This window comes from Phocoena sinus, chromosome 2 (assembly GCF_008692025.1).
Source record: "Phocoena sinus isolate mPhoSin1 chromosome 2, mPhoSin1.pri, whole genome shotgun sequence".
Taxonomy (NCBI): Eukaryota; Metazoa; Chordata; class Mammalia; order Artiodactyla; family Phocoenidae; genus Phocoena; species Phocoena sinus.
In genome coordinates this window covers 103761804-103898612 of record NC_045764.1, presented here as the reverse complement: position 1 = coordinate 103898612, position 136809 = coordinate 103761804, and the positions used below count along the sequence as shown (strand labels likewise).

The 136809-nt window shown below is 52.2% G+C and overlaps 9 protein-coding genes across 37 annotated transcripts; 5 read left to right on the top strand and 4 right to left on the bottom strand.

Annotated features, from left to right (window-relative positions):
- Window positions 1–11882: 11882 nt before the first annotated feature.
- Window positions 11883–21216, bottom strand: NFATC4 (nuclear factor of activated T cells 4). Of its 2 annotated transcripts, XM_032623884.1 has the most exons (10): window positions 20963–21216; window positions 18768–19863; window positions 17040–17202; window positions 16237–16436; window positions 15770–15942; window positions 15192–15332; window positions 14216–14271; window positions 13808–13934; window positions 13041–13622; window positions 11883–12305 (listed from the first exon to the last, which is right to left on the bottom strand). In XM_032623884.1, the coding sequence occupies exons 1-10, from the start codon at window positions 21060–21062 to the stop codon at window positions 12238–12240; spliced, it is 2706 nt and encodes a 901-aa protein (XP_032479775.1). In that variant the 5' UTR covers window positions 21063–21216; the 3' UTR covers window positions 11883–12237. The 2 variants fall into 2 exon arrangements, with proteins under 2 accessions (XP_032479775.1, XP_032479776.1); XM_032623885.1 differs by lacking the exon at window positions 20963–21216 and having other exon boundaries at window positions 13362–13622; window positions 18768–19860.
- A 26067-nt stretch (window positions 21217–47283) lies between these two features.
- On the top strand, window positions 47284–67886 carry ADCY4 (adenylate cyclase 4). 20 transcript variants are annotated; one of them, XM_032623121.1, is made up of 33 exons: window positions 47284–47629; window positions 48584–48729; window positions 49100–49266; window positions 49377–49460; window positions 49582–49695; window positions 49980–50056; window positions 50200–50260; window positions 50810–52732; window positions 53533–53538; window positions 54432–54629; window positions 54743–54904; window positions 55401–55646; window positions 56090–56238; window positions 56315–56426; window positions 57153–57280; window positions 57416–57574; window positions 57829–57961; window positions 58160–58333; window positions 60943–60986; window positions 61123–61209; window positions 61388–61457; window positions 61774–61871; window positions 62544–62628; window positions 62735–62872; window positions 63518–63628; window positions 63928–64112; window positions 64303–64396; window positions 64835–64993; window positions 66259–66405; window positions 66696–66803; window positions 66921–67035; window positions 67357–67481; window positions 67565–67774. In XM_032623121.1, the coding sequence occupies exons 8-33, from the start codon at window positions 52574–52576 to the stop codon at window positions 67715–67717; spliced, it is 3345 nt and encodes a 1114-aa protein (XP_032479012.1). In that variant the 5' UTR covers window positions 47284–47629; window positions 48584–48729; window positions 49100–49266; window positions 49377–49460; window positions 49582–49695; window positions 49980–50056; window positions 50200–50260; window positions 50810–52573; the 3' UTR covers window positions 67718–67774. The 20 variants fall into 20 exon arrangements, with proteins under 20 accessions (XP_032479012.1, XP_032479014.1, XP_032479009.1 ...); XM_032623123.1 differs by lacking the exon at window positions 49582–49695; XM_032623118.1 differs by lacking the exon at window positions 49582–49695 and having other exon boundaries at window positions 49696–50056.
- A 1879-nt stretch (window positions 67887–69765) lies between these two features.
- Window positions 69766–71565, bottom strand: LTB4R (leukotriene B4 receptor). The gene is given in 4 exon segments (XM_032617834.1): window positions 69766–70025; window positions 70028–70447; window positions 70450–70843; window positions 71447–71565. Coding segments are annotated over 3 exon segments (1065 nt in total). The 5' UTR covers window positions 70835–70843; window positions 71447–71565.
- Window positions 71566–74913: 3348 nt separating this feature from the next.
- Window positions 74914–79068, bottom strand: LTB4R2 (leukotriene B4 receptor 2). Of its 3 annotated transcripts, none has more exons than XM_032619245.1 (2): window positions 79000–79068; window positions 74914–76066 (listed from the first exon to the last, which is right to left on the bottom strand). In XM_032619245.1, the coding sequence occupies exon 2, from the start codon at window positions 76044–76046 to the stop codon at window positions 74979–74981; it is 1068 nt and encodes a 355-aa protein (XP_032475136.1). In that variant the 5' UTR covers window positions 76047–76066; window positions 79000–79068; the 3' UTR covers window positions 74914–74978. The 3 variants fall into 3 exon arrangements, with proteins under 3 accessions (XP_032475136.1, XP_032475126.1, XP_032475146.1); XM_032619235.1 differs by having other exon boundaries at window positions 78961–79032; XM_032619255.1 differs by lacking the exon at window positions 79000–79068 and adding an exon at window positions 76415–76463.
- CIDEB (cell death inducing DFFA like effector b) lies at window positions 75972–81561 on the top strand. Of its 2 annotated transcripts, none has more exons than XM_032619304.1 (5): window positions 75972–76093; window positions 79003–79147; window positions 80294–80443; window positions 80684–80874; window positions 80986–81559. In XM_032619304.1, exons 2-5 carry the CDS (start codon window positions 79016–79018, stop codon window positions 81116–81118), a joined length of 606 nt encoding a protein of 201 aa, XP_032475195.1. In that variant the 5' UTR covers window positions 75972–76093; window positions 79003–79015; the 3' UTR covers window positions 81119–81559. The 2 variants fall into 2 exon arrangements, with proteins under 2 accessions (XP_032475195.1, XP_032475183.1); XM_032619292.1 differs by lacking the exon at window positions 75972–76093 and adding an exon at window positions 78516–78669 and having other exon boundaries at window positions 80986–81561.
- On the bottom strand, window positions 81542–87688 carry NOP9 (NOP9 nucleolar protein). The gene is made up of 10 exons (XM_032619173.1): window positions 87343–87688; window positions 86685–87128; window positions 85513–85623; window positions 85127–85268; window positions 84195–84387; window positions 83416–83556; window positions 82882–83007; window positions 82480–82716; window positions 82164–82269; window positions 81542–81814 (listed from the first exon to the last, which is right to left on the bottom strand). The coding sequence occupies exons 1-10, from the start codon at window positions 87587–87589 to the stop codon at window positions 81657–81659; spliced, it is 1905 nt and encodes a 634-aa protein (XP_032475064.1). The 5' UTR covers window positions 87590–87688; the 3' UTR covers window positions 81542–81656.
- Window positions 87689–87746: 58 nt separating this feature from the next.
- DHRS1 (dehydrogenase/reductase 1) lies at window positions 87747–95481 on the top strand. Of its 2 annotated transcripts, none has more exons than XM_032619278.1 (9): window positions 87747–88014; window positions 88487–88660; window positions 89851–89994; window positions 90138–90217; window positions 93321–93453; window positions 93767–93913; window positions 94462–94531; window positions 94829–94909; window positions 95092–95481. In XM_032619278.1, the coding sequence occupies exons 2-9, from the start codon at window positions 88511–88513 to the stop codon at window positions 95226–95228; spliced, it is 942 nt and encodes a 313-aa protein (XP_032475169.1). In that variant the 5' UTR covers window positions 87747–88014; window positions 88487–88510; the 3' UTR covers window positions 95229–95481. The 2 variants fall into 2 exon arrangements, with proteins under 2 accessions (XP_032475169.1, XP_032475160.1); XM_032619269.1 differs by having other exon boundaries at window positions 87747–88202.
- Window positions 95482–111699: 16218 nt separating this feature from the next.
- RABGGTA (Rab geranylgeranyltransferase subunit alpha) lies at window positions 111700–117653 on the top strand. 5 transcript variants are annotated; one of them, XM_032619187.1, is made up of 17 exons: window positions 111700–111842; window positions 112167–112221; window positions 112393–112503; window positions 112882–113006; window positions 113199–113386; window positions 113646–113849; window positions 114162–114245; window positions 114334–114416; window positions 114506–114607; window positions 114710–114815; window positions 114909–114960; window positions 115132–115220; window positions 115351–115439; window positions 115532–115648; window positions 116287–116400; window positions 116667–116754; window positions 117422–117653. In XM_032619187.1, exons 2-17 carry the CDS (start codon window positions 112219–112221, stop codon window positions 117568–117570), a joined length of 1704 nt encoding a protein of 567 aa, XP_032475078.1. In that variant the 5' UTR covers window positions 111700–111842; window positions 112167–112218; the 3' UTR covers window positions 117571–117653. The 5 variants fall into 5 exon arrangements, 4 of the variants coding, with proteins under 4 accessions (XP_032475078.1, XP_032475096.1, XP_032475111.1 ...); XM_032619195.1 differs by having other exon boundaries at window positions 111836–112008; window positions 117422–117642; XM_032619205.1 differs by lacking the exon at window positions 116287–116400 and having other exon boundaries at window positions 111732–111842; window positions 117422–117638.
- Window positions 117654–120024: 2371 nt separating this feature from the next.
- TGM1 (transglutaminase 1) lies at window positions 120025–133720 on the top strand. The gene is made up of 15 exons (XM_032619166.1): window positions 120025–120159; window positions 120836–121150; window positions 121299–121487; window positions 122473–122721; window positions 123116–123234; window positions 123342–123449; window positions 123929–124103; window positions 124494–124632; window positions 124760–124863; window positions 126994–127082; window positions 127594–127747; window positions 127855–128136; window positions 128281–128441; window positions 128775–128911; window positions 133318–133720. The coding sequence occupies exons 1-15, from the start codon at window positions 120141–120143 to the stop codon at window positions 133529–133531; spliced, it is 2454 nt and encodes an 817-aa protein (XP_032475057.1). The 5' UTR covers window positions 120025–120140; the 3' UTR covers window positions 133532–133720.
- Window positions 133721–136809: the final 3089 nt, after the last annotated feature.

The following is a 136809-nucleotide window of genomic DNA, read 5'->3' as shown; positions in this document are numbered from 1 at the left end:
AAAATAATGAGGTAGATGATTGACCAGTTCCTCAAAGTCGGGAAGCAGGGCACAGGCTGCGAAACAAAACATAGAGCATGATTTTAAAATGAGGGTGGGTGAGGGCAGGTAGGCAGAAAATGTCTACTTTCTGCTTCAGAGTCCGTTACCTCTTTTCAATATTTTAAAATATTTTTTAATGAGCAGGCACTGCCTTTATAATTTTTTTAATATTAACTGGATGAAGGCGTACCTGTTGTTATACAAATATATCACTACCTAAAGAGGAGAATCTCCCTTCTGTTATTAAGAATGTTCTAAAGGACATCTCGCTCTCAAACTCACTTCTGAAACAGAGATCATCCCTAAGATTTTAGGATTACTGTTTATCTTGGCTTGAGCTGGCAAAGAGAGTCTCTGTCCCCGACATCATTCCAGATACGGTAATTTCTGCCTGCCTCGATCCTGGCATGTTTCCAGCCCTTCCTACAACAAGGCCGGGGCAGGGCTCATGGGGATCTGCTCCCTAGCTTCCCAGGGACACCGGTGGACCCTGGTGGCTACCACATTTTCCCCATATTTATGGCCATGAGACACTGGTGCACTTTTGGTAATTGTTGCAAAATACCAAGAGCTCTGTGGGTGTGAGGCTATGGCTTTGAAGCTGGGTGGAAAGATTTTTAGGGTGAGCAGCTGTGGAGAGGCTGGAGGTCTGGCGGGGGAAACAGCACAGCGTGTGCTGGGGCAAATGCAGACTTGCCTGGAGGCCACTGATGGCGGGGGGCACAGCTGGTCAAGTGGGACTCCAGTGGTCAGAGGCCATCACAAGTCAAGCAAAACAGGATAGGCTGTGGGGAGCTTTGAGGCGGGGTCTCTAACAAGGCTATGACTAATTAAAACCACTCTGAAGCTATGACCACCTCCCAGTCCCTGGCCTCTCCCAACCAATCAATCATCAAGTCTTGTAGACTGATTTCTCTTTTCTTCAACCAGTAAGTATTGAGTGCCTACCGTGTGCCAAACTGTGTTCTGGGTGCTGGAGGTACAACAGTGGTCATGGTCCCTGCTCTCATGGAACCTGTTTCTAGAGATGAAAAACAAACAAAAAAAACATACTGATTTCATTGTAACTGTATTAAGTGTTATGAAACTAAAGGAGTACTAAAAGTCCTGCAGGTTTTTTTAAATTAACTTTATTTGCCTGTGTTTCCTAAACTGACCTCAGAAATGACCACTTCCCCTTATTTTGTACATATAGACTTTATTTTTAGAGCAGTTTTAGGCTCTCAGCAAAGTTGAGTGGAAAGTACAGAGTTCCCACGTCACCTCTCTTCTCACATAGGCACCGCCTGCCTCGCTATCAACATCCCACATGGTACTTTTGTAACAATAGATGAATCAACATGGACACATCATTGCCAACCAAAGTCCATAGTTCACATTAGGGCCCTATTTTAAAATATATATATAACAATGTAATAACACTGAGACTCACAGCTGCAGGCAGTAGGAAGCCTAAACACTTTCTAAGAAGGAAGTGGCATGCTTAGATTACTGTTTTGCGCAAACAATTCATTCACTGCTTCTTCTCGTCTCACCCATGAATGTGTCCTTATCTTCTGAGATTTATTTGGTTTAGATGCCGCAGACTACATTTGCCCAGACTACTGCAATGACTTTTAAAGTAGTCTGCCGGTCACCAGACCATCCCCCCAACCTTCACCCCTGATTTGACTCAGAATCCAGATTCCCCAGGTAACAGAAGAATACCACTTTCTCTGTGGCATGAGTTTGCTCAGACGTTTTCAATAACTCTTTACCAGTGGTTTTCCAATATTCTTATCTGTGGAACCCATTTGGCAATGACAGTAGAATATAGTGATTAAAAGCATAGGCTCTGGTATCTGTAGCCCAGAGATGACATTCTAGCTTGAAGAATCCCAATTTCCTCATCTTTAAAGAGAGGATTATAATACTACCTGGTCAAGGAGAGGGGAGATTGTGGGGCATTAAGTGAGATGAAACACACAAAGTGGGCTTCCCTGGTGGCGCGGTGGTTGAGAGTCCGCCTGCCGATGCAGGGGACACGGGCTCGTGTCCCGGTCCGGGAAGATCCTACATGCCGCGGAGCGGCTGGGCCCATGAGCCATGGCCGCTGAGCCTGCGCGTCCGGAGCCTGTGCTCCGCAACGGGAGAGGCCACAACAGTGAGGCCCACATACCGCAAAAAAAAAAAAAAAATACACAAAGTGCTTACTACAGTATGAAATAAACACTTGATAATATTAGCTCTCAGTGTTGCTATTATTACTACTGCTCATAGGAAATCTTAAAGGAAGTCTAAAATATGAGATATAAAAATCAGTGCATATGATTTGAACACCATGGTTCTACCCAGCCTGCAGGACTAATCTCTCAGCCCAGTCTGATACCCCTCCACCCCCAAATTCACTGTTCACCTTTACAACATTCATACCATACTGATCCATTCACTTTGCACAGTTATGTCACAGACTCTCTGAACTTTTGTCCATGCTGTTCTTTCACTTCCTCTCTACCCATCAAAACCCTATGTACAATCTGAGGTCTCAATCAAATACTACTTCCCACTTCCTTCTGAAGACTCTCTTGGCCATTCCAACCTCTTCTTTGACCAAGTAGCACTCACTATCTTTACCAGCTGTTTCCAAGCTTTCCCTTCTTGTTCTTCTTCCTCCCACCCTGGAGAATTCACATGCCAGATATACTCTCTGAGTATGACGACAGTTGTGCAAAATTCCTAGTTACGATAGGAATGGTCTGGTCTCTCACTGCTACTGGTCTCTCACTCAGTAAGGTATATTAGAATGTAAGTGAGTGTGAGTGGCAGTTTTTATAGGCATACACGTAAAGATGCTCTGTTTCATCAAGAAGCATTATTCACTCGTGTAGTGGGTTGAATAACGTCCCACCAAAATTCATGCCTACCTGGAACCTCAGAATATGATATTATTTGGAAATGACGTCTGAAATTATTTGCAGACATCATCAATTAAGATGAGGTCATATGAGGTCTTACTGGATTAGAGTGGGCTCTGAATCCAACGGCTGGTGTCCTTGTAAGAGGAGAGGACACACAGAGACACAGAGGAGACACGTGGAGGAGAAGATTCTTCCCTAGAGCCTTCAGAAGAGCATGGCCCTGCTGACACCCTGATATTCGGGCCTCCAGAACTGTAAAAGAATACATTTGTGTTGTTTTAAGCCACTCAGTTGGTGGTAATTTGTCAAGGCGGCCACAGGGAACTAACTAATGCAACTAGCTTCAACATTTAAACTACTTTTAGTTAAAAAAAAAAAAAGTTTGTGCGCCCCTTTATAAGGCCTCAGGTCTCCCCACCGTGGCAAGTGGTCGGATGATCTATAGGATGCATTTGACCTCATCACATACCGTCTTCCAGGGTTATCGCCTAAAATTCTAGAAGACAGCAGTCACAAACAGTGGTCAGCAGGAGACCTACTGGCTGAGCAGAGCCTGGGATAAGCAATAGAGAGTGATGGGGGCTCTGATGAGCTGGAGATGGAATATCTAGTCTAAATGAGCCAGTAGGTACTCAGCTCTAGCGGCTTGCTGCCAAATCTCCCCTTTTTGCCATGCGGCGTGTGGGATCTTAGTTCCCTGACCAGGGATCGAACCCGCACCCCCTGCAGTGGAAGGGCAGAGTCTTAACCACTGGACGACCAGGGAAGCCCAAATCTGCCTATTTTTCAAGAAAAAAAAAATAGTAAACCTGATCTTCATGTGAAATAGAAATTTTTTTATTTTGGCAACTCTGGTAGACTGCAAAACATGGCCACACATTCCTCTCATCCCTATATTAAACAGGCAGAATTATTAAAGCACATGCCAACTCAACAAATACCTCAGTCACCAGTTAATGATCTCTTAAATGTGAACCCGTGGAAGACAGAAGTCATATCTTATCAATCTCGATGTCCTCAGTGCCTACCATTACCTGATACTATTTAATCATTGCTTTGAGAACAATAAATACAGCTATGTGGCAAACTCCTGCAGAGCTGCAGTATCTGTGAGGATAGGCCTTTGCTGTACATGTCTTTTCTTTTTTTGTTTTTTTTTCCTTCTTCCTTGAGGTACGCGGGCCAGTCACTGTTGTGGCCTCTCCCGTTGTGGAGCACAGGCTCCGGACGCGCAGGCTCAGCGGCCATGGCTCACGGGCCCAGCCGCTCCGCGGCACGTGGGATCTTCCCGGACCGGAGCGCGAACCCGCGTCCCCTGCATCGGCAGGCGGGCTCTCAACCACTGCGCCACCAGGGAAGCCCCTGTACATGCTTTTTCAATCCCAGCAGAGACCAACACTTTCCCCTGCAGTTCTATATTCCTTACAAAAAGAGTGACTGTTAGATAATGAATCAGTAATGCAAACTGCATAATAGAATGGAATTTGGGATGGCTGGTGAGCAATGAAGCCAGAGCAGATTTTGGTGACAGTGTTACATTTGGGAGAACAAGAGGTCACCCTGACCGACTACAACCTTAGAGAAAAAATGAGGAGTCTTGATGGAGACAGGAGATGGAGCCTAGCCAGAGCCACCCAAAACTGGGAGGCCCCAAAACCAGGTGAGACTGTGGTCAGTAGCCAATGGGGTGCTAAGTTAGGAAGTGCTAAAATTTTCAGGATGGAGAAAATAATACCAAAACAACCCAAAATGGAATCGGAACTTAATCTTCTCTGCCTTGGAAAAACATTTCGTGCTCTATATCTTCACTCACGTCAAGGGTAATAAAAGGTTTCAGCGCCTGGTTGAATCTAAGTACTATGGCTTCTTCTGCACAGCCAGGGCATGGGGGGCTGGCCAAGTACGAGGGCAGGCCAAGGCCTTGGCCAGCTTCCTTCCTCTGTCTGTTGCCACCGTGAGGGACAAGGTACAAAGGAGACTTCTCTGAGACTGAGCAACGTCCTTAAAGGGCCTAAGGATGGAGGGGGAGGGGGCACAGTGGGAGCTCAAAACAAGTTCTGCCCCTAGTCTGTACGGACACCCAGCCCGTATCGCATCTCCACTCCACCCTATCAGGGAGGGACTGAGGGCTTGGACCCTTGTATCCCGTATTTTATCTAGCAACCTTGAGAAGGAAGGTCACCTTCTGCAGCCTCCTCTGCATGCTGCCATTTGTTACATAAACCCCTGGCACGTTAGAATTGGAAGCGACATCAGACACTGTTTGGACCAGCCCAACCCCTGCATTTTACTACTTAAGAAGTGAGCGATATCCAAACGGGAGCATGAATCCCAGGGCCTTCGATTCCAAGTCTGAAGTTCAATCTCTGGACTGTCTCTCTGCCTCATTTGAAGGCAACCCTGCATGTTTACTTTTCGTCTGATTTCACCCATGTGATAAGGAATTGGCTGCAGTACGTGGAAAAGATTGCTTGACCTGGAGTTAGGAGATAGCCTTAGAATCCCAGCTCTGTCCCTGGGGAGCTGTGTGACTCCTGGCATTACTTAAGCCCTCTGCGCTTCAGTTTCCTCATCTATGAAAAGGGAAGGAGTAATAGGAACAACTTCCCAGGATTGTCGGGAGAGGATTAAATGAGATGGGCTTTGCGAAGGGCTTGATGAGGCGCTTGGAGCAAAGTGAGCTGTACCCAAGTGTTATCTACTTCTGTTGCTGCTGTTCTTAGCACATATTTCTGAGCCTTGGTTTGGGGTTGCAGAAAACTTGGAGTTAAAACACATAAAGCATGCCCCTAATACACATCACACACAAAAAATGGCAGCTTTTATCATTCACTGCACAAGGAGAGACAAAGAGTTATAAACACTGACCCTTGTCTTTAGGATCTTAGAATCTAGTAGAGGATACAGGGAAAGCTCCCTAAAAATAAATCTATGATTACTAGAGGCCACATGACTGATAACCCTGAGAAGGGGGAACCGATCTTCAAGGGGTGGTGTGTGAAATTGCAGAAGAGGATATGGGATGTAAAGCTCACAGGAACAGGGTCTTGCTTTTCTTAACCTTCTTCCTCCTCCCACCTGCCCACCCCACCCTTCACCTTGTTACTGCTGCCCCCTGGTGTCTGTCACCTTCCTAGCACTCCTGGGTGATAACCCAGGCGCTGTTCACTCCTGGGGCACTCTGGAGGGAGGGGCTCCCACCTACCCCAGGACACTGCCAAGCGTGATTGAAACTCAGCTAGGTCCTGCTGGGAAGGAAGGGGTCTCTTTCCTTCAGATTCTCCAGCCTGGACAAGGGCACAGACAGCAACTGCCTAGATGGAAGGAAGGGAAAAAACCAGGAATTTATTGTATGGTGGAAAGTGCATCCAAAGTGCCTGTGACACATCCAAATGGATGCAGGGCCTGAGAGCAGTAGATGCAGAGGCTGTGTCTCCAAAAGTTACAAGATCACAGAGCTTTAGAACGGATTGCCCCTCCCCCTACTAGAGCTTCAGCTTCACTCTCTCACTGGCATCAGTACATAAATATGCTTGTGTTTTTCCTTATAACAAAAATAAACATCTCAACCCTTTTGAAGATTCGTGGTCTGTATTTTGTAGAATGTTTGCCAAGTGTTGTTTGTTGCTTTCTTATGAATAAACTGAGGTTATGGGTTTGGGGGAAGAATATCACAGAGCTTATGTGAGATTCTTAATGCATCATATCAGGGAACACCTGATACCAAATGACTTATTGCTGGTGATGTTAACCTTGATCGCTTGGTTAAGGCGGTGTCTGCCTGTTTCTCTACTGTAAAGTTGCTAACTTTCCCGTTTCCATGCTCTATTTGTTAGAAGTAAGTCTCTAAGTCCAGACCACATTCAAGACAAAAGGAATTAAGCTCCGTCTTCTAGAGCAAGGGGTAGCAAAGAATTTGGGACAGTTCATTAAAACCCTCACAGTAATTAGTAGGGCTAATTTTGGAGCAGATACTTTGAGGCTTTGCAAATATCCTGTTCTTCCTTAAAGTTTTACCTACTGATTTTAGCATTCATCAATGGATCTTGCCTGTAGCAATTATTACTATGATGGTCTCATAGTAGACCATCTACCATAGTAGATTTTCTAGTTCCCTCATTCCTTCTACATTTATTAACAAGAATTCTTCTGTAAAGATCTGTCCCTCTCCCCCAGTTAGTTATTTATTCAATCATTTATTTGCAACAGTGTGGACTTAACAGAGATTTATTTTATTCTTTGAATTACAATCTAATATTATCATTATTTATTACATTGCTCATATTGTTTCAGCTTTGGCCATTGGAACATCTTTTGAGTTGTCTCTTGTGTCTTTTTGATATGCAACCCCCCCTTTTTTTGCACTTACTTTCTGGTAATGCAAGTTGCTCCAGGATTACCTTGTATTTTCCCTGCCCTAGCTCTAGAATTAGCCATTTTCCCAAGGAACCCTGGTTCTTTTTATTGGAGAATGGTTTTTAGAAGCCAACATCTGGATGCTAGGTGTCTTCATTGATAATGGGGTGCCACGCATTTTAGGCTCTCTTAGCAGAAAAAGCTAGCAAATATATGTATGTATATTAACCCCTATACACACCATATCTATATTTGTCGCTGTATCTATTTGTGTGTACGTGCATGTATTTTATATGTACTTATATAAAACAGATATCTATGGATTATAGATCTATCTATATAGATATTTATATAGCTCTAGTATATATTCTATAATATTCTATATATAATATTATGCAGATATAGACATGGATATAGATATATGTAAAACGAGCATGAGTTCATACTGATATCTCCAGTCTGAATCCAGCACCACAGGGTTTCTCCTAGCCTTCCAGCCCACACCATGATAACCAACCCCTGCTTTCTCTGACAGTGAGAAACCTACCTCACTACAATTTATTTACTTACTGTTCAACACTAGTATATAGGTTAAGTAGCTTCAGAATCATTAACCTGTAACAAATTTACCAACTATAATCTGTACGTATGATTCCTTTTGTCTTTAGCCTTACAGTACCCAGTCAAAACATTGTTTCCCCAAATTACTGATTTTAGCTCCTTCCCACCCACCACCACCTTTTCCATATATATTCATAATACATTTAGATTCATATATTACACTTTACATTCTATCGTAGGATTGAATGACTCTTTAAAAATTTGTATATAATTAATTTCCATCTGTGTAGAGTTCTATAGATTTTGACAGAGTCACGTATTCACCACCGTGAGATCACACAAAACAGTTCCATCACCCTGAAAATTCCCATGTGCTATCCCTTTGCAGTCAACTACTCCTTGTTCTCTAAGCATTCCCCCTGCAACCACTGATCTGTTTTGTGTCTCTACCACAGTGCCTCTTCCAGAATGTCATGTAAATAGAATCACACAAAATGTAGCCACTTGAGTCTAGCTTCTTTCACTTAACAAAGTGCATTTAATATTTATTTATATTGTTGCATGAATCAATATTTCATTAATTCTTATTGTCATGTAGTATTCCACTGCTTGGATGTACTACAGTTAATCTTTTCACCTACTGAAGAACATCTTGGTTGTTTCCAGTTTGGGTTGATTATGAATAAAACTGCTATAAACATTTGGGAACAGGTTTTTGTGTGGACATAATTTTTTATTCACCAGGGTCAATACGTAGGGGAGAGATTGCTGGTGGTGTCACGTGGCAAGTCTATGCTTAATGTGATAAGGAGTAGCCAAACTGTTGATATGTCCTTAAGTCTCTTATAGTTTAGAGGTTCCTTCCCCATCTCGTTTTTTTTCCCTTTTTCTTTTCTTGGGATGTTTTGTGGAAGCAACCAGATGCTGAGGCCACTAAAACCAGCTCCCAAAAAAGCACCAAACCCCTGCGCACTTCCCACATCTGGAGTTTCCAGGAGGTACATGAGATGCCACTCCTCTGCAGCCTTCTTCCCGACACTTAGAAAGTCTGGCAGGGGGTGCACCAAGGCATCACAGAACTGCTCCAGGCAGAGCCCAAATTCACCTGGAAGGCTACCCAGTGTGCCCTCCCCAGGTGTCCTAGGGGTCAGAGATCCAGCCAGAGAAGGAGACTCAAAAGTTCTGGGGCAGCTGCTCCTGTACCAGAGCTCCAGGCTGCCCCGAGACCATCTCAGATTGTCTATGGAGCAGGACAGAGCCAAGGAGAGGGGAGAGGGGAGCTGCAATGTCAGGAATGTGTGTGCCTTTCCCCTCCCTTACGTGCACTTTTGCAGGTGACCTTCCACCCAGAGCAGCCCAGACTAGATCCGTGAGAAGGGGGCAGGGAGCTGTTTTAGAGTCTGGAGTGGGAAGGAATGACCCTTCATTGACAGATGACTCTAGTTCTCAAACTTTCTTGTGCCGGAGAATCACCTAAGGCAGCGGTTCCCAACCTTTCTGGCACCAGGGACCAGTTTCATGGAAGACAATTTTTCTATGGATGGGGGCAGAGGCGGGTGGTTCAGGCAGTGAGCAAGTGATGGGGAGCAATGGGGAGCGGCAGATGAAGCTTCGCTCGCTCGCCCGCCCGCCCACTGCTCACCTCCTGCTGTGTGGCCTGGTTCCTAATAGGACATGAACTGGTAGCGGTCCACAGCCTGGGGGTTGGGGACCCCTGACCTAAGGTGCTGTTTAAAATGCAGAAACCTATGCCTGCCCCCAGAGAATACAATTGAGTAAGTCAGGGGTTGCCTAGAAATCTGTATTAAAAACAAAAACAAACAATAAAATAAAATAAAACCAAAAAACCTCCCTAATGACTCAAATGCAAGTTATCTTCAGACCACACTTTGAGAAACCGTGGCCAAGGAAGTCTCTTCTGGCACCGACTGAAGATCCAGCCTCCTTCTCTTCCCTCTCCCAACTCCAGCCTCAGGGAGCTGGATGTCTGTAGGAACCTGGGAAGAGACAATGACCTTGGGAGTTGACCTGCCCACCTCAGGATTCTAATGGGAAGAGGGATTAGGCGTGTGAAGTATGGGCCCACAGGGCAGAACAATGAGCTGGCAGAGCAGTCACAGGGAAGCAGATGGAAGCTCTACCCAAGGAAGAGCTGTGAGGCAAATCTACTGTATCAATCCCAGCTTAAACCCTACCATCTAGTGGGAAAGCGCCCATTATCCTTGAATAACTAAGCTTCCTAGCGTGGCTACAAGGCCCCTCAGAACCCAGCCCCTGCTTCCCTCTCTGGTCCCCACTTCCAGAACTTCACCAGTCCCACGAGCGTGCCAAGCCCTCCATCTGCTGGCCCTCCCTATTTGCCTCTCTCCTCCAAGACATGGCCCATCTGGTGGCTCTGCCTGGCCTGCCCTTCCCCTACTCTCAGCCCAGTCAGTTCCCAGTCATGCTTCAGATCCCAGTCTAGAAGTCACCCCTGAAGTTCCCTCTGACCCCCACAGCTGGATGGAGTGCCCCTGTGTTCTGCTCCTTCCCCATATTAAAATTGTCTACTCCCCCCACCCAAGACCTGACATACTATCTGTACAAGAAACATTTACTGAGTTGAATTGTTGAGTTATAATGTGTGTTTACTTACTGTCACCCCATGAGGCTATGAGGTCCTCCAGGACGCACTAGCTGGCACTTAGTAGCTGCTCAATAAATGCCGGGCAATGAATGAGTGGCAGTGCTATGGCAGAGAGTGTAACAGTCTGCCCTGGGAGGCAGCGAGTCCCCATCACTATAGCTTTTCATTCACAGAGGCTGACTCGCCGCCTGTCAGAGATCTTGGAGGGGGAGCTGAATGGTGCTGGCCAGGACACATGTGCCCTGGGTCCCTCCTGCTGTGGGTGATGACTCTAGTCCTGCTGGAGGGTACCTTTGAGAAGCAGCCATGGCCCGGTGAGCCAATCACCTGATATCAGTCTGGTTCGCAGCAGTTTGTGTTCAGGAAGATAAAGGAAATTCATTGCAAAACAGCAGTGACAAGACCAGGGGTCATCCTCGTTCTCCAGTCCTCCATTCCAGAGCCAGCTTCTGTCACACCCACAGCTGAACACATGGGCACTTGCCAGGCCTGTCTAGACGCACTGGACATACCAGCCTTGAGAGGAGGCAAGTCTCCCGAGTACTAACACCCGGAACATCTTTGGGGTATGGCCCCCTGCAGCTGGGCCAGTGGTCCTCAGTGCCTCCTGTATGCCAGGCTCTCCCCAACCCACTGGGGACTTGGCCCCCTAGGCTGTCAAGACATGGGGCAAACTAGGTTTCCAGGCCGGGCCTGTCAGTGGTGATATGTGGGTATACCTGTGGGAAAGGCCGGAGCTCAGGCCATGTCAGGGCAACTGGGGAGCTGCTTGGCTTCCTGCAGTCTACCTCTGAAACATAGATCTTTCCAGAATGTCTTCACAGACCCCAAAGTTTGGAGAATCCAGAGTGTGGATGGACCCATGCCAGCCCTCCCTCATCTCCTACCCTGCTCCAGGGAGATAAGCTTCAGGGGCCTGACCTCCATGGGTTAGGACATCTGAGGGCAGGCTGGGGGCAGGAGCCCAGAAGTGCAGCATTCAACCTGCTATTGATTAGCTGTGTGACATATGGCAAGCCCCCTTCCCTCTCTGAGCCATAGACTCCTCCTTTGTAAATGAGGGAGAGGGACTAGACTGGTGTTTCCTGACCTTGGTTATGAATCAGAATCATCTCGGTGGTGGCAAGAGAAAGTAACTTGAAAATACACAGATTTTCCCAAAGCTCCTAAAGGAAACTGAATCCCCAGGGAGGAGAGGTCTACAAGCCCTGGCTCCCGACCTCACCCCAGTTAGGGAGCCTCTGAGACCCTTCAAACCCTCCCCACCCCCTTGCACTGACACTCTTTGGGATGCAATCTTCCCAGCCACATCCCATCCCTTCCCAGGTTCTAAGCCTCCTCTGGCCAGGGCTAGAGTAAGCTGCCCCATCTCTCTCTCCAAAGAGTTTTGGAGCCTGAAACACTAGTCAGCGAGCAGTTTATTACCCATCAACCTGGCCCCAGACTCCCAGCACCGTGGGCTGTACACAATCTAGACACGGCCTTCACTCCCGGCAGTCCTCCAGTCCTCGCTCCCAGTACCCCCCCAGGGTCCACCCCCATCCCAGGCCTCCACATTCCCCGGCCCCCAGCCCTCCAAGGCAGCACCAGGCCCCGGGGGCCACACCTCAGCTAGGGGAGGGAAGGGAGGGCAGGGGAGAGCAGGCAAGAAACTGGGGAAAGAGGAACTAGATTGGCCCCCAAGCCTCTGGAACCGCCATCCCAGGATGAAGGGAAAGTGGGCAGGGCAGGGGGGAGCGGGGGCCAGGCGATGGTTCAGGCGGGAGGCTCTTCTCCAGGAGGTGCAGGGAAGCCACTCAGGTCTCGGCCAATGATCTCACTCACTGTAAAGGAGGGGCAGTTGAGAGACTGGGCAAGGGGCAGGTCGCCTCCTTTTCCAGAGACCCCCAATCCCTTCCAGGCAGGCCTCCGTCTAGGATGCCTCCAGGCTCCTCCTGCACTGGCTTCTCTACCACCGGGCCTCAGTTTCCCCACTGTGTCCTGACCCCTGCTCTCAGTCAAATCTTGCTGAACTCCATCCACGTGGGTTCTCAGGCCCCCTTCCTGCTGGCTTGGCCTGCAGCGTCAGGGCAGTCGCTGTCAGCAGGGCCGGAGGTGGGTGTAGCCAGTGGGAGGAAAGAGAGGCGAAATAGGAAGGCCCCTCGTCACCAATCCAGACCACTGTCACCAGGTTTAGGGGGAGAAGCTTAGGCAAGGGAAAACGTGCTCGGCTGGGACACCAGCAAGCCACTGCCCCTCTCTGAAATTCACTGCCTGGATCTGCAAATTGAGGGAGCTAGACTGAATGATCCTGCAAGTACTTCTAGCCCTGAGATTCAGTGATCTGGGGCCAAGGGCCGAGGCAGCAGAAAGGTTAGGCAGGTACTCCGTGCCCCCTTCAGAATTCAACGGGATTCAGCTGGCCACACGCACCAAGCACTGGCCTCCTTAGGCCCTCCAGCTGGCCCTGAGGGACCACGGAGGCCCAACCTCTGGGAAGCCAAGCTCCAGCCCTCAGCAAACATGCAGAGCAATCTCTTGCACACACTCACACTCGCAGCCCCTGGTCCCACACCCACCTTCCTCCAGCGTGATACCCTGGATAGGGACACTGTCTCGGAAGCTGCCGCCGTAGCCACCCCTGGACTTCTCCTGCTCCGGAGCCCCCTCCCCAGGGCCATAGCTTGGCCCTACCTCACTGTATCCCTCAGCAGGTGGGGGGTGAACACTGCTCTGGGGAGCGAAGGGGCCTTCAAGTGGTGGGGATGAAGGTAGTGGAGGCCGGAAGGGGGCTGGAGGAGGGAACGGCAGCCCCAGGGGAAAGGGGGAGCCCCGTCCTCCATAGGGGTCACTAGGGAAGGGCCGGGGAAGGAATGAGACTGGAGGTGGGCGAGCGCAACCTGTGGTACCCCCAGTCTCAGGGAACATCCGCGGGCCAGGTCTGTAGGATGGCGGGGGCCCCGTCTGGGGGTACAGAGGGGGCGTGCCATAGCTGAAGCCTTCTGACAGGTAAGGAGTTTCATAAGCAGGGTCTTCATGGGGATAGGAGGGGTAGGGGGGCCTGGGTGGTGAGAAGTCCATGTCAGAGCCAAAGTGGGGGCCCGATGCTGAAGGGAAGCCCCGGAGAGATGCGTCCGGTAGAGGCTCCTCCTTGAAGATCACTGGACGGATGGGAAGGAGGACACGCTGGTGAGAGGGCTGGCAGTCTCCCCGCCGCGCACCCTCCAACCCTAGGTCTCTTCTATCCCTAGGTCTCGTCCCTCCCTTGACCCCTCACTGCATCCCTGTGCCCCTGCATCAGTTCCCACGTCCGCATCCCCCCACCATGGGCTGTTCCGGAGCGCACCAGGCAGGAACTTGAAACTCTGGGTAGGACTGCGCTTCCTCCGCCCGTTGGAGACGTAAAAGTAGACCTGGACTGGCCGGGACACCCGCTTGTTGCTGTACTCGGGGATGGTCAGGGTCAGCGTCACCTGGGGAAGAGCAGAGGATGAGGCAGGGGGCCCTCAGGGATCTAGGCTCAGCCCAGGCCTTCCAAGTACCCTAACACCACCTCCTGGCTTTTTCCATTTACAAAGGAGCAAAGTTCATTCCCTAGAGGTGTCCCTGCTTCCAGAGTGGCCAGGTTGCTTCCTCTAGAAAAGAACAGGTAGCTGCTGGAGTCCACTCCCAAGCGCAAGGGAGCCGGCTGAGAATCTCCTGACTTCTCCCACCCCACTCCCACCCACAGGGGGGACCCTAGTAACACGGGTACCTCATTGCTCTGCAACCGGTTCACTGTGGCCTCCTCCTCCCATTGCAGCTTTCCATCTGTGCAGGAAGAACAGGGAGCTCCAGCCCAGCCGCACGGCCCCTACCCCTTACCCCATGCCCAGGCCTCTGCCATTTCCCCTCCTGCTGGAGCCAAGGCCAGACTCAGAAGGTCCTGACAAGGCCTAGCTCACAGAGGAGCTCGCTGCATGTTTACTCAACCCAATAGGACAGGCAGGGTTTAAAACAGTCTCCAAGATCTAGAGCCACAAGCTGAGGCCAAGAGAAATGGCAGGGCCAGTCCAGGGACCAGAAACAACTCTGGAACCCTCTCATGCAACTCTAAACATCCCCTCCCATGACAGAGCTGGAAAGAAGTTCAAGGGTAGGAAAGGGTCTCAGCTTGAAGGGAGGCTATGAGACCCCAAGTCTCATGACCCAGAACCTCTGACTCTGCTCTGATACGGTCCTGGGGTGCTAAACTTGAGGATAGGGCTGGGGCTTTGGGTGGGCAGGGTTGGGGAGAGCAGAGGCCTCAGGTTGGTGAGTATACCTGGGCCCCTCAGTCTTCCCTTCTCCACCCCGGCAGCTCTATTCTGGGGCACCTCACAGCCTCCTGTAATCACAGCTGTGCTGCCAGTCCCATAACTCAGGAGGGGCTCAGGGTCCACCTGTGAGGGTACAAGTCACCTCTTTCCTTCTCATCTTCCCCAGCCACATGGGGGTAAATTAGCTCAAAGCTGACTCCTCAATAAAAGAATGTGTATTTCTTACATTTATTTGCCATCCTGAGCGTTTCAGATGCCCAGAGTACGCATGGGAAGGAGACAGTATAACAGGACGGGCGGTCTATCTACCCCATTTTACAGATAAGGAAATTGAGGCTCAACTTGCTAGTTTAGAGACAGTGCCAGAAATCATTCACCCTCCCGTTCCAAGCTCTTCCTGCCTGCCCTCCCCGCCTCCCCATAGATACTCACCAGGGCCCCTCTCGATGAACACCACCTTGGAGTCAGGCAGGAAGTTGGAGCCAGTCAGCACTAGTTCCTCCCCTCCCGTCACAGAGCAGGCACTGGGGCTGTAGGCCTCCACCTGGGGCAGCTCCTGAGCTGAGCGCTGGGCTGCAGAGCAGTGCAGGAAAGGCCTGGCTGGCTGGTATGGAGAGGACAGCCTCCTGTGCCCCAACCCTCCCTAGAATAACTGTCACAGGGCCCTGGAGGAGCCCTCCTCAGAAGCAGACACACAAGAAAAACAATGGTCTCTCTGGGGTCACACAGACCATGTAAGGAACCACTCCTGGGCAGAAAGACAGAGATGAACAGGGTAGGCCTAAGAGCTATGCAAACAAATACATGGGGGATACCCAGGGGCAGATGGAGCAGGGGCAAAGTAGAACACTTCCCCCAGCCCATCCGTGATAGAAATAAGGGCTGGGTCCTTTACAGGTGTCCCCAGGACCAGCAGGGCACCGCACATTCTGCAGAGGAGATGGGCAGACAGACACACAGACAAGAAGTTAGCCAGAGACAGAGAGATGCTACAGGGCTTCTTTGCTCACAGCACTCGATGGGCACCGATGCTGTCTGCACCGAGATGACCTTCCCGCTGCCTTGGGGCACGTGTACCCTGAATACCAGCCGCACGCGTGTGTTCTTGCGCCCGATGTCCGTCTCACCCTTCCGCAGCTCAATGTCTGAATTCCGAAGCTTCAGGATTCCGGCACAGTCAATGCTGAAGCCAAGAACGGAAGGCAAGCCCTCCCAGCTGATGCCAGAATCACCCTCCATCCAAAGCCCTAAATGACCTTCTCTGGGAGACTATGGGGGGGCTATCGGAACCCAGAGGTGGCCTCTCCAGAGTACTCCCCAGCCCCAAAGTCCCCTTCTAGATGGTGAGAACGCCTGACACCTCCTAGGGATGATGTCTAACTCTTCTGGGGAGAGGAAGAGTGGACCCAGCTTAGACCCCATGCAAAAGGCTAGTCCTCAAGCCCGCAGAATGAAGGGAAGTGGAGTTGGAACCTACTTGGCTGCCATGTTGTTCTCAGGGAGCAGGGTCATCTCCAACACCTTGGTACCACTGACTACAGCTTCGTAGCTGGCCGTGGCCACCATCTTGCCCGTGATACGGTGCACCTGATAGAAAGCATGAGGTCGCAGGTTCCTCTCATCTGCGGTGCCGATGAACATCTGTAGGGTCAGTGGCTTCTCACTGTAGCCTAGGAGCTGGCAGAGGGAGACAAAGGCCACCCAGTTGAAATCCCCACTGTCTCATCCTTCATCCATCCCTAAGTTTTCAGTCCACCCCTGGAGAGGAGTGAAAGATAAAGGATATCCTGGAAGGGATTTCCAGGGGGAGATTGGGCACTAGTTTCTCCACCAGTTGTGGTGAAAACGTGGCCTGGAGTTCAGTGTTATTCTTGGAATGAGGCCCAAACTGGGCTGGGCAAAGGGGAAAATCTTCCAAGGGAGACTGGCCCAACTCAACAGAGACAACCTAACTCCCAGTGAACTTTGGCCTCAGCCTGACCCCTCCCCCACATCTGGCAGGCCACCATTTTCCAGAGTAGACATAAGGCTGGTGTCCCATGGGATGAGTGGAGGGGGGGGGGGGGGGTGGAGGGACAGAGGAGTAGAAAGTACATCCGGGTCCTTGAAGTGCACCCTTCCTCCCCTAACACCAGTCCCTCCCCCAGGCCGCCTGCAGGGTCATTGCTGAGAGGGAGTGTGGGAAAGGGCAGTGCCATGGGTCTGCACGGCTGGAGCCCATCTGCAGGGATCTGGGACTGGAGAGGAGAGAGGCTACCAGGCCTGGCTTCTGCCCCTTACCTTGACAATGGGGTGACCACCAGGGGCAGCTTTGACAGCTCCCCGGCTGCCCTCTGTCTCATAATGGGCCCGGTGGTGGGCTCTGGGCTGCACCTCGATCCTCAGCTCCAGCTGTTCATACTGGCTGGGCAGAGGCCAGTCCAGCGGGGGGAGGGCAGAGGTCCTGGACAGAGACAGAGAGAAGAGCACTGATCACCCGCAGCCTCACACCCCAATCAGGGCAGCCCTGGGTCCCAGCTCCCCAGGATGTGAAGGGGGAAGCGGCAGTGGGTATGGGAGAAAGAAAATTATAGCCGAAGTAAAACAGTCCACAAGTCCAGAAGCAGGGGAGATGGGGGACAGACCCCTCAGAGCCCCTTGAGTTGAGGGTATGTAAATGGGCACCAGGACTGAGACTCCCTTCTTCCCAGCTCTGAACACAGGGTCTGGATACAGAGGAACCCCAAGCCCAGTTTAACCCCCAAGCCTGGATAGGAAGAGTCAAGTAAAGAAGCACAACTTCAGGGACTTCCTTGGTGGTCCAGTGGTTAGGACTCTGCCCTTCCACTGCAGGGGTCGTGGGTTTGATCCCTGGTCGGGGAACTAAGATCCCACATTTAAAAAAAAAACAAGCACAACTTCAGACCAGAAAAGGTCTCAGAAATTAACCCCTTTGTTAATTTGTTAAGCCCAAATAAAGAAACTGAGGGTGGAACGTAGAGGGCTAAGCAAGCCAGCAACTGACAGAGCCGGGACTGAGCACATCCGTTCCCAGGCCAGCGCCCTTTCCACTAGCTGGGGCTGGACAGGTGGGTTCCAGAAAGCTGGGGGTTACGGATCTGCAACTTTCCTGTAGTGAGTGCCCAGACACCCTAGGCCAGGGAGTCTCAACCGGTAATTGCCCCCAGGTGATACTTGGCAACGTCTGGAAACAACTAAGGGAAACTTTTCTGGATGGAGCCAGCTTGATCTGACATCAAAGTTTTAGGATTATTGAAATGGACAAGGTTCTTTGAGGGTGGAAGGTGTAGAAGAAGGGCAAGAACTGCTTGGTTTAATATGAATCCTTTGACTTGCAAATACATGCTACTTTATTCAAATCTAGCAGGTATACTTTTTTTTTTTTTTTTTTTTTTTTTTGCTGTACGCGGGCCTCTCACTGCTGTGGCCTCTCCCATTGCGGGGCACAGGCTCCAGATGCGAAGGCTCAGCGGCCATGGCTCACGGGCCAGCCGCTCCGCGGCATGTGGGACCCTCCCAGACCGGGGCACGAACCCGTGCCCCCTGCATCGGCAGGCGGACTCTCAACCACTGTGCCACCAAGGAAGCCCTAGCAGGTATACTTTTAAGCCACAAGTCAGGCCTTAGAAATTGAGTTAGAGAAGGGAGACTTCCTGCTGCCCATTGTAGGGCTGAAATCCAGCCCATGTTCCAGCAGCGAGCTGGGGGTGGAGGACACCCTAGAGGAATTCCTCCTTTACCCACATGGTCCTTCTGGGGCTGGAGGGGCTTTTTCTAATTGATCCACAGGGAGTGACTGTCCTTTTGCAAATCATCTGTCCAAAGGGGGTGCGTTTTTTAAATTCTCGCTAAAACTGAGTAGTTTCCCAGCAGCCAAGCTGGTAGCAGATTCTCTTTTGAAATGCCAAGGACACAGAACTAGGACCTATCTTCAAACCCATCCCTTGGCCCTCCTGCTCCCTGGGTGAGATGACTGGAGACAGCAGTGGTGTCAGACACAACCCTCACCTGAAGACGGGGCTGTGTCCCCCAGTCCGGGCCTTGGACCAAGCCAGTGGGGAAGGCACCGCCAGGTAGTCCATGCCGGCAACCTCCTTCCGAGGACCCCCGGGAGGAGCCCCAGCCTCCTCTACTCCCGAAGGCAGCTTCCCATTGCACGGGGCAGGCTCCTCAGACCGAGGCAGGGCCACTGCCTGCTCGCTGGAAGTCCTCCGGGTCTTCTGAGGGATGCTCTCGGCTGGTGGGGCCCCCGTGTAGTCAAAGGGGCCAGGGGAGCCCGGGTCCCGGACCAGAGGCAATGGGGGTGCTGGAGGTGGCTCAGGCCCCTCCTCCCCTAGGCTGCCTCGGCGGGACAGAGCTGGGGAAGCCGAAGATGGGGTTCCTGAGCTGGAATAGCGCCGCTTGCCACATGGAGAGGCAGGTCGTGGGGAAGCGGGCGTGGGCCCAGGAGCGCTGAGGAGTAGCCAGCTATCCTCTGGACCCCGGCCTCCAGGGCTCGGACCATACAGGCTCCAGGGGTCATCGGGGGTCCACGGCCTCGGGGAGGCCCGGGGTGAGGGCAGTGGGGAGCCTAGGCCAAAGCGGGAGGCCGCCTCATTTAGCTCAGACTCCACCTCGTCACAGGCTGCATACAAGGCTGCCTCGTCAGAGGCATCTGAGAAGAAGCTCCAGGAAGACAGGCTGCTGCTGCCAGGGCTCGGGCTGAAGAAGGGACCCCCGCCCTGGCCCCCTGCCTCTCGGTAGCCTCCAAAGCCTTCTGGTGGGGGGTAATCCCTGGGGGATCCTTCCCCCCAGGCATCTGGGTTGTCCTCCAGCGCAGCTGGCGGGTCAGGAGTGGGAGAGATAGAGGTGATGCGGATGCTGGGACACTCAAGAACACGGCCTCCCCCAGCCCCCCCGGAGCCCCCTCCCGGCCCCCCCAGCCTCACTGACCGGGCTGGCTGGCTCTCCCAAGTGCCAGGTGAGGGGGCCGGGCGGGGTGGTGGGGAGTGCATGCCAGGCCGAGGGGGTGGGGGCCGGGGAATGCCAATAGGGGCAGCACCATAGGGAGGGGGCTCCCCCAGGCCCAGACGGCAGCATGGTGGGGTGTCCTCTGAGTCCAGTTCTGTCAAAATGGGAAGGGAAGGAGACAGAGAGAGGGACGTCACAGGAGATGGGGAGAGAGAGAAGCAGGTGAGATGTCTAGGTTCCTTGAGCGGGCAGCCTCCCAAGTCTGGTATGCTGCCCCCTCCTCAGTAAAGAGAGGTCTCTGAGATGCCCTTCAGAGCCACAAAGACAAAAGCAAAGTTGGCCTTGGGAAGGTGGAGGAGATGGATGGAGCCAGACGTATCAGGTCTTTTCCTACGCAGAGAACATCACACTCTGAGCTCCTGGCCCTGGGACCTAGGGTACCAGACGGGGCGGGTCTCAAGGTAAGAGAGGCGGGTTGAGAGGGGCTGGAGCTGGGCCTGGAGGCGTGTTTAAGGAAGCATTGGGCTGAGCTGGGGGCGACTCACACATGAACCCAATTAGCAGCGGTTCCCAAACCCCCAAACGGCGCTGGCAGGAGCCCCAGTTGCCATCGCAACGGTGGCCAGGGGAAGGGGGGCTCCAGGGCTGTGATGACAAGGGAAGGTGGCTCCTCCCTCACTCCCCCCAATCTGGGGGTGGGGGTGCAGCGGAGGGGTGCCGCGCGCCGGCCGGGCGAGGGAGGGGTGGCGCGGGCTGCGCGGATTCCGTGCGAGCGGCGGCCGCCGCCCCCGGCTCAATCCCCGCCATCTGCCTCTCATTGCGGCCAGACGGGGGAGGGGGAGGGGCGCCCCGGCTGGGCCTGAGAGCGCCCCCAGCCCCTGGCGTCCCGTCTTTGGGCCCAGGGCTCGGTCCCCAAGGGGCAAGCTCCGGAGCCCAATCTCCCCTTTCCCTGGCAGCGCCCGGGGCTCTCGGGACCGCTGTTCCCGCCCGCCCCGCATCCCAGTGACAGCCCAGCCGAGAGGCGGCGCGCAGCCAACGGCACCCCCCACCCCCACCCCAGTCACGACCTAAAAAGGAGAAAGTGGTGCCGGGTCCCCAGCCTCACCTCCGCAGACCCCCGAGCCCCGCACCTCCCCTCAACCGCTGAGCCCCTCATCTCTCACCCCAGGCTCTCTGCCCGAAAGCCCCCAGACTCAGGATCCCTGCGCCCTTCCCTCACGGACCCCAAGACCCCTCCCCAGCCCCGCACTGACCTTCCCCCGACCCCCCCGCGCCCAGCGGGGGGGCCTCCTTTTCCTCCCCGAACACCAGCTTAAATTCCAGCTCCTCATCCTCGCAGCTTGCTGCCCCCATGGATCCGGCCAGAGCCCCCAGGTCCCGGTCTGGGTGGGAGGGGGGATCTCAGGAGGCTGCAGAATCTTGACCCGTGGCTCCCGCCCTCCCTTCTCTGAGACGCCCCCTCCTCCGCCGCCGCCGCCTCCCTCCGGACGCCCCCTCGTTATTATAGAAACTTTTCCAAACTTTTTTCCCCAAACTTCTTCAAAGTGCCCCCCCAGCCTGTCTCTGATTGGCTGCCCGGGATGCTCCAGCCCCTCCTCCAGGGATGAGATGGGAAAACCACGCGCCCCTTGTCCCCCCCCGTCCCTCCCTCCCTCCTTCCCTCCCTCCCTCTCTCTCTCTCTCTCTCTCCTCTCTCCAGTCCCTCCCCCTCAAAAAAAAAAAAAAAAAGAACAAAACTGAATTGGAAAACGGTCTCTCAAACGTGGTAGGACCATAATGATGCCTATTGGCCCTCAGTCGTGACAATCATTTCCCCGCAGGGAGCACTACCACCACAATCCCCAACTTAGTCTAAGTTCAGGGGCTCCGGGTCCGAGCGCCTTAAAGGGGCCACATCCTGGGCCCACAGTGTAGAGGGCCCGGGGAAGACACTTTCTGAAGAATTGTGCAGCCAGCAACTAGCAAGGAAGGACCACCTCTCCTCCCCTTTTCCTTCAAGCCTAAGGCCAGCCAGGCTCTGGGGTTAGAGAATGGCTCCAGGCTGCTCTGAAGAGGAGAAAGCCATTCCTTTGAAGACCCTAGCCTAAGGCCGCTCTGCCTAGGCCTTCTGGAAGCCTTTGACCTACCGAATCAGGCCCTCCACCGGTCATCTCTCCTCCTCCCCCCAAAATGAAGAACATTTAGCGGTCTCGGGTCACTGTTCAAAGGTCCACGGCTCCTGATGGGCGAGGATCCAGGCCGGACTTTACCGCTGCCCTAGTCTCAGCCGCCCAGAGGGGCCATTAATTAGCCCCTTAGGAAAGTCGGCTCCCTCCTCCCTAGAACTTTAGTCTGGAATGAATCTCGGATCCGATGGCAACCCGCTCCAGCTCTCCTGATAATCCTGACCAGGTTTACCAGAGCCCCGCAGCCCAGCGACCTTGTGGGCCCCAGAGTTGGACACCTGTCACCTGTGCGGGAGGAGGAAGAAAGACTCGGACTGGAGTTTCTAGGAAGGGCAGGCATGGTGGGGCCCTGTCGTGTGAGAGGGATTTAGATCGAGATTAGTTACTTGGACGCCGGACTGGAGTGGGGGGTGGGAGGTGGGAGGTGGGAGGTGGGAGGCGGGTACCATTCCCCCTAGCAGACTGTAGGCTACAAACCTGTCTAACAAGCCGCAGCTATCTTTAATCTAAATCCCTCCGGCTCAGGGCCGCGCCCCCAGCGGCGCCCCAGCCCCGCATCTAAAGGGTTAAGCGACGGCCCTCGGGTCAGACGTTTACAAACACTCCGCAGCCGGGGTGGGACCGCGCCCGTTACTCTAATGAGAAACAGGCTCGGCGGGGCCGGGAAAGAGGGGAGGGCTAGCCAGGCCCGGCCGGCCCGAGCTCCGCTGCGGCCGATGCGGCTCCCCTCCCTTCCCTCCCTTCCCTCCCTTCCCTCCCTTCCCTCCCTTCCCTCCCTTCCCTCCCTTCCCTCCCTTCCCTCCCACCCTTCCTCTGGCCCGCCCTGGGGACCCCCCCAGCCCCGGGGGACCCCAGTGACGTGCGGAGCTGCCCCGGCGGCGAGCCCAGGGCCCAGACGCCGGAGGGGCGGGGAGAAGAAGCCAGGCGGGCGGGGAGGGAAGAATGTTCCGAGGCCGAGCGGGGAGGCGGCCTGGTTTGATATTTTTTCTTTTCTTTTCTTTTTTTTCCCCTTCGGTTGGTCTCCTCAGGTTACATTTCCCTTCCAGCTTCATCTCGGAAATAAAGGAAGGAGAGACCCACGGGGAGGGAGAGCGAAGAACATCCTGAAACGTCCGGCCAGCCTCCACCTAAGAGGCGGGCAGAGGAACTTGGGAAGCGGAGGCGAGAAGGGCAGGGGTAGAGACCTCGACCCCGCTCCAGCCCCGGATCCCACACACACCGCCCCCGCCCTGCCCGCCTCCGCAGCACAAGCAGACGTGCACATTCTTTTCAAATGTCATATTTCCTTTGATCCTGGGCAGCGTTTCTTCATGTGTCTGGCTCAGCTCCTGCCCAGCCTGCCTCTCCCCCCTCTCACCCCACTTTGTGTATTTTCCTGGAGGTCCCTCCCCGTCCTCCCAGCATCTGGAAGGCGCTGAAGGCTGGCGTTGGCGCACATTCCCCTGGCGACTCTGGCCTCGCCTTCCAGTGACTCAATTTCCCCTCTGCCGGTGGGGGCCGGGGGTGCGGGCGGAGAAAAGAGTTGTTGAGCGTAAATGTGGTATCAAAGAGCTTGCAGGCTGCTCAGAGCGCCAAGCTTCCCTCGGTGGGGAGTGGAAGGGGGATCCCCTCGACTCTGAAAACCCTCGTATCTGTCTCGGCTGCAGCAGAGGGATGGAATTTATGACTTCTGCAACGTCCTGCCAGGGGAAGAGTGGATTAGTTGTAGGTTTAGGTTGCCCTACACATCTGCCCCCTGGCGACCACAAAGACTCAGCCGCCCTCCCTCCCGCAGGTCCGATTTCTCGCCGGTCAGGCCTTCGTCCTCGCTCGGCTGCCCCCTAGCGCACACACCTGAACACAGCTCCGCTTTCTCACCTTGTGTTCGTGGAGCGCTTTGACTTATGCTCTCCACTTTCACAAGCATGATTCAACGCCTTGGAGGTGGACTTTCTTTTTATTTCTTTTTTTTTTTCTTTTCAGTTACACAAAATACAGTCTCCTTGTAAACGATTCAAGTCATACAAAAATATATAGTAAGCTTCGATTGCTACTCCGCCATTTTGTACAAATTTGTTAACCTATATATGTACATATCCCTGCTCTTTCTGTGTACTGCAGACCATGCTGCAAGCATATTTCTTGACTTGCTTTTTGGTTTTTTCTCAGTTAACAAATGGCTTGGAGAGCTTTTCCTGTCAATACATGTGCATCTGAAAATAGTAATAAAAGTCTCCATCTCTTTATTTGAGGTTAGTGACAGAGCTAGGTCTGCAACACAGGTTTCCTGGGTCCTTGCCCAGTACTAATTCCACTATACCACATTATACGTAGGAATCTGTCTTAGGGTGGGCTTTCCCCCAAAAATCAGAGCCTGAAAAAAGAATGAGATGCAGGTAGTTTATTGCAGAGAGCAATCACAAGGGGCAAAAGTGGGGGACTGGAAAGAGTGAAATGGGAAAGAAGGAAAGCCATCCAAGGGTGTGATGTGGAGCTGATTACCACCCTGAGCAACTGGAACATTGTCCCCCTGGGCACCTTCTGTGGAGCCATACAGAATGTGATTCAAGAGATGGGATATTTGTCTACTTGCCCTCACCCCCAATTGTCAAGAGTTGCCCCTTGTGTGTTAATTCCCTCACGCTTCCAGTTTTACACAAGGGTCAGAAAACGGTAGGTGTCGCACAAGGCTGCAGCAAAGAAGCCCCTGGGCAAGAGGCAAAAAAGGTAGGAACTGTGCCTGTGAGTAGGTCCTGTCAGGTGACATGGACAAGCAGTTGGTTACCACAGTAATAGCTGGAGTAAAAAGATGGATGGAGAGTAAGTGAAGCAATTAAAATGTGTCCTATACGACAGGGATCCCCAACCTCCCAGTGCCAGCCATCGGCTTGTTAGGAACCGGGCCGCATAGCAGGAGGTGAGCGGCAGGTGAGCGTGCATAGCTTCATCTGTATTTACAGCGGCTTCCTGTCGCTCGCATTACCGCCTGAGCTCCGCCTCCTGTCAGCATTACGGTGAGCTGTATAATTATTTCATTATATATTACAATGTAATAATAATAGAAATAAAGGGCACAATAAATGTAATGCGCTTGAATCATCCAAAACCATCACCACCACCCCCTCCGCCCACCGCGTCCGTGGAAAACTTCTCTTACACGAAACCGGTCCCTGGCGCCAAAAAGGTTGGGGATCACTGCTATACAAGATCATTCAGTCAAACAAAAAATATGTATTGAGGAACCTCTATGTTCAGAGGCATTTCTAGGCATTGGGTACCTATATTTATAAACCACACTCCAAAGAATTGCCAGTTATTATCAGGCTGGAGATACATTTCGTACTTGACATCTCCCTCTTCCTTGCCCCCTAACTGTACAGAACTGTTTTATTCATAGAGTATCTATTTACCTACGTATCTATCTATATCTATCTACCTATCTATCTATCTCCTTCCTTTGCATTCCCTTCATTGCCATTCCAGTTTAGACCTTGATTTTTTCTTAGACTTTCAATAACAGTATCTAACACCAATGGCATACTTTACACATTTGACAACTGAAGCATATCATTTTTAAACCCTTCTCTATAACAAAAAAATAATTTCAGTATTAATCATGATATGAAAAATAATAGCCAGAAGAAATGGAAAGAGTAATAATTTTCTTTTACTGACTTCCTATGCTCATATGTCTAACAAGGCCAGTAAATAAATAGATAGATAGATAAATAAAACAGGAAAAGGCAACAGATTAATAATGCAATTATATTCATATACTTTTATTTCAAATAAAAAGGAAAAACATATACTTACATATTGGTCTGTCATAGAAATGAATTATAACATTACAATTTCTGTTCCAGGTCTTAATTTTTGCAAATTTGTCAGTGACTTTGTCAAAATTGATCTTCACATATAGACAGTATAGCCAGATTTGTTGATAGATCTCACTTATGGTTGATCAAAGGAAACTTTTTAATAATCTTAATTTGTTATTGAGATATAATCTGCATCCTATAAAATTCACTCTTTTGAAGTGTACAACTCAGTGTACAGCTCCTACCTTTTTAGTATATTCACAAGGTCAAAAAGAAATGCCACACCTGTTAGTAGTCACTCCCCTTTCTCCCCTTCCCTTTCTCCCTAGAAACCACTAATTCACTTTCTGTCTCTAGATTTGCTTATTCTGGACATTTCTTGTAAACAGAATCACATAATGTTACCTTTTGCGTCTGACTTCTTCCACTTAGCATAATGTTTTCAAAGTTCATCCATTGGTAATACACATCAGTACGTCAATCATTTTTATGACTAAATATTGATATTAATTTAAAAATGTTCTCCACAGAAAGCAATATATATATTTAGAAAAAAATCTAAGGAAAAGATTGGCACAATTCATTAAAAATCCCATTTCACAATAAATTCCAAAAATTGCAATATGTCTTTGTTTCTCCAGGGTTGAAGCTAACAGCTTTCAGATGTCTCCTTCACTGAAAAATTTTAAACACAAAAACTTCAAGTTTTTGCATAATGTAATAGTTTCTATTACTGCATAACAAATCACTTCCAAAACTTTGTGGTTTCAGACCACAATGATCATTTATTATCTCTCATGGTTTCTGTGAGTAAGAAATGCAGCAGTGAGGAAGGCTCCTATCTGCTCCACAATGTCTGGTGAGGGACTTGAAGGCTAGGAGCTAGAATTGTCACAGGTGTAGCTGTTGACATTGACTGTTGGCTGAGACTAGCTAGAGCAATTGGCTGTACCACATACACATGACTGTTCTTTATGGCTTGGGATTCCTTACAAAATGGCAACTTTGAGAGAGAGATCCAGGTAGAAGCTCCATCATTTTCATGGCCTAGTCTTGAAAGTCACAAGCCCCTGGCCAGAATCAAGGGGTGAGAACATAGACCCCAACTCTGGGTGGAAGAAATATCAGTTACATTGCAAGAACAGCATGTAGAATGTGATAAACACATACACATGGTCATCTTTAGAAAATAAAATCTGTCACAGTCTGGTCATGACAATCCACATCCTTCCCACACTCATCCCCTCCCCATAAGACCTTCAAGTCTCATCCCATCTTGCCACCAAGCTCAGGCATAAGGGTCCAGATCTCATCACCTAGATCCTGGACCTCAAGCCTGAGGAAATGCTGTGTAACCAACCACCCCAAAACTTAGTGGTTCCTTCCAGCTACATATTATCTAGTTGGGGCATAAGACGTAAACGTGAAACGCTACATGCTAATAAAAGAGTTTAACAATAACTGGTAATTCAGGAGATGTAGCAAAGCAATTCTATCAATAAGAGATGACTGGTTGGAAGCAACAGAAACTGGCTCCATATAACTTAAGCAAAAGAGGAACGTTTTGACAGGAGAGATCACAGAACTAAAAGAAAAGGAGAATCAGGCTTCAGGAAGGATGGGCATGTAGGAGCTAGACAGTAGTAGTTCTGGGGAGCTAGACACGAGGACCTGAGGCACGGTCTCTTCACGGTCCTGGACATCTTCAGTTCCTGGTGTGTACCAAGTCCTTCCCACTTCCAGGATTTTGCACATACTGTTTCTCCTGCCTGGATCTCTCTTGACACGCAACCTTGTTTGCCTCACTTCTACTAATCTCTAGATCTCAGCTGTAATCTCATAGCATTCTCATAGCAGCCATAACACATCTGCCAACTGTAATAAGATAACCGTGTAAACACTTGTTTAATGTCTGTGTACCCCCCTAGAGTATAAATTCTCTGAAAGGAACCTTAGCTGTCTATTTATCTACCAAAATCTTTTTTTTACATTTCATATATTTAATAAACGTTAGTGGAAATAAATGAAAACCAATCAAATGAGAACAGGCAAAAGCTATTTGTTCAGAGCTTCCTCCAGCAAGGGAGTCAGTCAGCCTCACTTGCATTTTGGCAGAGACTCAAAGTCGGGTAAAGGAGTAGGGAAGCTTCATTGTGGAAAAAAAGAAAGGCTTCGGGTATGACCTGATTGGAAGCTATTGGTGTGGGGAAGCTGTAGGTGGGCTAACTGAAGGCAGGGCCTCCTATGGGATTGGTTAAAGATGCATTGTTTGGCTTTCTCTAGTTGGTCCTAATTTGGAAGCAGGAACAAAACTTAGGGAAGCTGCCACTTAGTAATCAAGATCTAGCTGTGTGGAGAAGATTGTTACAGGACTTAAGTTTTGGCTTCCTAGGCTGGTTGCTAGAGATAGTGGTCTGAATTCCCGCAAGCCTGACATATATAGTAGGCTGGCTTCCTAGGCTAGTTATTGTAGATAATGGACTGGGGAGTTGCTGCAGATTACAGGTCAGAGTTCTACTGTTATATGTGGTCAAGCCGTTGTCCATTTGTATATTTAATCTCTCACATTTATTGAACATCTATTATGTGTCATCACCATGCCAAGCTCTGGAATACAGAGATTGATAGAAAATATTTGTTGACCGATTGAAGAGTTGGTAAGAGATAGTGTTTTAATACCTAGGTGAATCTGTTAGAATTAGATTGGGTTGGGTATGACATAAAAACCTGAAATATCAGTGGCTTAAATAAGACAGAAGTTTATTTCTCTCTCATATAAAGGCTCTACAGGTAAAAATTCAAGGTGTAGTATGTCAATGCCACAACTGTGAGACTCCCAACTCGTTCCATCTTGCTGCTCCACCATCATTAGCATCCCACTTCATGGAAGATGGCTGCTCAAGGTACAGCCATCACATTCACTTTTAAACCAACAGGAAAACGAAGAGCAGAAGAATACACACCACTCCCTCCGCACGCCATTTATATTTACTTCCAATTGGCCAGACTTTAGTCACATGGTCACATATAGGTATAAGGGAGGCTGGGAAATGTATTTATTCCAAGTGGACATATATTTACCTGAAAATATCAGGTTCTATCACTAAAGATGATGGGAAGAAAGACTACTGGGGTCAATTAGCAGCCTCTGCAAACTAGAGAAATGGGATGTACGGATTATCCATAAAATTCAGTTACTCATATTTCCTCTAATATGAGATATTCTTGGGCTTCCCTGGTGGTGCATTGGTTGAGAGTCTGCCTGCTCATGCAGGGGACATGGGTTCGAGCCCTGGTCTGGGAGGATCCCACATGCCGCGGAGCAACTGGGCCTGTGAGCCACAACTACTGAGCCTGCGCACCTGGAGCCTGTGCTCCGCAACAAGAGAAGCCACGGCAGTGAGAGGCCCGCGCACCACAATGAAGGGTGGCCCCCGGCTCGCCGCAACTAGAGAAAGCCCTTGCACAGAAACGAAGACCCAACACAGCCAAAAATTAATTAATTAAGATATTCTTGACTTAGCATGTAATTATTCTCATTATATACTACACAGAATGAATCAAGTTCTTTTCATAGTTAAGAAGAAACAGCTTGGGACTTCCCTGGCGGTCCAGTGGTTAAGATGCCGTGCTCCCAACGCAGGGGGCACTGGTTCGATCCCAGTTCAGGGAGTTAAGATCCCGCATGCTGCACAGTGCAGCCAAAGATTTTAAAAAATAAATTTAAAAAAGATTTTTTAAAAAGAAGCAGTGGGATTTCCCTAGTGGTACAGTGGTTAAGAATCCGCCTGCCAATGCAGGGGACACAGGTTCGAGCCCTGGTCCGGGAAGATCCCACATGCCACGGAACAACTAAGCCCGTGCACCACAACGACTGATCCTGCGCTCTAGAGCCTGCAAGTCACAGCTACTGAGCCCACGTGCCACAACTACTGAAGCCCGCACTCCTAGAGCCCGTGCTCCGCAACAAGAGAAGCCATCACAATGAGAAGCCCGAGCACCACAACGAAGAGTAGCCCCCACTCACCGCAACTAGAGAAAGCCCGCGTGCGGCAACGAAGACCCAGCATAGCCAAAAATAAATAAATTAAATAAATAAATTTATTTTTTAAAAAAAGAAGCAGCTTTATGACAGTCTTGGTTATCCTATTTTAGGAATGCTGTCCACGACATCTACAGCAACTATTCAGAGTCCTCACTCTGTACCCAGGGATACTTTTTTCTCAGAGCTCAGCAACAACTATGCTTCTCCTGAATCATCAGGCAAAAGTATAATTACCGTATGATCCAACAATCCCACTCCTGGGCATATATCCAGACAAAACTCTAATTTGAAAAGATACATGCACCCCTATGTTCATAGCAGCACTATTCACAATAGCCCAAACATGGAAACAAACTAAATGTCCATTGACAGAGGAATGGATAAGAAGATGTGGTACATATATACCATGGAATACTACTCAGCTATAAAAAAAGAATGAAGTAATGCCATTTACAGCAACATGGATGCAACTAAAGATTATCATACTAAGTGAAGTAAGTCAGAAAGAGAAAGACAAATACCATATGATATCACTTATATGTGGAATCTAAAATGTGGCACAAACAAACCTATCTACAAAACAGAAATAGACTCACAGACGTAGAGATCAGAATTGTGGTTGCCAAGGGGGAGTGGGAGAGGGAGGGATGGACTGGGAGTTTGGGGTTGGTAGATGCAAACTATTACATTTAGAATGGATAAACAACAAGGTCCTACTATATAGCACAGGGAATTATATCCAATCTCCTGGGATAAACCATAATGGAAAAGAATATTTAAAAAAAGAATGTCTCTGTGTGTATAACTGAGTCACTTTGCCATAAGCAGAGATTGCCACAACATTGTAAATAATACTTTAATTTTAAAAAAATAGGTGAAGATATGGAGTAATGTTGAAGAGATAGGAAGGAAAGTAATTTCTGTCTGCTCAGACAAATAGGAAGGAGAGAGGTAGTATAGTCTAGTGGGAAGAACACAGATCTGGAGTCAGATTGAGAGACCTGAGCTAGATCTAGGTTTCACCATTTCAGAGTTGTCTTTGGGAAAACTCCTTAATCTTTGTGTCAATTTCCTCATGTATAAAATGGGGGAACTAGTATCTACTTAAGGTTAATGGCTGGATAGAAGTGTATGATGCATAATTACAGTGCCTGGCACATAATAGACACTCAAAAGATATTAAGTACAGCAATTTTCTGAGTTGGAGAAGTTAAGTGAAACTTGGTCATGGATCAGGTCCTATGAGAGGTGGGAAATACATTCCCTTTCTGATATTTCATTGTTAGTGTAAAGAAATGCAACCGATTTCTGAATGTTAGTCTTGCATCCTGCTTCTTTGCTGAATTCATTTATTAGATCTAGTAGTTTTTGTGTGGAGTCTTTGGGTTTTCTAAATATAGTATCATGTCATCTGTGTATAATGACAATTTTACTTCTTCCCTTCCTATTTGGATACATTTTATTTCTTTTTTTTTGTCTGATTGCTGTGGCTAGGACTTCCAATACTATGGGGTTCTGGGGGGGTGTTTTGGGGGGGTTGTTTTATTTTTGGTTGCATTGGGTCTTCGTTGCTGTGTGCAGGCTTTCTCCAGTTGCAGCGAGAGGGGGCTACTCCTCATTGCGGTCCGCAGGCTTCTCATTGCGGTGGCTTCTCCTGTTGCGGGGCACGGGCTCTAGGCGTATGGACTCCAGTAGTTGTGGCACATGGGCTCAGTAGTTGTGGCACATGGGCTCAGTAGTTGTGGCTCACGGGCTTAGTTGCTCTGCGGCATGTGGGATCTTCCCAGACCAGAGATCGAACCTGTGTCCCCTGCATTGGCAGGCAGATTCTTAACCACTGCGCCACCAGGGAAGTCTCCAATACTATGTTGAATAGAAGTGGTGACAGTGGGCATCCTTGTCTTGTTCCAGATTTTAGTGGGGAGGCTTTCAGCTTTTCACTGAGTATATGGCTGTGGGTTTGTCATAAATAACTTTTATTATGTTGAGATATGTTCTCTCTATACCCACTTTGGTAAGAGTTTTTATCATGAATCGATGTTGAATTTTGTCAAATGCTTTTTCTGCATCTATTGAGATGATCTTGTGGTTTTTGACTTTTCTTTTGTTTATATGGTGTATTACATTGATTGATTTGCATATGTTGAACCATCCTTGTGAACTTGGGATGAATTCCACTTGGTCGTGTTGTATGATCTTTTTTATGTGTTGTTGGGTTCGATTTGCTAATATTTTGTTGACAATTTTTGCATCTATATTCATCAAAGATAGTGACCTGTAATTTTCTTTTCTTTTCTTTTTTTTCTTTTGGTAGTATCTTCGTCTGGTTTTGGTATCAGTGTGATGGTGGCTTCATAGAATGTCTTTGGGAGTGTTCCCTCTTCAATCTTTTGGAAGAGTTTGAGAAGAATCAGTATAAGTTCTTTGTATGTTTGGTAGAATTCGCCTGTGAAGCATTCTGGTCCTGGACTTTTGTTTATAGGGAATTTTTAAATTACAGATTCTATTTCACGTCTAGTGGCTGGCCTATTCAAATTATCTGTTTCTTCTTGATTCAGTTTTGGTGGGCCGTATGTTTCTAGAAAGTTGTCCATTTCTTCTAGGTTGTCCAATTTGTTGGCATATAATTGTTCATAGTATTTTTTTTTGTGTATTTCTGTGGTATCAGTTGAGATTTCTCCTTTTTCATTTCTTATTTTGTTTATTTGGGTTCTCTCTCTTTTCTTCTACTTTTTCTAAAAATATTTATTTATTTATTTGGCTGTGCCGGGTCTTAGTTGCAGCACATGGGATCCTCGTTGCACAAATAGTTTCTTTTTTTCTTTTTAATCTGTATACTGGCTAATTTAAATGGTTTACTTTCCAATTATGATTTCCTCCTTCCTATATCTTCTTGCTTCTTTTCTATATAAAGAAGACCTTTCAATATTTCTTTTAGGAGAGGTTTAGTATTGTTGTATTCTTTTAGTTTTTGCTTGTCTGAGAAATTCTTTATTTCTCCTCATATTCTAAATGATAGTCATGCTGGATAGAGTGTTCTAGGTTGCAGATTTTTCCTTTTCAAGACTTTGAATATATTTTGCCACTCCTTTCTGGCCTGCAGTGTTTCTGTAGAGAAGTCAGCTGAAAGCCTTATGGGGGTTCCCTTGTAATTAACTCTCTGTTTTTATCTTGCTGCCTTTAGAATCCACTCTTTATCTTTAATTTTTGCCATTTTTATTATAATATGTCTTGGTGTAGGTCTGTTTGGGTTCATCTTGTTTTGGACCCTCTGTGGTGGATAGTTCCGTGTGAGCTCAGACTCACCCGTTGCTGGTGGGAATGCAAAATGGTACAACCGTGCTGGCAAAATGTTTGACAGTTTCTTCAAAAGTTAAGTATATACCTATCATATGATTGAGCGTTCCACTCCTAGATATTTATTCAAGAGAATTGAAAACATAGGTCCATACAAAGACGTGTACATGACATGTACGTTTGTAATAGCCAAAAATTATTGTCCACGAACAGGTGAACTGATGAAGAAATTGTGGTGCAGTGGAGTACTGCTTGGCAGTAAAAAGGAATAAACTACTCATGAACACAACAATTAGGTGAATCTCAAGATAATCACATTAAGTGAAAGAGGTCAGACGAAAAAGAATACATACTATGTGATTCCATTTATATAAAATAGAAAATGCCAACCAATCACAAAGTGACAGAAAGCAGATTAGTGGTTACCAGGAACGGGGAGATAGCATAGAAAGGCAGAGTGAGAGATTGAAAAGGCGCACAAGGAAGTTTCTGGTGTGATAAGTATGTTCATTACCTTAATGGTAGTGATGGTTTCACCGACATATACATATGTCAAAACTCGTCACATTGTACGCCTTAAATACGCGCAGTTTACTGAATGTCAGCTCTACTTCAATAACACTGTTAATATTTATCTTAAAAAAGCTGATAGGGGCTTCCCTGGTGGCGCAGTGGTTGAGAGTCCGCCTGCCGATGCAGGGGACACGGGTTCGTGCCCTTGTCCGGGAAGATCCCACATGCCGCGGAGCGGCTGGGCCCGCGAGCCATGGCTGCTGAGCCTGCGCGTCCGGAGACTGTGCTCCGCAATGGGAGAGGCCACAACAGTGAGAGCCCCACGTACTGCAAAAAAAAAAAAAAGCTGATAGTCTTACTTGATTGATTCAAAGTCCTGCTTCCTGATTCTTTCAAAGGCCCTCACCCATAAAAGAAAGCAGCTGAAGGAGCATAGATCTGGGTTTAAAACCCCACTGTGCCACAAAGTTTTTGTATAACCTCAGGCTGGTTACTTAACCTCTCAGAGCCTCTCGGTTTCTTCATCCATAAAATGGGACTAATAATTGTCTGCCTCACAGGTTTGTTGCTAAAATTTGAATGAGATAAGAGATGAGAGAGCCATAGGTGCCCAAATACATGAATCCCCATCTCTGAGAGAGTTAGAGTCATTTCTGTTCACTTCTTTTCCCCTCCTTTCCTCTTTCTTTCCAGACAGGGAGGGATCCTAGTCACAAAGACATTCAGAGGATAAACAATGAGGAGGAAACAGGGCAGAGGGCTTGGATTGTATTCCCCCGAAAATAGCGCCTGAGACCAGAACTTGAGACTTCCTGGAGGGTGGTCCCAAGGGTCAGGAGGGACGGAGCAGAAAATGTGAATCAGGGAAGGAGAAAATGCCCCCAGAAGGTACCTATTGAGCTAGCTACTGTTGTGGAGCTCAGTCCAGCCAGAGGCCCTCTGAAGAGCTGTAGAACACACCCCAGAATTGACCCTTCGAAAGAAAGGAGGCTGGGGCACTGACCCATGTCCTCTACTGTGAGAGTCACCCCCAAGGCATTAACTCTCCTCTCCTCTCACTGCAGTTCTGTCAACTGAGGGAGAAAAACTGAGACAGGTCTCTTGGGTGGGGCACTGGCAGGGTCATGGGGCCATCCACCTCAGCGGCAGCTCAAATCAAAGGTGGCCTGAGAATGTGTGGCAGGGAACACCAAAAGCAGCTGCCTCAGGCCCAAAGCCCATCTTTGGGTCAACCATGTGACCTTCTCAACCTTAGACAACCTTACAGCCAAGAAGCTAGAGACTCAGGATTAAAGTCCGAACTCCTCTAGACCACAGGCAGGGGCACAACTGATTTCCTCAATCGCTCCCTCAGGACACTTGTCTGGGAGAGAGGAATGAGAATACCTGATGGGTGAGTCATTAAAGGAGCCCTGGGAGGAAAGGGTGGGGCTGGGAATTTACCAGAAGGAAAAGCTAGCTATTTCACTGAGCAGCAGTGAAATCATTTTTCTCTGCTCCACCAATAGTGAATTAGAAATGTTCCTCAGATTGGAAATGCAATGATGTTGATGGTATTAATGTCTATCACTTATTAAGCACATAATATGTGCCTGGAAATGTGCTGTATTATTTTATTTCATCCTCACAGCAGCCCAGCGCAGTAGGTACTATAATTAACTGAAGCTCAGAGAAGTTGAGTAACTTGGTAAATGTCAAAGAGCTAGTAACTTACGGAGGCACAATTGAACCCCAGGTAGCCTGATCTGAGAGCCTGGACCTTTGACCATTAGGCTATAGTCAACTCCCTATGAGAGAGAGAGAGAGAGAGAGAGAGAGAGAGAGAGGCAAGGGGAAGGGAGGGAGGAGGACATCCAGCTGGGAAAACTGCCTTACCTGGGATGAGAGGGGCTAGGAGAGCACAGAAATTAGATCATCAACATTAACTAGACACAGTAAGTGAAGAGAGAAGGACTCCACACTGATAGTAGAAGGTGCCTTATGGTTGTTGTATGTGTGTGGACACTTGTCATTGATGGCTGCTCAAAATCTATTTAGTCCCTTCATGCTAAGGTAGAATAAAAAGAAGTTACCCTTTCCAGTGTCCCTTGTCTTGAGTGTGCAGATAGGCAACTTAGGTTCTGACAGTGGGACACCACTGGGAAACCCACTGTGTGAGGAAACAGATGATAAACAGGGATTCCATTTGCTGGGGCAGGTGTCCCTAGACAGTATGGTTCTTTGTGAAAACATCAGTCTCTCCACTTTGCTAAGGAAAAACAAGTGAAGAGACTTTTGACCTGCTTGGAACACTAAAGGAGAAGAGTGTGCCCTGGGCACTGGAGAGGGCTCCCCAAAAAAGAATCCAAGAGCAGAGAGAAGCAAGGGCCACTTCAGGTGGGATCCTAAAGCTACTGGACCCAGTTCCAATGTGTGTTTTATGTGGGTTGTCCCACAGCACCAAGCAATTCTCGGACACCAGTAGGGTGTTCTACAGTTTAGCTCAGTCCTGACACTATCTACTTGGAGATCGCATCAGATCCCACAGGTGGTTAAGGGCTCAGTCCTACAAGACTGCCCCCCCTCCACCAACTTCAGACGGTAGTCTCAACTCCAGGTTATTACCTGGGTTTCTAGCCAACAGGCAATAGATTGGAGTTTCTAACAAATCTTGCCTTGGATTCAATTAATATGCTAGAGTAACTCACAGACCTCAAAGAAATATTTTGCTTACTAGATTACTGGTTATTAGAAAAGGCATTTATATGACTCAGGAGCAGCCAGATGGAAGAGATACACAGGGCAAGGTGTATGGGAAGGGGCACAGAGCTTCTATGCCCTCTCCAGGTGCCACTCTCCCCGCCATGTGTTCACCAACCTGGAAGCTCTCCAAACTCATCCTTTGGGGGATTTATGGAGGCTTCATTACATAGGCATGATTGATTAACTCATTGCCATTGGTGACTGATTCAACCACCAATCCCTCTCTCCTCCTCAGAGTTTGGGTATGGAGGGGGTACTGAAACTTCCAAGCCTCTAATCACAGGGTTGGTTCCTCTGGCCACCAGCCCCCATCCCTATGTTACCTAAGGGCTTTCCAAAAGACACTTCATTAATGTAGCAAAAGACCTCTTTTCCTCTCTCAACACTGGAAATTCCAAGTGTTTTAGGAGCTCTGTGCCAAGAACGGGGTCAAAGACCACCTATCTATTTCTAGTTATAAATCACAGTATCACAGATTCCTTTCCAAGTGGAACATTTGCTCCATAACTCTTCTCTGCTCAAACCCTGGGGTTTGCTTTGTGACTTTTCTAAGCTGAGTGCAGCCCAGTTAATTTGCCCATAGTTGTACCCTTTCCCTCTCTGGGGAGGGTTTGGTTTTCAGCAGCTGGGAGAAGAGATAATGGTTCCCCTGATAAGGAGGAGCAACCTTGGGCCAGTGGGAAGGACTTGCACTGCCACGGTAATAAAGGTTCTTATTTTATGTTTGTTTTTCACATTCAGACCAAAAAAAAAGTGAGGCCTTTTAATTTCTTCATCTACAAAATTTGACAATAGGTCTGACCTCACAGACTTGTGATGACCTTCTCTTTTTTGTTTTTGAATTTTATTTTATTTATTTTTTATACAGCAGGTTCTTATTAGTTATCCATTTTATACATATTAGTGTATATATGTCAATCCCAATCTCCCAGTTCACCACACCACCACCACCCCCGCCACTTCCCCCCTTGGTGTCCATGCGTTTGTTCTCTACATCTGTGTCTTAATTTCTGCTCTGCAAACCGGTTCATCTGTACCATTTTTCTAGATTCCACATATATGCGTTAATATAAGATATTTGTTTTTCTCTTTCTTACTTCGCTCTGTATGACAGTCTCTAGATCCATCCACGTCTCTACAAATGACCCAATTTCGTTTCTATTTGTGGCTGAGTAATATTCCATTGTATATATGTATCACATCTTCTTTATCCATTCATCTGTCGATGGGCGTTTAGGTTGCTTCCATGACCTGGCTATTGTAAATAGTGCTGCAATGAACATTGGGGTGCATGTGTCTTTTTGATTTATGGTTTGCTCTAGGTATATGCCCAGTAGTGGGATTGCTGGGTCATATGGTAATTCTATTTTTAGTTTTTTAAGGAACCTCCATACTGTTCTCCATAGTGGCTGTATCAATTTACATTCCCACCAACAGTGCAAGAGGGTTCCCTTTTCTCCACACCCTCACCAGCATTTGTTGTTTGCAGATTTTCTGATGATGCCCATTCTAACGGGTGTGAGGTGATACCTCATTGTAGTTTTGATTTGCATTTCTCTAATAATTAGTGACGTTGAGCAGCTTTTCATGTGCTTTTTGGCCATCTGTATGTCTTCTTTGGAGAAATGTCAATTTAGGTCTTCTGCCTATTTTTTGATTGGGTTGATTGTTTTTCTAATATTGAGCTGCATGAGCTGTTTATATATTTTGGAGATTAATCCTTTGTCCATTGATTCGTTTGCAAGTATTTTCTCCCATTCTGAGGGTTGTCTTTTTGTCTTGTTTGTAGTTTCCTTTGCTTTGCAAAAGCTTTTAAGTTTCATTAGGTCCCATTTGTTTATTTTTGTTTTTATTTCCATTACTCTAGGAGGTGGATCAAAAAAGATCTTGCTGTGATTTACGTCAAAGAGTGTTCTTCCTATGTTTTCCTCTAAGAGTTTTATAGTGTCTGGTCTTATATTTAGGTCTCTAATCCATTTTGAGTTTATTTTTATGTATGATGTTAGGGAGTGTTTTTTTTTTTAACATCTTTATTGGAGTATAATTGCTTTACAATGGTGTGTTAGTTTCTGCTTTATAACAAAGTGAGTCAGTTATACATATACATATGTTCCCATATCTCTTCCCTCTTGCGTCTCCCTCCCTCCCACCCTCCCACCCTCCCTATTAGGGAGTGTTCTAATTTCATTCTTTTACATGTAGCTATCCAGTTTTCCCGGCACTGCTTATTGAACAGACTGTCTTTTCTCCTTTGTATATCCTTGCCTCCTTTATCATAGATTAGTTGACCACAGGTGTGTGAGTTTATCTCTGGGCTTTCTATCCTGTTCCACTGATCTATATTTCTGGTTTTGTGCCAGTACCATATTGTCTTTTTTTTTTTTTTTTTTTTTTGCGGTACGTGGGCCTCTCACTGTTGTGGCCTCTCCCGTTGCGGAGCACAGGCTCCGGACGCGCAGGCTCAGAGGCCATGGCTCACGGGCCCAGCCGCTCCGCAGCATATGGGATCTTCCCGGACTGGGGCACGAACCCGTGTCCCCTGCATCAGCAGGCAGACTCTCAACCACTGCGCCACCAGGGAAGCCCCCTGTTGGAAGATTTTAAATCACAGTTTCAACTTCATTACTTGTGATTGGTCTGTTCACATTTTCTATTTCTTCCTGGTTCAGTCTTGGAAGGTTGTACCTTTCTAGGAATTTGTCTATTTCTTCCAGGTTGTCCATATTATTGGCATAGAGTTGTTTGTAGTAGTCTCTTAGGATGCTTTGTATTTCTGTGGTGTCTGTAACTTCTCCTTTTTCATTTCTAATTTTATTGGTTTGAGTCCTCTTCCTCTTTTTCTTGATGAGTTTGGCTAATGGTTTATCAATTTTGTTTATCTTCTCAAAGAACCAGCTTTTAGTTTTATTGATCTTTGCTCTTATTTTCTTTTTTTCTATTTCATTTATTTCTGCCCTGATCATTATGATTTCTTTCTTTCTGCTAACTTTGGGTTTTGCTTGTTCTTCTTTCTCGAGTTCCTTTAGGTGTAAGGTTAGATTGTTTATTCGAGATTTTTCTTGTTTCTTGAGGTAGGCTTGTATTGCTATAAACTTCCCTCTTAGAACTGCTTTTGCTGCATGTCATAGGTTTTGGATCGTCGTGTTTTCATTGTCATTTGTCTCTAGGTATTTTTTGATTTCCTCTTTGATTTCTTCAGCGATCTCTTGGTTATTTAGTAACGTATTGTTTAGCCTCCACGTGTCTGTGTTTTTTACGTGATTTTCCCTGTAATTGATTTCTAATCTCATAGTGTTGTGGTCAGAAAAGATGCTTGATATGATTTCAATTTTCTTAAATTTACTGAGGCTTGATTTGTGACCCACGATGTGATCTATCCTGGAGAATGTTCCATGCACACTTGAGAAGAGAGTATCATCTGTTGTTTTTGGATGGAATGTCCTATAAATATCAATTAAATCTATCTGGTCTATTGTGTCATTTAAAACTTGTGTTTCCTTATTAACTTTCTGTTTGGATGATCTGTCCATTGGTGTAAGTGAGGTCTTAAAGTCTCCCACTATTTTTGTGTTACTGTCGATTTACTCTTTTAGAGCTTTTACAAGTTGCCTTATGTATTGAGGTGCTCCTATGTTGCGTGCATATATATTTATAATTGTTAAATCTTCTTCTTGGATTGATCCCTTGATCATTATGTAGTGTCCTTCCTTGTCTCTTGTAACATTCTTTATTTTAAAGTCTATTTTATCTGATATGAGTGTTGCTACTCCAGCTTTCTTTTGATTTCCATTTGCATGGAATATCTTTTTACATCCCCTCACTTTCAGTCTGTATGTGTCCCTAGGTCTGAAGTGGGTCTCTTGTAGACAGCATATAGATGGGTCTTGTTTCTGTATCCATTCAGAGAGCCTGTGTCTTTTGGTTGGAGCATTTAATCCATTCATGTTTAAGGTAATTATCGATATGTATGTTCCTATTACCATTTTCTTAATTGTTTTGGGTTTGTTTTTGTAGGACCTTTTCTTCTCTGTGTTTCCCACTTAGAGAAGTTCCTTTAGCATTTTTTGTAAAGCTGGTTTCATGGTGCTGAATTCTCTTAGCTTTTGTTTGTCTGTAAAGCTTTTGATTTCTGCATTGAATCTGAATGAGATCCTTGCTAGGTAGAGTAATCTTTGTTGTAGGTTCTTCCCTTTCATCACTTTCAATATGTCATGCCACTCCCTTCTGGCTTGTAGAGTTTCTGCTGAGAAATCAGCTGTTAACCTTATGGGAGTTCCCTTGTATGTTAGTTGGCGTTTTTCCCTTGCTTCTTTCAATAATTTTTCTTTGTCTTTAATTTTTGCCAATTTGATTACTATGTGTCTCGGCGTGTTTCTCCTTGGGTTTATCCTGTATGGGACTTGCTGTGCTTCCTGGACTTGGGTGGCTATTTCCTTTCCCATGTTAGGGAAGTTTTCAACTATAATCTCTTCAAACGTTTTCTCGGGTCCTTTCTCTCTCTCCTCTCCTTCTGGGACCCCTATAATGTGAATGTTGTTGTGTTGAATATTGTCCCAGAGGTCTCTTAGGCTGTCTTCACTTCTTTTCATTCTTTTTCTTTATTCTGTTCCACAGCAGTGAATTCCAACATTCTGTCTTCCAGGTCACTTATCTGTTCTTCTGCCTCAGTTATTCTGCTATTGATTCCTTCTAGTGTATTTTTAATTTCAGTTATTGTATTGTGCATCTCTGTTTGTATGTTCTTTAATTCTTTTAGGTCTTTGTGAAACATTTCTTGCATCTTCTCTATCTTTGCCTCCATTGTTTTTCCGAGGTCCTGGATCATCTTCACTATCATTATTCTGAATTATTTTTCTGGAAGATTGCCTATCTCTACTTCATTTAATTGTTTTTCTGGGGTTTTATCTTGTTCCTTCATCTGGTCCATAGACCTCTGCCTTTTCATCTTGTTTATCTTTCTGTGAATGTGGTTTTTGTTCCACAGGCTGCAGGACTGTAGTTCTTCTTGCTTCTGCTGTCTGCCCTGTGGTGGATGAGGCTATCTAAGAGGCTTGTCATGATGACCTTCTATGAAAGCACTTTGTGAAACATCAAGTCTAAAAGAAGACTAGCTTTTTATCCTTGTTGATGATAATGATGATAATAATGACTCATGATGGGAAAAGGTGACTTAGCCAGTCTGGACTCCTTGCTTTTTCCAAAGTTCACACTGTAAAGTTTGCATTTTTGCTTATGACATCCTCTCTGACTGGAATCACTTCTCCCAGGTTTATGTCTGTCAAAACCCTATTCCTCACTGGGACAACAAGGGCCTACTTCAATCAGGTATTAAATGTGATGCCAGCAGACTTACAGCTGCAAGAAATGAAGAGGGAGCAGCAGAGTAGACTTCCAGGTTAGGGTAGTGACAGGTGGGAGAGGGAAGCTGCTGCATCTCTAGTCAATGTCCTGGGGGAAAAGAGGAAGCTGAGATGTAGAACTACTATATAACTTTCATGAATTCATTTTAAGAAAGTTAGAAAATTCAGATGAAAATATGTATGTAAAATATAAGAAAATAAAATCACCTGTAAACGCACCATCCATTACTTTAAACATTTTTCTATTTGCCCACTTATTTATATATATCTAAAATTTAATGGTTTTTCCCAGTAAAATTTAATGTTCAAATCAAATAACTAAATATGTATTAATATAAATCTTCATATCTCCCTAATATATGGAATCATATTTTTAGCAGATCTTTTTGTGGTAAAACATACCTAACATAAAATCTACCATTTTAATCATTTTTAAGTGTATAGTTCAGTGGCATTAAGTACATTCACAGTGTTGTGTAACCATCTCCAAAACCATTCATCTCCAGAACTTTTCATCTTCTCAAACTAAAACTCTGTATCCCTTAAACAGTAACTTCTCATGCCCTCCCCGCCTTAGCTCCTGGAAACCACCATTCTCTTTTCTGTCTCTATGAACTGATTATTCTAGGTAGTTCATATAAGTAGAATCATACAATATTTGTCTTTTTGTGACTGGCTTATTTCACTTAGCATAATAGCTTCCAGGTTCATCCACGTTGTAGCATGTGTCAGAATTTTATTCCTTTCTAAGGCTGAATAGTATTCCATTGTATGGTATATACCACATTTTGTATATCCATTCATTCATTTATGGACATTTGGGTTGTTTCCACCTTTTGGCTATTGTAAATAATGCGACCATAAATGATGGTGTATAAATATCAGTTTGAGTCGCTGCTTTCAATTCCTTTGAGTATATACCCAGAAGTGGAATTGCTGGTAGCAGATCCTTTTCTTTTTCTTTCTTTTCTTTTTGGCCGTGCCATGTGGCATGCAGGATCTTAGCTCCCCAATCAGGGATCGAACCCTTTTGCTCCCTGCAGTGGAATCGTGGTCTTTAACCACTGGACCACCAGGGAAGTCCCAGCAGATCCTTTTCCTTTTTTGAATTTTATTTTATTTTATTTTTTTATACAGCAGGTTCTTATTAGTCATCTATTTTATACATATTAGTGTATATATGTCAATCCCAATCTCCCAATTCATACCACCACACCACCACCACCACCACCCGCCGCTTTCCCTGCTGGGTATCCATATGTGTGTTCTCTACATCTGTGTCTCTATTTCTGCCTTGCAAACAGTTCATCGGTACCATTTTTCTAGATTCCACATATATGCGTTAATATACGATCTTTGTTTTTCTCTTTCTGACTTACTTCACTCTGTATGACTGTCTCTAAGTCCATCCACATCTCTATTTCATTCCTTTTTATGGCTGAGTAATATTCCATTGTATATATGTACCACATCTTCTTTATCCATTCATCTGTCGATGGGCATTTAGGTTGCTTCCATGACCTGGCTATTGGAAATAGCAGCAGATCCTTTTCTTAATCAGTGAGCCACACCTTCTCATTTCTATGGCTCTGATATGATGCTAAATGGTTTTGTGGTTGAACTTATGGGAAAACTGGTATTCCTTCTTGCATTTCACATGTTCTGTCTGGGGTAAGTTTTCTTCATCTTCTTGGTACACATCCATTAGAAATTTCTTTAGGGAAGAGTCTGTAGGTGTTAAACTCAGTTTTCATTTATTTGAAAATGTCTTTTTTTTAAAACTTTGTCTAAAAAAATAATTTTACTGGGTATACAATTCAACGTTTATAGATTTCCCCCCTTTATTTTAGCACTTTGAATCATTCCAATGTCTTCTGGTTTCCACTGTGGCTGTCGAGAAATGTGCTACAGGTTTGGTTGTATTCCTTTGAAGATGATCTATGTTTTCTCTCTAGATTGTTGGTCTTAATTGTTCCACAGTTTCACTGAGTTGTATCTAGGTGTGGATTTCTTTATATTTATCCTTCTTGGCATAAATTGTGCTTCCTATATTCGTGAATTCTCGTCTTTCATCAATTCTTGAAATTTTTCAGCCATTTGCTCCTCATATATTGCCTTGCCCCATTTTCTTTCTCTTCTCCTCATGCAGAAGCCAGTTTGGTGACTGTAAGACCGCCTCATTTGTTGACTCTTAACTTTTTTATCAGCTTGTCTCTTTTGCTGCATTTTGATGAATTTTTTCAGATCCATTTTTTAGTACACTTTCTTCAGCTATATCTTCTGCATTGCAGTTTTAATTTTAATTCTTACATACACTTTTTTATTTCTTGATATTCTATTTTTATCCTAAATCTACCTGGGCATTTTTTATAATCTCTTATTCCTTGCTTATGTTTTCTATTCCATCTTTTATTTCTTTAAACATTTCACAATAGCTTCTTTAGATACATCATCTGACTGTTCCAAACTCTGGAGCCCTTAAAGATTTAAACCTGTTGATTATTATTCCTGCTGATTCTCATTTGTGGTGACTTGAATCCTTACATATTTAGTAACTTTTTGGTGAGTTTATATTTGGCTAAATTTAATCTAGAGGCTTGGATTGAGAATGCTCTCCTCTAGGGAGAATTCCGTTTGCTTCTGTTGGATTTCAGGGGGCATTAATAATATGGGGCCACTTAATTGTTTTAATATAAATTTATTTATTTATTTTTGGCTGCGTTGGGTCTCCGTTGCTGCACGCAGGCTTTCTCTAGTTGCGGAGAGCAGGGGCTACTCTTTGCTGCGGTGCGCAGGCTTCTCACTGCAGTGGCTTCTCTTGTTGCAGAGCACAGGGTCTAGGCACATGGGCTTCAGTAGTTGTGGTGCATGGGCTCAGTAGTTGTAGCTCGTGGGCTCTAGAATGCAGGTTCAGTAGTTGTGGCACATGGGCTAGTTACTCGGCAGCATGTGGGATCTTCCCGGACCAGGGCTCAAACCCATGTCCCCTGCATTGGCAGGCAGATTCTTAACTACTGTGCCGCCAGGGAAGCCCCTAAGTTACTTTTAAAATATGTTGTGCTTTATATAGCATTTAGGTATTATGTCATGGGAGGCTTCTGCAAACTCTGTGATACTACTGGAAGAGAATTTTTAAAACAAACAAAAATGTGATTATATGGTATATATTGTTTTATAACCTGCTTTTTTCTTTTGATATATGATAAACACCTGTTGTACTAATAAATATAGGTCTAGAGCATCATTTTAATGGCTACATAGTCTTCTATTGCATAATGTATTCAATCTTTTTCCTATTACTGGATATTTAAGCTTCTATTTTTTCACTATTTTAAACAGCACTTCAGTGAATATCCTTACAGCTAAACCTTTGCATGCATCATAATCTTTTTTCCTTCTTTAACTGTTTATAAAAGTAATACATGTTAATATAAAATATTCAAATACTAAGAAAAATAAAAATTCTCCATAATCTTTTCTACTGTCACCTCAGTTAATACCATTTGGTCTATAATTGATTAATCTCTTAATCAAACAACAGATGAGAATGAGTTAGGGTTAGAATATGCAAGAAGAGAGACAACACCCTCTGACCCCCACCTGCACCCCAGCAACTAGGAATAGGGAATCAGAGCAGGCACAAGGGCTGGGCTGAAGGTAACCGAAGACAATCAGCAGTAGAGAACTGAAGGGATGAGGGACACCCAAATAGACTCCAAAAGCCTGGGACAACTGGGGTCAGGGGTACCAGGCCTCAAGAAAGGCCAGAGCTCCAAAATCCAGGACTCAACTCTCCATTGCCTGTCCCCTCCTGCCAGAAGAAGAAAGCAGATGGTCCTCTCAGGCACTCACTCTAGGCTCCTCTCCCTACCCCTCCTTCTCTTAAAGGGGCTTGGTTTATTTTGAGTCAAAAAATATTATAGGCTCTGACACCATCCCCAACCCTATGCTTTACAGTAGCTCCCCCTGATTCTCAGGGTCTTATGTCATTCTAAGGAAATCCAGCTGTAAAAGGTTTTTAAACACACTTCTAACTCCTTTCTAACTCCTCTCCTCAAGTGGAGCCCAGGTGTTGAGCCCACAAGCTCAGAACGAATCATGAAAGGACTGGCTATCCTCTCTGATGGCTCTTAGCTCCTGAACTAGACTTTTTTGAGGACCTGCCAAACTTGCCTTTATATTCTGTGAGATACCACCATATGGCCATAATAAATTCTTCAGATGGATTCTGTCAGCTGTGCAGGTGCGGGCAAGAGACCCTAAACCATAAAGAAGCCAACCTCCTTTCTCCTCCCAATGAGTATGGAGTGCCAGCTGAGGTGATCAGCATCTTAAGGAAGGCTCAAAAGTTTTGGTTGTTCATTTATTAGTTCAATTCAACAAATATTTATTGGGTACCTACCATGTACCAGCTTTTAAAGAGACTACAGTCTAAGAATTCCCTAAATAGGTTGAAAATAGCATGGACTGACTCCACCAGAATTCATGATGTGGATCCTGGAGTTCCAAGTGCTCAAGAAACCACAGTTAACTGCTGGCCACTTTTGCTCCAACTAGCAGGGCCCATGGACCACTGGACAGAATGGAAATTTCACACCAAGGTGAGCACCCTCCAGTGAGTCCTGGCCCATGACCCATGACCCACAGGGTTGGGTCTCCCCAAAAAGAACCGAGTGCCTAAGGCTGGCTACATCTAATTCCACAACCTCCAGCCATGGTCAGGCCTTGGGCAGGTAAAATATGGACGCCTTCTGTCTACCCTGAATCCTTAAGGCTCCCCTTGCTCCTGAGTTCTCCAGGGCCCTTGTCCAGAGTAAATGCTTGTCAGGAACATTTGTTAACCAGAGAAGTTGCATGGAGGATTTGCCGTGGGGGGAGAGGGCAGAGAGGCTCTGAGGGGTTTCCACTGCAGTATACACCACAATAACAGCAACACTCTGGCCGGCCCAATTCGCCTAGCTGACCACAACACCCTGGGACTGGGTCTTGGTCTTGCCAGCAGACAAATCACTACCAAGGGCAGGAATGCAGACTGTTGGTTGCTTCACACCTACCCCAGCCACCTCCCCCACCAGCTGAAGCCTATGTGAAAATAGCAAAGCTTGATGGTTCAGAGCCAGGCTTGGAGGTCAGGTCCACACACGCTTGGGCCAGGTACTTACACTATCCGTGCTTCCGCTTCCTTACCTATAAAGAAGTAACAAAAGCAGTACCTATCTCCTTAGGGTTGATGTGAGAATTACGTAAGCTAATCCATATTATGTAACTCCTACACGGTGAGCTTTAGACACGTGTTAGCTGTGATCTTAAGGCAGCTGCGGGAGAGCGGAAGCTTAGGACCATAATGTCCTCCTCAGCACCATCTCCCCCAATCCTCACCGTCCCAGGCTTGGCGGTGGAGCTGGGAATCCGGTGGGATAAGGGTGAGACGCCAGCTTAGAAGGCGGTTGATTGTGGGTTCCTAGAAGGTGAGGACTCCTTCCGTGGCGCCCTGCATACCCAGTGACAAGGAACCTGGCCGTGGCACCCGAGGAACAGCGCTAGCTTCCCTTCGGCACCCCACCGGCACCCCCTCCCCCGAACCTGCCCCGGAGGGCGGGACTGCAGAGGCTTCCGTCAAAGAAGGAAGTGGTCCAGGCAGTGTAGAGAAAGCAACCCGGGAAGCGGAATCCGTGCGGTGGCCTGGAGACTGACCCCTCTCCCGGCCCCCAACCCCAGGGCACAGTGGGGCTCACGGGGGAGGCTGGAGATTGAACTGACCAACTCGAGCTGAGTCACGGGGCTTGGGGGGTGGGGCGGTGTGGGGAGCTGCGCGGCCTTGGGGCCCTGGCCGGTGGGTGATGAGGCCCCCTCTCTCAGGCACAGCGGTACCTCAGCCCCGCTGGTGCCCATCGAGGAAGTGGAGAACCCCGAGTTCATGGGCAAAGGCGGATTTGGCGCTGTCTTCCGGGCACAGCACAGGACTTGGGGGTTTGGAAGTGGCGGTGAAGATCGTGAACTCGTGAGTGCCCCGAGCCGCTTGGGGGCGGGTGTCTGGTCTGGGAAGCTGGGCGGAGGAGGAGGGGCCTCTGCGTGGCAGGGCCTGAGTGCGGAAGGGAAGGATCTTCCCAGGAGGGAGCTCGGCTCCAACCCGCGGCAGAGTGCCGGCCGGCGATATCCAGGGAGGTGAAGACCGTGGCAAGCCTGTGTAACAATCATGTGCTACCCCTGCTGGGGGTCACAAAGAAACTGGAGTGGGAGTACGTGTCTGCGCCGGCTCTGGTGACTCAATTCATGGAGAACGTTTCCTGGAGGTGCTGCTACAGCCCCAGTGCTCAAGGCCGGGGCCGCTCCTCGGCCGCCTGCTGCAGGACCTGGTGCTCGGGATGTGCTACCTGCACAGCCATTACCCCATGCTTCTACACCGGGACCTCAAGCCCCCCAACGTCCTATTGGACTCAGAGCTGCATGCCAAGGTCAGCGCATCCATTACGCAGCCCAACCCCTGGACGAGGTCCTGCCCCAGAGCTGCTCCAACCCCACCCACTGGACAGAGGACCTGCTGCAACCCTGTCTTCTGAATACCCTCAGCATCTCCCTCTGGACGCAGTGCTGCCCAAGTGTCAAGGCTCATCCAGGAGCTTTAGCCCCTGCCATACCAGGCGATAGAAGCCTTGGCCAACATGGTCAGTTCCATGGGTCCACCCCACGGGGCCCTCCAAAGACCCGTGGCTGACCTAGTCCAGGAGACTCAGACCTTGACCCAGCCCCATGGAGCGGGGACCCAGACCTCCAACCAGGAGCCTCACTGGTCCTACCATTCCGCTAACCCTCCACACCCCCTTTACAAGGCTGGGACCAAAATATCTGCGCAGCCACAGAAGGGCCTGCGCCTTCTGTGGGGGAGAGGAAAGGATTCTGCAGGCTGCTAGGCCCTGTCCATCTCCTATCTCCTCCTCCTTATCTCCTTCTGCAGCTGGAAGATTTGGGCCTGTCCACGTTTCTGGGAGTCTCACAGACAGGGGCAGGATCTGGGGAGTCAAGGAGCACCCCAGCTTACTTGGCCCCAGAACTGTTGGCTGATATAAACTGGAAGGCCTCCATGGCCAGTGATGTCTACAGGTAAGGTACTCCAAACATACATCCCCAATTTCTACACCTCTCTGGGTCCTTCTAAGGGATGGTGTATGGAAAGGAGTCTTGTCAGCAGTTGGGTCAGGCCTCAGCTTTATGTCTTCTGCAGCTTCGGTATCCTAATGTGGGCAGTGCTAGCCAGAAGAGAAGCTGAGAGTAAAACTCTAGGCAGACTCTGGGATCCTTCACCTCAGGTGCCCCCTCCCCAAAACCCCCAATCCCCAAGCCCTCCTCTTCCTGTTTACCTGCTCAGACGGCCCTACTCCCTCCTCACATCTCCTACACTCCCTGCCCCTTTCCGTGATGGCTCAGGTGGCCTTCATACTCTGAATGTCTTCTCCTCACACCCACACCCCAGTAGTGGACCATAAATCACTGCAGCGGGAAGCAGTGTGTGAGAGGCAGATCCGGCCTGCATTGACTGAGCTGCCCCAGTCTGGCCCTGAGATCCTGGCTTGGAAGTACTGAAGGATTTAATGCAGCACTGCTGGAGCCATGAGGCCCAGAAGAGACCCTCCTTCCAAGGTGCGCTGGCCACTTAGCTGGCAGTTGAGGTAGGCCTGGATCTGTCAGCAGGGGCTTTTCACTGGAAAAGAAGTTTTGCTCACCTGCCACCCACTCTGCCTTCTCTCCAGAATGCCGACCAAACACCCAGAAAGCCCTCGATCTGGTAAAGAAAGGAGATGTCTGGTAAAAAGATGAATGCTGCAGTCTCCACAGTGAGTGCCCAATGCCCTCACCCCACCTAGGAGCTGGGCAGGATGGCACAACGTGGCTCCCTTGACCACCCAGTGACTCCCCACTGACCACTGTTCTCTAAGCCTTGTCTCTTGTCCCCAGTGTCCCCGCCCCATCCCTGAGTTCCCAGGCAACAGATATGAAGCAAGAGACTCCTCCCTTGGGTTTGCTCTGGTTCTCCCACCTCCATGCCCAGCCAGCTCCCCATCCTTGCAGGTAAAGGAGTTCCTGTCCGAGCACAGGGACAGCAGCAGGTAGTTGTCTGTCCTCAAGCCAGGCCCGGAAAGTACAGAAATGGATGGCCCTGGGGGAACCACAGGAAGCCATGATTCCATGGTCTCTGAAATGATGAACCTGAATCTGGAGGGGTACCCCAGGTCTGTTCCTGAAAAATGTACAAACCTTCCCAAGAGCATCAGGGCCCAGAGAGGGCAGGTTCAGCCTGCCCTGGACAGCAGAGACCTCTTCAGATTCAACAGCCCGACCTCCTCAAAATCCAGAGACCTTACCTGTCAGAAACCAGAAGCCCAGCCCCACCTCGGCTTGGACCCCAGGTCCTGGACCCCAAGGGTATCAGGTGAGACATTGGTAGGACTAGGGGATGCACTAGGACTCCTGTGAATCCTGTCCCCTTGTTAGGGGAGACTTGGGGTTGAGGGGGTCTGCAGTAGGGGAACAAGGCCCAGGACGGGGGCCCTGAGAGCCCTGTGTTGTTTGCAGGGGGCTGAGATACGTGACACCAACTGGCCTCCCAGGGCGCCAGGGCCAAATCCAGTACCAGGTTCCCACTCCGCACTCCTTCCTCCTTCCTTCCCCCTGCTCAATTCTTCCACCAGCTTCTTCCTCAAGACCAAATATAGATCCAGGGTACTTGGGGAGGGGAATGAGAAAGGGCCAGAGGCCACCTAACCCAACTTTCTCATTTTATAAATGAAGAAACTGACATCCACTGAGGTCACACAGCAAAGCCTGGATTTGCCCCTGAGCCTTCTGACTTTCCCCAACACCAGCTCTGTGAACCCCTGAATTCCATTCCATTGTTGCCATGTATGCCCAGAGGGTTTCCCATCAGAAAAGACCCAACCATCAGAGTCTCAGATGTTAGTTGCCACTCCTCTTGAGTTTCTGCAAACCCAATTCTGAAGGTGCAGCCTGAAGAGGAAGGCTGAAGACACACCTTGACCCAGTCACTGGCAGGCCCGGAGACCCCACACCTGCATCTCCCCAGGGTGAACACGAGGTGCCACTGCCTCTCCACCCTGCCGCTCCTCCTCACTTTGAGTCTCCAGAGCGCTTAACCCTCCCACCGTCATCACTCTTTCTCTTAAAGGGCCACGGTTTCCTACCGTACTTCATAGCCAAGGGGTACGGATTGGAAACAACAACCATATGATTATACAAGGAAGAACTGCCTCATCCGTGCAGGGCCTGGCACCTCGGGGCATGGATAGGGGCCCCCAGCTCACCCCCCAAGGAATAGGTTCGAAAGAAGGACGGCAAGAACCCGAAGCCTGGAGTGGGCCACAGGGCTAGTATCATAATAGCAGGAATCGAAGCAGCTTCTAAACTGCCTCCTGGACTTGAGGCAGCTAGCCTAGACTTTCTCTGAGGGCCATCAGGCCTGCACCCGAACTGTCTTTGTGACCCCAGGAGTCAATGAATGTGGTGGAATTTTAACCAAAGCACCACCACGACGAGGCTAAAGCTTCAGCCAGGGGCGGGAAGGGACGTGGATGAGAGGCGGGGGAGCTGACATGGAGGGAGTAGAAGGCACTTCCGTGTCTGGCTAGGGCGGGAAGGGGGATGCTGAGGGCTGTAGGTGGGCAGAGTTGTGGCACACAAGGTCAGGGCCCAGCTGGCGGCGGCAGGAAGGAATCCTGGAGGTCTGGCTCCTGGGCAGCTCTAATCTCAGGGCAGAGCACTTCCTGTAGAGCAGGCCCAGACCCCACCCTAAACCAAACCCTGAGGACAGAGGCTGTGGTCCTGCCACCACCTTTTCCCTGGGCTGTGGAGACTTGGCAGTGGAGTCCTGGGGAAGGGGGCTCGCCATGGGAATTCGCAGACCCCAGCACATCTTTGCCCTGCGTGATGCCCCTAGTCTCTCGTACGTCGGCCCCCATACTACCACCTCCCTCCGCTGCATGCACACATTGCGTCCGTGGAGGCACTGGAACCCTTTGATTCTCAGCTGCTGTCTGGGAGTGGACAGCGACGGCTCCACAAAGCTACACGCAGATGTGCCCCTCCCCTGGAGCTGGACACCACTGGAGTATGGACCACTCAGATACGGCCACACCGCTGCCATCTAGGCTGGAGGAGCAGGGAATGACCGCCTCCCATCCTAACCTAGAACCTAGCCCCCGTATGGCACCATGTTCTTCTTCCCTGCATCCTTGCCAGCCTTCGCTCCAGCCCGCCCTCAGTCTCCCCACATCCAAGGTTCTGAACCCATTTTGACATTTGACGCTTGGCTCAGCCCACCCCACCCCTTGCGTCTCCCCCGCGGTCCGCATTCCTCTCCCTTGAGGGGGCAGATGTGGGGAGGCTGTGGAGTTAGGAGAGACAATCAGAGTGGGGGAGGAGGTCTGCGGAGTCCGGCTAGGGCACAGGAAGGGCCGGGCTGTCCCACCGGGGAAGTGGGAGGGCGCCGAGCCGCCGGGAGGGAAGTGCCTGTTGCCCGGGGCTCAGAGCTAATAGCCTAGCAGCCAGTGTGACTCCGAAACCTGCCCTGGGGTTAGCCCGTTCAGCTGCGGCAGTGAGTTGGGGGAAAGGAGGTAGCTGGGGCTCCTTTGCTTCAACCCTAAATCCTGTGCCCCTGGCTTTTGCTAGAGCACCTCTGCAGTCTGGGTTTGAGGAAGGAGGAGCAAAGCATTGAGCAGTCCCTTCACTGCCAACTGGGAGAAGGCAAGGAGGTCACAGGGAGTGCCCTGGGAGGAGGTGGGATAGCGAGGTCGGGAGGTCCGGGCGCAAGTGGCTTGGACCTGGTGAGAACGGCACAGCTGGGGCTAGCTGGGGCCTCAGACAGTAACCCACCCTGGCCCTCCTCAGCCCCAGGGGTCACCCCAAGGCGGTATAGCTCTGGGCAGGGGAGACCATGGCCCGCCTCTTCAGTCCCCGGCCGCCTCCCAGCGAAGACCTCTTCTACGAGACCTACTACAGCCTGAGCCAGCAGTACCCACTGCTGCTACTGCTGCTGGTGATCGTGCTCGTCGGGCTCCTGGCGCTGCTCGCTGTTGCCTGGGCCAGCGGCAGGGTGAGTGGCGGGGGAGGTGCAGCGAGTGGGGCTCTGGTGCAGGGTGCCTCCTCAGGGACAGCGGGAGGGTCATTGCCTCAGGGGCATTTTCAGGGTTGGGACTTGTGGGTCTTCTTTTCTTTTGTTTCGGCCGCGCCTTGCAGCTTGTGGGATCTTAGTTCCCAACCAGGGATCAAACCCATGGTCCCTGCACTGGTAGCACGGAGTCTTAACCACTGGACACCACCGGGGTGGTCCCACGTGGATCTTCTTTTCGATGTGCTTTCTTGGCTGGGACCCGGGAAACCAGTGCTAGACCTTGCTAGGAACTGCAGTGACCCTGCACAAGTCACTCTGCCTCTCTGGGCCACAGTCTCCGGGTCCACACAAGGAGATAGCTGAGCCCTCGATGCTTCTAATTTCCCTGCGGGTACTGACAGACCTCAGACCTTACAAGCTTCTGTGATCTACTGGTCCTAGAATAAATCCAACACCGGAATTTCCAGTTTTCCGGCGGTGGGCTGGGTGTGGGGGGTGGGGTGGGAATTACACTGGGCCCCGTGGGAATCTGCTTCCTGGTTTTCTTTCCCTTTTAGGGGCCGTAGGGCAGTTGTACCCACAGAGTCCCAGAAGACACTTTACATCCCACTCTCATTTAGTTCCAAAATGAACCCGTTTCCAGTTTCTTTTGTGGGGGGAAAGGGGATCTTCAGTTCCACTTCTGGAAGTATCCTGCGTCAAGTTTTCTTTTCACATTTCGGAGGCAAGGTGGGAAAACCACTGGATGTGACCAATCCTTGCCCGTCCTCCTCCAAGTCCAGGAAGAGGTGGGGACAAACGGTGGAGACCGGGGTGGGAGTGGGGGGCTTCTACGCCTTGAGGTGATGGTGAGATCCAGCTCCCAGGCAGGCGAGGGAGGTTCTGGGCGCCCCCCTGCCCAAGCTCTGCTTGAGGGTGGGGTGGGGTGGGGTGGGGGGCGGGCGGGGCCCGAAACTCTGAACCTTGGCCCCGGGCAGGGAATCTCCCCAGCAAATTGGCCAGATTTGGATACACTCATGCCTAAGTGCCTTCTGTGAGCTGGAATTTCTCGCTTGCTTTGGGATCCCGGGTGGGGGTGGGAGGGGTGCTTTAGTTCCGAGAAAACTGAGTCTCAGAAAGCTCCTGGATTCACAAATGGCCAATATGCGGTTGGAGCCAGGTCTTCTGGGTAGATGGCCCAAGGTTCAGTCCCCCTGCAGCATGCCAGTGAGATAGTAGGTTGAATCACAGGAGACTGCTGGCTCTCATAGCACAGGGAGATCAGGTCGGTGCTTTGTGACCACCTAGAAGGGTGGGATAGGGAAGGTGGGAGGGAGGGAGACACAAGAGGGAGGGGATATGGGGATATACGTATGCATATAGCTGACTCAGTTATACAGCAGAAACTAACACACCATTGTAAAGCAGTTATACTCCAATAAAGATGTTAAAAAAGAAAAAAGAGAGAGAGGGAGAAGGCAGCATCTTAAACTCAAAAAAAAAAAAAAAAAACAGATTATCAGCAATTTCATGTGGTTCAACCTAATATGAATGGCAAGTGAAGGTGCCCTACCTGCTTTTCTTACTTGGGTTTGAAACAGTTTTCAGAACGGGTCTGAGGGACTGCCCACTCCTCCTCTCCTTGGACAAGCTCCCCAAACTCCACACGCCAATCTTGCCTCATGTACCCCCTCCCCCGCAGGAGCTGGCCTCAGACCCGGGCTTCCTGACCACTATGCTGTGCGGGCTGGGCGGCTTCTCGCTGCTGCTGGGCCTGGCTTCCCGCGAGCAGCGACTGCAGCGCTGGACGCGTCCCCTGTCGGGCCTCGTGTGGGCAGCGCTGCTCGCGCTAGGCCTCGGCTTCCTCTTCACCGGGGGCGTGGTGAGCGCCTGGGACCAGGTGAGGCAGGCCGAGCAGTGGGGAGGGGACTCCCGGGCCTCCGACGCGCACTCAGGCCCCGAGGAGCAGCGCAGCAGTGTAAGCGTGCAACTTCCCGCGCCCGTCTCCCCCAGGTGTCCTTTTTCCTTTTTGTCATCTTCACCGTGTACGCCATGTTGCCCTTGGGCATGCGGGACGCCGCCGCCGCGGGTCTCGCCTCTTCACTCTCACACCTGCTGGTCCTCGGGCTGTATCTTGGGCCTCAGCCGGACTCACAGCCCGCGCTGCTGCCGCAGGTGAGCACGCGCGGAGCACAGGCTGCGTCCGAGGCTGGCTCCGCTGGGCGCTACTTGCTACCTCTGGGCATTCACCAACCGTTTTGATGAGCTGTGACTCCAAGGCACTGCGCAACGCTGGGCGCAGGGTACAAACACAGACCCCGACCGTGCCCTCGTGGAGCTGGTACAGAGCGCAGCGCCAGAAGAGGGCTCTGGGCCCACGGGGAAGGAAGCTCGCCAGAGGACTGGGGTGGTGGGGACAGATGTGGATGACGGAACCATCGCAGAGAATGTAAAAATTGGAGCTTGAGTAGTGCTGTGCTGCGGCGCGGGTGGGGATGGTGGAGTAGTATTCCCAGCAGAGGAAACGTACGTGCCAAGGTTTCTAGACCTAAGAGGCCGTGTTGGTGCAGAAGCCAAGAGTCTGCTTGGGGCGGGGGGAGGAGCAGTGCCCCCTATGGGTCCCACAGTGTGGCACCCGTTGCCTCGAAATACTTCGGTCTCTTAACTGCAGAGTTCTCCTCAGCCCTCTCAGAGACCAATCCAGCTACACACAATAGCCCGCCGACCCCGGGGTCCAGCGCCCTCTGAGGCTGACCCTTCCCCACAGCTGGCGGCAAACGCGGTGTTGTTCCTGTGCGGGAACGTGGCCGGAGCATACCACAAGGCGCTGATGGAGCGCGCGCTGCGCGCCACGTTCCGGGAGGCGCTTAGTTCCCTGCACTCCCGCCGGAGACTCGACACCGAGAAGAAGCACCAGGTCCGCTGGGCCCAGGAGGCCGGGAGGGACCGGGGCTCGGAGGGGGGAGTTGTTTAGATCGCACAACCGGGCTCTGGAAGCTGAATGACTTTGGGAGGGTCGCTTGACCTTCTGTTTCCTCCTTTGTAAAATGTGGCTATCACCCACCTTGGAAGGCCGCTGTGAGGCTCAAGCAAACTGAAGCTTGTGAAAGCATTTTAGAACGTTGTGATACTAAACAAAGGGCTCTAACTCCGGTATTGGTGCTGGAAGTTCAGTCCCTAAAGGTGATCAGTGCAGGGCAGGGGTGGAGCCAGGCTGTAGGTGGTGGGGGGAGGACCTGGGCCAGGGCCCTGGGAACACCTCTGGGGCTGGGGAAGTCTGTGGGCTCCTAAGGGTTTGGGGGGGCTGAGGCTCCTGGTTTTAGGGGTAGGAGTGTTGGTGCTTATAGTCACCTCCCCCAGGAACACCTTCTCTTGTCCATCCTTCCCGCCTACCTGGCCCGAGAGATGAAGGCGGAGATCATGGCACGGCTGCAGGCTGGACAGGGGTCACGGCCCGAGAGCACCAACAACTTCCACAGCCTCTATGTCAAGAGGCACCAGGGAGTGAGGTATAAGGAAGGATGGCAGATGGGAGGGGACGTGGGCTGAGACCCCAGCCCCACTGACGCAGTCTGCTCTGCCCAGCGTGCTGTATGCTGACATCGTGGGCTTCACGCGGCTGGCCAGTGAGTGCTCCCCTAAGGAGTTGGTGCTCATGCTAAACGAGCTCTTTGGCAAGTTCGACCAGATCGCCAAGGTCAGAGGGGGCTTCCTTCCCCACCTTCAAACTCCCCACCCTGGAGAGCCCCTTCCGAGGGAAAATCCTGCCTTATAAGATCCCAGTCCCACTTCCAAGTCCGTGTGGGCGCCCAGATACTCCACTGCAGGTAGGAAACCCTCTCACATCTCCCCAGGTATGGAACTGCTCACTGCACACTTCAAACCTGGAGAGACCTTTCAACATCCTCACAGATGCCCCAACCACAACACCCCCAAACAGGCTCTGAGCCCCAGCATAGGTGTCTCTGGACACTGCAACCAAATCTAGATAGATTTTTCTGATGTGCTACCATTAGGAGGCCCTTCCAAGGGAAACCTCTGCCCTCTGCATCCTCAGCCCAGCTATCTTCTCAGTCCCCAGGGATGCCCCTAAGCAACTTAATCTTGGGTGTCCCCCCAAAAAAACTCTCAATCCTGAGGTGACTTTCATGTGCTCAAATCTGGATACACGCTACACATGCCAAAGATGGAGAGAGCCACAGACATCCCAACCTTTCAGAAGCCCTTCTGAGAAAGACACCCACATAGGAGACCTCAGCCAGCCCCGTATCAAGTTAAGAGAGTCCCTAGATCTGACCTAGACAATCCCAACCTCAGAAGTTCTTCAGGAATACCACATTTGCTCCCACTTTTCCCCAACTCCCTCCTGCCTCCTTTGACCACTAACCAGGTGACGCCCTCCCCCTGTACACCCTTCCCCCAGGAGCATGAATGCATGCGGATCAAGATCCTGGGAGACTGTTACTACTGTGTCTCCGGGCTGCCGCTCTCGCTGCCAGACCACGCCATCAACTGCGTGCGCATGGGGCTGGACATGTGCCGGGCCATCAGGTCAGCTCGGGTGGGCAGGATGGATGTGGGGTGGGGGCGGGTAGGGTAGTGGAAGTCATCCCGGAGAGAGGGAGGGGTGCTGCATGGGTAGGGCTGAAGGCAGCGCTCCGACTGGTCTCCACACACTCTGCTCAGGAAACTTCGGGCAGCCACCGGCGTGGATATCAACATGCGTGTGGGTGTGCACTCGGGCAGCGTGCTCTGCGGGGTCATCGGGCTGCAGAAGTGGCAGTATGATGTCTGGTCCCATGACGTCACTCTGGCCAACCACATGGAGGCGAGTGGAGTGCCAGGGTGAGAGCTGGGGCTCCAGCAGGCTATAGCAAGAGCCCAGTCAGGCCTCCCACATGCCTGGTTTTCATAGTTCTTTAAAATGGGCACGTTCCCAAGTGGGGCTCAGAGAGATCCTGGGGTACAGGGAGGGGAGCTGGGAGACACCTCCTGTAGCACAGGGCCTTGCTTGAAGTCAGACCTCCAGGAACGATCCTCGAAAGAAATGAGAGATTTGGAAGCCCTCCCTTCTGATTCCCACTGCCCCCTCCTTCCAGACGAGTACATATCACAGGGGCTACGCTGGCACTGCTGGCAGGGGCTTATGCTGTGGAGGATGCAGCCATGGAACACGGGGACCCATACCTTCGGGAGCTAGGGGAGCCGACCTACCTTGTCATCGATCCCCGGGTAAGAGCCCAGCCTGGACCCCATGGGCTGGCCCACCCTAACCATCCACAGCCAACGGGCCTGATCTCTTCCATGCCAGAGACTGAGCTCCTATGTCCTGAAGTGTGTATCGTGGGGGAGGGGACACAAGCCTTTAAAGGGTGTGGGGAGAATGGGGAAGGGTCTGTGATCTTGACTCTCAGCCCTCATGTGCCCCAGGCTGAGGAGGAGGACGAGAAGGGCACTGCAGGCGGGTTGCTGTCCTCTCTTGAGGGCCCCAAGATGCGTCCATCACTGCTGATGACCCGCTACCTGGAGTCCTGGGGTGCAGCCAAGCCTTTCGCCCACCTGAGCCATGTGGAGAGCCCTGTGTCCACCTCCACCCCTCTCCCGGTACGTGCACCTCCTTCGTGAGCCCAGCACTTACGTAAACCCACCCCCATTGCCCACTTCCAGCCCCTCCCGCCCCCACCACTAGTGAGTCACTTGACGTCACGAGGTCCCGAACTTTCTGGTCACCCTAGTTACTGGTTCAGGACCTTCCTTGCCCTTCTTTCCGGAGAAAGGGCAAAGATGACTGCCCTCAGAGACGACCCAAGATCCCACAGACGCTATGTCCCTTGCTACCCAGCCTCTACTCAGGAAAGCCCCTTCCCCTGGTACCCTACTTCCTCCTCACTCTGAGGCCAGTGGTGCACACCTATTCCCACCAGGAAGTGTCTCTGTTTAGCTCAGTCCTGCGACTGCACGCTCTCTTCTTCAGTCCCCTCTGGGACCCAGAAGGCGGGGCCAATCGCTTGTTGCCCCTACTCTCCAGCACTTGTACACAGATAAAATGAGGTGACAGTGAAAATCTCTCATGGCCTTGAAGAAGGAAATCACCATGAGTGGGCGGGAGGGGGGAGGGAGAGAGGGGAGCCGGCCTACCCCTCCTCTGGGGTAAGTTAGAGCAGGGCCAGTTACTGGCTGACCTATACATAGCACTTCAAGGTAGTCAGTGATTCATTCACCAGCTGCCGGAGGAGCCTGGATCTCCTCCACCAGCCGACTCTTGAGGTTGGTACTTGATGACAAGCGGCCAGAACCCCCTCATGCAGGGACCCAGGCCATGTCCCTAAAGGCTTGCCCTGGGATTACATTCCTCAGCCCGTTCTCCTCCATTTTACCCTATCTGCCCAAAACCTGTTCAGCATTCCCAACCACCTATCCACAGATCTTCCCAGCATCTTCTCTACTAGGTAGACCAGCTTGAATCTATGGGGTGACTACAGAGTACCCTTTCTGTGTCCCATCCCCACTCCTCTCCCATCCAGCAGGAAAGCAGGCCAGAGATCGGTGAACAGCGGGGAGCGGGGAGGGGGTGGACCTTGGCAGCAGTGGCTCCGCGGCTGAGTGCTTAATTTCAACCCTCAGCATGGGGAAGGGAGCTGTCAGAGGGCTAAGCTGGCAGGATGGAGAGGAAGGAAGAGCCCAAGACCCAGCTGACTGTTGCAGGATGAGACCTCCCAGTGGGGGTGGGGTAGAAGGGGGTTTGCCAGGAGCCCAGGGGCTGTAAGACAATATTGGGTACAATCCCCGAGGTGGGGAAGCCCCCCAGAACCCATGCCAGAACTCCCCAACCCCCCACTGGCATGCAGGCTAAGAAGTTCAGGGCAGAGTGGGAATCCCTTGCTCTAAGGTATCTCCTGAGGCAGGACCTCACCAACCCAGAGACTCCCTTCTCAGCCCCTGATATCCCAGGGTCTCATTCAAATGTTAGGGATCCTGAGAATCACACTTAGCCTACTATTAAACAAGGCGGAACTTTGGGGTGGTGGGGTGCTATTTGTGTGGTGGCTACCATCCATCCATTCCTTCCTTCCTTCCTTCCTTCCACAATCTTTGAGCACCTACTATGTTGCAGGCACTAGGTTAGTTCTTGAGAAGACAGAAATGAATAAGACGTTTTCCCTGCCTTCAGATAACTTATAGGCATGGGGCCCGGGAAGGGGGGCGCAGGTAGGTAGTCTGATAAAAGTGAGGATCAGGCATAGATGGCCCCACGCCTAGAACATACCTCTCAATCGCTCTCCGTCTCTCCCTCTCTGCTCCTCTCACATACACAAGGTTTTGGTTTGGGGGATGATGTGGCCCCCTGTGACCCTGCTTCCTTCACATGAGCCAGGCGAGTGGGGAAGGACGGTCACCACACATCCTCACCCCCTTCCTCGGCGCTTGTCTTCACCTGCTCGTGTGCTCCTTCTCACGTCTCTGCACACGTTGCGTATTCCTTTCGGTGCAGAAGAGACTGACTGTAACCAGGTTTGTTTCTCTTCCTCTTTCCCTTTCTTCTCCATTTTCGTTTCCCTCTCTCACCGCCTCCCAGCTCAGCCTGACCATCACGAAAGGTCAGAGGAGATTCAGAGTGTCCTGCATTGCCATTCCAGTTTCAACTAACAGGGATTTGGGGGCATAGGGTGATGGGCAAGTCACTGCCTTTGGAATCTGTTGCGGTCCTTAGGGAAGATGAGACAAGGAATCAACAGCCACTCGTGCCTACAGAGGATCCAGGGTTGCCTCCTAAGTGATAGAAACTATGAGGAAATCAGAGAGTATAGAGACTCTGGGAGTCTGAAGAGTCAGGAGGGAGCTTGAAGAAGTAAATATGGTTCGAACCTTCCCTTGAGGGTAGGTGGGATTTGGTAGAGACAGAGGTGGAGATGGAGGTAGAAATGGAGATATATAGGGAGAGATAGAGATAGAGAGAGTTCATTAGAGGCAAGGGAAGCAGCCAGGTCAAATGCTCAAGTGAAGGCCGGGTGTAGGTAATGGAATGCCTCACTGCAGAGAGGCTCCACCACGGTGGAGGACGCTCACCATCTTCCATCTTCCCCCATCCCTGTGTTCTCCCTGCAGTCAAGGCCGGGTGTAGGTAATGGAATGCCTCACTGCAGAGAGGCTCCACCATGGTGGAGGACGCTCACCATCTTTCATCTTCCCCCATCCCTGTGTTCTCCCTGCAGGAGAAGGCCCTGTCTTCCTTCAGCCCCCAGTGGAGCCTGGACCGGTGAGGAGGCCTGAACAACTTTGACAGTGGGGCTGTCCCAGTGACCTACCTCCATCCTCCCTGGGGGGGCTTCTCCTGCTTTGCCCAGATGCTTTTGAGGATCTCCCTGGTGACAGGCTGGGCTCTCACTGTGCAGGAGCCGTACCCCCCGGGGACTGGATGATGAACTAGACACCGGGGATGCCAAGTTCTTCCAAGTCATCGAACAGCTCAACTCTCAGAAGTACGGAGAGCGGGAGAGGGCTGGGAGGGCTGGAGGCCTGGGCTCATGTGGTAGAGGAGGGGTGGTAGGACCTGGAAGGAAGGGAGAGCCTTCCCAGCTCTAGCCCTTCGACTCACCGGACCACGCCCTCCTCCCTGCCCCTTCCTCTTCCGGGCTTACTGCCCCCACCCTCCACCAGACAGTGGAAACAATCCGAGGACTTCAACCCGTTGACACTGTACTTCCGAGAGAAGGAGATGGAGAAGGAGGTAGACTGGGGGGATGTCACCACAGGACTTCCCAACCTCAGTTCCTGCACCCTGGGGAGGGAGCAGGCCCTGTGGTCCCACCTCCCCTCCCCAGGTCTGCCCAGTTTGTGACCCTGGTGGGTGAAGGGCTCATACCCATCTATTGAATTACTGGGTGGTGATGGGAGGGAGGAGGGCAGCTCCTTGGGGAACAGGTAGAGGCTACCTGGGGCAGAACTGGAGGGGGGACAGTGAGGCTGGGGACCCACTCCTTGCCTGGGACTGACACTGATGGGCAGCACTGGTGCCCTGTCTCCACCGACCCCCGCCCTTCCAGTATCGGCTCTCTGCACTCCCCGCCTTCAAATACTATGCAGCCTGCACCTTCCTGGTCTTTTTCTCCAACTTCATCATCCAGATGCTGGTGACAAACAGGTGAGGGACACCGAGGCAAGGGAAGCCCTGATTCTCAAGAACAGAACCCCTGGCTCTTCCAGACCCCTGGCCCACACTTTCTTCCCTTGCCCACTTCCCCTCGGCTCAGGGCACTGAGCCACAGAGGAAATGGAAACATGTGGTCTGGGGAACTGGTCATGGTAGCCCTCATCTTACTATCTTACATCCTGTGGACTTTCTGTGTACCCCAAGCATTTTCACATACCCGTCTTTCAATTCTAGCAACAGTCCCATGAAGGAGGTTTTGTTCCCATTGAGAAGTCCAAATCTCACAGCAAATGAGCTTAGAGAGTAGGTCCTCACTCCCAGTTCACTGCTAGGAGGGGTGAGGACTCATTCAAAACTCAGCCAGATGAAAGAGCTTTGGCCTGAAAGCGCAGAGACCAGTCTGATGCAGCCTCGGCCACTCCTGTGAGTCCCCTGTCCCCTTCCAGTATTGCCCCTACATTATCCCAGTACTGTCCTTGACCCCCTCAGCTTTCCCAGATCATCAGCATGTAATGCCTTTCATCAGCCTAGACCTCGTCGGCAGCCGGTTCAGATCCCCAGGACCACTTTTCCCCATGTCTCCCAACCAGACTGAACGGCACCCTCCTAGCGCCCAGAGAACCTCTTCTGGTTCTTAAAGGCCTCGCTCTTGTCTCTCTTTAGGCCCCCAGCTCTGACCATCACCTATAGCATCACCTTCCTCCTCTTCTTCCTCCTCCTCTTCGTCTGCTTCTCAGAGCACCTGACGGTGAGGTGGGCTTGGGGGCAGAGTGGCGAGCTGGGGCCCTGACCACGACTTGGCCTGCAGTGGGTGCCCCAGCCCCACGGCTAAGACTCCCATGCTCCCTCCACAGAAGTGTGTCTTGAAAGGCCCCAAGATGCTGCACTGGCTGCCCACACTGTCTGTCCTAGTGGCCACACGGCCTGGACTGCGAGTTGCCCTGGGCACCGCTACCATCCTGCTCGTCTTCTCCATGGCCATTACCAGCCTGGTGAGAGAGACGGGGCCCTATGCGCCCCCATTAGGGCATGCCGGACCTGCCAGAGGCTGAAAGAGGACCCCTGGATTTGGGAGGACTGCTGGACTAAAGCCAGGGGATGCTGGAAATGTTGGACAAGTATAAAAGAAAATTATAGTCGCCCACGACCTACCACCTGGGCATAATCATTGTTAATAACACTTTGGTGGATATCCTTCCTATCTTTTTTCTATGTATGCAGACCTTCCTTCCTTACCTTACTCACTATGATTTTGTAAGCTGAGTTTGGCTGATTTTTCAGAACTTAGCATCGTTCCTAGAATTCTATCCCTGAAAAGCACCTTAGGAATCATTCCCCATCCAAGTTACAGAAGCAGAAGCTGGGGCCCAGAGAGGTTAAGTGGCTGGCAAAAGATCACACAGTGGATCCATGACAGACTAGAGCTCAGGACACCCTCTCCCCCAATCCCTGCCCCCCCCGCCCCCGCCAGCGAGGACCCCAGTGCTGAGGCTCCCTCACCAACCAGAGATAGCAGGCTCCACCCCTTTGGAGGAGTCTGGCCACGACTCATCCCTGGGTCAGCTGCAACCCGGCACAAGCCACCACTGTGCCCAAGGAACTGCCTGCCCGCCTCAGCTCCTTGTCTCCTTCTGCAGGTCTTCTTACCGGCAGCATCAAACTGCCCTTTCCGGGCTTCCAATGTGTCCTTCACAGCTTCCAACCTCTCCTGGGAGCTCCCTGAGTCCCTGCCTCTCATCAGCGTCCCCGTGAGTATCCCTCACAGCCCTGAATCTCCTTCTCCAGAGCCTTCCTCCGCCCCTCCCCCACCCCTTAGTTGAAGAGCACTTCATCCTGTGGACCGGGACAGATATAAGTCACACTTGGCGTGTGTGTGTGTGTGTGTGTGTGTGTGTGTGTGTGTGTGTGTGTGGCCGACACCCTCTACCCTCCCGTTAGGACTGGACCCTGGGAGGGGCAGGACAGGAGGAGCCCTGGGGCGGCCCCCGCCCCTGCGCCTGCCCGAGGGACATGCCCCACCTCCTGACTGCCTTGCCCGGGCCCCCAGTACTCCGTGCACTGCTGCGTGCTGGGGTTCCTCTCCTGCTCCCTCTTCCTGCACATGAGCTTCGAGCTGAAGCTGCTGCTGCTGCTGCTGTGGCTGGCGGCCTGCTGCTCCCTCTTCCTGCACTCCCACGCCTGGCTGTCCGACTGTCTCATCGCCCGCCTCTATCTGGGTGCCTTGGACTCCAGGTGCGCACGGCCGCTGCACAGTGGGGCACGGGCTGCGACGGGACAGAGCAGAAGTGTTTTCATCTCTTTGTCTGAGCCACCCACAGGGCAAAAGGAGAGGGAGGCCGAGGGCTACGTGGGCACGGGTGCGGGAGGTGGCGGGGAGAGGCCATCGAGAAGGGGCAAGGCAAAGGGAAGCCCTGATCTGTAGCCTCCTCAGGCCAGGGGTGCTGAAGGAGCCTAAACTGATGGGAACAATCTCCTTCTTCATCTTCTTCTTCACCCTCCTGGTCCTGGCTCGGCAGGTAAGTCTCCCAGCTCAGCCCTCCAGGGCCTCCCTAGGAAGGGTGAGGCGGAGTCCCCATAGGTGTGACTTCATCTTCCCCTTATTCTCTTACTGCCTTTCCCTTATTCTCACCTCTTCAGGGTGGTGCCCAAATGGTGTGTCCATTAGAAGCTTCTAAGTGAACAGGGGAGCACCCTCAAATTCTCCCCTCCCCTCCTCCCTCCCACCCCAATCTAGGAGAATTCATGCTTAAGAAAAAATCTGCTGCCGCTACTGTCCTCGCTAGTTTGAATCTAGATTCAAGGCAGTCTCCCCAGGGATAGTTGCACCTTAAGCCTTTTCTCTAAACTGGGGGTGTGGGATGGTTTTAAGCGTCACGGAGTGAGGGGCGAACACTCAGGAGCTGGGGTTCCCCCTGTACTGTCTCTTCCCATGGCCCCCTGGTGACCCTCCCCAGAATGAGTATTACTGCCGCCTGGACTTCCTGTGGAAGAAGAAGCTGAGGCAAGAGCAGGAGGAGACAGAGACGATGGAAAACCTGACTCGGCTGCTCTTGGAGAATGTGCTCCCCGCGCACGTAGCCCCCCAGTTCATCGGCCAGAATCGGCGCAACGAGGTGACTCCCCACCCCCAGCTCCTGAGCCCCAGACGATGAAAGTCTTGGCTTGACCCATCCTCTCTGGACTCCTGTACCATGGGTTGGGTGGCTGCCCGAGCCCCGGTGCCCGTCAGGTGCCTCCATTTTCACAAGAGCTTAGGCTCTGTCTTTGGCGAGCACGGAATCTCCGGCTCCCAGGTTCTTACTTGGAAGGCGTGTCCTCTCTAATGGCCACCCTCTCCACTTCAGAAGCCTCATTGCGTGTCGATGGGAACTGTGTGAAGGGCACAGTCCACCCATCTCTCTAGCCCTGCATTATCCAGTATGGTAGCCGTTAGCCTGGCGTGGCCATTTAAATTTAAATTAATGACAATAGAAAATTCACTTCCTCGGTCACGCTGGCCACATTTCAAGTGTTCGACAGCTTCTCGTGGCTAGTGGCTGCCACGTTGGGCAGCACGTAGAATAGGCGTTTCCATCGCCACAGAAACTTCGGTTGCGTGATGCTGCTCTAGATCCTCAGGTATCTTGCTACAGTCAGAGGGTCAGAGGTCACTCACATATCCGCAGCGTCTTCCCTGTACCACCACCACCTCGCACTGTCTGCTGTGGAAACGCTCTTGGCCCGTATCGAGAGGGTGTTAAAGAAATGGCTCAGGGTCTATGTCGCAGCCTTGTGCCTCATCTCCGCTCTCGAGATCAGTAGTAGCTCTGCTTCTCCTGGTTTCTTCTCTTATAGACCCTGGACATCTGGTAACTGATCCTGTTTCTGTCTTCTCATTGGCTACTAGAAAGCTCAGAGCCAGAATCTGGGATTAATGAGATCCCCCCTTTCCCTACCATTGCTCTTTTTTTTTTTTTTTTTTGAGTTTGAACAGCAAAATCCTTTTCTCAAAGCTCTGGAGGTTATTATTGCTTCATTTTATCTTCCAAACTGTAGCTATCTTTGTAAGCTGACTTAACTGACTTAACACTTTTCAGCAATAAGATAGGATATACAGAGAATTCCCGTGGACGTGATCCCAGTTCCAAAAGAGACTCCCTTCACATTGCTGTGAGGTGATCTTGACTCTGAACCTCTGTCTCTCCTGGAATTGCAATGAGACCCAATCTTTAACTCTTGAGTCACATCCCTGGGGTAACCTGGCCCTACCCCTCTCGTTCCTTCCCGATCCTTCTTAAACCAAGGCGGTGGAGTGTGGACACAGGGAGGAGGACCCATGTAGACCCAGAAGGGGGAAGAATGTGGCATAGCCCCTTAGCCCAACCTCTTGCCCTCCCAGGACCTCTACCACCAGTCCTACGAGTGTGTTTGTGTCCTCTTCGCCTCAGTCCCAGACTTCAAGGAGTTTTACTCTGAATCCAGCATCAACCATGAGGGGCTAGAGTGTCTGCGGCTGCTCAATGAGATAATTGCTGATTTTGATGAGGTGACAACTTGAAAGGTCCCCCCAGACCCTATGACCCGGATTCTAGAATTTCCCACCAGTCCCTCCTTCCACTTCGCTCTCCCGGCCATAAGGCCCATCCTCCCTCCCCAGTCCTCCTGCTTCTCCTCTGATCCCCCAGCTCTGCCCTCCCCAGCGACTCTGCCCACTACCAACTCTCCTCCTGCCACCATCCCTGGCCCCACAACTGGTCCTTTAGCTTCCAAAATCCTGGGGCTGGGCTTCTGGGAGAGAGCAAGAGAGACTGGGGACACAGCCTCCTTTCCGTACAGCTGCTCTCCAAGCCCAAGTTCAGTGGGGTGGAGAAAATCAAAACGATCTGCAGCACCTACATGGCAGCTACAGGCTTGAACGCCACCTCTGGACAGGACGCACAGCAGGTACAGCGTCCCTTCATTTCGTGCTGACCCTCGTCCGGGCTCTCGTTGGTGGGCCCATAAGTGGGTCTTATCCCTGTGACCTCATTGATCCATCCTGGTGGGCCGGCCTTTTGCCAGGATGCTGAGCAAAGCTGCAGCCACCTTGGCACCATGGTAGAGTTTGCCGTGGCCCTTGGGTCTAAGCTGGACGTCATCAACAAGCACTCATTCAACAACTTCCGCTTGCGTGTGGGTGAGGACCCTCCCTTGCTGGGACAGTCTGGGACCTCCTCCTCACTTTCCCAAGCTCTCCCTCTCCCGAATCCTTTGTTAGCTGCTCCGCAGCTCACCCCGGGAGCCCCCTCCAGACTCACCCCTTGGGATGGAGCATGAAGCTGCTGGGCCAGAAGCTATGAGATCCATCCAATTCTTTCCCTAAGCCGCACACCTCCAGCCCCTCCTCCTTTCCTCCAAGGCCCCTAGGCCCTTCACCCTAGTTCCTTGAGCTTCATCTTCCCCACCACTTCCTCGAAATCCCCCCCTCAGGGCCCCTCTTTACCGTACCTCTTGTCAGGGTTAAACCACGGACCTGTAGTGGCCGGAGTGATTGGGGCCCAGAAACCACAATATGACATCTGGGGCAACACGGTGAACGTGGCCAGCCGGATGGAGAGTACAGGCGTCCTGGGCAAGATCCAAGTGAGGGAGCCACATTGGAGGCATGGGGGCGGGGCGATAGGTAGGGCCACTCCCACATTCCCTCACCCCTCCTCCAATTGCAGGTGACGGAAGAGACAGCCTGCGCCCTGCAGTCCTTAGGCTACACCTGCTACAGCCGGGGCATCATCAAGGTCAAAGGCAAAGGGCAGCTCTGCACCTACTTCCTGAACACAGATTTGACACGAACTGGACCTCCCTCGGCCACCCTAGGCTGAGAACCCCACCCCCTCCTCCCACCTATAAGATCCTCAATAAAGATACTCTGGTATGTCTGGGTTAGAATTGATGTCAGAAGCTACTAGTGTATCTGGGGAGCATCTTCTCCTCGCCTCTCAGTAGTATGGCTTCTTCTCAGGCCAAACTGAGTGTGTGTGTGTGTGTGAAGTATGAGTGTGTTAAAAAGGAGTGATTCTTTCTCACAAGCTCAGCAAGACGACTGCCTCAGCCTTCCTGCCTGCCTGCCAACATGATTCCAGTGTTTTGTACCCTTGGAAGCAGAAAGGATTTTATCCACATGACTCAAAACAAAGACTTGTCCTTTCCTGCTCCCCATCCACATATACTGGAAAGAATCCCCAGTAAAATGTCATTTGATCTTTATTCATTCAACAAACACTAAATAAGCACCTGTTATGTGCTTACTATGTAGCATGGGCGGGAGGCCTGGGAAATAATCTATTAGGTCCCTCCCTGTTTTGACTGCTGTTCTCAAACGGACCCACCATGCTTTCTAGCAAGGACGTGTAGACCGTTTGAGGGTCTCCTGTTCTCAGGTCCCTCAGATTCCCTCCTGCTTCCTTTTGCATCCTTCTGCACAGTTGCCGATATTATGTGGGTCTTGAAGCATCCAGGGCTCATTCCTACTTGCTCATACTTTGGGGTCCATGGGAGATGTCTTGACACCCTAAGTTTGTGGCAGGTGTTGCACGTGGATTTGGGGGTTTTCTCCTAGTTGTCTTTTTTTATAGGAGACATTCAAAAAGTACACTGCCGCTACCATCTTTTTTTTTTAAACGAATATCGTGTATTTTTATTTTATTTATTTATTTTTAATTTTTGGCTGCATTGGGTCTTCAGTGCTGCGCGCGGGCTTTCTCTAGTTGTGGCGAGCGGGGGCTACTCTTTGTTGCAGTGCGCGGGCTTCTCATTGCGGTGGCTTCTCTTGTTGTGGAGCACGGGATCTAGGCGCACAGGCTTCAGAACGTGTGGCACACGGGCTCAGTAGTTGTGGCTCACGGGCTGTAGAGCACAGGCTCAGTAGTTGTGGCACACGGGCTTAGTTGCTCCGCAGCATGTGGGATCTTCCTGGACCAGGGCTCGAACCCGTATCCCCTGCACTGGCAGGCGGATTCTTAACCACTGTGCCACCAGGGAAGCCCCTACCATCTTATTAAAACGCTGTCGGAACAGAGCCAGTCCCAGACTCTCCAAGGCAACAGTCATCCCTAGGAAAGAATGACTCAACCTTCTCACTTCTGCAAATCTTCATTTCCTAAGGGTAACCACATCACAGAGGGCCCTCAGCTCCAGCCTGCACCAGAGCCTTTTAGGGGTTGGCAGAATGCTGATTTGCAGAATTCTAGGGGATAAGATCTGATGACTTGGTTCTCAAGTGAGGCCTCCTTGGGAGACACAGGGAAGGAAAGCAATCCCCTAGGACACCTCCCACTGAGAGGACAAAGATTACTGGTAGGAAGTTGGAGTCCTGCTAATAAAGATACCCATCACAGCCTCCAGGGCAGACACCTCACAGCAGTGCTAAGTGTTCTCAGAAGGTCTGCTGAGTCGGGGAGTCTGGAGTGATGAGCCCACGTGGGTGGTCTTCCTTGGCCAGCTCCTTCAGGGGTCTACAGCCCTGTGTTGTTCTCAGTATGATCTGCAGACCACCTGCCTCAGAGGCAGGGAGGGAAGAAGGTCTGATTTCTATGTCTGTGTCTCTTCCAAAGCTGAAAATCATGGGAAACTAAAGGATGTGCCTCTCAGCTATTGAGAAGGACACCCATAAGGGCAACCAGGAGCACCCCAGTCTGCCATAATACACATGCCCCACACACAGGGTTGACCCAGTTTCAGACTTCAGTTTTCATTGCAAAGCTGCCCATGGGGGCCAGGCTCCCACTCTGCCCTGACTTGCCCTTCCCCTCCCTCTCATCCACTCCACCCGCCACCTGGGTAAGAGGAGGTTGAAGAATTGGGTCAGGCCAGCGTGGGCGTATTCCCCCAGGAGGAAAGCGAGCAGCCTTCCCGCCACCACCCCGCAGGCCTAGCTGACTTCGCTTCGCTCGAGAGGGTTGGTGGGGGCAGTGAGGCTCTCGGCGGGGCCAGGTTCGGGAGAGGCGGGTGCACCCCTCACCGTCTGGGCCAGGGTGCCCCCGCGGCGGCTGCTGGACGCCTCGGAGCCGGTGCCCTCCAACAGCTTGGCGACGAAGGCCGTGCCAGCCGAGCGCTGCGGGCCGCCGGCAGCGCATGCACACAGCACGGGGTTCACGCTGCTGCTCAGGAAGGCCAGCGTTCTGAGCGCTTGCGGGTCAGGTGCAGCCGCTGACTCTCAGGCCGGGACCCCAATGTCTTGCCCGCCAGCGCTCGGACCCCCTCGGCCAGGTTCACCACGTGGTAGGGCAGCCAGAAGGCAGCGAAGGCCAGGATGATAAAGGCCAGCAGGCGGCCGGTGCAGAGGCTGCGGCGGAAGCGCCGGACCCGCAGCCGGCGCCGGATGTCGGAGTAGCTGGCCACCACGGCCAGGAAGGGCAGCAGGAAGCCGGTGACCACCTCGAAGAACAGATGGAAAGCCCTATGTGCTTCGCTGGGGTACTTCGGGAAGCAGACCAGGCTCCTGTTGTCCGGACCCAACGTCACTTTGCGGTACAAGATGACGGGTGTGGCCAGCAGGACAGACACCACCCAGATGCCTGCTAGCGCCCGCCAGGCAACTGTCTTGGTGCGAGTTTCTGGGACACAGAGGGGAGGGCCACCACCAGCGAGCGGTCCAGGCTCATGGCCGTGATAAGCAGGATGCTGGCATACATGCTGACTCCGCAGACATAGTGGAACAGGCGGCAGTCAGCCAGTCCAAAAGTCCAGGTGCCTTGGACCGTGTAGTAGAGGAAAAAGGGGGCAGTGAGCAATACGGCCAAGTCGGCCAGGGCCAAGTGTAGCACCAGCAGGGCAGTGACAGAGCGCTTCCGCATCTCTACCAGGATGCTCCACACCACAAAGCTGTTGCCGGGCAGCCCCACAGCCAGTGCTACTGACAGTACGATGATAACCAGCAGAGAGATGAACATGACACCTGGTGACGAGGGTGCTTCAGGAGATGTAGCGTTCGTGGCCATTGCAAGGACCTGGAGAGCGAGGGCGGACACGCACATGAGGGAAGGGACAAGGGTTTCCTGGACACACCTAGCCTGCGTATTCTACTCTGTCTCCAAGGTCAGCAGCATCAGTTGCACCTCCGCAGTATACTGCCCTCATCACTGCCACCTGACCTGTCTTAAGGGGATCTGGCTGAGGAGAAAGACTTAATTTCCCAACTGGGCCACAGGGCCCCTTCCTGCCCACAGACCCAATTGCAAAATATATAGCAACAGCAGAAGCAGTATTTCCAGACCCTTCAGCCTCCTTCCCTCAGGAGACCCTGAAACCCAGAACCAAAGTGGGGACTTTCCTTACCAATGCCGCACCCCTCAAAAGGCTAGCTCCTTTTCCCCCCGCCAGGCCCTCGGCCCTTCAGTCCCACTGACTTCTTCCAACCACCTACTCACTCGCCCCAGAGATTCCCGGGGCCCATCAAGAATAACAGGGATGGGAAGGATTTCGTGGATAGGAGACAAGACTAAGTCCTCCCAAGTCATTTTACCACTGGTCAGGCTTCCTTTGGAAATTCCTTTGGACCTTCTCTTATGGTTTCACCACCCCCCACACTCCCCTACTCCCAGGAAACTTACTTAAGGCTTTGCCGAGCACTGGTTAGAAGCTGGTGTCAATCCCAGGGTGAGAACAGAGTGGTGTAGCCTATCCCCAGATCTGTCCCAGGGCCAGGGGCCTGGCCTGGGGTCCAGGTTCTATCAGCTAAGTCAGCCAGAGAGGAAGTACCACAGAGCAGGGGAGGGAGAAGACACATCTTCCTGAGGGTGGGGTGAGAACTCCTACCCCTTCCCTTCACTAGATGAGGTGGAATATTCTTCATGTTCCAGAAGAGCCCAGCTGGGAGGAGGACTCCTCAGGGGTGGGGCGAGAAGAGAAGAGCCCCAGAAGGGGCAGTGAGAGAGGAAAGAGGGGTGAGGGGGTGAGTAGGCTGGGGTGTGGCCTCAGATGCAGGTCTAGACCAAAGCATTGAACAGAGTAATCAACTGCGTCATACAGGAGAAGGAGGGAAGGAAGCCAGAGAGGGGAAACGGACTCAGATTGAGAGGTCAGAATGTTGGATATCTTTATATTTTCTGTGAGCGATGTCGATTTTTAGATTAATAGGAAGTATAGGTTGACGCTGTGGCTAGGTTCTGGGTTTGGGTCAGGTGACGTCAAAGAGGACGGCATTGTGTGTTTGGCTTGGATTCAAGCCATGACCGGTATTTGGGGGAGAGGACCCTCTTCTAGCACCCCTATCCCTCTCCTCACTTAAAAGAACTAGTTCCATTCTAGGTCAATCTCCATTCTCTTTGGGAGAAGCCAAAGTCCAAATGGTCTCTCTAGTATCACACAGAATGACAATTTCTTCCCCTTCCCGAACCACTTGCCTTGTGTTTGCCCATGTGGCTACCCTGCCACATGAATTTGGACCCAGTATCTGGGCACTGGGCAAGGAAGTCAGCACCGCCTCTTTCCTACCTTCCCACAGCTGACTGTTCTGTCCCACCTTAGACACACAGAGAGAGCAGAGGTGAGCACAGGGGAGCAGACATGAGGGAGTGAGGGCAGCGATGCCTTATGCCTGCCCTGCCAAGAGGGGAAACCAGGAGGCTGGAAAGGGAAACAGCCCCCAGAAGGGTCACTCTTCCGTCTCCCTGGAAGGAGGACAGTCTCGTCTTCTTGAACTCTCCTGCGAAGCTAAGAACCAAAAAGTCTTATCTTCCATCTGACCATGAGCCTTCCTGCTTCCCTTCCAGCTCTGCCTCTTCTCAGGAAAGATGCACAGTGTAATGGTGGTCACTGAGGTCCCTTATCCTCTGTAGTGCCCCTACCTTTCCTGCTGTGGGAAAAGCCGGAGCAGAGTTGACCCAGCAGTTATCAGGCAGAGGATATGGCGAAAAGAAATGGGCTGAAACCGCAGCAAGAACTGAAGACAGAGTTGACGAAGGGCTTTCTGACCACTGAGGGTGTGTGAGAAGGGGAGTGTGTAACAGAAGTTGGGGAGCCTCTGCCCCGGTGCACGAGGACAGGAAGAAGCCCGTGAAGTTGGTGTTTGGGGATAGAAGCTTTCGGCTCAGAGCTCCAGGGTCAACCAGAGGTCCCTTCTGACAGGAACTGGGGTGTCTTTGCCCCCTCTCCCAAACTGCTCCCCACCTCCATTTCTCTCAATGGCTTGTCTTCCTCTGCCCTAGACTAGACACTCTGGGCATACTCTCCGTCCCCCAGGTCCAGAGCTCCATCCCAACCCGTTTTGGTGGCCCTGATGTGACCCTGAGAACTGGATTTCCTTTGCTGTCTCTCTTGGCCTCTGCCTGGGTGGTGTGAACAGTCACTAAAGCAGAACCGGGGTGATGGTTAGGGTGACCTCTCAGGTAAACAACCATCTAAGTTTGCCAGAGACTGAGGAGGCTGGGACAAGAGACTCAGTGCTAAAACTGAGAAAGTCCTGGGCAAACGGGGATGGGTTGGTCACCATGGTGACCACACGTGTGTGCACACGGACATCCCTTAAAAAGGACCCCATCCTACATCTCCAAACTCAAAAGTGTCAGGATCCAGAAAAATTTTGAGACCTAGAGATAGAAAGATTCCAAAAGATGGGGGCTGAGAAGTACTGGGGGAGATTAGGAACAGCTAGCAGTCTTGGGGGGAGTCAAGACTTGGCAGAGAGGAAAAAGAGAGAGAGGGGAGGTGGCACCTCCCTGAAAAATTCCTCCTGTCTTCCAGATATCCACACCACTCCCCATACCCCTCAACCCCAGCCCCCAGAGGGTCCCTGTGTGAGTGAACGCCTGTTCCCGGGCTCCTTTTTGAGTCAGGTGACATTTGCAGGGAGAGTTAGATTCAAAGAAGGTAAGTCTCAGATTCCCACGGCCCCTCCCCCACTGTACCAACCACAAGACAGACAAGAAAACTTTCCTTTCAAACCCCACAGATTGATTTTCCCCTTCCACAGCCAGTTTCCTCTCCACTCGGCTCTAACAGACCCCAAAGAATGGATCGCATCACCACCCCTCATCCAAGCACTCATACCTTTCCTTCCTCTTTCTCTCTTTATTTCCAGAGCGGTTCTATGGGTTGGCTTGGGGGAACCAGGCCACCTGGGCTGGGGAGGACAAGTCATGATGCCACCAAAGGCTGGCATTGCCCAGCCTTGGCCCGACCCAGCAGGCAACTAGGTGACTTCGGTATCACTCAGGTATGATGAACCACTGGAGGGAGCATGCTTAAGCCATCGCGTAATTGTTGCCAAAATCTTGGCTCCCTGTCCACCAATGCCGAATAGAAATACGGAGACAAAGTCTGGAGAAAATAGAAAAGAGTGGCTTTATTCCTTTGGCCAGGCAAGAGGGAAACACAGCAGGCTAGCACCTCAAGAACTGTGCCCTCCCTCTCCTGGGGGATTACAGAGGGTCTTATAGGTAGAACTTGCAGTCCAGGGTAAGTGATAAGGATCAAAGTGGTGAAGGTTTTGCATTCTTCTTCTTCTTGCAATATTTTAAAACGGCCACAGCTAGCAAAAGGCAACCGGGTCTGGTGTCCCTGAAGTTATCGTCCCGTGACCTTCTTTTAATGCTGCGAGAGAGCATAGGGGGGAGAAGAATGCCAGGTGCAGAGTATAATTCCTATGGAATCAGAGAGTAATTAGCTTTGTTTAGCTTTGTGAAGGACAAGTCTAGCTACAAGTGTTTGTTAGTAGTAACAGCTAAAGAGTAACCAAGATTGCTTAACTCTTTCAGGCCTGTTTATGCTGTTTCCCCAGCCTGTTCATTGTTTGCTTATTTTCCTTGCTTATCAGAAAAGTCTCATTTCTATTTTTGCTGAAACATAATGACCACCCAGTGTATTTCACAATAGCTATCGGCAACAAGTAAGCAGCTCTGGCACCTGGGCACGTGCCAACCTGCAAGTACATGATACCCCTTAACACTGACCATCACCACTCAAAGTCCCTCAGTCTGAGGAACCTGGGCCTGCCCCAGATGGATGATAATTCTGCCCAGACAGGTCAAAACTATGGTCAGAGAAGGATCCCCAAACCGTCCACAGTGGTTCCCTGAGTTCTGGGAGGCGATGTAAGGGGATAGGGGAGAGCAGGCCCGGTTGTAGGGTTTGACGTCAAGGACCTCATCCCTGACTGTCCCTCTCCGCCCCGCCCCCAGGGTCTCCATTGCCACGGCCCTGCCCCAGCACTTTGAGCCGAGGGCTAGCTCGGAGCTCCATGGCCCCCACCCTAGACTGGACGCCCCATCGGGCCTCTCCGGAGCCCTCGAAGAGCCGCGTGAGGAAGCGGGGACCCGCCCGGGGCAGTAGATCCCCGGCGGTGAAGAGGTAGAGCAGCGGGTTGACGCTGGAGCTGAAGAAGGCCAGAGCCGTGGTTCCGGCTCGCGCCGCCTGGCCCGCCCCGCCCAGGCTCGCCAAGGCTCCTTCGGGCGGAGCCAGCGCGGCGAGCGCCTGCAGCACGTTGACAGCGTGGTAGGGGGCCCAGAGCAAGCCAAAGGCCAGCACGATGGCGCCCACCAGCCGGCCCACCCGCGCCCCGTGCCGCCTGGCGCCCCAGCGGGTGCCCCGCAGCCGCACCAGCGTCACGCCGTAGCAACCGAGCACCAGCCCGAAGGGCAGCACGAAGGCGGTCAGGGTCTCCAGGCTCAGGTGGGCGGCGGCGTGGGCGGGCGACGGGTGGCACAGCTGGCACACGCGGTCCGCCCAGAGGTGGCGGTACACGGCGGCCGGGCTGGCGAGCACCAGGGCGGCCAGCCAGACGGCCAGCAGCAGGCGGCGGGCCAGGACCGGGCTGCGCAGCCGGGGCGCCAGGAAGGGGCGGGTGACGGCGAGGCAGCGCTGCAGGCTGAGCAGGCCGGTGAGCAGCACGCTGGCGTACATGCTGAGCGCGCACACGTAGTACACGGCCTTGCAGCCCGCCTGGCCCAGCGGCCAGGCCTGCCGGGTCAGGAAGGTCACGAAGAGCGGCGTGAGCAGCAGCACCGAGCCGTCGGCCAGCGCCAGGTGCAGCACGAGCGTGGCCGCCAGCGGTCGCCCCCGTGCGGGCCGCCAGCCCGCCAAGCTCCACACCACGAAGCCGTTGCCAGGCAGCCCCAGCAGCGCCGCCAGCAGCAGGAAGGCCGTGCCTGTGACCCGCGAGGTTTTCCAGCTCAGCAGCGTCTCGTTCCCCGGGGGACCGTAGCAGACCGACATCCCTAGGCGCCTACGGGAGGCTGGAAAGAGCCATGGAGCGCTTTCAGGTAGGGCAAAAGCCCACGTTACGCCTGCTGCCGGTGAGAAGGGACTGTGCCTTCCTCACTCCTCTGCAGCCTGCCTCTCTTCTGTCTGGGAGCTTCTGTCTCTTCCTCCAGGACCCCAGACCCAGCTCAAACACTGCTTCCTGGAACCCAAATCCCCTGCTCTGGGTCAGCCGACCTCCCCAGTCCTGACTCCCAGGCTGTCACTGCCTCCACCTTCCACCCTCCTAACCTGGCCTCTCCTTCTTCGTCCAGCCCCGTTGCCTATACCTCAGGGCAAAAGTGAGTGGAAGGGAGTATGGTCTCATGGGCAGAACTACTTACCCAGCTGGGAGCGAGCAGGGTTGGGGGCCCTCCAGGGGCCTGGGGAAGCCCAAAGGCAAAGGGGCAGTGGGCCAGGTGCCTAATCCTGTCCTGTGCCTGTCAGGTTGTCAGAGGGTGAGGCAAAAACAGGGAGGGACAAGGTGGGGCTCCTCTCGGGCCTTTCCTGGGGCCCCTCCCTCACCCTGCTGCTTCCCATCACTAACACGTCCAGGCGTGTGAGAGCCCGCCTCCCCAGGAAACAGTATAAGCCGAAGGGGTGCAGATAAGGTTCCCTGGTCGTGTGGGTGAGTAGGGACACTACCAGATCCTGCCCCTGGGTCCTGCTTCAGCGCTCATCCCTCCCCACCCCCTGCCCCCCACCCTCTGGTCCCAATCCTCCCACCCTGCAGCTCTTATGCTGTCTGGCCACTCTTGCCTGCACTCAGCAGAGAAGGTGACCCAACTCCTCATTCCCCCAGCTGCTCTACCTTTGCCTGTTTTCAGACTCCTGACCCTGAGACTCAGACTCCTGAGCCCCCTTCTTCCTCAGCTTCCTACCTACCCCTCTCACCTCTTGCCTTGGACCCTGCCCCAGTCATTCTGCCCTCACACCTTTCAGTGGGCTATCAATGGCAGCTTTCAGTGTAAAGCATAGGTTAAGTTCCAGGCGGAATGGGAAGATGCATGGAGGTGTGAGGGGCTTATAGCCTGGTTGAGGAGTCCTAACTGACAACCATGAAGAGGCCACACTGCCAGGCTGCACCAGGATACAACGCAAGGAAAAAGGAAAGGGCGCAGTGTAGAGACTTACTTCTCTAGGTCGTGAGGTTGGGCAAAACTTGGAAAGGAAGAAATTTGGTAGATTGATGAAATTTAGGGAAAGGGAAAAAAGGCTTCTGCCCAGTCAACAGCCAGAAGGGGTTTCCTTGGGAGCCAGGACACCAGTCTTGTCTCAGTTTGGGTTCCCTCCAGAGCAGAGCCTGAGTCGAGGACATGGGTAATCTGGTATTTGGGGAGTCAGGTCGGGAAGCAGGAGGGAGAGAGCAGGGGAAGAGAGGGAAGAGGAAAACCAGTAAGAGTGTATTATTGAATTCCAATATTCAGTGGGCATCAGGAACCTCTGAGTGCACAAAATAACTTCCAGAAAGAGAGAAGATGGGCGTTTATGGCCAGCTCACATTCCCCATTGTTTGAGGGTTGTCCTAGAGGCATTGATGCCCTTATACACACTTGCAGCCTGTACTTGTCAGGGGGCTGAGTGGGCTGCTACAGCTTCAGATAAGACTCCTGGGCAAGAAATCAAGGAGACTTATGCTCATGTGAGGGATTCACTGACAGTGGGAGTCTGAGCTTCCTCACAACTGTTCATCACAACGGCAGCTGAAATCAGAGATGGGACACGGGGCACCGAATGCTAAAGTCCTGATGTCATCAAAGGACCCATCCCCTCTCCGCCTTCCGCATCTCCTTCACGCCTATAAAGTGGCCGATGGAGAAAGGTGAGAGAATGACTAACCCAGTGCAGCTGAAGCCGGCAGTTCTTCTGAAGAGAAGTGTTGAGCCAGCCCCTCCCCTAGCCCACAGAGGGAAGAGCGTGAAAGAGGAAGGCCAGGGTCCTAGAGTCCCAGACAGGATCCTGGTGATTCTCGATCCGTGGATCAGGACCCATCCTCCCCTCGCACCCCACCCAGGCACACTGCCTGGAGGTGTCCTATTTTCTCCAAGCCCTGCCCATCCTCAGCACGGCCTCCCTGTTCCTAAAGCTGCAGTTCATGGCTTTTTCAGTAGGTGGCAGCACGTACAGAGCAAATCACATAACCAGCTTCACACAAATTGGGAGGCAGAAGAAATTGGCCCTAGAAATTACCTCAGTATAAAGAAACACACCGGATATCACATTCCATCCAATTACATAGTTCCCATGTACCCTCACATCACACACTGCCACCAGAGACACACACACAAACTTCCATGGCTTTTGCTGGACGTATCTGGGCCTCGATCCTTCCTCCACCACCCCACTTGGCCCTTCCCCTCCTCCCTCCCCTTGGACTTTGCCCTTCTCACTGGCCAGGCAGGGGGGCCAGAGTCCGGGCTTGACTCAAACCCCACCTCGCTGGGGCTAAGATCCCAGCTCCGTAACAGAAAACACCACCACTTCAGCTCCAACCCCGCCGAGAACCACCGAGCCCAGAACTCCCGGGAGAGGCAACTCTCCTGCTCCTTCCCTCCACCATGGAGTACCTCTCTGCCCTGGACCCCAGCGGCCTGCTCAGGTGATTTCTAACCCTTCTCTCCACTCTCCAGCTCTGGGGATATAGGCAGGGTGACAAAGCTGATTTCAGATCCTGGAAAACTTTCGAATTTGTACCCCTTCCCCTCCCTGCCCCTTTTCACAGTGGGCTTGTCCAGCTCCTGAACCGCCACCCCCCTCCCCCCTCCCCGCGCCCAGTCCGTGGTCTCTCCCTCTCTCCCCGAGCTACTTTAATCTGCACACCTAGATCCCTCCCTCCCAACTTCCCTAAAGCTCCAGCTACCCCAGGCCCATCACCCCCCGCTGCACTCACCAAACCCCTCACTCCTTCTTGACCTTTCTTCCCACCTACCAGGTCAGTAACCAGTATGAGCTCCGATTTGGGCCGTAAGGTCTGGACCTCGGCTCCACCACCCCCGCGACCTTTCCGCGTCTGTGATCACAAGCGGGCCACCCGGAAAGGCCTTACAGCTGCCACCCGCCGGCAACTGCTAGACAAGGTGTGTGGGCCACGTCCCTGGGTTCCAAGAGCAGGGGCAGCCAAGGGGCTAGGGAAGAGTGTGAGCTTGGAATAATGAGCAGGAAGGGCCGCGGCTACATGGCTGCCCCTCCCTCTGAGGGCTAAAAGCAGGGGGGTGAGCCCAGTGGCTTCTGCTGCATTTGAGTCAATTCACTTTTTTTTTTTTCCAAGGAGTGGGCTTTTCTTTGGGGGTGGGAAAGGAGTAGACAGGGTTGGAGGGATAGATTACAGAACTCAGTATGGAACGGCAATTTGTATGACAGATCAAATTCAAATCCTGATTCTGCCGCTTCCTAGTGTCAAAATTTGGGAAGTTACTCAGCCTATCAAAACCTCAGTTTCGGGCTTCCCTGGTGGCGCAGTGGTTGAGAGTCCGCCTGCCGATGCAGGGGACACGGGTTCGTGCCCCGGTCCGAGAAGATCCCACATGCCGCGGAGCGGCTGGGCCCGTGAGCCATGGCCGCTGAGCCTGCGCGTCCGGAGCCTGTGCCCCGCAACGGGAGAGGCCACAGCAGTGACAGGCCCGCGCACCGCAAAAAAAAAAAAAAAAAAAAAAAAAACCCTCAGTTTCTTCATCTGTAAAAAGGGTACAACAATACAACTACCTCCTAAGGGCTGCTGAAAGGAGTAAAAGAGAATAATGTATGTAAAGTGCTACATAGATACTTGACACTAGTGAAGACTCAAAAAGGTTAAAAGTAATTATTACTGAAAATAGTTCTGAAGAACTCTGTGAGGGTCGCGGAGAGTGAGGTGGGACACTGGAGATAAGACCCCGTCGTGACAGGCCCCATCGGCATAGTGCCTATACCCATTCAAGAGAAACTGGCTAGCTTTTCAATTCCTAACCAGTAGACATGGCTTGGAGGGAAGCTGAGAGAGATGACAGTGACATGGTAGGAGCAAAGCAGGAACAAATAGGAAAAGGACAGCCCCTAGTGAGGGTCCCCCAACAACTAAAGAACACCGTGAGCTAGAGCCATTAGAAGGGATGGCAAAGCACCAGGAAGGAGAGTTGGGATATCAGTCAGCATCTAGGGTCAACCGTTGGGTGCTGGGCAGCTGGACAGGGAAGGGGCATGGGATAAGCTCTGCCCCTTCCCTCCTACTTCTTGCCACTGGGCAGGCACAGGAGACTCTGACGCTGAGTGGAGTGCTAACACTGGTGCTGGAGGAGGATGGGACCACAGTGGAGAGCGAGGACTTCTTCCAGCTGTTGGAGGATGACACATGCCTGATGGTGCTGGAGTTGGGACAGAGCTGGAGCCCCAGCAGGGTGAGAGGCCCACACTGGGGCTGCTTAGGCCACTGATCCTTTCTGTCTCTCCCAAGCCTCTTCTGCTACCTAACCCTGATCTTGGGGGCAGAGGCGACGGGAGAGGTGAGGAGTTGTCGAGGACTCCTTATAGTGGACCAACAGTCCAGGCAAGGGTGGGTCTGTCCCAGTGCTGACAGGGATTAGTGGTGAGTGTCAGTATGTGAGGGTCCATTGCACCGATGTGGGGGGCCCCTACAGAGTGGGGTGCTGTCGTATGGCCTGGGCCGGGAGAAGCCCAAGCACAGCAAGGACATCGCCCGCATCACCTTCGACGTATACAAGCAAAACCCTCGAGACCTCTTTGGCAGCCTGAACATCAAAGCCACGTTCTACGGGCTCTACTCCATGAGCTGCGACATTCAAGGGCTCGGCCCAAAGAAAATACTCAGGTCAGAGACCAACATGTCACACTTCCCCACCCCTACAGCTGCACTCCCCTACCCTGTCAGCTAAAACCCCCAGACCCCACCCCGTGACTTCCTCTTGTCTCTGCCCTTCAGGGAGCTCCTCCGATGGGCCTCCGCACTGCTGCAAGGCCTGGGCCACATGCTGCTGGGAATTTCCTCCACCCTTCGTCATGCAGTGGAAGGGACTGAGCGGTGGCAGCGGCAGGGTCGCCTCCAACCCTACTGAGAAGGGGCTCTGAGCTTCTGCCCCTAGACTCATTCCAAGAGACAGACTGTAAGGACTGTGACAGCATCAAGTTTGGGGCCTACACACAGTGCTGTCTCACTAGCCCGCCTGTTTTCCCCAGTCTTCTGATCCCATAGTGACAGGCCCATCAGCCTAACGCCTTCTACCCCAGCCTATACCCATTGCTGAAGAATACTATCCATTCCTAGCCATCTTTGCAGCCTCCCACTTACCCTGAAAGGCCACACAGCCTGTCCACAGGCATCTGGATCCCACCCTGATTGCTGCTCCATCTAGAGGTCCTTACCACTCCCCTCCTGTCCCTAAGCTCCCCAGTGCCCTGAAGAAAGCCCTCTCTGACTTTACCTTGAGATCTCTATTTCTTTGTACCCTTCCCCCACAAAATAACAAAGGTGTTTCCAGTAAAAATATAAAAATGTTTATCAATAAGACTTTTGACTCCAGTTTAAACTAGGAACAGGACAGGATACTCCGTTTCCTCGTGCCCCATGAACACCCAGTCCCAGATCCAAAGGCCTTAGTCTTCAAGTATTGAATTCAAGGCCCGCCTCCGCTTGGCCACCGTCCCCTGCTGCTGTTCCCAAGCCTCTCGCCGCTTCAGAAAGGTAGTCAGGGCCACGTTTCGAGCTACATGGTGGCCAAAAGGGTCCCTTATCAGCTCCTGGTTCCGCGCCCCTGCAAAGGGAACCATTCGTGTTCAGTATCACCATGCAGTCACCCACCCATCCTTGCAGAGACTCTACTTGGGGTGAAAGTCCCTCCATTTTTTTGGAACCCTGGGTCTGCCTCAGGATAGAGTTAACACCTCACTGTCCAAAGAAGAGAAGTCAGGAGGAGGGGTGGGAGCACAGGGCTGCACAGTCCGCAGAGGGGCAGGGGAGAACAGACTGCCAAGAACCCGTGGCCAAGACCACCCTTTGGAACTGAAGTCTCTGCTTAATTTAGGTCCATTCCCAGCCACCCAGCTCTTTAGAGTGAGGAAAGGGGACATTTGGAAAGGTCAAAGATCGGTGCTGGTACTCACCCAGCTCAGCAGCAATTTCCTTCCGGGCCCCCAAGGCTGCCCCACTCCAGATGGCATCAAGCACACGGCTGCCGTGGCGACTACAGGCCAGAGCCACATACTGTCCCTGCATTGAGACAAGCAAGGTAGGGCCCTCTAGGGCAGTCCACAGAAGTGTGTTGGGTGGGGGTGGGCATGAGGGCTGAAGTTCAGAGGCTGAGTTGAAGCAGTCTAGGAACACATCCTCTCTGTGACTCCGAAGCACAGTCCTGGGGGAAGCTCACATTCTCTAAATGGAGGATGGCAGAGGAATCAAAGCAGAAGCCAGAAATCTAACCTTTAGGGTCTTCAGCACCCGGCGGCACTGCTTGCGTGTCACGGAGGGGCTGGTCAGGACAGCATCAAGCACATGGGAACCAGCAGGGCTTTGGGCCAGAGTCAGAAGCTGTGGTCCTGTCAAGGCACCCAAACTTCGAAGTATAATACCAGGACTGGAGAAGTGCAGCAAATGCTGGAGCAGTAGAGACCCAAGGACTGTCACTTCCCCCAGGTCCCTGGCGGTGGCCATTTCCACCTGGAAGGACAGAGACAGGGAATTAGGAGGCAGCCACCAAACTGCCACCTTCACTTGGATGAAGCCAGAGATCTCACCACCCTCACCTCAGTGGTGAGGGGCTTCCTAAGCCCTGGGAGGCCTGGTCCCCAGTTAGTCACAGGTTTGGCCTCTCCCCTACCTCACCTGGTGCTCTGCGGGCACTGCCCCCTCCTCCTCTGCCAGTCCATAGTACACCTCATAAGTCATCAAAGTGGCAAAGAGAGGCACACAGGCCACTTGCCGGGAAGAGGGCTCTGCACAGTGGAACGCCTAGAAAGGAAGACAAAACATGAAACTGAGAACTAACCTCAAGTAATTCATCCCTAACCTCAACTTCCCAGACAGGGGATAGCATTCAGGACAGATGAGAATGCCTAACTCCACAAGAACATAAGCTGCATGCGGACAGGATCTCATCTGCCTTGCTGTATCCACAGCCTCCATATATGTAACGGTCTGAATAAATATTTATTCCTTAAAACTTCTCTCTCTGTCCTGGGAGACTGTTTTCATTCCAGGGCCATGAGATGGTTTTGGCTTCATTTCCCCCTGTATCTGTGAACTCCCTGGGCACTAGACCTCTTGGGTTCACAGATACAACGACTGAAGATTAGCTAAGTCCTAGCAGGTAGAATTTGAACTGAGGGCATAAATGGGTTGCGGGTAACCACCACTCACCTCCAACAACAGCTGTAGGACCTGGGCTTGGTGGATCCCAACTCTGTGGCAGGCCTCGACCAGGGCAATGACTACCCCTGAGTGACCCTGAGCCAGCACAGCTTCCAGGGCAGGGCTTAGCTCCTCAAACACGGGGGACAGCTGAGGGGAGACATGGGTTAAAGAATCTGGCATTCTGGTAACAGTGGGCTGAGTTATTGAGAGAAATCTTCCTGCCAAAAACAACTAAAAATGCTAGATAAAACATAAAAGCATTGCCAATGACAGGACTTTGGTTTGGATGGATAAGGAAGGTCCAGAACAAAGGGGCAATCTTAGAGGTGCGGCCTCCCATGGGGAGGGGATTGTAAATGGCCATACTCTCAGGATAAGGGAGGACTAGAATTAAACCTCCCCTTCTACCCTAGATCTCAACCCATGAGATCCCAGGGAAACATGCCTTGGCACTAAGCAGCAAAGGAAATGAGAAGCTAGGACAGCAGCTTCAGTGCTCATGTGGATTTGTAGCCAAGTACCCAGAGACTGCGCGAGCCACGGAAGCTCAGGCTGAGAACTTGAATTACGCCGGTCTCCTGCTGGCATTGGCACCTGAGAGAAGCCAAAGCAAATCCTTTCTGGGAAGAAGGCACCTTTACCCTAAGCTCTGGGAAGCCTCCAGGAATAACTTCTCAAGGGGAACGGCCAGTACACTGTTGAAAATACAGACGCAGGCATACAATAAAGCAAGTCCCAATGAACAAGAACTAAAAGGAACGGACTCAGCCAAGTTCCTGACTCACCAGCTCAGGAGTGGTGATAGCATCCAGGAAACGCTGCAAAGGGAAGTTAGCAATAGGATGTGCAGCCAGGGTCTGCAGCTGTCCTTGGAAGTGATCCTCAAAGAGGCTCTGGAGTCTTGGGGGCTCCGACACCAGCAGCACCTGCTCCAGGAGTCTGGAGCTCGTCTGATCGCGCAGAAATAGCAGTAGGGGACTGGGGACAAGGATAGGGTGATCAGGTAGTCTTCACTTCACTTCAGCCAAAATAACCACATCTTACCATGGTGATCATTTTGAAGTGTACTGAAATAGCAAATCATCACGTTGTGTGACAGGAACTAACACAGTGTTGTACCTCAATTATACTTCAAAAACAAACAAACTTATAGGAAAAGAGGTCAGATTTGTGTTTACCAGAGGCGGGGGCCCTAGGGGTAGGGGGAACTGGCGGAAAGCGATCAAAGGTACAAACGTCCAGTTATAAGATAAATACTAAGGATGTAATGTATAACATGATAAATATAACTGACACTAGTGTATGTTTTTACATGAAAGTTGTTAAGAGTTCCATCACAAGGAATAAAAAATTTTTTCCTATTTCTTTAATTTTGAATGTAAACGAGATGATGGATGTTCACTAAACTTATTGTGGTAATTGTTTTGTGAGGTAAGTCAGTCAAATCACGCTGCACACCTTAAACTTACGCAGTGCTATATGTCAATTATATCTCAATAAAACTGGACAAAAAAATAACACGGCTATATACATATATATCTCATATATACCTCATATATATATATCTCATATATATTTCATATATATACATATGTACACACACACATTCACAGAATGAAAACCTTTGTCTTTTAAAACAAACAAACAAAATACCCATATCATGTCATTCATTTCACACAGCCCACCGCCTTGGTCAATCCTGAGGCCCTGTCCATACCTGCCATCTGCTGAGGAATTGCGGCTACTCAAGTAGCCCATCACAGCATTGCAGAGGTGGGCACAAAACTGGGGCAGCTTGCGGTGTAAGATCTGTAAGGCTACTTGAAGGCAGAAGCTGGAGATCTTGTCAGTGATAAACACTGTGGGGGAGGGCAGAAATAATAAAAGCGGCTTTCCCAAAATCCAGACAACCTATAAAACCTCAGATCTCAGGCAACAAGATTCAAGGGACTATGGACACAAATGGTCTACACAGGGCCTTTACAACATCAAACCAGATAAGATTTGAAAACAAGAGGGATAAGACTGATCAAAATAAGAGCCTTGTTTGATGATCATCACCTCCAAAAAAGATCCCAGATCTCCTCTTATTTCCCTCCTTACCAGCAATGTCCTTCAGAAAGCAGGAGCTCAGGTTCTGAAGACAATTCAAGAAGGTTTCAGGGACCTCGAAATCGGTTGCCTTACATTCCCGAGATGGGGCCCTTTGTGCTTCTGAAGGAAGATCAAGAACGTATGCAGTGGTGAGATCACAAACTGCCATCCAGGAGGAAGAATAATTCCATAGTTGAACAAGGATTTGGCTTGGAAATGCGGAACACATACAACTCAGTTGGTACAACTGAATGTCTCGTCTCGTCTGGATGACTGAACTGAGACTACATATCCGTTTTAATTTCTCTAAGAAACTTCAACCAGCTCCCCCATGGTCCATAGGAGATAGTCCAAACTCCTCAGTCAGGAGTTCAAGGTGTTCCAAAATCAGGCCTCACCTAAACTCACTATCTTATTTCCCAGTGTTTTTCAAAATGTAGGTCTGCTGCCTATGAGTGTATTACGAAATCAATCTAGTGGGTCTCAACCACCTTTTTTTTTTTTTGGCCGCGCTGCGTGGCCTGCGGGATCTTATTTCTCCAACCAGGGATCGAACCCGCGCCCCCTGAAGTGAAAGCACAGATTCTTAATCACTGGACCGCCAGGGAAGTCCTAAGCATTTTTTAAATGTAACACACAAAATAAAATGAAAAAGGAGGGAACTCCCGGGCAGTCCAGTGGTTAGGGCTCCAAGCCTCCACTGCACGGTGTACAGGTTTGATTGGTCGAGGAACCACAAGCCGCATGTGGCTCAGCAAAAAAAAAAAAAAAAAAGGGGGGGGGGCGAAGAAAATATCAGAGTGGGTTGCATGCAGTAAGGGTATTGTTTCCTGACCTTTTGCTTGAATCCAATATGTGTATATATACACATATGTATGTCGAGTCATGTTTAAAAAACTTTTCCATACTGTGAGTTCTGGTTAAAAAAAAGTTTGAAACGCAATGCTCAAGTGAATCATCTCTTCCACTTGCCCCCATTCTTCTAACAGCTGTTCCCTAAACACACCTATGCATCCTCACCTCTGGGCCTCTACACACACTAATCTTTGGCCTGATATCCCTGACCTAATTTCTCTGCTAATTCTTTAAGGTCAGGAAGAAATCTTCTGCTTATTCTCTCCTTCTGAACTTCCTAAACTCTCCTTCCCTCTGGGTCCATATCCCTTTCTTGTAATACTTACCAGGTAACTGGGAGCCACGGTGCCTGGCTCTCTCAGACTCCAGAAGAGTCCCTCCCAATACCTGCAGCAAAGTTCTGACCACGAAGCTGCCATGTGTGTCTCCACAGTAGAAAAGAAAATCATCACACACCTCAGCGGCTAGTCCCAGGCCCAGTTCCTCCAGGGTCTCCAAAGGACCATCCTTCCCATCCTCCTCCTCCTCCTCCTCTGCAGGGTTCCCTAGCAATCGAGGCAGCTGCAGCAAAGCACTTTGCAATACATGGACCCCACATCGATGACAGGCCACAAAGCGCAAGTTGGGCCGCAGAGCAGCCCATACTCTACACAGCGGTTTCAGGGGACTGAACCCCAACAGTTCCTGCAGCATCTCACTACCAGCCCTGTTTGTGGCCAAGGCTAGGGCCTGAGCCTCCACTTCTTTCAAAACATTGTGCACCATCAGCTCTGGAAAAACAAGAAAAGAAATACACTAAAGAGAATGAGAGGAGGCTAAGGTTATGTTCCATCACTTAACCAAGGGGTGGGGAAGGAGGAAGGGGATACAGGAGATGAAACTAAGTCCTCACACCCTGGGGACCCACGAAAATGTCCTTACCGGTCCTGGATTTTATGCCCAACTAAGTGCCTCCCTTGATCCCACCCCAAAGTTGCTCCCTACCTCGTTCTTCTCCCGTCTCGGGGACCTCTTTCAGCGCGGATAGCGCCCGGCGGAAATACCCCAGAGCTTCTGGGCTCAGGTGAGGGTGCGCATCCGGAGCCGGCTCTGAGCGCCCATCCGGAGGCGGGCAGGGTTGTCGCTGGCGGCCTGGTGGGGGGCGCCCCGAGCCCTTGGCTCCGCGCCCTCTTTTGCCACCAGCGGGGAACCGGCGCCCCGCCTGGTGGGGGGAGCGCGGAACCAGCCCCATGAGCGCTTCGGCACCTCTCCGCCAGCAAAGGCTTCCTTAGCCGCAGGGGGCACCTCAACCACTCGCGTACGGGCCGGGGCCGGGCAGAGTTTAGTCACGCCCGCGCGCTCAGGGCGCAGCGTTACACGTCATAGCCCCGCGACTGCCGCTCCGCGGCGGGAGTGGCTGTTTCGGGATCGCCCAGCTCTCGCTTGCCAGTGCTGGCTCCTACCGGTCATTGCCCCGGGCCCGCGGGGTACTCTTTGATCCTCCCCTCCGCGTCGCCAGCGGAAACTGGGTCAGAACGCGGACTTCCACCCCAGCCTCGTACTCTGACCCCGTAGTTGTCACCTCGTCCCGCTCCCGCGGCCAGAATTAAAGTCTTCGACTTCGAGAACTTTGCGAACGAGGCGGCGCGAGAACTCCAGCAGTAGTACACGTGGCCGGTAAGGGGCGCCAGCGCCCTCCACTTCGGGCTCGGGGTCCCTTGGCCTCGCGCCTACCCCCGACCCGGAAGTCTCGCCTCCGGACCAGCGGCCAGTGCTCCAGAGAGCTCAGGACTCCGCGTGGACGCGCTGGGAGGGACCGCCCCGCTACAGTCTCCCACCCAGTTAGCCCCACTCAGAAAGTCTCAGTAAGTGGCCGTCCTGGACAGCCCCACTTCTTCACTCCTTGGCCTCCCAAAAGGGACAACCGGCCATGTCCTGGGGCCTGCACTAGTTATCCCCCTTCTTCAGTCCTTGGCCTCCCAAAAGGGGCAACCAGCCTTGTCCTGGGCCCTGCACTGGTTATCCCCCTCTGAAACTTCTCTCCCATCAAAGGATCTCAGCCTTGGCTCCCCTTCCTATCATTGTCAAGGTCCCCCCTCTGCATATACACTCTGCAGGCTTCCCTCAGAGCAAGTCCTTGCTTCCACAGATTTAACCCCTTCTCTTGTGAGTCATGCCAGCTCCCATGAAGGGCCAGGTGTGCGTGGTTACTGGTGCTTCCAGGGGTATTGGCCGGGGCATCGCTTTGCAGCTCTGCCAAGCAGGTGCCACAGTTTACATCACTGGCCGCAATCTGGACACACTGCAGGCCACTGCTCAGGAGGTGAGTGCTTCTTCTGGGATCCCAGGGGCAGAAACCACCTCAGGGAGCCCTTCCCATTAACCACTCCTCTTAATCCCTTACCTGAAACCAAAATATTCCTCAGTAGACATGAACATTTTTACTCAAAGTGGGATAAGTAAACCCCATAAGTAACTTCAGATCAGGTCATATTTTGCCACCAAGTGAATTTTATGAAAAATCTTGCTGTTTGAGAGCTTCAGGGATTTTGGAGTTGCATCTTAAGAGTTGTGGACCTGTGCTTTTTCTCTGTTTTTGTTAAGACTTTATTGACTTGTACATTTTCACTAGAGTTTTCTACTGAATTTCAGTTAAATAAATACTGGGGTGTGTTTGATAGGCTAGGCACTGAGTGAAGCACTGGGGTTACCAAGATTAGTAAGACATAAGTTCTGCTTTTAAAAGAGAGTCCAGCAGGAAGTCTAAGGCAGAAACGGATCATTTCAATGTAATGTGAATACAGTAAGTGATGAAAGTAATTAATATGAATATGGTAAGTGATAAGTGTGCCCAGAATGCACTGGAAATATGGGTGAGCAGTTAGGCAGGGAGGTCAGAGGGTGGGACCCAGAGCATGGATCTGGAGAATATGATGATGGTTCTTGAATAAGATCTTCTTTCTCTGAAGTTAGAGGATGGGGGCACATTTGTAGAGGGTGAGGCAGAACAGGAAGTAGAGATAGTTCATGTCTGAGAGCTTTGATTTCTCATTTACCAGGCAGAAGTGTTGGTGGAGTGAGGGTAAGAGGGCTGTGATTTTAAGTTGGGATTCCACATGAGTGGTGAAGAGTGGGAGCTAAGGGCACGTGAAATGGAAATGACTAATAATGAGGAAAAAGATAGATACTCATTTCTCAAGGGCAGCCTCCAAGCCTAATTTGTCCCTCACCTTCCACATGCAGAGTACAATGCCTTGCTCATGGTAGGCCTCAGTAAATGTCTATAGATTTTAAACCTGGGATCCCCATCAACATTACTCTACAATGACAGGACCTAGCATTCCTGAAACTCCTCCAACAGGCACCAGAGGGCAGTATTGCCACCATGTTCCCTCAGCTGCTGGCTGTGAGTCCTATGATTGCCTTAGCTTCCACGCTGGCAGTTGAGGGGAGCTGTGTTGTGTCTCTTACTATGTTCGACAGGAAGCTCATATCCTCTCTAATCCTCTCCAGGCACAATCCCGAGGGGGCCGGTGTGTGCCCGTGGTGTGTGATTCAAGCCAGGAGAGTGAAGTGCGAAGCCTGTTTGAGCAGGTGGATCAAGAACAGCAGGGGCGTCTGGATGTGCTGGTCAACAACGCCTATGCTGGGGTCCAGGTGCTCTTTGAACTTTGACCCCAGCTCCACACTCCTGACCTTTCCCTCTGACCTGAGTCTTCATCCCCACTCATTATCCCTTCCATTATCCAGCCCCTTCCTGCCTTCAAAGCATCCTATTCACCACTCTCCCTGTCTTCCAGGCGATCCTGAACAACACTAAAAAGGCATTCTGGGAAAGCCCCGCCTCCATCTGGGATGATATCAACAACGTTGGACTCAGGTAGGTGCCTCCCCTGCCACCCCGCTAAGGGCCTGGGCTCCCCTCACTCAACCAGGCTGAGGGCCCAGACGTTTTCCCATGTGCCCTCTCCTTTTCCCTCTGATCTTGTCTCTCTTCTCCCTTCTGTCCCATTTGTCCACTAATCTCTAAAGAAGTTTAATCCAGGTGAATCTGTACCTAAGAATGTCAACTTTTGCCTTGTTTCTGTCAGTAATTTTCATCTGAATTTGCCCTTGCCCTCCCTCCTGCCTCATTTTCTTCCCATCCAAATGCATGACCCAGAAGGGAGCCTCTTTCCCTCAGTAAAGCATGCCACCTATAGTCAGTATTTCCGAAGATGGCTAGAGGAAGAAATTGTTTTGTTTTAGATCAGAAGAAGGTCAATAAGGAAGAGTGAGTGCCAGCTATCTTAGCCTTTCCCTCCTCACTCCAGACCCACAGGCAAGGGTACTCCCAAGTCCAAGTTGGGAGGGCAGGGGTGTCATGGGGTTACACATACATCTGGCAAAGGAGTGAGATGAAACACCGCATTAAGAGTTCACCTAGCATGACATACATCAGTTAGGTCTGTGTTAATTGTTGGAAAGAGGGTACCCTCTCAGAAACTACACTGCGTGGATGTGATCAGCTACCTGTGGGAGTCACCAAGAGATTATATGCAAATTTACTTCTGAAGCCTCTAAGGACACTCAGGGCTTCTAGTGGCAACCCCAGGGAAGCAGGATTAGAATCCACTTGTCATTTCCCAAGTGGAATAAAGGTTGTGAGGACAGAGGGGGATGGTCAGCCAACAATCAAGAAAAGAAAACCCGGACTTCCCTGGCAGTCCAGTGGTTAAGACTCCACCCTTCCACTGCAGAGGGCATGGGTTCAATCCCTGGTTGGGGAACTAAGATCCCGCATGCCGCATGGTGTGGCCAAAAAAAAAAAAGAAAGAAAACCCAAAGAGCTAGAGATTGGCAACACCCATATCCTTAACCCTCCAAAGAGAGGGGCCTTCCACACTCTCATCTCCTGCTGGTCAGGGTTTTGAGCCTGTGAAGCAAAAGCCTGGACCCCGCCCTAGAGCTCTGATGAATTCTCCAAGGCGAAGGTCACTCTGTGAGCCTCCTGGAAGTGCACCAACATCTCCTTTCACCTCCCACACACACATTCACATTGACTGTGCCTTTCTTCTGCATTGCCTGAGGTCAGGCTTCCTTTTGATACCATACTCTACTTGTTTTCATTTGGAGGGTCCTGTTTCCCTTGCGATACTGGTTACCAAGTATGTGTGTGTTCTTTTTTTAAAAATATACTGTGAAGACCAGTACAGTCTTATTCCCCTAGTCACCACTGCTTCCTCTTTTGCCTGAGATATAGCTACTGTTAATAGCCTAGTATATATTCTACCATTCATTTAAATATTCCACTAGGAAGAGATACCATAATTTATTTATCTAACCCCTTATTTGTTGCAACAGTGGAAAATAATTAGGTCAAAAAATATAACTTCTTAAAGATTTTAGTAAGCATTATCAAACTGTCCTCTAAAAAGACCCCACCAATTTATAATCTCACAACAGTGAAGGAGGATATCTGTTTCCCCGTGTCCTCAATCATACTAGACAATATCAGGCCACGAGGTCAGGCAAGTTTCGCCATCTAATAGGCCAAAGATATCTGAAGGTGTTTTTTAATTTACACTTCTCTATTATTTGTGAAGTTGAGCTTTTCTTTTTCACTTTTTATTGGTTCTTGATTCTTTTGTGAGTTGTGTTACCAATTTATTCTTTTCACATCAATTTATGAGAGATCTTTGTACAAGATCTTTAGATTCCTTTGATGTGTGTTTTACAAATATCTTTCTCAATTTATTACTCATTGCTTGCATGTATGCTCTCCTCAGCTATGTATACTTAATTGTGTACACATGTATGTATTTGTACATCTTTCTCTCTATATATATGTTTTACTGTTAAGAAGTCACATTTCTATCTAGGTGTGATACTGAGACAGGTTTTCCCTACCTCAAGTTTATGAACACATTGTCATGCTTTCTTTTAGTGCTTTTGTGCACTCATTTTTTTATATTTTGAGAATGCATTTTAAAACAATAAATGAGGTAGAGAACAAATCCCACCCACTAAATAACTGACCAGTTGTTCCAAATCCATTTATTGTTTGGTCCGTCTCGCCCTGTTGGTTTGAAATGTTCTGTTTGTAATTTGCTGAATTCTCCTTTACACTTGGATTAATTATTGAGTATTTTGTTTCATTGACTTACTTATGTATTATTATGCCAGTCCTGCATTTTTTTTAACTATTACTGTACTTTTTTTTTTTTTTTTTTTTTTGGCGGTACGCGGGCCTCTCACTGCTGTGGCGTCTCCCGTTGCGGAGCACAGGCTCCGGACGCGCAGGCCCAGCAGCCATGGCTCACGGGCCCAGCCGCTCCGCGGCATGTGGGATCTTCCCAGACTGGGGCACGAACCCGTGTCCCCTGCATCAGCAGGCGGACTCTCAACCACTGCGCCACCAGGGAAGCCCCTCATTGTACATTTTAACGCAGGTTGGCTGGGTGAGGGGAGCATATCCCCCTCACCGACACGATGTTACTCTTCCTTCTACAGAATTTTCCTGGCTCTTCTTACACATCTGTTCTCACTGAGCTTTAGATTGTTCTGTTGATCTCTCCAGGAGTCTTACTGAGATATAACTCCCATTGACTGGACTTGTGCATTAGTTTAAGTAGAACTGATGTTTTACACGTTGATTCTTCTAAGCAAATTATGTCTGTACTTGTTCTTTTATATTAAGCAGAACTTTATAGTTTTTCCTTGTAGGTCCTATACATTTATTATGTTTTATCCCCTGAGCTATTTTAGCTTTGCTATTGCTGTCATGACAGAGTGCTTTTCTTCCATTACAGTCTTCTAAAGATTGCTGTTTCTTAACCTCCGGTGGTTAATATTACCCGTGTCCCTCTCAGAATGTGCCCTCAAGCCCTTGATTCACCAGGTTTGCGGCCTTCTCCTGGATCAGAAGCCATTAGGGGGCAGAAGAAACTTCCCGAGACAGCCCTGAATGTGGTTCATTCCTTCTTCTTTGCCCCACCTTCTAGAGGCCACTACTTATGCTCTGTGTATGGGGCACGGCTGATGGTACCAGCTGGCCGGGGGCTCATCGTGGTCATCTCCTCCATTGGTGGGCTGCAGTATTTCTTCAACGTCCCCTATGGCGTGGGCAAAGCTGCGGTGAGGACCCACTGGCACAGGGGTTGGGGACAGTCGTGGTACCCATAGCTCAGGAGAGACAGTCCCCGGTAGTCAGAGTGGTGAGGCTGACTGATCCTCACCTCTTCCTCTGCCCCTGCATGGATGGTTCCTTTGCCTGGGCTCCTCTCAGCTGGCCAGCCTAGGCAGCGCACTGGGGAAGGTGGACAGCTGAGACAGGGCTCCTGGGAAGGCCGGGGGGTTGGGGCATCCTTGGTGGAAGCAGGGAAGGCAGGGGAGGGAGGTGACGTGACCAGGTGCCCTGGCTCCCACCTGGCCTTCTGTCCCTCTGCAGTGCGACAGGCTGGCTGCTGACTGTGCCCAGGAGCTGCGGCGCCACGGGGTCAGCTACGTGTCGCTTTGGCCAGGGTTGGTGCAGACAGAACTGCTGAAGGAGCACGTGATGAAGGAGGAGAACACTGCCGATCCCCTTGTTGAGCAGGTTGGCAAGGGGAGGGCGAGGGTGGCAGAAAATGTGGGGATCAGCCACTCCATCCCCACATCCTCCAACCACAAGACAGTAACAACAGAGTAAATACCCAGGTGCTTGTCGCAGCAGGCGCAGGGCTGAGCACTGACACACATTATGTCCTTTTCTCCTGTAAGTGAGACGGTGTCTCCATTTCCCAGACGGGGAAACTGAAACTCAGGGAGGCTAAGAAACTTGCTCAAGGTCACATGTGCCATAAGTGGAAAGATTATCCGGCTCCAAAGCCCATGCCCTTGACCTCTGCTCTGAACTAATCTAGAAGGCCCAGACATAATTGACAACCCTACATCCTTCCACTTAGGAAAGGCAGTTGGTCCTGGTCCTGGGGTACAGGGCTCACTGGATGTGGGGAGGAATGATTCCCGTACCTACTGAGATGCTGAGTCCTGCAGGTGCAGTGATGAGGGCCTCTGTCTCCTGGACAGAAGCTGAAAGCAGGGAAGGGACTTGGGCAGTGCTCTTGGAAATTAACCCTTCACTTCTCTGCCCCTGTGTTTCAGTTCAAATTTCGTTTCTCATCTGCGGAGACCACAGAAATGAGTGGCAAATGTGTGGTGGCCTTGGCAACAGGTGAAAAGGTTGGGGGCGGCTGGTAACAGGAAAGGGCGTGGAGGATCTTCAGGGTGGTGGCAGCCAGTTCAGGGTCCCGAGCCAGGAATATGCCCTTCTCTTCTCTGGCGTCTGGAGCCCCAAAGGGTCCGACGCCCAGTTTGAGGTGCGGGAGCCTCAGGAACTGGATCCTGGGAGAAGAGCCAGAGGCCCAGGAACCTTCCTAGAAACAGAGAGAAACAAGTCTGGGTCCCTAAGCCTGTCTCGGTAGTGCCCTGGGCCACACCCGGGCCGTCTCAGCTGTCTGTGTGCCCACAGACCCCAATATCCTGAGCCTAAGCGGGAAGGTGCTGCCATCCTGTGACCTGGCACGGCGCTATGGCCTGCAGGACGTTGATGGTAAGAGCTCTGGCCCAGCAGCCAGCCTGGACCTCTCTTCTTTCTCACCCGGCTCACCCCTTCTCCCACTCTCTCTCCCTGTTCCCTCCTCCCTCACCTTCCATTCAGTCTCCTCAGCCGGGGTGGGGGTGTCCGAGGAGTGGGAAGCAAGGGTCTAATCCTTTTTTTCCTGTGGTCCGCAGGCCGCCCCGTCCAGGACTATTTGTCTTTGAGCTCCGCTCTCTCCCATGTCTCCAGCCTGGGCTGGTTGGCCTCCTACTTGCCTGGCTTCCTCCGAGTGCCCAAGTGGGTTATGACCCTCTATGCTAGCAAGTTCTAACCCTCCTGGCCTGACACAGTTCTGCTCCCCTTTGGGCTGAGTGGTTGGCCTATCGCAGTGGAACAAGGCCGCCTTTCCCGCCCACCTGCTGCATACCCTTGATCTGAAGAGAAGACCTCTGCCGTGTGCCCTGGTTGAGCCCTAGGGGCCTTTATAGGTCCTTCTTCAGGTCTTCCTTGCCCCTGCGTTTTACTTTTTGCCTTAATATTGAAAAATGTTTTGGGGGCTAATAAAGGTCTCGTTTCTCCTTCAGCTTCTTTTCAAGTGCCAATTCTATGCTCAGGAAGGTATTAAGTACTTGAGAGAGAGACCTAGTGGTATGCAAAATGTGTAGGTTCTCAAGGATCTCGATCCCCAGCACAAGCCCCTTTACTCCACGTCTGTTCCTCCTCTTGCCTGTAGAGCTGCCCATCTCAGGAGCACCTGCCCTTTGGCTCCCATGCCCCAGCTGGGGAGCAGGGTCCTCCACAGCCAGAAGCAGGCACACCCCAGTCCCTCACTGCTTTCCCACCCCCTCATTCCGCCATCTCTTCAGGGATGCCTGCTGCCTTCTAGCTGGGCCTGATCCCTGGTTGAGGCCCAATCCAGGAAGGGCAAGCTCCCTGGTGTTCACAATTTCCCGGAATTTGGGAGGAAAGTACTCTCCAGATCCACGTGAGAGGCAGAAGAATAGTTGATGACACCGGCACTTCACATCCTCCCTCCTGGGATGGCACCACCTGAACTGCTTTAGGAAGAACTGACTGCAAGAACCCTTTAGGGCTGCCTTTCCTGCTTGGGGGTGGGGGGGGGGTCTGTCCCAGCCCGAGGCAAGGCAACAGGGTGTGTATTCCAAAGAGGAGCTGAGGGCCACTCTGAGGGCACCTTCCCACCAGCAGCCTCGATGGCCATCAAGGTTAACTGGATGGCTGCTGTAAATCAGAGTGGCATAGATAATTTCTAAACTTCAAAAAAGGCAGGGTGAGCTGAGGCTTCCCAAGGCTCCCCATAGAGTCTGCAGAAGCTGTGATCTTCCTGTGGCTTTTGGGGGGCCGCCCCCGGTTACTATTCTAGTGGGTGCTGGGGTGGCCCACTGGCTGGTGAGAGCTGGTTGTGTGCATCTCTTCCAACCCTGCAGTCAGTGACTTGACAGTGGTCGCTTGAATTCAGCTATGGTGCGAGTATGTATGGCACAGGAGTCCACAGCTGCTGCCAATCAGGCCACTTTTTAAGAGAGAGCCAGCTTCTCAGCGTGTGACTAGAGCCGCGTACTTAAATTCCACCATTTACCCAGGCACCCCATTCAGATCGCAGTGATCAGATTTCCTCACCACCCACTCACTGCCTTCCACTCAGCACCCTAAATTCCCCTAAGATTGGTGAGGGGCAGCAGCAGTTGCCTGTATGCTTTAAGAAGAAGGACAAGCACCTCAGGATCTCCTCCAGCCTTCCGCACCCATCTTTAAAAAACATCACTGGAACAGATCCTTTCGTGAGGGCCTTGTTCCCTAAACGCCACAAGGTATCATGGGAAGAACATGGGATTCAAAGTCATACAAATCTGTGCACAAATCCTAACTTCACCACTTTGGAAAGTAAGTGAAATAACATACGCACCAAGCAATGTGTAGCCACTAAAGTTGTCGATTCTTCCTCTTAACAAACATTTAAGAGTATGCTCTGCACCAGGCACCATTCTTGGCTTTGGGAGAGCAGAGAACAAGACAGACCAGGCTTCAACCCACAGAGGACTTTCATTCAGCCCTGGAAGACCTTAGAAGTCAGCTAGACCTTCGACTTACCTTAGGAAGTGAGTGAACTGGGTCCCCAAGAGTACATCAACGCAGACTTCAGCCTCAGCCCTGGTTATCTCAAGAAGCCGGAGGGAGCAGTGTTCTTTAAGAGACACCACACTGCCTCCCTCCAACAAGACTTAATTAATCTTAGAAACATAAACAATGGAATGGAGCTCTGAGAGACTGAAACGTGGACAGTGAGTGTTGATTGGAGGTAGAAGAGATTCAAGATCTGAGAAACCCAGTAGCAGAGTCTTAGGACATTTGGGGGATTAGTATTCATTCAGAAAACATTTATTTGACACCTGCATTCTGCCCAGCACCATACTAGGCACCAGGGAAGACTAGTTCAATTTGGTGAGATGGGTGCTATAGTAAGTTTACACAGTACCCTGACAGTACAGGAGGGAGCAACTGGCTCCATTAGGAGAGTGAAGGAAGTGATACTGACTAGAGGCTTAAAGAATGGCAAGAGAGAAGGTGGGAGGGGGTTCATTTTTTCTAACTATAAAAAAAAAAAGGCAGGTACTGAGGCACCAAATGGTGCAGGACAGCTAGAAGTTGGTATGACGTAAGTGTAGATGTGGTATGGGATAAGTTTCCAGGGAGAAAGGAGATGAGTAAAGATCAGTGATTAAGATTTAAATTGTGGACAGTAGGTTTCCACCTGAGGGATTCATCTTAGATGCTGAGTGACTATTAAGGAAGTGCTCCCAGGGGAGCTGGGTGGAGGGGGAGAAGCCAAGCAAGAGCTCCAGTTCAGCCGTGGAGGGTGGCTTCCCTCAGAGCCCAGGGGAGAGCCCTGGAGTATAAGGCCTCAGGGTAGCCCTGCCTGGAACAAGGGAGCCAGGCTTTCATTCCCCACCACCACCATTGAGTAGTCACCAGTCACACTTTGGCCCAGGTGGGGCCAGGCAAGGCAAAGCAGCTCCAGGAGGTCATGGGCACCCTTCCAAGAGGAGCTGCAGGTGTCGACCTTGAAAACACGTTGAAGGGGGTGTCATGCACGAACATGGAAAAGGGCATCTGAGGGGATCTGGGCAGAGCATTAACACTGTAAGCTCCAGGGGGGTTTAAGCCAGAGAGGAGCGTGCACTGATCTGTACTTGAGGAAGCTCACCGGGGCTGAGGTGTGGGGAGGATGAACCAGAGGGAGGACAGGCAGGCATCAGAAGAGCTGCCCAGAGGCTGGCCAATATCCCGGGATGTGATGGCAGCGGAGGTGTGGGCTGAGGAGAGATTGTAGGAGGCAGAGTCAATAGACAGGGCCTGTAGGAAGGGAGGTGGGGCTGGTGCAGGACTGCCGTGCTGTTACCACTGGCATGGGGGCCGTGAAAGCAGCAGCAGGCACAGAGAAGGAAAGAATGTGCCGGAGTTGTGAAGGAAATCAGCCGTGGAGAGACACGGGCTGGCTGAGATACAGCCCCTACCCCTACCAGAGCAAATCTAGGGACTTGGCCGGTCCCCAGAAGATGCTTAATCCCCTAAGGGAGCCCAGGGAAGGATGGAGAAGAGATTTTTGATTAGCATTTTAAAATTTACATTTCTAAAAGGTGACATTCACATGGGTCAGAATCCAAAAGGTATATAAAGGTGTACAGTGAGAAGTCCCCCCTCCTATCCCTGCTCACTAGTGCCCAGTCCCAACCCAGAGGCAGCCAGCACTACCATATTCTTGGGTAGCCATAGAGAAAGCCCACGCCTGTACAAGCAAAGAGCTAAGCATATTTCAGAGAAGAGATTTGACTGCGTGCAAATCTGGGCCTCTCTTTCTCCAGCTAAGGGGTTGTATTTTCCGGTCTCTGAGGCCTATTATGGCCCTTGTGTTCTACACTTCTAAGCAAGGAGCAGCCCTGGCCCAGAGGCCCCACCCCTTCTCACGTTGTTAGGCAGGTGCTCCCATTACCCAAAACTTCCCTACCCCGCTAGCAGGGAGGGAAAGAGAAAGAGCAGCGGAGGGCCTAATGGATGGAGGAAAATGGCTGCAGAGAAGCAGGGGCGGTGCCAAGGAGCCCAGCCTCATCAGCCTGACCAGCCCTGGCCTCCTCAGAAGCGGACCCACACTGCACCTGTGAGATGCACGTCACGCCTGAAGTGGATTCCTCTTTTCTAGGGCAACTGCCCAAGGGTTTGGCGTGCCAAAGTGAGGCCAACCGTGGAGCTTCTGCTCCCAAGGAGTCCCCAGGGATGTAGCTCTGACCGATTGGCTGACACAAAACAAGGTGATGGAAGCAGGCCTGAACCATGGCATCTCAGATGCCAGCTTCCGGGACGAGTCACGGAGGAGGACTTCCCATCGGCTCCTGAAGATCCCTTTGGGTGATGTGAATGACAGTGGTGTCAGGATTCAGGCATGGGGAATGAAGAGCACACACAAGGCCCCAGAGGAGCCCAGCCTAACAGACAAATCAAGGTGAGATGGTCGGGCCCAGACCCACCCTTTTTCCCTCCTCATCCTGGCTCCTACCCACCCATGGCCCCCACTGTTTTGCATGTTGCATGAGGTCCCTTCAGCTCCTGCTCTCCCTGTCACTGGGGAGGGCCCCCGCCATGACCTCAGAAGTTGCTTCGCCTCAGCCTGTCCCCCATCCCATCTGGTCCCCGGTCTTCACCCCCTAGGTTGGGCCACACCTCTACACAACCCCTCCTCCCCGGACCTTCGGCCTGTGTCCTCTCCGGCCTCCCACCCTTCCGCCGCTCCTCCTAGCCCCTCGGGGCCGCCTCAGCTGCCCTTCCCCCCGGGCCCTCCACACAATTTTCTCCCTTCCCTTCCATCTCCCAGTCAGCTGGCTTTTGTTGCAGCCTCCTCCTTGCCCAGCCCTGGGCAGGGCGAGGCAGATGGGCACAGGCAAGCTTTAGAAGACAAAGGTCTGGTTCTCAAAGTGCTTTCAGTTATCACCGTGAAACAATTAGACAGTCATGATGAGACCTAGGGTGGGGACTCGAAGGGGCGGGAGGGGTGGGCAGCCAGGCTGCTCCCTGGGCCACAGACAACTCTTGTTCCCTTCAGGTTTCACCTTCCTGGGGGTATTAGAACATCCTTACCCCTGCCTTTCTCTGCAAAACCTCACCTCTGCCTCAGTTCCTGCCTCCAGCAACCAAAGGCATCCTTGCCCATCTCGATCTGTCCTGATTCCCTCTGGGACAGTCACCTTGGCTAGCTTTCCTACACACACACCTTTCTTGGGTGCCCCCGCCCAGGGATCACCCACAGAGCTTTATTACCTCCTGTTTAACCAGGCTGGCCTGGTTCATGTTGAGCTGCAGAGGCAGGTCTGAGCAGGGGCTGAGGATGGGCACAGGCGGGACCTTCTCTGGATGGATGGATGGATGCCACTGCCCTCTGCACAGAGGCACCTGCAGAGCTCAGAAGTGGGCCAGCTCCCGCCAGGGCCCAGTGCAGGCTCGCTGGGAACAAGGTCAAGGGGTCACAGGGCCTGCCTGGCAACTTGTGTGCCAGAAGAGGAGAGGACCTGGAATCCGGCTGTGCTTAACTTGATAATGGGGGAATCTGGGAAGGAAAAGGACCCTTCCCTAAGCCCTTGAAATGGAGGAGGCTGCGAGGAATGCTGGGAAAGAGGCAGAGGGATGAAGTGGGGTCAGCTTTGCGCCATTTCTGTTACAAGTATGAACATATATGCTCCCATCCTCGACAGGCAGGTCTTGTCTCCCCCTTCCTTGGAGAGGTGGTTCCAGAAGAAACAGGCAAAGCTGGAACTCCACGAACAGATACTACTCCAGCAGCCCTGGAGGGGCTGGTGCAAGAGAAGGAAAGGCAACTGGCCTCCGGGCTTTCGCTGTCACTCTAACACAGCTGAGCCAGCCAGAGACTCGAGGCGCTGTAGAGGCTGAGAGAATTCGTGTTTAATGAGAGCAGCAATGACCTAAACACTCTGCCTAGGTCAGACTTCATCTTTTTTTTTTGCGGTACGCGGCCTCTCACTGTTGTGGCCTCTCCCGTTGCGGAGCACAGGCTCTGGACACGCAGGCTCAGCGGCCACGGCTCACGGGACCAGCCGCTCCGCGGCACGTGGGATCTTCCCGGACCGGGGCACGAACCCGCGTCCCCTGCATCGGCAGGCGGGCTCTCAACCACTGTGCCACCCAGGAAGCCCCAGACTTCATCTTTTTCATCTGCCATATGAGGTACTGTACTCTCTTACAGCTGAGGAGACTGAGGCTTAGGAAAGTTGGGGTATTTGTCCAGAGTTGCAGGTCTTTACTGTGAAAGGGTCTGGATTCAACCAAATATATGACTACAGAGTGCGAGCTCTTTCCCCTGCACCATGCTGCCTCTGCTGCTTGTTTTTTTGGTTTATTTTGTTGTTGTGCTGTTATTGTTATTTGGTTTTGGAGGAGTTTTCTTTTTTGCGCAGAGGGTTGGGGGTTGGGCAGAATGGTGAAAGCATTCCCAAGTTCACTCAGCCCAAGGACCCCTCTGGCCAAATACAGAGTTGCCCTTCTCTCAATGTGACATTTCCTTTCCTCTGCACGTTTGCTCGAGTTGTTCTGGTCCCTGGCTTGCCGCCTGCTCCCCTCAACAGCCCCAGCCCCATTTCCACCTGCCAGAATTCTTCCCACAAGACTCATCTCGGGCTTCCCTGGTGGCGCAGTGGTTAAGAATCCGCCTGCCAATGCAGGGGACATGGGTTCGAGCCCTGGTCCCGGAAGATCCCACATGCCGCGGAACAACTAAGCCCGTGTGCCACAAATACTGAAGCCTTCGTGCCCTAGACCCCTGCTCTGCAACAAGAGAAGCCACCGCAATGAGAAGCCCACACACAGTAACGAAGACCCAGTGCAGCCAAAAATAAATAAATAAATTTAAAAAGAAAAAGAACTCATTTCAACTTCCTAGAAACTTCTGGTTTCTTCTGCAATTTCTCTTGCCCCTTTTCGGGAACCTATGACATTCACTTGGCTCTTGACTGGTATTAGAGCCGTGGATGTCCTCATCGGGTCCCCTAGATAAGGTGGAAAACCCCCTACCCCACCACAACCCCAGGACAGGAGCTGCGTTTTGGCCCCTTCTCCTCCTCCCCCAACACAGATTCACAGAACCTTTGAACCCTGCAGTCAGAACAGAATAGTGCTTAAAGTGTCCAAGCCACCCAGGGTGCAGCTGAGCTCACAGGCCCAGTGGGACCCACTGGTGAGGGGTCCACGCTCCCTCCCTGAGGCGGGTGGGCTGAGCCAGCTAATGGCCGTGGCTGTGCCCCAGGTCTCACACTCCCAGAACTGCAGCCCCACATATTCCTCAGTCCTTGGCTCAGCCCCACGGGCTACACCTTGATCTCGGGTGGCCTCGGCCTGCAGCGGCTTGAAGCAGGATTTCGGTTCCCCGGCCAGAGACTGGAATCAGGCCGCGGCAGTGAGAACACTGAATCCTAGCCACTAGACCACCAGGGACGGTGGCCAGTGACAAGGCCCCTGGCCTGCTGGCTTCGTAGAAATGAATTCCCACAAAGATATGGAAAGTAGTGAAACAAGTGAAGTGTTTATGAGGAGGAAAAAAGTGTACATGCAAATAAGACTCACATGGGTGGACTCAGAGAGAGAGTCGCACCCTCGTGGTAGTTTGAATCACTTATATGGGGCATTTCTTCCGGGTTTCCTTTGACCAATCATCTTGCTTTGTCTGGCTCTGAGTCCATATTTGGTTTCTCTCAGGGTCCTCCCATGTGTGCATGCGCATCTCAGCCAAGATGGATTCTAGTGAAGAGGCCTATGGGTAGACTGACATCGCCTACTATGGGGTGATGCCCCCTCCCTTTTTGGCCCCCAAGGAGCCTTTCTGCACATGTGTAGTTGGAAAGGTCTCCTTGACCTCGAGAATGAGAAATATGTGGTCTCTTCATCTCCCATCTGGGCAAGGCTCAGTTCTTCGCTACCCCTGCCATTCCTGTTAAAGTGTCTGCCAGAGGCAAAGTCCAGCTCTTTACCCCATTCTTGTTGTTGTTTTTATCTGGAAGTGAAATAGGAGGGAAGGGGGCAGGGCACAACCTTTAAAAGAATGACATAGCCATAGGACATGACAAAAACTGGTTAGAACCAGCTAGATCCAAAATGGTGGAAGGTTTGACTTCCAGTAGACCTTGAGCCTCATTATATGCTCATTGTAATACATTAGCATATGCTAAATGACACACCCACCAGCGCCCGTGACAGTTCCAAGGCTGACCATCAAAGATCAAGAAGTGAGGGCTTCCCTGGTGGCGCAGTGGTTGGGAGTCCGCCTACCGATGCTAGGGGACACGGGTTCGTGCCCTGGTCCGGGAAGATCCCACATGCCACGGAGCGGCTGCGGCCCGTGAGCCATGGCCGCTGAGCCTGCGCGTCTGGTTCTGAGATGGCCCACACTCTGTCTGTGGAGTGTTTCTTCTCTCTAAATAAATCCACTTCTTACCTATCACTTTTTCTCTCACTGACTTCTTTCTGCAAGGAGACATCAAGAACCTGAGCTTCATTAAGTCCTGAAACCAGGCGTGTGATCTCAAAAGACTGTGGGTTCAGGGGCTTCCCTGGTGGCGCAGTAGTTAAGAATCCGCCTGCCAATGCAGGGGACATGGGTTCAAGCCCTGGTCCGGGAAGATCCCACATGCCGCAGAGCACCTAAGCCCGTGCGCCACAACTACTGAGCCTGAGCTCTAGAGCCCGTGAGCCACAACTACTGAAGCCCATAGCCTAGAGCCCGTGCTCTGCAACAAGAGAAGCCACCACAGTGAGAAGCCTGCGCACCGCAGCTAGAGAAGGCCCGTGTGCAGCAACAGACCCAGAGCAGCCAAAAATAAAATAAAGACTGTGGGTTCAAGTCCCAATCTGGGTTTAGGCTGGGTTTGAGTCCCGGCACATGCGTTCAAGTCCCAATCAGAGTTACATGGTTTCAGCAGTGTAAACAGGAGGCTGGTTGTAAATATCTCACCTGGAGCCCATCTATCTTGTGCCTCAACCTTAGCTCCCTGCCCCCTGCTCAGGGGCCTGGGTTTGGGAAGAAGATGCGTAGCCCGGCTGCCAGCTGTGGGAGCACTAGGGACCTCTGTGGGAGCAGGCCTGGGGAAGCTGGCCAACCCTGCAAGCTTCCCGAACCTCAACTCCAGGTCCTCCCTGCCCCCACACTTCAGAACCCAAGCCTGAGTCATGCTGGGTGCAAAGGGGACATGGAGACATAGTGTTGCTTCTGTCATCAGTTCCAGGCATTCTCCTTCTTTACACTGAGTTCTGAGGCTCCACACCACTGCCTGTCTACCTCCTCCCCACCTCGCCCCAAGCTCCCTGCTCTGGGATCTAAGAGTCCCAGCTCGCCCTCCTAAGCCCCATCCAGCGGGGTGCATCATGTCTTGCTCTGACCACCATGGCTTACCATCCATTCATTCACTCATTCATTCTTTCCCAGGACCCCTACGAACACCACCAGCTCTATCTCAATACCCTGTTTAATTTTCCTCAGGGCACTTACGACTTGATGAAATCGTCTTTTGTGTGTATTTGCTTCTACAGTGTCAGTCTCCCCAGCTTGAGTGTAAGCTCTACGAGAGCAGGGACCTTGGCAGTCTTGGTCAGTGCCGTGCGGTGAGCTGTATTGGTGCTCAGTGATTACTGCTCAAGGACTGACTGGCTGAATTATGTAAATGTTTGTTGAGCAACCACCATGGGGCAGGCAGGTGAGGAGACATGCGATCAAACCAGCCTTCTCGGTAGGTCATGGCAGGAGCAGAAGCAGAGGGGCTGTACGCCCACAGGATGAGCTGAAAGAGGGCAACACAGGCCCTGCTTCTGGGGAAGCACAGAGGAGATGTGTGTCCGAGCCCCAAGCCAGGGCTCCTCCCCAATACCTGCAGCCCCAGCTCCAAGCTCACTTCCCTGGGAAACCTCACCCACCCCCATAGGAGCTCACCCAGCACCACACACACCTCCCTAAGGGCAGAACTGTAATTTTACATTTGCTTATAGGATTACTTGACTGCCTCTCTACACTGTTCCCAACACTCAGAGGGTTCTGTGCGACAGCCCCTCTCAGGACCATAAGCTCCATGTGTCCGTGTTTGGCCTCCATGCCCAGCATGGTGTCCAGCACAGGGGCACTCAGTCACTGTTGAATGAATGAATGGAACAGGGAAGAGGTAAGGGCAGGGTCCTCCCCAAAGCAAGCAGCTCCTCCTTCCTGGGAATGTCCTCTGTCCCCTGCTCTCATCTCCCAGCCAGAGCATCCCTTCCTTCCCTAGGCCCCCGCAGTCTCACTTTGTTCCAAGGCTTCTGTTTCTCATGCAGGCCTAGAACCTCAGGACTGCCTACCTCCTGGCACCGCTCACAGTGTATACGCCCCAAGCCCAAGGCATACCATGGAGCTGTGCAGCGGACAGGCTGCCACCCAGGCCCTGCCAGACACGTTCCCAGTCCCACCAGTGCTCTGGGCAATGCTGTCAACTTCACCAACCACCGTGCAGTGCAGAGACTCTAGTTCTGGTTCAAGAAGATTTTCCAGCTTTTCAGCCCTGTTTCCTGGTTGCTTTCCCTACATCTCTTCCCCTAGAGATGCCAACCTGAGTCAGCACCTGCCGCACCCTGGGGGAGACAGGATGCTCTAGCGTGGGGACTTTCCCTCTGGGGCCCTTCTGTCTTTTGCGCCGAAACTTGGGGCCCTGCCCTTCCTTCTGACTGGCCAGTCCATTCCTTCCTCTTCTCCAGTTATGGGTACCTGGTGGCACTGTTGGCTATCGTGGAATTTCCCCAATCCGGCAGAAGGCACTGGGGAGCAGGAAGGAGAGGAAAAAAATCCAAGCACAAGGACCAAGTATGAAGGACCCCAGGACCCTGGGGAGGTGGTGAATATAGAGGATCTTCTTGGGCTTTGAGTCATTCTGGTTCCCTGGGCCATCCCAGGCGTCAGATTCCTTCATAACTTTGGGGAACATTCTAGTCCTTGAATGTTCTCTACCCCATTCTCACAAGGTTGTTGACCAACACATGCTTGATTACCTCCCATGATGGTGAGCTCACCACCACTCATTTAGGCCCATTCCACCTTTGGACAGCTTTAATTATAAGAAAATCTTCCCCCATAACAAAGCTATATACATTCACTGGTCTTTGTTCTTTGTGCTCAAGATTAACAGAATCAATGTGGCTTCTGTTCCAACTAACAGCCCTTCAAGAGTTTGAAGACCACTATCATCTGCCCCTTGGGTCCTCTTCCCCAGTTAGACATTCCCATGTCCTCTCTCTGGTCATGGACTCTCCTCACCATCTTGATTGCTCCCTCTGGACCTTGCTGTTTGTCCCTGTCCCTCTTAAAATGGACCAGACACTCCCAACAGGGTCTCACCATCACAGATTTGGGGCCTCTGCACCCCATCATTCTGGGTCCTAAAGCTCTCTTCGTGCAGCTCAAAGTCAGGTCAGTGCTTCTGGCAAGGAGTCAACTCTTACCAGCCCTATGCCAACCAGAACCTCCCTGTCTGCACACACTGGTGTTATTCCATTGCCCACACATCATGCTCTTGTACAGAGGATGATTTGAGGACCAAAGAACCAGATTGTACCTCTGTCACTATTCAGTGCTATCTGGTCAAATATGGGCCCTCAAATTATGTTTAGATCCAGATTCCATCATCCAGCATTCCTCCCAACTACATGTTAGCTACCTTCAATTATGAGAATGGCACTGTGTGCTCATCCAACATATCACTGAAAAGTGCCACCACTAGGGACTTCTCTCCAAGTTGACAAACGCACATTAACCACTATTATTTGGAGACGAATATCCTACCAGTTATATCTACTATCCTATCAGCCTACCCACAGTTAACCATTTTGTCCCTCAACATATCCTGACATGGAGCTGATGGGTGCAAAAGCTCTATGATAATCACTGGGAAACCTGGTTTCCAACTCTGGCTCTGCCGCCAACGTGTATGTGGTTTCATGTCACCAAGTATCTCTGGGCCGCTGGGAGGTGAACGGGAGCCAGATGATCTGTCGAGCCCTCTCCAGCTCTGATGTCCTGTTCTGTGGTGGTCGAGGTTAGAAAGAAGGTCAGGAAGCTGGGGGAGAGGAGGGTCCACGTTGCAAGAAGTAAGAAATGGGCACTTCTGCTCATGCATGGGGAAACTTCAACCCTGCCCTTCCTGCTGAGCAGCAGGTGCCAGGCTCTGCTCTTGCCCTTGCAACTCCTTTACTGCAACTTAAGCTGACCCTCAGCCTTCCCAGCATTTGATTTCCTCTCAAGTGCCCGGGGTGCCCCCATCCAAACATCTAACCACTGCTCACTTGATACCCTGTGGAACTACGGCCCCAGGAAGATCCAGACCATCAGGTCTGAGTTCCTCTGAGTGGAACTCCCTCCCCAACCCGGCCCTCCAGCACACCCACCCCAGCTTTCCAGAAGTCTTGTGACACTTCCACACCCCCTCACTCTCCCACACACTCTGGGCCTTTGCCGGTTGCAGCCGAGCACAGTGGGCAAGCCAGGCGGAGGGAAAGTGAGTAAAAGTGTCTTCTGGAATCAGACAGCCACGGTGAGTTGGTTGGTTTGTTCAATTTAGAGAAGTAGCAAACGTTATTGTGTGTGTATAAAGGGTGATTTAGTTGTCCTCTGAAGGGCACCCTGCCTCCCAGAGTGAGACCAGGCTCTTATCACTTACAAGCTGTGTGACCTTGGGCAGAATTTCAGTTTCTTCTTATCATGGCTGTAGTCATTATTAATATTGGCTTCAAGGTCACAGAACCTCTCTTCATGGTCTATTTTTTCCTTCACTCCGTCAGTGAGGATTCTTTGCCCCACATCCCCAGTCCTGCCCTCACCATGCCTCTACCAGAGCTTGTTTGTGGGTCCCTCATCTCTGCCTCCTGGGGTCCCCATTTTCTGCTGGGTAGAATTACTACCCGTGCCCATGCTGACATCTTCTGTTATCGACAACAGCAACTTTAGTCATCTGACTCTGGTTGATTAGTGTTCAATTAGCACAGGATCGAGGTCAGAGGGGACCAAAAAAGGAATAAAATTTTTGATAGATTAATCATAAACTTGGTAAGGGAACTCAGTTTTAGGGGGACTTGGTTTCCTCCCAGCTGTGTGACCTTGGGCAAGCAACTTAACCTCTGTGAACCCACTGTATGCATTGGTCCTCACCGTAAAATCATAATACCTACTTCACATAGGTAGTGAGAACATCAGATAGGATGTCTGAGGCTCAGTCAGTACTCGGTTATTACTTGTTCTTTTCTCTACGTAGAAGGCAGTAAAATCCCTTCCTCAAATGTCATTCAGATTGTGGCCCTCAGACACCAGCATGGTCCCCACTTATCCCACACAGGATATAACTCCTGACACCTCCTTTTGCCTTAAAGCAAGAGGTTTGTCTTGTTTCCATTGCTCTTATCTCCAAAGGCGCCTGGTTCAGCTTCTGCCTGCCTGCCAGCTAAGTCTGTCACAACACATGCCTGAAACGCCCTTCCTGTCCTCTTTCCAAAACCAGGCCCCACCTTCTTGGAGGCAGATTTTGAGACTCGCTTCATCCCTTAAGTCGGCTTGACTCAGATTTCCCAGTTTCAGGATTACTAATCACTAAAAAATATTTCATGCCTACTTCAGCCTTCCTCCACCCCCTTTCCTCCGCCCTTAGTGACTACGATGTAAGACTGTATCTGGCAGATCGGCATCTGTGGGCACTTGTGTTCCCAGGTATCTGGTTGCACGTGTGAGTGGCTATAGAGCAGGAAGCAAGAACAGCTGGTGACCAAAACGACCCAACTAAACAAACAAAAAAAGCAGTTGATGAGGTAGAGACAGGGCCGGGCTAGATCAGACCCATGTCCACTTGACCACTTACTACATGGGTAGCACTTAGCAAGTTACTCAGCCTTTCTTTCTGAGCCTTTACTCCCTGGCATATTTGTCATGAAAATTAGCTATAACTATTTACTGAGCCCTTACTCAGGGCAGACACTGTCCTAGGCACTTTACATAGACTTTTACATTTAATCTTTACTTCAACCCTAGCAGGTAGGTAACATTATTTTTCCTATGCTACCGTTGAAGGAGTTGAGACACAGAAGAAAGTCAACATAGAGGTTAAGTGCCTTGCCCAGGTCACGTATCTAATAAGTGGCAAAGCCAGGATTTGCACCCAGGCAGTCAGACCCCAGAGTCCATGTTTTTTTCTTTTTTTTTTAAATTTAATTTGTTTATTTTTGGACCTGTTGGGTCTTCGTTGCTGCACGTGGGCTTTCTCTAGTTGCAGCGAGCGGGGCTACTCTTAGTTGTGGTGCACGGGCTTCTTATTGTGGTGGCTTCTCTTGTTGCGGAGCACAGGCTCTAGGCACGTGGGCTTCAGTAGTTGCAGCATGCAGGCTCAGTAGTTGTGGTGCACGGGCTTAGTTGCTCCACGGCATGTGGGATCTTCCCGGACCAGGGCTCGAACCTGTGTCCCCTGCATTGGCAGGCAGATCCTTAACCACTGCGCCACCAGGGAAGTCCCAGAGTCCACGTTCTTAACCACTCTGCACACTGCTTCCCACGTGTGATCCTGTGTGTGTGTGCAAAGCTCTTGACACAGTGACTGGCACAAAGACAGCCATTAAATGGTGTAACTCTTTCCTCACTGGGACAGTGAGGAAGTACAGGAGGCCAGGACAAGTGTCTCTTTTCCCCTGTAACTTGTTACAGGGCCTCAGAAAAGACAGAATATAGAGTGGGCACTTTACACACATTTCCGGGGCCTGAAAAAGGTGTGGAAGAAATGTAAAAAATTTAAAGCCATATTTTCTTACCCAGATGTGTGTTATAAACATACACATGCCACGTGGACACACACTTCTCACAAATACATCACACTCACACATAGACACTCAGTGACCACTTTGAACCCATGAAGTCTCCATCAGGAAACCTTCCTAGGCTGGTCCAGTCCTCACAATTTCTCCCATCCCTGAATGCCAACAGCCCTCACCGTTAGGCCCAGCCAAGCCAGCCCTCACTATGCGGTGTCGTATTCATTCAGATAACTACCCAATAACTACTGAGAACCAGGGCCAAGTATTGGAGAAGCAAGACCGAAAAAAAAAATATTGTTCCTGTCCTCCAGGAACTCTGAATCTCCTAGGCGATGTTAGCATACAAACCAAGACTCACCATAGGCACAGTGGGGTAAACGCTATCACTAACAGACTGGGGCATTTTAGAGAGCTTCCTGGAGGTGACACAAGTTAAATTTTAAAGATGAACAGGAGCTATTCTGGCAAAGGAAGAGGTGTGGAGGAAGGAGAGTAAGGAAGCGGGAACAGGTTAATGTGCTTGGGAAACTGCAAGTCATCCTATCAGCTGTAATGAAGAGTTCTTAACAGGGACAGGCAGGACATGAGGCCATAGGGGTAAGCAGGGTCCAAATGCCAAAAGGCCTGATGTGCTGACCTGAGAGATTCAAAGTCTTTCCTGAAAAGATGTCAGGAGCCATGGAAGGGTTTTGGGCAGAGAAACAACATGATCAAATCTGCATTTCAGAAAGATTGATTCAGCAGCACAGAGGTGAACTGATAAAAGAGGGGACAGGGTGGAGATGAGGGAACATTGAAAAGACTTCCAACAATCCCAGGAATAAATGAACTTAAATTCTTAGTGCAGTGGGAATGGAGAGGGTATTTAAGAGATACCAAGGAAAAGTGGGGAGGCCATCCATTAAAATAGGAAACATAAAGGCCAAAGTCTACTCTGGAAGGAGGGGAGACAATGATACCTTTTGACTTTTAGAGTTTGAGGTGTCTCTGGGACACCCAGGTGATACCTAATAGGCTTATGAATATGTGTGTGTCTGTGACTTCCCTGGTGGTCCACTGGGTAAGACTCTGTGCTCCCAGTGCAGGGGGCCAGGGGTTCAGTCCCTGGTGGGGGAGCTAGATCCCACATGCAGCAACTAACAGCCCCAACAAAAAATCCCGCATTCCGCAACAAAGATCCAGCGTGCCACAACTAAGACCCTCTGCAGCTTAACTAAATAAATATTTTCTAAAAAAATGTTTGTGTCTCTGTGTGTGTACATTTTTTTCCATTATAAAAGCTTGCAAGACATCTGGGCTGGAGATATAAATTTAAGTGTCATCAGCTTACAGATAGCAATTAAAACCATGAGTGTGGATGAAGTCACCCAAAGTGTGGGCCAGAAGATCTGTGGGCCCAGGACAGAGCTCTGGAGAGCTCCGATTCCAAGCAGTTGAAGGCTTGGATTTGTGAACATTCTCCCAAGGGAGCAGTGTGTGAAGTGGAAAAGAGTGTGGAAAGGGCCCTGGATATCACCAACATTTAGGGGAAGAGAAGGTAAACAGATGAGAAGAGAGGGGCAAAAGTGCAGGAAAAGCCAGGACAGGGTGTCACGTCGAGGGAAGTCAGTAGCATCAAATGCTGCAGAGGTCAATGGAGGTAAGGAGAGGAAACTCCATCAGTTAGATTTAGCAACTAAGAGGTGGTGAGTGCGGCCAGAGAGAGGTTAGTGGAGCGCTGAGAGGGTGGGCTTCCGGCTGTGGGGGAAACCTTTTCAAATGAAACGCAGTTTGAGTAGGTGGCTGGAATTGCACCCTGCGCTGCTTTCCCGCGCGCGCCACAGTCACGCGTGCACACTCTTACACACCAGAGGGCTAACGGGCACTTTGTGCTCCCGGACAGGGCTCCCAGAGATCCTGCGCAGGCGCCTCCGGAGCCCGCCTGCTCTGCCGCGAGCCCCTCCCCAGGCCTGCAGAGGGCGCTGAGTCTCGGAGAGCCGGGGCGTGACGCCACTCTAGCTAGCGCTGGCGCTCGGGCTCGGTGGTGGGCGCCGTAGCTCCGCGTCCCGCACGCCTCCTCCCAGCACAGGTGGGTCCGCCGGCGGGGGCCAGCAGTGCTTGGGATCCGTGGGGCGGGCGGGTAGCGACAGCCTCTGGGCGCGGAGTAGTCCCCATCACCTAAGTGCTCCAGCTCGGGCCAGGCTCCGGCGAATCGGGCTGTGGACAGGGCTGCACGTGTGCAAGTCCCATTCCGGGTGGGTGCCTTCAGGACGTGCAGTGCCTGTCCCGGAACCCCTTAACACCCCAGGGGTCTCCGCCCCGGCTCGCCCGCGGCTTCCTGGGGACGTCTGGGGACGTCTAGGGACGGGGCTACCAGGGGCGGGGCTCCCATGATTGACACGTCTCTCCCCAGGTTTCACGGGCACCACTTGACCCCTACCCTGCCCTGAATCTGAGCCAGCACCATGGTGAGAACCCTGAGCGCAGCCCCTCACCTCCGCATGTCCATGCCCTTGCCCTTGCCCTTGCCCCTGCCCCGCGTGGCCTTGCCTCCGTTGCCCGATAGAACGGAGTGGGGGTTCCGGTGGGTATGCCCCTGCAAGGCAGCCTGCACTCTTGCAACCCGGCCATCCCTATAGCACGGGCGCCTGAAGGTGAAGACATCGGAAGAGCAAGCGGAAGCCAAAAGGCTAGAGCGGGAACAGAAGCTGAAGCTATACCAGTCAGCCACCCAGACTGTCTTCCAGAAGGTGGGGCCCTCAGAGGTCGTCCCCTCCCACAGTGGCTCCCTTAGTATAGCACTGAGGCCAAGAACTGCGCCTTAGAGTCAGGCTGCTTGGATCCATATCTGCGTTCTATCAGGTACTAGCTGTGTGTCCTTGGGCAAGTTACTGAATCTCTTTGGACCTCAGTTTGCCCATCTGTAAAATGGGCCTAACAATTGCACTTACTGCATAAGGCTGTTGTGAAAATTAAATCAGAGAATACATGTAAACCCATAAAGTGCTTTGTATAGTACCTATAGTATAGTATGGCATTCACAGAACAGTTGGTAGTTGTATTTATGTTATTAGCCCTGTAGCAGGAGAAAGATATGATCTCTCTGACCCTGCTATCTACCTTCTCAGCGCCAGGCTGGAGAGCTAGATGAATCAGTGCTGGAACTGACAAGCCAGATTCTGGGAGCCAACCCTGATTTTGCCACCCTCTGGAATTGTCGCCGAGAGGTGCTCCAGCGGCTGGAGGTCCAGAAGTGCGTAGGGGTTCAGAGCCCCGGGAAGATGGCCCTGGCTCTGCCCCTGCCCTCCCTGGGTCCAGGGCTGGAGGAAGAGTGGGGCAGCCAGGGGCATAGGCAGAGGGCAGTGGAGGGCTGGGTGCAGAAAGACAGGGGTGAGCTGAGATTGGGTGTTGGAGGGCCCTGACCCCCATTCCCCTCTGGGTGCAGGTCCCCCGAGGAGTTGGCCGCTCTGGTGAAGGCAGAACTGGGCTTCCTGGAGAGCTGTCTGAGGGTGAACCCCAAGTCTTACGGTACCTGGCACCACCGCTGCTGGCTGCTGGGCCGCCTGCCAGAGGCCAACTGGGCCCGGGAGCTGGAGTTGTGTGCCCGCTTCCTCGAGGTTGATGAGCGGAACTGTACGTGCCCGCAGATTCTGTCCCTACAGCCCTCACCTGCCCCACGTTCTGGTACTAGGGCCTCAGTAAGGCCCAGAGTGGGGAGGGATGGCCAGGATGGGCCCACTGAGCTGATGGCAAAAGGGATGATGGAGCCAAACGTATCCTCCATGGAGTGCAGAGAGGTGTTTCTCAGGATCTCCGAGGGAACTCCAGGGGTACCAGCCGGGGAGATTCTCTTGCCCTGCGTCTGAGATGTGCTGTCTGCCCTTCCCCCCAGTTCACTGCTGGGACTACCGGCGGTTTGTGGCTGCGCAGGCAGCTGTGCCCCCTGCAGAGGAGCTAGCCTTCACTGACAGCCTCATCACCCGAAACTTCTCCAACTATTCCTCCTGGCATTACCGCTCCTGCCTCTTGCCCCAGCTGCATCCCCAGCCAGACTCTGGACCTCAGGGGCGCCTCCCTGAGGATGTGCTGCTCAAAGGTAAGCAGAGTCAGGGGGTGCTGGGGAGGACTCTGCAGCGCCACCCTTCCAACCCTGATGCCTAGGCCTGTTCCTGAACCTGCCACTCGGGAACTTGCCTGGCTCTGGGGGTGCATAAGATCCAGCCCCTGGCTGCAGGGAGCCCAAGTGTCCAATGGGGAAGATAAAACTGAAATGTGCAGCCCCTGGGCAAGGCCAGCCTATAGGTGAAACTGCAGGCTGGAGGAACTCCAAGGTGAGGGTGGGATGTTGGGGTGGCCAGGAGCCAAGCAGGGCCCTAACCACAACCCCATGCCTCCGTGGCCCCCGCAGAGCTGGAGCTGGTGCAGAACGCCTTCTTCACGGACCCCAATGATCAGAGTGCCTGGTTCTACCATCGTTGGCTCCTGGGACGAGGTGAGCAGTGGGGGAGGAAGCTGGGTGATTAGGGCTTAGAAGGAATGGAAGAATATTTAAGGAGACCTGAGGCTGTGTCTTCCCCCAGCGGATCCCCAGGATGCTCTGCACTGCCTGCACGTGAGCCGGGATGAGGCCTGTCTGACTGTCTCCTTCTCTCGGCCCCTCCTAGTGAGTCCTGCAGCTTTTGCCGGAGAGCATCGTGGATCGTGGGCCTGGTGCTGTTGGAGTGACGGGTCTCTCTTTGTCCCCCGTGCCAGGTGGGCTCCAGGACGGAGACCTTGCTGCTCTTGGTGGACGAGTCACCCCTGGCCGTGGCGTGGAGGACCCCAGATGGCAGGAACCGGCCTAGCCACGTCTGGGTATCCCAGGATTGGTGGGCAGACTGGAGGCTGGGGTAGGGCTGGGCTGGGACTGTCAGGAAGGTGGTGCAGCCGGGCTTTTTCTTAACCCCGTGCTCCCAGCTCTGTGACCTGCCCGCCACCTCTCTCAACGACCAGTTGCCCCAACATACATTTCGTGTCATTTGGACAGCAGGCGGTGCCCAGAAGGAGTGTGTGCTCTTAAAAGGTGACATAGCCCGCACCTCCCCCCTTGGCAGCAGCCCTCATCCCTCTCTTCCTGTCATGGGTGTCCCCTCCTACCACCTGCTCTTTCTTACAGGCCGCCAAGAGGGCTGGTGCCGGGACTCCGCCACGGATGAACAGCTCTTCAGGTGATGGTGACAGGGAAGCGCACAGACAAGGATGGGGGCTCTGGACTCTGGGCATCAGGCAGCTGGGCAGGAGGCTGGGGGCTTAAGCAGTTGATCTCAGACTGGATACTGGGGCTGACTAGTACCCCAGGGCTGGAGCATCATCCCCTCCCCCACCCTGCCCACCCTCAGGTGTGAGCTGTCGGTGGAGAAGTCCACGGTGCTACAGTCCGAGCTTGAATCCTGTAAGGAGCTGCAGGAGCTGGAGCCAGAGAATAAATGTGAGGCCCGCTCCCCTGAGGAGGCCCCTTTCTAGGGGGGCACCCCTTGGGGAGAGTGGGAAGGGTCTCCAGAGGATGGGAGCAGAGGAGGATCCAGGAGAGACCGTCCTCTTCCCTGCCCTCTCCCCAGGGTGCCTGCTCACCATCATCTTGCTGATGCGGGCGCTGGACCCCCTGCAGTATGAGAAGGAGACGCTGCAGTACTTCCAGACCCTCAAGGCAAGTCGGGTCCGTGGGAACCGGCGAGGGGGAGGCCCGGCGGGCAGGAGGAGGGCAGCTGACGTGCATTCTCCGTCCCTTCTCCCTGCCAGGCCGTGGACCCTATGCGGGCAGCGTACCTGGACGACCTGCGAAGCAAGTTCCTGCTGGAGAACAGCGTGCTCAAGATGGAGTATGCGGAGGTGCGCGTGCTGCACCTTGGTCACAAGGTAGGGACTGCGCACGCGCCTTCCCGGCCTTCGCCCTGCTAGCTGGCCTCCCTCTTCCTCAGGACCTGGCCGGCTTTTATATCCGCTCCCTGGGCCTCAGCCGAGACACTCACCACGCCCCCGGCTTTCCTTCAGTCGCACGTGCCTTTCTGGACATTTCTTCCTCAGCTCATTCCCGTGCTTCTCTCCCTGGAGCAGGCCCCAACACCTAAAACCTCAATAGTTTCCAGAACTTTCTGACAAACCCTCCAGACTCTCTTTTTCCTCTGTAGTCCTTCCCAATCAATCTCCCCAACACGTCACTGCTGCCCACCTTCGCCCCCACCAGCCGATCCCAGACTCACCAGGCCCGCTCCCACCAGTGTCTGTGTTTATCCCAGCGCCCTCCTCCATCCCCCTTACCTGCCCCACTCCCACCACCCCACTGGCCACCCAGCCCGAGGGCTCAGGCCTCTCCCATGTCCTTGACGTGGAGCATGTACTGCCAGGGGTGCTGAGGCAAGCGTCCCACCTACTCCCTCTTCTCCTCAGCTGGGGTCCCCAAGGGCCTGTGTGGGGCACACAGGGCAAGTGCCTGATAAACGATGGCTGAGGCCTTTCCCCCAGGTCTTGCTGGGTATCTCATCCCCCCTCCTCAGGATCTGACGGTGCTCTGCCATCTGGAGCAGCTGCTCTTGATCACTCACCTTGACCTGTCGCACAATCGTCTCCGAGCCCTGCCCCCTGCCCTGGCTGCCCTGCGCTGCCTCGAGGTAGAGCACTCACTCCTGTGTCGCTGTCCTGGGTGATCCTCTTCCCCTTCCTCCACCTCAGAAGTCTGCCCACCCTACAAAGAGATGCCCAGGTCCTCCCAGACCCCACAGATGACCCCTGCCTTCGCCTCTGTCACCCAGCCTGACCCCAGGATCCCTTCCATGTACTGTAAGCTGATCACCCTGGGTTCCCCAGTTGCTTGTACCAATCCCAGGCTGACAGCTGCCTTCCCTGCCTTGTCTTCCCCGCCCTCCCTGCTCCCCAGGTGCTGCAGGCCAATGACAACACTATCGAGTCCCTGGATGGTGTCACTAACCTGCCCCGGCTGCAGGAGCTCTTTCTGTGCAACAACCGTATCCTTCCTTCTGGGTGCCTTTCAGACAGCAGGCAGTACGAGGTGCCACGCCAGGAAGGGACAGACAGCACGCAGGGTGGTGTGCCCCTGGACATGGAGAGGGGGCTCTGGCTGTCTAAGCTGAGGAGAGAGGGTAGCCTGGCGCTGTATGAGGCTATCATTGACTTGTACTGGTAGAGTTTTGGAGGATGGAAGTCAGTGACTTCCTCAAGCCAGAGTTCACAAACCAGCAGCCTACAGATATTCTTGGGTAGCGCATCATGTTTTTAAAATCAGGAAGTTTCATATTTTAAAAAATCTAGAATTTTGATTCTTCTTTAAAAAAATGGAAATTAAAGCAACGTTTAGCCTGCATTTCCACTTGGCAACCCTTGGCCATTGGTGGATCATGGGTGCCTCTGCATCTGGGGCTAGCTTTCACCTTGGCCATAGTCTCCACCACTCCTTCTGGGACTGTATCCAGTCAGCCTCCTGTGCTTCCTGCCTGGCCCCCGGGGGCTGGTGTTTGCAGTCTAGAGCCTTACGCCCTCCGGGGAAGCGGACAAGGTGCCCACCAAGCAGGCTGCTAGGCAGCAGTCCCTGTTCTTGAGGGAAAGCAGTGATGGGTGCACAGGAGCTGGTGGATCTGGAGGAACCTGCCAAGCTTTCCTTGACTCCCGCCCAAGGCCTCCAGCAGCCTGCAGTGCTCCAGCCTCTCGCCTCCTGCCCCAGGCTGGTCCTCCTCAACCTGCAGGGCAACCCCCTGTGCCAAGCAGTGGGCATCTCGGAGCATCTGGCCGAGCTGCTGCCTTCAGTTCGCAGCAGCCTCACCTAAGAGACTCTGCCCCCGCCCCCTGCCCTTTAACTTATTGGAACTGAATAAACAATGAAGAGGCCCCCAAAGGCTGCTAAGCTGCCGCCGCCACCATCATTACTACTGCTACCTATCCTGGAAAAGGAAGGGAGAGAGTGAGGGTATGTCAGTTTACCCCCTCTACTTTCATTTTATGCTCAGTCCTGCTGTTCCCTGTCATGGAGAACCAAAGCCTCAGTATCTGGGGCAGAATCAGGGCAATGGCTGGATTTGAATCTACATTCCAGTTTGGGGCTGGGCTGGGTCTAAGTTCCAGGCTGGAATCAGATTGGAGTTCATGTTCTGGTTGGGGCTGGACCACAAAGCAGCTGGAAGTCTCTCTAACTGAAAGGGGCTCGTAGAAGTTTCTCCCGTGACCTGTGCCCCTTCTAGATGCCCTGTCTGCCCCGGCTCTCCTTTACCACAGTTAAGAAAGCTCTTCCCAGGAGGAGTGGGCCAGGGCGCCCTGGCTCCCCTCTCTTAACAGCAACACTGTCAGTCCCCATGAGTAGCATGCTTTGGATAAAGAGCCCTTGGAAATCCTTGATCCCATTTGATCCTCACAAGCTCTCAGGGCTGAGACGATTAGGCCCATAGTACTGATGAGGAAACTGCTGTTAAGATGCACCCAAGGTTGCTGACCTCAAGTGCTGGAGCCAGAGCCGTCTCTGCAACTTGGTCTGGGATTCCAGATTCATGTTCTTGCTTCTGGATTGGGCAGAGCCTGGCCCCAGCTCCCGAGGTACCGAGACGGTGTCTTTTCCCATGGTCCCCCTTCCAACACACATACACATACCTTGTCCTGACTCTGAAAGCCCTGAGGCACTTGAGCCTCCCCGGAGGGAGGAAAGGGGAGCGACTCAGGGGTGAGGGCACTGAGTCAAACCTGGCTGGGTGGGGAAAGAGAAAGACTGAAACAAGAGGGAGAGAATGTGACAAGGCATTTACCTGGTTCCCTGAGAATCTACCTGGACCCACATGTGCTCACACACAACCAGACTCTCAGGGCCCTGCCCCTCCCATATCCGTAGTGATACACAGACAGCCCCTCCATGAAGCCCTTAGGCTGACCTGCCTCACACCTGCCTGGAATTTTGATTTCCACTAGTGCATCCTCTGAGCGTGCTGGAGGATGTGGGGATTAGACCTGGACAGGAAAAGGTCGCGGGGATGTGAAGGGCTCTGTGCCTGGTCCTGGAGCCTCTGTCCCTGCTCCCCAAGCCACCTCCCTGCCTGACGCATCACCAAACTCAGCCTCTCCTCCAGTCAGCTTCCTTGTGTCCCCTTGCCCACCCTGTTTTCACTGTCTTCTGTTCAGTGTCCCATGGACAGAGCTGGGACAACAGCGGGATGGAGGGAAGAGACCCCAGGAACAGGGTCCCAGACTTCCGGAAGATGTCTGACCTCCTCTTTGCCTTGGGGCTCTCTTGGTGGCCTCCCTGGCATTTCTCCCAGTGTCAGGGTGAAGTTGGGGCAGGTGCCTGGAGCCGGTTGGTCAGGATTCCCAGGAAGAATTCCAGGTTGGAGAGCCCTGGCCTCCAGCTCACCAGACATTCGTCTCAGTGAGAGAAGGGGGTACTCTGCAGCCTGGGGAGGGGGGGACTTCATTCCCACCTGAGCCTCATAGCAAAGACCTCAACCTCCTCCAAACCCCTCGGTTTGGGGGGTGGGGGGTGGCAGTTAGAAAACAAGAGATTGCTTCTACTCTGACACCCCTAATCCCCAACCTGGAGGGACACAGGAAGCAGGGGGCAGCTCAGTCATGCTGGGGCCTGGGGCCTAGCTAGAGGAAGAAGGAGGGACAAACAAATGGATGGTGGGGGCTGGCTGGTGGAGCCAGTCCGAGGGCCTGGCTGCTGGTGTCACCAGTGTGTACCAGCCTGGGATGCTGGGGGCTCCCTGGGCAGGACGAGTCCCAGAGCCAGGCCGGTGGGCAGTTTCACAGGGACAGAGGTGGGCAGCCTGAGCTTGGGAAGAGCGAGTCTGCTGGATAGAGTGTGGGTGGACCCTCCCTGCCCCATCGCGCTAGAGAAACTTCCCACACTACGGGGACAATTCTTTCCCCCTCACCCGCACATGGACATCCACCAAGCCAGGTGCCCCATCCAGAAAGCTGCTCACGGACCCCTCCCAGGAGATGACACTTGTCGCAACCTCCTCCACCGAGGAGAAAGTGCTTCTGATGCACCCAGTTTCGCAGGAGTCAGCATCCCTCGGACGGTGTGATCTCATCAAAGCCTTCCGACTTCAGCCCTGACAGACCCCGCCCCCGCCCCTCCCCAGCCCGGGCCCAACCCCGCCTCCAGTCGGTTCCTGGCTCCTTGAAAGGGGAAAGGGTGCGGCCTAGCCTCATTTCCCACCCCTACCTCAGAAACAGCCCCCAGAGGCTGGGCTTCCTCCCTCGAGGATGGAGCAACCTTCCTTCCCCTTCTTCCCAGAAGCCTGGCCCCGCCCTCCGCCTCTCATAAACCACTTACCGGCCTGCCCCACGCTTTCCATTCGTGAGGCGGCGTCAGTCCCGTCCCATCAGTCCCGACCTGTTCCACCCAGAGATGCCAGCACCTTCGTCAGGTGAGGCCCCGGCCAGGTGGGGTGCGAGCCAGCCCAAGCCTGTCGGTCCCAGTGAGGCTGCTCCCCACACACCGAGACTCTACACCTGGGAAGCCCGGCTCGGGCACCTCTGCCCCCGCCCAGACCCTCCGGGCAGCTCCGCATGGGTGTTTGACCAGCCGTGGGGAATATGTCAGGAGCCCAAGTCGTGAATGTCACTTGCCTGTGTAATGCAAGGAGCCTTGGCTGGGGGATTCCGCCTAAGAAATGGGTCCTTGAGGCAGGCAGCTCTGGATCTCCAGACTAAGGAGCTGGCAGGTGGAGGGAGCAGGCCCGGGATGGTCTGTGCTGCTGCACCTTGAGGGTGTGACAAGTGTCATCTCCTGGGAGGGGTCCGTGAGCAGCTTTCTGGATGGGGCATCTGGCTTGGTGGATGTCCATGTGCAGGTGAGAGGGGAAAGACTCGTCTCTGTAACGTGGGAAGTTTCTCTAGGTGAGTCTGAAAGGAGTCTTTGGGGAAGGTCTCTGGGTGGGTCTGAGGGAATCTCAGGGTCAGGATCAGATCATCTCAGTCATCTGGCTGGGACTGAATCAGCTCTCTGGATGGAGGGTTTCTGGGTGAGCTGACTGGGGCATGCTGTAGGGGTAAAGGAGGTCTGTGTGAGTGATCATGAGCCTCCCTGCCTTGTCCACACAGGCACGACGACGGGCAGTCCTCGTTCAGATGTGGGCCGCTGGGGAGGGAATCCCTGGCAGCCCCTCATGACACCTTCTCCAGAGCCGGAGCCAGAGCCAGACAGACATGCTCGCCAAAGGCGCAGCTCCTTCTGGGCTCGCTGCTGTGGCTGCTGCTCGTGCCAGAATACAATAGATGAGGACCGGGGGCCTGAGCTCGGTGGAGACCACGGGTCTAACTCCAGGCCTCCAAGGCCCAGCCCCAGGGATGGAAGACCCAACTCCCCGGCTCCAAGACCCAACTCCCTGGGCAGCACTGTGAACACAGCCATCCAAGGTGAGGCCCACCTGTCCACGTTATCTGAGAACCAAAATGCTTTAATGGGCCTGAGACTCATTCTGGAATCTCCGGGGGCCTGGGAGGCTAATGATGCAGGGCCGGACTCCCCACGGGGCTTCACTGAACCTGAGCTCTGGCCTTGCAGAGGGAAAGCTGATGGTGACTGGTGTGGATCTGCTGAGTTCACCCTCGGGCCAGAATCGCCAAGAGCACCACACGGACGAGTTCGAGTACAAGGAGCTGATTATCCGCCGTGGGCAGCCTTTCCACATGGTCCTCTTCCTGTCTCGTCCCTATGAGTCGTCCGATCATGTCACCCTGGAGCTGTTCATCGGTCGGTGGAGCCCGCAGTGGGAGGGGTGAAGGCCCTGGGCAGGGTGGAGTGGGGGTAGGGGGCTGCGTAGCAGGGCTCCCCGCCCTGGTATTAGGGTCAAAGGGGCAGCTTTGGGCTCCTCACTCACCCCACTCCTCGCCCCTGCCAGATAAGGCAGGCGCAAGCATGTAAGTATGTCCCCGGGGGTGCCTCAGGGAGGGTCTGTTTTCCTAGGCTCACCCTCTTCAAGCCTCAAAATTCTTTTTCTTCAGGTGCTTGGCACAGCATCCCCTTCAGTGTTTCTGCCTCTGTGTGTCTTTCGTTCTGGGTCTGCCCTCCTTCCTCAGGGTGTGGCTCCACGCGCTCTCCCACTGTGTCTCTCGGTCTCTCTGTCCCCGTGGCCCAGGGCAGGTGCCTCCTTCATTGCATTGCTTGGTGGCTCCTGACTGCCTAGGCCGGTGCTTATGCTGCCGCAGGGGGCCGGTGACCCCTCGTACCCTTTGATTAGGGCCTAGCCTTGCCCACCCCAGCCTGTAATTTCCCAGGTACCCCCACCACCTCCAGCAAGGATGCCCTGGGCTCTGGAAGCTGCCGCCCCAGGGAGCAGGCAGGGTTGAACTTCAGGATATGAACTGCCCTTTCACATGCAGCAGGGGCAACTGGACCCAGACAGGGTGGCTCTGCTCCTCCAGCCCAGGTGCTGGAACAGTCAGGCAGGGAGAGCGTGACGGTGACCTGGTCTCTTCTAGTCGCCTCTGAGTTGAGTGTCGAGGGAACAGGTTTGGGATGTTGGACTGGATCTCTGCCCTGACATGTGGGCAAACACTGGGTGGGGACAGAGCTGCTCTCAGATTGACCCAGGCGATGGTCCAACTCAGGGACACACTCATTGGCTCATACACTTTCTGGGTGGGGCTGCGAGAAGTCCAAGGCACCATCCCCCCCCCCCCCCCGCCCCCGCCTTCAGATAGGCTGCAGCAGCTAATCGATGCTTCCCCCACTGCAGGAAACAACCCTGAGGTGGGCAAGGGCACCCACGTGATCATCCCAGTGGGCCAGGGGGGCAGTGGAGGCTGGAGCGCCCAGGTGACCAAGTCCAGCGGGAAGAATCTGAACCTACAGGTCCACACCTCCCCCAATGCCATCATCGGCAAGTTTCAGTTCACGGTCCGCACACGCTCAGAAGCTGGCGAGTTCCAGTTGCCCTGTGACCCCTGCAATGAGATCTACATCCTCTTCAATCCCTGGTGCCCAGGTGAGCCTGCTGGAGTCAGAAGCAAGGCATGGACAGGAGGGGAGGGCAGGTCAGGGCTTCCTTTCCTGGGTCTGGCTACGTGCCTGGGTACCTAGCCCTAGGAGAAGCCAGCCTCCCATTGTCCAGGTGAGGGGACCTAGATCCAGGACCTAGAGAGGTGACCAGCCCAAGGTCACACAATCTCACTTCTCCTGGGGAAGGGCCCTGGTTACAGCCACCCTCCTCTGATCATCTCTGTCATGCTCACTGCATCCTTCCTGGGAGGAGTGCTGTCAGGCTAGAGGCGTTCCTGCTCTTCCTCTGCGGTCATGAGTCCTGCAGAATCAGCCCAGGGGCAGGTGGGACCCAGGGAGAGGGCTGGAGAGGACCAGGCATATATGCTTTGGGAACACAGAGGACCTTGTGTATGTGGACCGTGAGGACTGGCGGCAGGAGTACGTGCTTAATGAGTGTGGGAGAATTTACTATGGGACCGAAGCACAGATTGGCGAGCGGACCTGGAACTACGGCCAGGTACGGCTGGCTGGGGCCTCGTGCACTCAGGGGCACTAGAGGCAGGTGGGGTGGGGTAGGGGAGCAGGTGCTGGCCTAGGGGTCACCTCTGCCCTTCCTCCCTCCAGTTTGACCACGGGGTGCTGGATGCCTGCCTGTACATCCTGGACCGGCGGGGCATGCCATATGGAGGTCGCAGAGACCCCATCAGTGTCTGCCGGGTCGTCTCCGCCATGGTGAGCACCCTCGCGTCTCTGAGCCCTACCATGTGTCTGCCTGCTGCCTCCCCTGCTCCACCCCACACTCTTACCCTTCCTGATTCTGTCACTGCTCTTGCAAAGGGTACTGTGGGAAGTGGTCTCACCCTTCTTCCCTCCCTCGCCTGTCCCCCAACGCTCCCCTTCCTGGCTCCGGTTCCAGCTCTTGCGTAATGTAGGGCCAAACCCCAAACTTGGCACACCCAGCATTCACATTCATGTGTCAGACCAGGACGGGGGTGGGGGTTGGGGGGGGTGGGGGGGTGGGGGTGCGGGGGGTCGGGGGGGTGGAGTGGGCAGAGAGCTCTAAGAGTGGTGAGAGGGGCTCAGGCTGCTACTGGACCCTGAAGCCTTTAGGGGTGAGGGATGGTTGCAGGGTCAGAGGCTGGGCCGGGGGCCACACGGCAGGCCCTGAGCTTCTCCCCCAACCCTGCCCCACCCCGTCCTGTCCTGGGCAGGTAAACTCCTTGGATGACAGTGGCATCCTGATCGGGAACTGGTCTGGAGAGTATTCCCGCGGCACGAATCCATCGGCGTGGGTGGGCAGCGTGGAGATTCTACTCAGCTACCTACGCACCGGCTTCTCTGTCCCTTACGGCCAGTGCTGGGTTTTCGCCGGTGTGACCACTACAGGTAGTGGAGGGACGGGACAGGAGCGGCCTGGGCCCTACACGAAGGAGGGAGGGAAGCCAGGCTCTGCCTTCACGAGCCCAGCCCAGCTGTGGCTACAGTGTCGGAACAGGCAGGGTAGCTGGTAGGCTGGCCTTAATTATCATTAATTAGTGTTAACAACCAGAGAGGGGCCTAGAGGAGAGGAGGGAGAAGGGACAGTTAGGGACAAGGCGAGGCCGGTGGCCTGGATTCCCCTAACCCCCAACACTCCCTGGCTCGGTGCCCTCCTGACCCTAGCGACCCCTGACCCAGTTGCCCCTGTCCCCTTGCTACTCCTGACCTCGTGCCTCATCTGCCCCCCACCCCTGCCCGGGCCCCGGGCCCTGAACCCCAACCCTGGTTTCCCCACAGTGCTGCGCTGCCTAGGCCTGGCCACCCGCACCATCACCAACTTCAATTCCGCGCATGACACAGACACGTCCCTCACCATGGACATCTACTTTGACGAGAACATGAAGCCACTCGAGCACCTGAACCATGATTCCGTCTGGTGAGGCTGGGGCTGGCCTGCCCTTCCCTGCTGAGGACTGGTGACCCGAGGCCTGGGCGCCAGGGGGATGCCGGGGAGGCCCTGGGGGGTGGGCAGCTCACAGAGCCCTCTGGCCATGTCCATCCAGGAACTTCCACGTGTGGAACGACTGTTGGATGAAGAGGCCGGATCTGCCCCCAGGCTTCGATGGATGGCAGGTTGTGGACGCCACACCCCAGGAGACCAGCAGCGGTGAGGCGGGGCCCTGCCTGGCTCCTGAACCCCACTTGGGGCCCCTCCCTGTCTCCCCAGCCAGGGTAACAAACTCCAGCGTCCCGGACGGGGCCTTAGAGCCGGGCCCTTTAACCCCGCCGTTCTTCAAACAGACTCCTCGGGGCAAATCACCATGTGGCCCTTCATTTATTTTTACCTTTCTGCGTAACTATTTGCCTAAATTTTATTTATTTGTAATGATTATGACACTCAGATGGCTCAAAAGTCCAAGGATTCGAGAGAATTCAGTGAGAGGTTTCCTTCCCCTGACAAATCCACTATTCCCACTTGCTTTTTTATTTACATATCCTGGAGGTAATTAATTGAAGGACCCTTTTATTTATGTATATTCTTTTAAAGTTTAAAAAGTCATTATTTTAAGTAAAACATGCTTGGAAGGAAAAAAAAAGGATAGAATTGTAGAGCATAAAGTATACAATTCCCTATCCTCTCTCAGGTGGTTTGTTTCGTTTTGTTTCAAGGAAATTTCTATATCCTACTCCAGACCTGATACGTTGGACCTTCAGGGAATAGACTCTAGGAGTCTGTATGTTTGAAAGTTCTGGTGATGTTGCAGATCAGCTGGGTTTGGGCGTTCCTCTCGGGCACAGAGCATTAGGTCAGCAGCCGAGAAGACCCAGCCCCCGACTTCCTCTCTTTCAACACATATTCTCACTTTTACCAAGTTCCTCTCATATCTGTTCCACTGCTCCACTGAGTTATATGTACAGTATGAAAAAATCAGGTTTCAGATAGGTTCAAAGGAGAAAAGAGCTTCTGTAACACAGTCCAGCCTAAGAAGTAATCACTGACGACATAACCTACTAGTCTCTTTTCCACAACGCACGTTTCTGCAAAAATTAGACTTCCCGTGCTGTTCTCAGACAGGTCCCGCACACCCTTCCCACCTTAATACTCTGGCCCCAGGCAGCCCCACCTGCTGGACCGGTTGCCTCTCCCCCCAACCCCTGCCACCTCTCCCTTCCTCACCCTGGGTCAGATAGCCTTCCCCTAACCTACATTCCTCCTCTGGTCTCTGGCCAGACCCCTCCCCCCTCAGTCATCTCTGTGAACGGTGCCCCCTGAGTTGTGCCACCCCAGTGATGCCTGCGACGCTGGAACAGCCTGCAGGACACCGGGAGATCTGAGTTCTCATCCCCACTCTGGGAAGTGGTGGGCTGGGCGGCGGCCAGGGCCTCTGAGGCCAGCCAGACCCGGGCTTGATTCTAGCTTGATCACTTCTTGGATATGTCATCTTGGGCAAGTTCCTTGCACCTTCAGGTTTCGGTGTTCTTGTTTGTAATAGGTGGGTGATATGTACCATGCAGGGTGGTTGGGAGGAGCTAATGATAAGTCATAGTAGACTAGCAGCATCGCTGGAGCTTAGTAGCTACTCAGTTAAGTATTAGCTCCTTCCTTCTCTCTGTATCCAACTGTCTTGGGAGATCCTGGCATCTACTTTGCCTCACTGAGCCTGTCTCCCCATGTGTAAAAGGAGACCATCGTGCGAGATGTTTTCTAAGATTCTCTCCTGTTGGATGGCCCTCACTTCCTGTTCTGTGTCCTCTCCTGCCAAGCTTCCTCCCTATCAACCCATCTCTTCCAGAAAACCCTCCCGAGCACACTGAGGACAGACTGTGTTTCCCACCAGCTCCCCTCTCACCTCCCCACAGAGAGGACACAGTAGGCTGCAGAGCTGAAGGATTGTTCTGGATCTTTCTGGAATGGTGACTGTGATGTCATTGCTCTCCCAGCCGGCAAGCAGAGCCACGGTGGGCTCTGGGTTTGTCTTGATGTAGGATGGCTGTTGACCTCAGGGGGTTACAGACAGCTGACATGCAGCTTCAGCCAGTAGAGGAAGTATGCCAGCAATTTGATTAGCAAGGCAGGCCTGTCCCCACAGTTGTCCCTGTCCCCCTATCCCCCACCAAGGACTGAGGCCAAATAGAACGTGTGCACTCCTTTGTTTAATCTCCCTGAGTTGGACTGGTGGGAGCTGACCCAAGGCAGTGGGCGCTGGGCCTGGATGGGTGGGCCCAGGATCTGGGTGGGGGGTTCCCCCTCAGCCTCCTCGGATCTCTCACCCCCATGCTACCCTCACTCCCCTAGGCATCTTCTGCTGTGGCCCCTGCTCTGTGGAGTCCATCAAGAACGGCCTGGTCTACATGAAGTATGACGCACCCTTCATTTTTGCTGAGGTGAGGCCTGTGTGGCCGGTGCCTTTGTGGGCAGCCTGGGGAGACCAGGGCACTGGTGTTAGCCCTGGGTTCTCTGGTCCTGACCTCACCACCGACCGACTAGCTGTGTGACCTTGAGCAAGTCACTCATTCTATGAGTCTTAGTTTCCCCAACTGTTAAAAGGGGGATAATAATGGCTGCCATGCTTCCTGTGCTCAGGATCAAAAGAAATAATGGGTATGAAGCTGCTCTATAAGTCGTAGAGTCAGCGAACGAGCGTAAGGGATTACTGTTATTAATGGTGAATGCATTGTAAGGAGCCTCCCAGACCAGTTTCTTCCCCACTCTCTGGCCCTGTCTGGCTCAGCTTGGAAAGTCTCCCGGTTTGGCTCTTCCAGGAAGCTCCTAACCTTCGGATCTAGCCCTCCATGCAGCTCCTAGGATGCAGGGAAGGCAGCTGGGGGTCAGGCCCACCCTCAGACCCTCTGGCTCACTCACTCCCGGCTCACACCCCACACACACCCCAAACAGGTGAACAGTGACAAGATCTACTGGCAGCGGCAAGGTGATGGCAGCTTCAAGATCGTGTACGTGGAGGAGAAAGCCATCGGCTCGCTCGTCCTCACGAAGGCTGTCGGCTCCAACATGCGGGAAGAGGTCTCCCACATCTATAAGCACCCGGAAGGTACCAGCCCCCCAACCTGGCCAGCTCCGACCACGCCAAGGGTTCCCACCAAGCACTCGCCAACGCCAGCAGCAGTGGTAGGCTCACCATTGACCCTCAACCCCCAGGCTCAGAAGCAGAGCGGAAGGCAGTGGAGACCGCAGCCGCCCACGGCAGCAAACCCAACGTGTACGCCATCCAGGACTCGGCTGAGGATGTGGCCCTGAAGGTGGAGGCGCAGGACGTAGTGATGGGGCAGGACCTGACCATCTGCGTGGTGCTGACCAACTGTGGCAGCAGCCCCCGGACTGTGAAGCTGCACCTCTACCTCTCCGTTACCTTCTATACCGGCGTCTCTGGGTCTGTCTTCAAGGAAAGCAAGAAGGAAGTGGTGCTGGCGCCGGGGGCCTGTAAGTGCTTCTTCCCCAGCCCTGCCGCCTCCCCCCCCCCACCCCGCCCCACGGCTGGGCACCCCGGGGCTGGGGACATGGAGACCCCAGGAGGCCGGGTCTGGGGAAGCTGGCCTCAGTGACACCATGCCTCTTCCCCCGCAGCGGAGCGCACGGCCATGCCCGTGGCCTACAAGGAGTACCGGGTCCACCTCGTGGACCAGGGGGCCATGCTGCTCAACGTCTCGGGCCATGTCAAGGAGAACACGCAGGTGCTGGCCAAGCAGCACACCTTCCGTCTGCGCACCCCGGACCTCACCCTCACGGTAGAGCAGCTGGCTGGGGCAGGGGGAAATCGGAGGGCCAGGGGAGGGGGCACTGGGCCAGGAGCCATGGCAGGAGGAGGTCAGGGACCAGCTCTGAGCTCCTGGGCTTCGGTTTCCTCCTCTGGAAAATCAGATCTCATTTCCCTGATTCTGTGGTGGTTGCAGCTGGAGAGTGGGTTGGAGTTTCCTGTCTGGCTTTGGGAGAGCCCTCTCTCGGGGGCAGAAACGTGGGGTGAGGGCGGTCTTGATTCGAAGGAGCTCTCCCTCTCTGGGGGAGCGTCTGGTCCCGTGAGTTCGGCCAGGGGCTCTGATGGGGGCCTCTTTTTCTCTCAGTTACTGCAAGCAGCCGTGGTTGGCCAGGATTGCGAGGTTCAGATTGTCTTCCAGAACCCCCTGCCTATCACCCTCACCAACGTTGTCTTCCGGCTCGAGGGTTCCGGGTTGCAGAGCCCCAAGACCCTCAACGCTGGGTGAGTCCGGGCCCCTCCTCCTTCCCCTGCCGCTGCCCTTGCCTGCCTCCTGGCGGCCTGGGTCCCAGCTTTGCTTCCTCTCTCTGTCAGGACGGTAAGGTCTGTCGCTTGGGGCCCGCCAGCAGCACCTCCTGACTCAGTTCAGCCCACCCAGCACTTAAAAGGCCTGCTGTGGGCAGTGCTCCGCGGTGTCCCCGCCCTGCCTCACCGGCTGGTTAGGGAGCTAAAACCTCACATAGGAATCCCTAGCAGCTCGTCACTACTGTCACCCAGCACTCAGCAGTTGAGCAGGCACTGTCAGGAATATAAGTGCATTTGGAGACCACAGAAACCCCTTAAGGTACATTAGAGATCATCACCTGGGCCGTGTGCCCCAGGGCAAGTGACTGATCTCCTCTGCGCCTCAGTTTTCTCACCTGTAAAGTAGGGATAACGATAAGCCTGGCTCTGAGGCTCAGAAGAGACGCTGCCCGTAAAGCACGCAGCATGGTGCTCGGCACAGCATCAGTGTTGGTAGCTGTCCCCGCCCTTTACAGACGGGGCAGCTGGTGGCCGCATCTCACAGGGTCTCACAGCTCCTAAGGGGCAGGCTCTGCCCCTCCCGCTTTGCTGAGAGCACAGGCTCTCAAGCTTGTTGCCGGCGTGGTGGCATGAGGGCCGAGCAGCAGTTCCGAAGGCGAGAGCCCTGTGCCTCGGGCCCTCACCCAGCCTGCCGGGGCCTGATCCCGAGCCACGTGAGGCTCTGGGCCAGGCCCGTGCCCACAGTCGTGTTCCTGGGCCTGTGCTGCCATCTCTGACGCAGACCCACGCACGCAGGAACAGCATAGAGGGAAAGCAGAGAAGGCCAGAGGCTGACTTCTAAGGTCAGCCCTCTGGGATCAGGGACAGGAAGTTTCCTCATTCCACAAAGAGCTCCCGAGGGACAGTGACAGCATGCGCTCGGAGGGGCTGGGTGAGGAAGCAGAGGGTCCCTGCCCACCCTGCCCATCCCTCTCCCCACACACAGCAGGCGGCTCTGCCTGGTGGTGGCTGCCACTTTCCCCAACAGGCCAAAGCTGAAAAGGTTGCTTGCTGTTCAGATCTTTGCCCCAGCCTGGCCCCCTGGATGATGGGACACATCACAAACGAGTGCTCTCCTTCCGTCGCCCTAAAAGGGCCTCTGGCAGCTTAGAGAGTGGAGCTTGGAACTTCCAGACAGCTCACCTGCTGGTGTCTCTCACCTGCAGCTGACAGAGGGAGGTTCACCTGTTCTGAGGGATTCCCCAGAGCGGGGCTCCCCTCAGCAGCCCCACCAGATCTTTGATTCTTGCCTCTGCCTGGGAATAAGGAAAGGACCGCTGCACTGAGTGATGGACACCCAGCTCCTCTCTTCAGCTGTGGGGCTTGTGCGAGTCTCCCCCCACTTAAAGGTCTCAGTCTTCCCATCGGTAGGTGAGAGGGTTAGATGGTAGTTTCTCAAGGCAGGTCCTCCTTGGACACCCTGTGGCTCCTCAGCTGCTGTGAGCCCAGGCCAGGGCCACCAGGACAGCTGAGAGCCCTGAGCTCCTGGCTCGGATATATTAGATTCCAAAACGGGCATCACTTCCCTCTCATCTGCGCATCCAAGGCTGCGGCATGGAACCCCATTGTGCCACCCAGCCTGCTGAGCGGCCACTTAATAAACATTCCAGAACTTACTCCTTCAGATGGCTATTGTCACCACCAAAGCAGTCACCAGGGGAAGCTGGAAGTCTGCTCCAAATCCTTCTCGGGAATTTCCCCCAGAGCCTGAATCATATTCTCTAGAATGTCCTTAGGGTGGTCTTCTAAGGGGGTGGATTTGACTTTGGGGAAACAGCCTCAAGTCATTTAGAATTAAGACTTAATTAATAAGGTAAGTGAACAAGGTGGGTCATAATGCCCTTTTCGATCAGAACTGCAGCTTGGCTGTAAAGGAGGGGCAGTGACTTGTCCGGGTGTGCGTGCGCACCCAAGTTGGGTGCGTGTGATGTGTGTGTGGTTTTAAATGGCTGTGAAGGAAAATCTGAGAGGAGTTTTTTCAAATGTTCAACAGGGTTGAACCAGGACATAATTGAAGGACAGTGCTAATTTGGATGTCTAAGTTCTGATGTCCTGTCAGGGAGTTGGTTTTATTACCTGCACTCACTTACGGGCACATTCCAACATGAGCAGCTGACGTGCTCAGCTTAAAGTGGCAAACTGGGGTGCAGCCAAGGTCTCGCCTGACTCTTAAGACCTACTCTTAAGGGTAGGAAGAGATCTTGACATCCCTAGCTGGAACCTGGAGAGCATTTTCTCTTGGAAATAATGTTATAAATAAAGGCTAGGCTCTGAAATAGTGCAGTTCAATCATAGTATGGGTTACATAGACTTTTGAAGGCTGATCGGAACCTAAACAACCTTTAACCTGCATCGATGGAAAAGTGAGCACAAATTAAAAGTGCAGATTCGTAACCAGGCAGAGTATAGCCTACCTGCTAAGTTATAGACTTAATTTCTTTCTTTCTTTTTTTTAAATAAATTTACTTATTTATGTATTTATTTTTGGCTGCGTTGGGCCTTCGCTGCTGTGCGCGGGCTTTCTTTATTTGCGGCGAGCGGGGGCCACTCTTCGTTGCGGTGCGCAGGCTTCTCGTTGCGGTGGCTTCTCTTGTTGCAGAGCACAGGCTCTAGGCGCTCGGGCTCAGTAGTTGTGGCTCACAGGCTCTAGAGCGCAGGCTCAGTAGTTGTGGCGCACGGGCTTAGTCGCTCCGCGGCATGTGGGATCTTCCCGGACCAGGGCTCGAACCTGTGTCCCCTGCATTGGCAGGCAGATTCTTAACCACTGCGCCACCAGGGAAGTCCCTAGACTTAATTTCAAGTTGTATATTATGATAGGAAGTCTAGAAATTAAGTCTATAACCTAACAGGTAGGCTATAGATATCTATCTCCCTGTCTCCCCTGCTTCCCACCTTCATAGAGCTTGGAGGCACCTTCAAGACCATCTGATCCCACCCCCTCATTTTACATTCGCTTCCGTTTTACACCAGAAAGTGAGGATGACTGGTACTTTGTTCTAAACCACACAGTTAACAACGGTAGAAGGAGTACAGAGTGGTCCGGGGACGCCCCTTGGAAGCAGGCTCCAAGCTGTTTTGCCCCAAGGAGAGTTCATCCTCAGTGCTGGGGTGTTGACTCATTCTCTTGGAGGACTGTGGTGTTTGCACAGAGTCTGGCTCCAGAGACAGTCCCCAAGGCAGGCTCAGGTTGAGCAGGGGCCAGAGGTAAAGGTTTAAGGCAGAGGCAGGAAAGGACAGATGCTAACAGGCGTGAGAAGGTGCGATATAAATGCAGTCACAGTCAGTGTGTAAGCACACGTGCAGATTGCTGGAGGAGCTCAGAGAAGGGTGAGATTCATTTTCCTGAGGGCAGGAGGTGCTCCAGGGAGCCCTCACTGAGGAGGAGTTGTGAGCTGGGTCTGGAGGCAGCCTGGGGGCAAAGCTTGAAGACAGAGGTGAGTTCAGGGAAGGGGAGGAGCTCAGTGGGACTGGCGGGCAGGAGGAATGGGGGGATGATGAGGTGGTGCAGGCAGGCAGGGTGACTCAGAGTGAGCCTGTGTGTCAGGTTAGGGAGCTACAGTTTCATCTATCTCATAAACACCGAGGAAGCCAAGCCGGTGAAGGGCTCAGTTCATCTCTGAGTGCTTGGAGAATAGAATGGAAAATGAGATGGGAGGCAAGGAGGCCAGTTAGAAGGCTGGTGAAATTGTGATTCCCAGAGGGGTGGTCTGGGACTAGAGGTCCATGGGAAGGAAGAAAATAAAGACACTGTAGTGTGTGTGTACACACCAGCATGTGTGTTTCTTTCTCTCTCACTCACACACACGAATGTGTGTCAATTTAATTGAAAGATGCCAATTGTCTGTTCTTTTTTTTTTTTTTTTAATACCAAGCTGAAATATGATCGTAGCAGAGGATGATTAATTTTCTTCCACCTTCTTCCTCGGCAAACCTGAAAGTATTTGGCAATGCCATGTTGAGCCCCAGAGTCTCCCTTTGAAGTTTCCTTGTTCTTGGAAAACCTACGGGGATTGGGGCTGACCTGGTTGGGGCAGGAGCATTGGCCATGGAGAGGAGGGGAGGCAGTGCCTCTGTCTTTGTCCGGATGTTTGTGAGAGCAGGGAGGGAGGAGTCCTGGATGCTGAGGAGATTTCCAGCTCCAGCAGCTGGGTGGGTGGCCACTGATCTAGCCTTGCAGAGGTGGCCTTGGGGTTCAGGCATTGTTCCGGATGTGGAGATTCCAGCTGAGCCCAGAAATGCCTGAAGGGCTCCACCTGCTGCTCCTTCCTTCCTGCCTGCCCCATCAGCCCTTACTCCCCACTCCACCCTCGGTCACCCCAGGCCCATGATTCTATCTCTGCCCACAGGGACATTGAGGGCAACAAGAGAGTGACACTGCGCCAGACGTTCGTGCCTGTGAGACCAGGCTCCCGCCAGCTCATCGCCAGCTTGGACAGCCCACAGCTCTCCCAGGTTCATGGGGTCATCCAGGTGGATGTGGCCCCGGCCGCTGGTGGCAGGGGCTCCTCAGATACTAGAGGCAACGGTAGCTCAGAGGAGACTATCCCTATTGCATCTTGAGGTGGGGCTTAGCCCTGGGCCAGGAGCAATGCGAGTGGAGTCAGATGAGCAAGGGCATTGCCTCAAGACAGGGGCCCGCTGCAGAGCGGTTCCCCAGAGCCTCAGGTGGGGAGACCGGGACATCTGGGGAGGAACTGATCTCATTTGCACAGATGCTAATAAACTGTTTTACAATGAAGCTGCCGTTCTGTCCATCTGTCAGTCTATGCCGAGCCAAGGAGCCCCACGGCCTATCCTGGGGATGCTCTTGGCATTTCTGACGCCCCTAGTTCTGAGAAGCACGGCTGGCACGTCAGCAGTGGTACCACTCAGCAGCTCTTGAGATGGGGCCGCTTGGCGTCAGGACAGCCTCCAGCGCTTACCTGCCCAGTCTTCACCCGCTGACCAAAGCCCTCGGAAGCTCCCTGGGCTCAGTGGCCTGCCGCTTCCACAGCACCCCCTGTGGGAAAGAAGAACCTAAAGTCCCTTCTGTAGGCACATGTTTGAGGTAGAAATAGGCTGGAGTTCTCTCTGAGCCGCAGAAGCCACGTTCTAATATTGATCTTCAAATATCCTTGTCTAAGAATTGTTACAAAAGTAATACGTGTTCAGGGTTGAGCATTAAGAAGATACAGAAAATTATAAAGCAGAAAATAACAATAATCCTCAAGCCCCGCCATGTACAGAAAGTAACTTAGCCTTGTTTCATATGCTGCCTCCCTGCCCCCCTCCCACAAATGACCTATGGTGAGCATTTTCCTACAGCATTAAATAGTCTTTGAAAGCATCGTGTTTAGAGACTGGATGGTAGGCTAGGCTTCCAGGCCACCCTCCTGGTCCTCCTGGATCTCTGGCTATCCTTCTCAGTTTCCTCAGCTGGGGCCTCCACCTCGGCTCAGACTCCAGTGTTGGGATGACTCAGGCCTCTGCCCCAGGCTCTCTCTCATCCAGCTACACTCTGTCAAGGTGAACTCTGCCAGACTCGAGGTTTTAAGGACTGCTGGCTCCCAAAATTGTATATTTTCCTTGAACCTCAAATCTGTATATTTACTGCCTTCTCCGTATCTCTACAATGTGGATGTCCAATGTGGATGTCTCAAAGACACCCCAAGTAGAACACATCCAAGGTCAAACTCCTGACCTCCCTCCAGCATATATCCTCCTACATCTTCCCCTACATCAGTAAATGGCACCTCCATCTTTCCAGTTTCTTGGGCCCAAACTCTTGGAGTCACCCTTAACTCCTTTCTTTCTCTCACATCCCACATTCAATCTGTCAGCAAATCTTGCTGGTTCTACCTCCCATTCATAGGTGTCTAGAATCTGACCACTCCTTATCTCCTCTACAACTGCCATCCTGCCCGAGCTGCCTTCATCTCTCAGCTGGACTGTTGCACCCCCTTCCTAATCATTTCCCCATTTCCACTCTTGCCCTTTGATACCCTGTTCTTCACACAGCAGCTGGAACGAGCAGGTGAACCAGATCATGTCAATCTTCTGCTCAAAACCTTCCACTGGGGCTTCCCTGGTGGCGCAGTGGTTGAGAGTCTGCCTGCCGATGCAGGGGACATGGGTTTGTGCCCTGGTCCCGGAAGATCCCACATGCCGCGGAGCGGCTGAGCCTGTGAGCCATGGCCTCTGAGCCTGCGCGTCCGGAGCCTGTGCTCCGCAATGGGAGAGGCCACAACACTGAGAGGCCCGCGTACCGCAACAAACAAACAAACAAAAAAAAAAAACCTTCCACTGGCTTCCCCCAAAGTTAAAGTCCTTACAGTGCTCTGTGACTCCGCCCTCCCTCCCCTTCCCCTCCCCCGGCTCAGTCCATCCAGCTCGCTGGCCCCTTCCTACCTGGACAGCGCCTGGCACATTCCTGCTCCAGGGGCTCTGCAGGGCTGTGCTCTGCCTGAGGACTTCTTCCCCACATGGCCCCATGGCTCACTCCCTCTTCTCCTTCAAGACTTCCTTAAGTGCCACCATCTTAAGGTCTTCTCTTCCATCCCATTTTAAAATTGCAACACCTTCTATGTTTCCTATCTCCCTTTTTTCTTTCTTTTTCTCCGTAGTACATGTTACCATGTGGTGTTCTATACATTAAATTTTTTGTATCATTTATTATCTAATTCTCTCTACCAGTACTGCACCATCCTAGTCCAAGCCACCATCCTCCCTCACTTGGATTGAAGCCCCAGTCCTCTCACTAGCCTTTGCCCTGCCCTGTCTATTCTCAACTTGGCAGCCAGAGGGATGCTTTTAAATGTCAGTCAGATTATGTCACCGATCTGCTCACACTCCCCAGTGGCTACTCACTTCTCGCAGAATAACAGCCATGGCTGCTTCACTTTCTTGGTGTTTCTCAAAGCCTTGACCTCCTGGCCTTTGGACTAACAGTTGCCCCTGCCTGGCACACTCTTCTTCTGATATCCGTGTGGCAGGCACTCTCCCCTCCTTTGAAGTCTATCCTCGAATATCACTGTCTTAATGCGGCCTTTTCTGGCCACCCTATTTTAAATTGCAACCCACTCCTCTCCTCATGACCACTTTTCCCTGCTTTATTTTTCTGCATAACACTTATCCACATCCAACATATTCAATATTTTAACAATGCATTTATTCATTGTGTCCCCCCTCCCCCAAGTGGAATATAAACTCCACAAGAGCAGTGATTTTTGTCTGATTTGGTCTCTGTTGTATGCTCAGAATTTAGTGCATAGAAATGCTCACTAAATACTTGCTGAGTGAAGAAGAATTTGGCACTAATCTATTTATGTATAATAACACCTGTCATCTTCACAAAGACCTCATAAGGTCACTGTATTATAATTTCCCCTCTACAGATGAAGAATCTGAGGCAAGGGGCTAGGGAACCCATCAAAATCATTTAGCACTCTAGAATAGGATTAGAACCTGGACAGTCTGGCTCCACAGCCTGTATTTTATCTCAGACTGAAAGTGACCCCACAGAGCTCTTAATTCCACCCCCAAACTCTTCTTCCCCTAGTTTCTCCCGTCTCACTGTTACTATAATCACCCAGTTGTTCCAGCCAAAAACCTACAAGTCACCCTTGATTCCTCCCTCTTCTCTCCTCCCAGATTCACTCCACCAGTATTTCTTATGAGTTCTATGTCCAAAATCTATCTGAATCTGTCATTCTCTCCACTTGCATTGTCACTGTGCTCTCTCCCTATGGAACTGCCATAGCCTCCCGGTGTGTTTCCACTCTTGTTCCTGAATAATCCGGTTTCTACACAGCCAGTGAGCTTTCTAAGCTCTAAATTAAATCCTGGTACTCTCCTGCTTG

Coding starts and splice junctions, on each gene's coding strand:
- CIDEB (XM_032619292.1), top strand. CDS start 78,629: ATGGAGTACCTCTCTGCCCTGGACCCCAGCGGCCTGCTCAG. Junction 78,670..79,002: donor GACCCCAGCGGCCTGCTCAG/GTGATTTCTAAC, acceptor CCCACCTACCAG/GTCAGTAACCAGTATGAGCT. Junction 80,875..80,985: donor GGCCCAAAGAAAATACTCAG/GTCAGAGACCAA, acceptor TCTGCCCTTCAG/GGAGCTCCTCCGATGGGCCT.
- LTB4R2 (XM_032619245.1), bottom strand. CDS start 76,046: ATGTCGGTCTGCTACGGTCCCCCGGGGAACGAGACGCTGCTGAGCTGG.
- DHRS1 (XM_032619278.1), top strand. CDS start 88,511: ATGCCAGCTCCCATGAAGGGCCAGGTGTGCGTGGTTACTGGTGCTTCC. Junction 93,914..94,461: donor CCGATCCCCTTGTTGAGCAG/GTTGGCAAGGGG, acceptor CCTGTGTTTCAG/TTCAAATTTCGTTTCTCATC. Junction 94,910..95,091: donor TGGCCTGCAGGACGTTGATG/GTAAGAGCTCTG, acceptor TGTGGTCCGCAG/GCCGCCCCGTCCAGGACTAT.
- RABGGTA (XM_032619187.1), top strand. Junction 113,007..113,198: donor CAGCGGCTGGAGGTCCAGAA/GTGCGTAGGGGT, acceptor CTCTGGGTGCAG/GTCCCCCGAGGAGTTGGCCG. Junction 114,608..114,709: donor ACCGGCCTAGCCACGTCTGG/GTATCCCAGGAT, acceptor CCGTGCTCCCAG/CTCTGTGACCTGCCCGCCAC.
- NOP9 (XM_032619173.1), bottom strand. CDS start 87,589: ATGGGGCTGGTTCCGCGCTCCCCCCACCAGGCGGGGCGCCGGTTCCCC. Junction 85,624..86,684: donor CCGTGGCTCCCAGTTACCTG/GTAAGTATTACA, acceptor ATCTTCCTTCAG/AAGCACAAAGGGCCCCATCT. Junction 83,008..83,415: donor TCCTACAGCTGTTGTTGGAG/GTGAGTGGTGGT, acceptor CTTCCTTTCTAG/GCGTTCCACTGTGCAGAGCC.
- TGM1 (XM_032619166.1), top strand. Junction 123,235..123,341: donor GGACCTGGAACTACGGCCAG/GTACGGCTGGCT, acceptor TCCTCCCTCCAG/TTTGACCACGGGGTGCTGGA. Junction 128,912..133,317: donor CCCAAGACCCTCAACGCTGG/GTGAGTCCGGGC, acceptor CTCTGCCCACAG/GGACATTGAGGGCAACAAGA.
- ADCY4 (XM_032623124.1), top strand. CDS start 52,574: ATGGCCCGCCTCTTCAGTCCCCGGCCGCCTCCCAGCGAAGACCTCTTC. Junction 55,647..56,089: donor ACACCGAGAAGAAGCACCAG/GTCCGCTGGGCC, acceptor CACCTCCCCCAG/GAACACCTTCTCTTGTCCAT. Junction 64,113..64,302: donor CTGGGTGCCTTGGACTCCAG/GTGCGCACGGCC, acceptor CCTGATCTGTAG/CCTCCTCAGGCCAGGGGTGC.
- NFATC4 (XM_032623884.1), bottom strand. CDS start 21,062: ATGGGGGCAGCAAGCTGCGAGGATGAGGAGCTGGAATTTAAGCTGGTG. Junction 19,864..20,962: donor CGCGGGGGGGTCGGGGGAAG/GTCAGTGCGGGG, acceptor CCATTTTGACAG/AACTGGACTCAGAGGACACC. Junction 15,333..15,769: donor ATCGGTGCCCATCGAGTGCT/GTGAGCAAAGAA, acceptor ACTGCTCTGCAG/CCCAGCGCTCAGCTCAGGAG.